Source organism: Peromyscus leucopus, chromosome 12 (genome assembly GCF_004664715.2).
Source record: "Peromyscus leucopus breed LL Stock chromosome 12, UCI_PerLeu_2.1, whole genome shotgun sequence".
Taxonomy (NCBI): Eukaryota; Metazoa; Chordata; class Mammalia; order Rodentia; family Cricetidae; genus Peromyscus; species Peromyscus leucopus.
In genome coordinates, this window is record NC_051073.1 from 59,418,958 (window position 1) to 59,563,136 (window position 144,179).

The window sequence follows — 144,179 nt, forward strand, 5'->3', positions numbered from 1 at the left end:
ATCTAGTCAGTCATCACCCATAATGCCTTGCAAAGACATCCAAGTGGCCTTTGGACAGAAAAGCTCCGCCCTTTGTGGCCCCTAACACTACATGGCCAATGAGAATGTGTTCTTGCTGTTATGGGTGTTGCATTGCACCAGTCTGGGCCCCCTGCAGTGACCGGTCAGTGGGTGTCCTGTTCCTGGTACTGTGTACTGCTCTGTTGGAGTGATCTTCTCCCAGGGTGGCCTGTGGAGACTGAAGGCCTCCTTTGCCCTATTACTACATGCACTGTGCCCAAAGCCATCAACTGCAGTAAAGAAGCTATGTAGAAATGAGACTACTGTGTCCAGTTAAAGCCAAAGTCAGGCTAACCACCGGAAATGATACCCTAAGATGCATCTTCAGGAGAATGCCTTTTACTATAAAGGCCACCCTCTAAAACCCACATAGATAACAGATCAGCTGTCCAAATGCAAATTCATTGACTCTAGCACCATCAAAAAGCAAGGTGCCTCAAAAGGAACACAGTAACTCCAGGAAATAACAAAAGGAAAAGGACATTGCTAAGATGCCTGGAAATCATTCCTCCTAAGACATCTAAGGAAACATTTCAGGATTCAAAGGAATAGACCATTCAACAACATCAGGAAAACAATTCATGATCTGAATTAAAAATTAATCACAGAGATGAGATCATTAAAAAAAGAAAAAGAAAAAAAAAAAAAAAAAAAAAAAAAACAAAACTCTTTGCGGCGTTGGTGGCGCACGCCTTTAATCCAGCACTCGGGAGGCAGAGCAGGTGGATCTCTGTGAGTTCGAGGCAGCTGGGCTACAAGTGAGCTCAGGAAAGGCGCAAAGCTACACAGAGAAACCTGTCTCGAAAAACCAAAAAAAAAAAAAAAAAAAAAAAAAAAAAAAGAACCAGATTGAAATCTCAGAGCTGAAGAATTCAGTAGATCATATTTAAAAAGGAAAGTACAGCTGACAACCTCAACCAAAGCCTGGATCCAGCAGAAGGGGTTCTGAGCCCTAAGGTTAGTTCTTCGAAATAACCCGAGTCATAGTAACACCCCAATGTGTCAAGTAAGAATGGGATGCAGCTAGAATTATGGGACTCAGATTCTTTCTAGGGAGCGCTACAAAGTGCGGGACTCGATTTTAAAAAAATGTGCAGAGGAACCCAAAGCCAAACAGACATTCAGAGAACAGCTTGGGCAAGTAACCTTTACCGCAACCCAGGTATTCCCAGAAAGATCTGAGGCTCATCATTCACTGGGTTAGCCACAGCAACAGCAATCTTAGACTCCAACGTGAGTGTGAATTAACAGAAATCCCTCTGCTACTGTCTGAATGAGAGACTCCGGTCCATTACTAGGAAGTATTTTAAATCCGTGGAAGAGAAAGCCAGAAGTAAACGAAGGATATAGAATGACTTCCTGAGAAGTTAGTTATCTCTTAGGGTTCTCATCTCAGACAACTTAGTGAAGTCAATGTCATGGGAACAATCTCAGAGACTAGAAATAAAACAAAGTTACACTTCTAACAGAGAAATCGACCCTGTCTGATTAAAAGGCATTGGAAAAAAAATGTCTGAATTTTAATGCCAACACACTTGGAAAACAATGTATAAAGATGAATAGATTACGACATTGCCCACTGTTTGAAGTACTGGGAATTCTAGGAGGTGGGGTCTGGCTGGAAAAGCAGCTCATGGGGGCGTATGCTGAGGGACTGTATCTTTTCCCAGGTTCCTCTCCCTTGCTGGCCCGCGGCATAACCTGAAGAAACTCCCTGACAGGGTCCCACTCCCCAGTCCTCCGCGACACCAGAGAACATGGATTGGCCCCCAGAAACCGGGACCCTAAAGAAATGTCCCCACCTTTCCATTGTTTCCTCACGTAGTTCACACAGAGATGTAACTAACACAGGGACCTGTTACCAGAGAACAGTTGTTAGAGCAGAAACAATCGCCAAGGGAACTCTGGCTATGGTGCGGCAGCAGCCTGCTCTTGCCCATCCTAAAAGTTCACCTGCAGACTCTAACAGCTTCATTCTTCTGCGTTAGGAGGATGCAGCACACCTACCCGCAACCCCATTCAGACGTAAGGAATTTCAGAAACAGGATCTCTATCCCAGAAGCCCTCAAAGCTGAGGAATAAAAGGGGGGGGGGGGGGGGGGCGATCATTTGTTGGTTGCGAAGGGAGGCAGGCATCTTTAGGGGAAATGTTAACTCACCTTTGAAGCAGCCTGTCCTTTGTTTCAGCTGAACCCTTTTGGGGGAGGGGGGAACTGAAAGAAAAAGTGAAGGGTAGAAAGTAAGAAATTGAGAAGTAAGGCAACAGCCGGTGTGTTGGTGTGTTGCATCGGGGGTTTCCCTCAGGGTGGCTGCTTCAGCTACTTGCCGATATTGAGTCCCGTCAGCCCTTCTCTCTCCTTACTCTTCCTTCCTTTACAATGACCGTGTCTTCCCTGTATGTTGAAGTTTGTAACCTTTTTCTTTCTTTAACAGAGGATCACAGCTGAAAGTTGGTTTTGAAGCCCTGAGGAGACTTTGAACTTGGAATTTCGAGAAAAGATGGAGCTGTGTGTTTATGGAGATTCGCCGGGAGAAACCATACATTTTTGCACTATGAAATGAACATGAGCCTTTGGGATCAGAGATGGAGTATTACAGTTTGAAAATGAAATGTCACCTACAGACCCTCACGCTGGGGGCTTGTTGCCAGCTGAGGAGGTTTTGGACAGTGACTGGTTGGATCCTAAGGGCTTTGACCACTTGCTGGATTCACAATATAATGACAGGGGGTCGTAAGAAGTAAGAGGTCGAGTCTAGTTAAAGGAAGTAGGTCTACTTAGTGAGAAGACATCTTGTCCCCTCCCTTCCCTCTGTCTTGTGTTTCCTCGCTGCCACGATGTCCTGCCTTAAGTCAAGACCCAAATGTGATCCAGCCAATCCTGTCCTGACATCTCCGGAAGACTGAGCCCAAATACATCTTTTCCCCTTTAAATTATTCCTTTCAGGTGTTGAGCCCAGTGATGAAAAGTCTGAAGAACACAGTCCCTCTGCCTATTGGCTGTATTGTATGTCCAGTAGAATAATAACACAGAGCGCAGAATTTTGGCCCATAGTAGGCTTTGGTCATCTAGAGTATGTAATGCCTGGACAGTGTCTGGTTTTTGATTACACAAACAAGTTTTGGATGGTTAATATTGACCATCAACTTGATTGGATTGAGATTATGTCTGGAAGGGTACTTCCAGAGAGGGTTAGTTCATGAGGGTCATGAGTTCGTGAGGGTCATGACCTAAGAGATGGGTTAATGTTCTTATGGATTCATAATATGATGCTATTGTTGGGAGGGGTGTAAAGTGGAGGTGTGACTTAGTTGGAGAATGTAAGTCGCCACTGGCCTCATGTTTTAGGGATATATCTTGCTCTGTCCTTGTCCTATATCCTCCCTTATAAAATGAACAGTTTATCCACTTGCTCTCCCACTGGATACTCAAGTGCGCAAGGCTAAGGAATCATAGACTGAAGCATGAGTCAAAAATAAATTGTTCTTCCTTGAAGTTTTTCCCTCTGGCATTTTGGTTAAAACAATTAGCGTTCCTCAACCAGAGTCTTTTTTTTTTCTTTCTTTTTTTGGTTTTTCGAGACAGGGTTTCTCTGTGCACTTTTGGAGCCTGTCCTGGATCTCGCTCTATAGACCAGGCTGGCCTCGAACTCACAGAGATCCGCCTGGCTCTGCCTCCTGAGTGCTAGGATTAAAGGCGTGCACCACCGCTGCCTGGCTTTGGCCAGACTCTTAAAAAGTCAGAATACTGAACGCACTCTTCTCTCTTATCTTCTCTCTTATTCCCCAAGGGGCGGGGGGGGGTATAAGTCACCAGACTGGCCTGTCCCCTGCTGTACTCCTGAGTCTGCTGGAGCAGCATCTCACCCATTTATTTCTTTTCAGAAGCCCTCAAGTATCTACAGTATGCTAGGTCCTGTCGGTGCACTAAGGCATACATGAAAGACACCAAGACCTCATATATACCCCTCCCCCTAAAATAGGAACATTAGATGCACCATGCTCCGGTCTTCTCCCCAAGGGCAAGTCTATGGCAATATCTGCCTGTGTCTGGTATGCTGAGGGCACTCTGGAGCAGTGGGGCACAGCTCTGCTCTTTCATGCGCTGTTTCCAGTCATTTAGACTACTCTAGGTCCCCTCAGTTCTGTGAGACACACAAGACAGAAGAATTTCCTCGTGTACCCTTTCTCCCGAATTAGAGCTTTGCATACACGGTCCATCTCTGTCTCTCCCCAGGGACTATCCAAGTATTAGGAATTCTTTCCACCTGTGTGGAGCTGGACCCAGGGAACAGATTCCTGAGCCAGTGTGCTGCAAAGGTTCCCTCTGGCTTTGATGTAGCTGGGTTTGTGCTCACCTGATGTGAAGGGGCCTCTTAACTGGCTTCCAGATTTCTCACAGAGAACTGTGAACATTGTTTATCATTTACATTTTAATTTAGTAGTGGGAGTAGTGGTTAGTGGTGGTGGTGGTGGTGGTGGGGTGGTGGTGGGTGGGGGGTGGGGGGTGGGGGGTGGGGGGTGGTGGGGGGGGGGGGGGGGGGGGGGGGTGTATGTGTGTGTGTGTATGTGTGTGTGCGCGTGTGTGCGTGTGTGCGCGTGTGTGTGTGTGTGTGTGTGTGTGTGTGTGTGTGTGTGTGTGTGATGAATGTGCTTGGCTTCTGGGTGGAAGTGAGAAGACAGCTTTCCTGAGTTGCTTCTGCCTTCCACACAGAATCCCTTTTACTTTCTGAGCCATCTCAGGCAGACCGTGTGCGCTGTTCTCGAACGGACATCTTCGTGGGAGGTGGGAGGGACGGAGGTTTCCTACTCTGCCATTTTGCTGACGTTCGATGTGGTTATGATTTACATTCCCCCAGTGGCTAGTACTTTTGAAGCATATTTTCCACGTGCTTATTAGCTATTTGTATACCAGTCTTGGAGAAACCTCTGTTTCTTTGATCTGTTTTAAAGCTGAATTTGTTCTGGATATCAATCGCTAAACATGGCTGGTTTTAAGTAATTAAGTTTTAGGATAAACTGCTTATGTAGCAATGGATGATAAATAAATACTGGAAGTTCATATATGAATATCTTAATACAAAATTGTCAACTTATAAAAATATTAAAAGCTATGTACTTATTGTCTGACATATGGAGAATAATTTATTATAATATTTCTATTTGATATATTATTTATTGTATTAGTTACTTTTCCATTGCTCTGATAAAACACCATGACCAAGGCAACTTACAGGGGAAAAAAAAAAACATTTGTTTTGGCTGTGGTTCCAGATGGATAAGAATCCATCATGGCAGCAAGCGCAGGTCTAGAGGAAAACATGGCAGAAGGAGGAGGATGTTGGGAAATCCTGAACCACAAACAGGGAGAGTGCGCTAGAAGTGGGGCCAGAATGTGAGCTCTCAAAGCTGGTCCCCAGTGACCTGTTTCCTGCGTCAAGGTTGTTCTTCCTAAATGTCCCCAATCTTTAGATACACGAGTTTATGGGGGACATTTCCTGTTGTACCACAACTATTAATACACTATTTCAAAATTACCAAGAGGTTCATAATAGTAAGAGAAGATGTTCATTCGATCTTAAATAAAGTTACAGATCGATGCTAAGAAATAAGAAACTATTCCACCCCTTTAGTATTTATAATAAAGTTATATGGATTTGGGGGTTGTTTTCTCATGGTATTTCATTTTATAGTCAATGTCATTTAGTTCTATATACATTTTCATTTATTTTTCTGTAATAATTTAGAAAGTATATAATCATTTTGAAATGTATTTTGCTATCTTCTCATTTATTTCAAAATTTATTTATTTGTTTTTCTGAGACAGGGACTCTCTACGTGGCACTCGCTGTCCTGGAACTCACTCTGTAGACCAGGCTAGCCTCATACTCACAGTGACCCAAATGCCTCTGCCTCCGGAGTCCTAGGATTAAAGTCATGTGCTACTATACTCAGGCAAATTTTAAGATATTTTTTAGGCCGGGTGGTGGTGGCGCACGCCTTTAATCCCAGCACTCGGAGCAGAGCAGGCGGATCTTTGTGAGTTCGAGGCCAGCCTGGGCTACCAAGTGAGCTCCAGGAAAGGCGCAAAGCTACACAGAGAAACCCTGTCTCGAAAAACCAAAAAAAAAAAAAAAAAAAAAAGATATTTTTTAGATTAAAATATAACTACATCATTTCCTCCCTTCCCTTTCTTCTCTCCCATACCTCTTCTCTCTCCAATACTTTCTCCCCTGTCCCTCGTGAAATCATGGTCTTTTTTTTTTTTTTTTTTTTTTTTTGCCAATGATTGCTATTGCTATATATCTATGATATATGTACTCCCCCTCACCAAGGGGGCAGTGACCACTTAGTACTAAATAACGGAGTTGGGGAGCTCATGCTTTGGGAAGACTCTTTCTCCTCCTTTTAGCATTCCTTAGCTACCTGCAGTTCTTTGTCTATGAGTGGAGCTCTGGGAGATTGCCTCCTTCCACATTAGCTTGTCTATTGGTACACTTCTTCAGGTCTTGTTTAGGCAGCCATATTGTTGAGGTATCTTGGAAGAAGCTTATGCATTCCACACATGCTGGCATCCATAAATCTCTTTCTGGTGCTGCCCCTCGTTTGTACTTTGAACTATTTAAACAAAGACAAGAGACTGCAAGTCTGACCACCTGGCAGATGGAAGATTACACAGGAAAGATATTGGTTATTGCCGGAATGATTTTATGTACATCAGTGTTCCTCTTTTTCAAATAGTTGCTATCCAGGCTCATCTTGCCCACCTGGCAGAATTATGTTCTTCTCAAGAAGAGAACTGGGGCTTTATGGCAGGCCATGACGATTGTCACCCTGTGCTACCCAGTTGAGTCACCTGTTGGACGCTTGTCCTCAGATGGAGAAATGGGGATAAAGGCTGTTGGTAAGTCAGGGCTGTCTCCTTTTGTTATGGGAATGGATCCTAATGGCTGGTGAATCCTGGTGAACAAACACTTACATCCCAGCATCCTAAATTTTCTTGCCTCTAACAGGCCTAATTAGCAGACCACTTATTTTGGGGGTATTTTGGAGGCAGTGTTCCTTAAGCTAAATTCTACTTCGTGTGACTTAATGTCTTCTAAGCAAATCTGCTAATTTCCTTTATAACATCAACTCTACTACTTCCCATCTCTTCTACATCACCAGAACCATAGGAAGTGAATTAAAATTGAAAGCCTTGGGATGAAGAAGTTGAAGTAGAACAGAAACAAAACTAAAACAGTGCTGAATCTTAAAGCCAGTGTGTGGGTGAGGGGGATATTGTAAATTTAATCTAGAATGCTAAGAAAAATGTTCGAAGTGAATTATCTATATTATTTTAATGAAGTTTAAAAACAACATATCACTGTTAGCTGGAGCAAAGAAGCAAAATCTTATTTTCTTAAAATAAATATGTGGGAAAGTTATCATCTCAACTTTGATAATTTCATCTAGATTTGAACATACTTTTAAAAATATGAAGATTGTGAAATACATTTCAAATAGATCAAGGAACCATATTATTACTTATTTACCTATAACTGTATACATGTAAGTGGACATGTATACATATACATTTGAAATGAAGTTATTCCAGTTGCATTAACAATACACCCTACAAGAACCATAAACAAAACCTAACAAAAACCCCAATGTCAGGCATGAGAAACCCCTTCCTAGTTGGTGGGCACAGTCCAAGAACCCCAAAAGAATGCAGGTTATTGCTGTTGCTCTTAGTTGCCTCCCAGAGGTTGAAGGTATTCAACCCTAATGCTGAAAACATCATGCACTTCGTACACAAGACTTAGAAGACCCTGACTAAATCATGAAAACCTGTTCTCGGAGGACTAGCTGTCATGGTACCAGAGGTGCTACGATGCTTCCAAGTAGGAAAGCCTTCTGTAGTCTTGCTGAGCTGTAACACCTACGAACCACAACAATGACCACATGGCCAAATGACCAGCTTTGTCTAGATAAGACTCCACTTCATAGAATTCTCAACAGAGGAATCTCAAATGGCTGAGAAAACACTGAAACAACCTTAGCCATCAGGGAAATGCAAATCAAAACGACTCCGAGATTCCATCTTACACCTGTCAGAACGGCTAAGATCAATAACACAAGTGACGCTCATGTTGTTGAGGATGTGGAGCAAAGGGAACACTCCTCCATTGCTGAGGGGAATGCAAACTTGTATAGCCACTATCCTGGAAATCAATATGACATTTCCTCAGAAAATTGGGATCAAGCTACCTCAAGACCCAACTATACTACTCTTGGACATATACTCAAAAGACCTCCATCCTACCACAAGGACACTTGCCCAACTATGTTCATCGTGGCGTTTTTTTTTTATAATAGTCAGAAACTGGAAACAACCTAGCTGTCCCTCAATCAAAGAATGGATAGAGAAAATGTGGTACATTTACTCAGTGGAGTATTACTCAGCTGTTATAAAAAATGACATCGTGAAATTTACAGGCAAATGGACGGAACTAGAAAAAAAATCATCCTGAGTAAGGCAACCCAGACCCATAAAGACAAACATGGTATATGCTCACTTACAAGTGGATATTAGCTGTTAAGTAAATGATAATCATACTACAATCCACAGATCCAGAAAGGCTAAGTAACAAGGAGGGTTCTAGGGGGACACATATATCTTCTTGGGAAGAAGAAATAGAGATTTTGATGGTGGAGGGGGGGGATGGGAAGGGGAACGAACAGAAGGGGTCAGGTTGGAGAGGGAGGGATGGAGAAGGATAGTACAGGGAGAGACAACTGGAATGCATTTAAAAGGTGATGTGGAAACCTAGTGCAGTGGAAACTTCCTGGAACCTATGAGGGTGACCCTAGCAAGAATTCCCAGTAGTGGAGGATACGGAACCTGAACAGGCTATCTTCAGTAACCAAGCAAGGCTTCCTTCCAGTGGTAGGCCTGGGATACCAACCCAGCCACAAAACCTTCATCCCACACCTGTTCTGCCTGCAAGATGTGCTGAGCCAATGGTGACTCAGAGATTGAGGGAATGGCCAACCAATGACTGGTCTAACTTGCGGCCCTCGCCATGAGAGGGAGCCCATGACTGACACTCAGGAACCAGAAGCTGAATGGCTCAGAGACCTAGGGTAGAACCAAACACGACTGACAAAAAAAAAAAAAAAAAAAGAATTGCTAATGACATTATTCTATACTCATAGATTGGTACCTTGTCCAGCTGCTATCAGAGAGGATCCCTCCAATAGCTGATGTGAGAGGATCCTTCCAGTAGCTGAATGGGAGTAGATTCAGAGACCCACACCCAAAGGAACTTAGGGAACCCTGTGGAAGAAGAGGAGGAAGGATCGTAGGACCAGAGGGGTTGAGGACACCAGGAGAACATGGTCCACAGAATCAAGTAAGCAGGGCTCATAGGAGCTTGCAGAGACTGAAGCGACAATTATGGAGCCTGCATGGGTCTGCACCATGTCCTCTGCATATATGCTGTGGTTGTTTAGCTTGGGGGTTTTGTGGGATTCTTAACAGTGGTAGGGGAGATGGGGTCTCTGACTCTTTTTTTTTTTTGCCTGAACATAAAAACAGGTTATAATTTAAAAGTCCAGGGTTATTTTAAACAGTAAAATATTTTCTCTGTAGAAAATAGTATAAATGATAACATTTCCCAATAAGCCCATTTAAGCCAAGTGATAGCTGAATTATACATATAAATATTGATTAGATTCTAGGATACAGAAGAAACCTGTCTTCATCTATTCAGAAAGAACAATAGTCAGCTTCATGTGGAAAAACAAAAAACCCAGGATAGCTAAAAGAATCCTGTATAATAAAGCAACCTCTAGAGGCATCACCATTCCTCGTCTCTGACTCTTTCGCCTACTCTTGGGACCCTTTTCCTCTGACTGGGTTGCCTCATCCAGCCTTGATGTGATGGTTTGTACCTTGTCTTATTGTCACTTTGTTATGCCATGTTCAGTTGATATCCCTGGGAGGCCTGCTCTTTTGTAAAGGGAAAGGAGGGGAGGAGAGAGGAGAGGCTGCAATCAGGATGTATTGTATGAAAGAAGAATAAATAAAAACAGAAAAGAAAAAATTAGAACCCATTAAAAAAAAAAGAACCCAACTATTGTAATAACAAAGCAGTCTACAGCTCAGCCTTAGATGGAAGTAAAATATCAAACATCTGTCCAGGCGGTGGTGGTACACGCCTTTAATCCCAGCACTTGGGAGACGGAGGCAGGCAGATCTCTGAGTTTGAGGCCAGCCTGGTCTACAGAGCAAGATCCAGGATAGCCAAGGCTACACAGAGAAACCCTGTCTCAAAATCAAACAAACAAACCCCCCTCCCCCAACACACACACACACTCAAACATCTGTATCACCCCATCAAAGTCTCAGGAAACATTGCAGAAGAGTGGAAAGAAAGAATGTAAGAGCCACGAAAAAGGCCAGAATGTTGTGGGCATGGTGTGGCTGCTGTCATCTGATTAGAGTAGCTCACCCCACACTCTCCCAAGACTGGGCCCACTAGCCTTCTATCATGGAGATGATGGGGGAGGTCTTATGAGCTCATGAGTTCCACAAAGCTATTTTCCCCCCAGGGATATAATTGGTTAACAGTTGCTGCATCGGGTCTCTTCTGTGGTGGTAGGGGGTCACTTGCCTGTAACTTGCCAATGTTCTTTTACAAAAACCCTCATCCATGCTCCTTTAAATAATTCCAATTAAATTCTATGTTCGAAGAAAAGAAGAAGGAGAAGGAGAAGGAGAGGGAGAAGAAGGGGAGGAGGGGAAGGAGGAGGAAGAAGAGGAAGGAGAAGAATTCACCTCATAAATTTTGCTTCGGCACATTGAATTCTGAGTTTCTAGACAGTGCCTCTCTTCGTTCAGAAAAGGCAATTTTATCTTATGTGGTTTCTGCTTTTTTCTTTTTCCTGTGCACCTATTGATTTCACAGTGTCTTGGGCTTCTTAGTTTCATTTGCACATCATGTCTGTAACTCAAGATAACTGAGTTGTTTTTAAAAACTCAAGATTTAGACCCAAATCAAATAATCTACAAAGCAAGGAAAGGGTTAAAAGATCTTCCTCAAGTCTAAGAAAAGAGGAAGAACTCTTAAGAAAAAGTCAACGGGTGCACAGTCATTGCTGAGGAAGGCAGAGGAGGGAGCAGGACGTGTTAAGAGCGGCTCTTTGGGCGCCGCTCAGGCTTGGACAACCGGACTCGCGGTGGGCTTGTTCCAGAACTTTCAGACGCACCCAAGATGGATCCCAGATGGTAAGCGATGGCGTCTACCCTTTGCACTGTGGCTTCTGGATTGTGACCTCAGTGGGAGGCTGAGTCTGCAGACGGTGCGCTCATCTCTGTCCTTCCTGCCAGCTGCCCTAGAACGCTCTCATTAGCAAGGCATCTATCTATCTGTGTAAGGGCCCAAAGTGAGAGCCCTGAGAAGGGAAAGAGCTATTGATGTGAAAAAGCGTAACTGGCTCCCACATCAGGAAAGCGTTCCTTTTCTCTTTTTCCTACAATGGCTCTTTTTCTTAAGTCTAGAATGGGTTTTTTAATGTCTACATAAGTGTGAGAAATGAGAGGAGGCGGATTTTTTTTTTTTTTTTCCGATACATCAGAGTTAGTTTGGTCAAATAGAGGCCAGGCAAAAGAAGAGACGCCCCGCCCCCCCCCAAAAAAAAAGCAGTTCTGTGAATGTGTGGGTTCCACATCTATGGACTCAGGGGGCCAACTGTGAGCATCTTTCCATTTAAGATAGAGATGTAGCTAGCCTACAGCTGTCTTACACTGAACAGGCACAGGGCTTCTGTGGTCGGTCATTTACATTGTATAAGCATTGTATGTAATCTAGGGATAATTTAAAGTATGTGGGAATATGCAAATTACTTACTGCCTCTCTTTTTATTGGGGACTTGAGCATCTAAGCCTTTGGTCTTTATGAAGAATATTGGGGGGTGACTGTATACCAGGAAAAAAAAAGAAAGAAAAACAAACCAAAAAACCTAAGACACAAACAGGCGATGGGAGTAATTCAGTTACCCAGTGTCTGCGGGATACCTGGTACGCTGTGCACTTCACTGGTGTATCATTTTATTAATGTTACACTTTACGGTGGTGTCCAGACAGACAGTATCAGTATATTAATGAATAGCTGAGCTGAGAGAAGGTAGATAACTCATCCAAGGCTGCAGAGCTCCTGAGGATGGAAGTAGAATCCTTCTTGCCTAATTTACTGTGGTAGCTTCCCAGGGCACGGACATCCTGGAGGGAGCCATGCCTACCCTTCTCTTGCTGGGGCAGCTGGAAGCATCATCATTTGTTAGCCTTTGTAATTTGTTACTGCGCTTTGATTTTCGCTCGTGGACCCAACATTTCCTGGTTTTAGAAGGGCCTTTGCTGCTTTGGTTTCAGAAGAGTAGAGATAAATTTCCAAGGAAAAATTACTTTCCTCTCTAGAATAGTTTTTAAGTTTCATATATATGTGAAAAACTTTCAGAAGTGAGAGTTTTCGGGGAGCTGCAGCAGTGAACCTACTGGCTTGTGCTGGCACTGTCGGCAGATGTCTACAGGATCCCAGGCCGTGGTCTATACGTTCGGGTTGAAGCTGTTCTTTGTTTCAATGCCCCAAACCAGTTACGAGCAATAAACAGTGTTGAATCTTAGCCGAAATAAAAGTGATGCAAATCGTAAGAGTAAATGATCAGTTTTCCTTTGTCGAGGTGGTAAATGTTACATTTCAAAATCAAGAATTCCCCCTGCTACTAAGGAGAGAGGGATATGTACCTATATTGCCCCCTGATGGCTGTGTACTCCTGGGTAATAATCTGATGAAACATACTAGCTATCCTTTACGTTGTATGCTGTCTAACAAAAGATGCTCCACCTTTTAGGATGTAATAATATATGTTAGTAAAGGTTTGTTGACATGAATATTGTTCATGCCACTGTTTATAATGAGGAAAACCTTAGAAACAATTGTTTAAAAAGAAATGACTGGTTATTTATGAAACCCCCATAATGGAATATCATGAAATCATTTATTTAAAAAAAAAACCTCTATTAAAGAGCAATCTCTAATGTGCTTAGCTTATGGGGAAAAGCAGAATGCACGGCGCTGTCAAACCCTTTTGCAAATGATACATGCATATGCACAATATTCATCAGAAGCATTTTTACTGTACACTTTTAACCATGAAGCATGTCTGTGGGAAGAAAATGAAAAAGTCAATTTTAAAAAAAGAAACCAATAACTACACTGACTTTCCTGTGTCTCTATTTGTGATCACTCAAAATTTGTGGGAGTGCCTGCTAGGGCTCCAGCCTTTTGTTTTGAATTATGTTTTCTTGGTTTTGGTGGTTGCTGTGTATTTGAATACCCAGCCCCCACATAGACACATCTTCTGGCTGTGGGCCTTGGACACATTGCTTAACCATTCTATTCTTCAGTTGCTTGCCTGTCAAATGTGGCTGATTGACAGTGAAGTCACATGTGGTTGTGAGGTTTAAATGTGATAGTCTATATAAAGTACTTAGAATTTGCTTTCGTAAGAACTCAGTAATTACTACTATTAGTCATTTTATTATTACTGTTATGGTTAAGAAACAGAGGGGGAAATTACTTCTCAAGGATTAAGTAACCATATAATGACATCCTTAGGAATAGAATTCAGGAAGCTAGATGTTCTAAATCCTGTCTTCCCTCCCCAAAAGTGTTCTGTGTCCTTGGAGCTTGGTAGGACAACCCCAGCTAAATTTCTAGAGGGCTGAGCTGAGGCAAGCTGTGCCCAAAGACAGCAGCAGCCCTGTTGAGTGGCTGGTTCCAGTGGGAAGCTAAACACTGGGAAAGAGAGCAGAGGGCTAAGTCGAACGCAGGGAGAAAGCATGAGCAAAGGATTAATGGAAGATAGGAAGATAGGAAACGACTCAGAAACTAGTCATGGCGGCATCAGGGAGGAAAGGACGAAGGAGCACTGAAATCCATAGGATTTGCTTGTTGGGGTTTGTTTTGGTGTTGTTGTTATTTTTGTTTTGTTTTTTGAGACAGGGTCTCTTTACATAGCCCTAGCTGTCCTGGAACTGACTATGGAGACCAGGCTGGCCTCAAACTCACAAAGATTGACCTGCCTCTGCCTCCTGAGTGCTGGGATTAAAGGTGTGTGCCACATGCCAGGCTTTGGTTTGGGTTTTCTTATTTGTTTGTTTGTTTGGATTTTTTTAACGTGTGTGGAGGCTGCAGAAGGGGAAGATATAAGTGTGTGGTGGTATCCTTCCTAATGGAGGACATAGGGATGGAGTGAGTTTGGGGCAAACAGAGAAAGGGGACATACGGTCAGTTCATTTGCTCACAGGGAAGTTGAGCAGCTAGATAGAAAAGCCTACATAGTACCCATGCCAGTGCCCAGCCCAAGAAAGGTTTGGACCAGGGTGGGCATTGAGAGTCCTCAGCATAAGTACAGCTGGTAGTTGAAATTCTCATATGGGTGAGTTCTCAGGGGAAAAAAAAAAACTAGTGGTTTAGAAGTTCAGGGTGGAACCTGGAAAACCTTGACAGGGAAGAGGATCAGAAAGAGCAGTTTGGAATGAACACGGAAGAGGGGCTGAGGAGTTGGAGTAAACCAGGGCAAAAGTGGTAGGCATTGTGGAAACCAAAATGCAAGAAGGAGGAGGATGTGTTCACAGAGGGACAAAACATCTTGACCAAAATCCTGCACTGAGAAATAGGCACGTGAGCTATCATGGAAAAAGTGACTCCAATGATTATGTTAAGGGTCCTTCTCCCATCTCTCACATCATATGCTGAAGCCTAATCCTTCCCGATCTCAGAATGGGACCATATTTGTAGTTGGGGCTTTTTACAGAGATAAGGTAAAATGGGGGGGCGGGTATTAGAGTGTGTCTTCATCTAAGCTTGTAAATAGGGCCAGAGAATTTGGGTAGAGAAACAGACATAGAGGAAGAAAAATGGTCCAGCTAGTCAAGAAAGAGAGGCCAGGATCAGACACCTCCATGACAGTCCTCAGAAGGAACCAACACAGTTGATACCTTCATCTGGTACATTCGGCTTCCAGAAGAAGGAAGAAGAAGAAGAAGAAGAAGAAGAAGAAGAAGAAGAAGAGAAAGAAGAGAAGAAGAAGAAGAAGAAGAAGAAGAAGAAGAAGAAGAAGAAGAAGAAAGGAGAGGAGAGAGAGAGAGAGAGAGAGAGAGAGAGAGAGAGAGAGAGAGAGAGAGAGATTGTTTCTTCATTTGGTCTTTAGCACTCTGTTACCACAACCCTAGAAAGGAGTGCATGTGGTTAGAGTGCAGAATGCAGCCTGAGAACCTGAGAACGCACTTCGGAGAGATGGGAGAGAAACTTAGAAGGGTTAGGTCATCTAGGAGCACAAAAACATTTCACAAAGGAGAAGGTAGTCTCGGTGTCACATTCCACGAAAGGTGAAGTAAGATGACCAGGACTATCCAGAGACTCTCGGTGGCCTTTTCAACACTCTCAGTTGAACAGAGGGAACTGGCCTCAGGGAGCCGAGAACAGGGAGGCGGCCCAGAGGGACGCCTTCCAAAGAAACTTTGATACAAAAATAATGCCTGACCCCCGAGCAAACTGCCTTCTGCACAGAGTTGACATATGGTTGGGAGCTCGAGAGATGACTGGCAGTCCAGAGCACACCCATGCCAGACAGCTCACAACCACCTGGAACTCCACCTCCAAGGGAATCTACCTCTGGCCTCTGAGTACTCATGTACCCATAGCCACACACAGATAAACATGATTTAAAATAGATCTTCATTGAAATGACATAAAGTCATCAGCTAGGCCTGAAGGACCCTCTTCCCACATTTACAAGCTAGACAAAGAGTGAAATTGATACTTGTTTTTTAACCCAAAACTTATCTGAAAAGGATTTCAGAAACAAAAGAATGTATGCAGCTACCGTTTCACGTTGTAGATTTTGTACCAACACAGATTTCGGTTTGCATTATGGAGTTTAAAGAAACCTGCTTATCTGAGGCTTCTTGGAGAAAGATTTCGGTGCTCAAGTCTAATTGGAACCTCAGGGAGCGTTCATAGTTTATATCAATAGGCAGACAGAAAAACCACAATAGAACTGGAGACAGAAGTATGAAATTGTGTGCTTGGAAAGCTTTGAATCAAAAAGAATCCATGGCCGGATGTGGTGGCGCATGCCTTAGCCCAAACACTTGGAGGCAGAGCAGGAGGATCTCTGAGTTGCTGGACACTCGGCTCTACATTGTGAGTTCTAGGCCAAACAGGTCTACGTAGTGAGTGAGTCCAGCTGTCAGAAAGGCAGGATCAGAGCTCTGACAGTCCAGAAGAACAACAGTTGATACTTCATCTGGTACATTTGGCTTCCAGAAAAAGGAAGAAGGAGGAGGAGAGAGAGGAGAGGAGGAAGGAGAGGAAAAAGAAGAAGAAGAAAAAAAAAAAGAAGAAGAAAAAAAAAGAAGAAAAAAAAAAAGAAAAGAAAGAAGAGAAGAGAGAAGAGAGAAAGAGAGAGAGAGAGAAATGTTTTTCATTTGTCTTTAGCACTCTGTTACCACAACCCTAGAAAAGGAGTGCATGTGGTTAGAGTGCAGAATGCAGCCTGAGAACCTGAGAATGCACTTCGGAAAGATTTCAACGAAAGTCCAAAATTAGGATGGAGAGGTGGCTCCGGGGTTAAGACTACTTGCTGCTCTTTCAAGAGAACTGAGTCCAGTTCCCAGCATCCACTACAGTTCCAGGGAATATAACAGCCTCTCCTGGCTTCCTTAAAAGTACTGACACACACAGACAGCTATACACATACTTACACCTAAGTAAGCCAAAATGAACCTTTTAAAAGGGAAGAGTTTGTACAATAGGAAACCATTGTATAAGGAACCTGATTATCATAGATCCATATAATTCAGATTCAAAGTAATCAGATTTAATGAGAGTAAAGATCTAACAAAAATAAAAATGAGTGAACATTTAGTTATGTGAACTAGTTAGTAAATGATAGCCTGGAACTGGTAAAACTGGGGAAACCTATAACACTCAACTAACCAGAAGGTAAACCTAGTTTGTCATCCCCATCTTACAGTGATTTTCAACCAACTAGACAAATGTTTATCAAGAATCTGAGAGTCTGAAAGCACCAGAGGAAATACATACTAAATGGATGGTGTTTTATTTTATAGTCTAATTGGAAATAGAAACAACAATTATAAAATGGCTAAAGAAACCCAATGTAGTTAATTATCCAGTAGGCAAGCTCTCTCTGTCTCTCTGTCTCTCTGTCTCTCTCTGTCTGTGTGTGTGTGTGTGTGTGTGTGTGTGTGTGTGTGTGTGTGTGTGTGTGTTTTAGGTAGGGGAGCCTAGGTCTAGATCCTCCTCCCTCTACCTCCCAAGGGCTGGAATTCCAGACCTGTGTTACTATGGCTGCCTCTACTCACTCATTTTTCCAAAAAAAAAAAAAAAAAAAAAAAGACAGAAAGTTCATCTTACCCAAAATTAAATAATTAGCAATCAAACACTATGAACACATTTTCATTTGTCAGCCAGAACAGTAAAACAAACAATCCAAAACATATAAAAGGAGATTCCTCCAAAGAAGAGTATAAATGACAATTTACCACATAATGGGATGATCAGTATTATTAACTGTTGTTGAAATGGAAGTTGGAATCACAGCCAACTATTACATTCCTATGAATATGTCCAAAAATTAAAATAATAATAATAATAATAATAACAAAACCAATGGCCCTACCAGTGCTGGTAGCATGCAGAGAAACAGGATCATTCTGTTTTGGGGAGTGTTAAAATGCTACAGGCCCTCTGGAAATATCTTTGGTGGTTTCTCACAAAAATAAACATACTCCTACCGAATAACTGTGATTGCAGTAATTGCCATTTATCCCAAAGAAATGAAAACCTGTGTTCCCACAAAAATTGGTACATAAATATTCACACCAGCTTTATTTATAGTAGTCAAATACAAAAAGAAAAGAAAAGAAAAGAAGAAAGAAAAAAAGAAAAGAGGAAAGGAAGCAAGGCAAAGAAACAACTCTCAGCGTGAGTAGTTAAACAAACTTTGGTACATGTACACCATGGGATAACACTAAGTTATAAAAAGGGATGAACTATTTTTACACACAAAAAATCCGATGAATCTCTAAGGAATTACCCTAAGTGAAAATGCCAGTCCCCAAAAGTTACAAGCTTCTTGTTCCACTTACCTGCCATTGCAACAGAGTCAGAGACCAGATTGGTAGTTGCTATGGTTATGGTGATGTGGAAAGTTGAAGTGCGGGGCTACTGGGATACCCAGTTATCAAAGGTCAACAGGGGATACTCACAGGGGTAGCATCATTCTGAATCTATTAAAATATTTTATTATTATTATTTTAAGTGGGTGTGTGTGTGTGTGTATGTGAGTGGGTGGGTGTCTGTGTGTGGGTACGTGGACATGAGTGCAAGTGCCCGAGGAGACCAGAAGATAGAGTTGGATCCCCTGGAGCTGGAGTTACAGGCTGTTAGGAGCCTCCTGACATGGGTGCTGGGAACCTAACTCAGATTCCCTGCAAGAGCAATACACACCTTAACCACTGAGTGATTCTTCAGCTCTTGTCCCTCTCAGCTACTTTTCCAGCACCATGCCTGTCTGCCGCCTGCTCCCTGCCGTGATGATAATGAACTAAGCCTCTGAAACTATAAGTGAGCCCCCAATTCAACGCTTTCTTTTGTAAGAGTTGCCTTGGTCCAGGCACTTTGGTGCACACTGAAAAGACACTAAAGATGAGCAAATCTGGTTCTTTCTCCCAGTCTCTTGGGTGGCAAATAGATCAAACCCCACACTCTCTTTAGAAGAGTGAATCCTGCAGGTTTCCACGGGAGTGTGAAGGTGGCTGTTTTGCATTTGTCTGTGGGCAGTATCATGTCTGACATGAACTCTGCTGGGCTGGTGTAGAACAGCCACAGGCAGTCCTCTGCTAAAATCCTGGTGGCATCACCTTGGAGAAGCACCCAGCTCCCTTGGGGTCCTCCTCTGTACAATGAGGCTCATAGAGGGCTGTTGATAATTGATGACTTTTAGAAAGAACTTAAGAAACATAGTCTTTAACATCTGTTTTGTCCTACATTTTACATTTAAGCCATGAATTTAATTTAAAAAATTAAGTTTTCTTTAGCTCTATTCTTCTTAATTAATAATTATTTCTATCTTCATTTTGTTTTACATGTATGAGTGTTTTTCTGGCATGTACGTCTGTGTGCATGCATGTCTGGTACCTGCAGAAATCCGAAGAAGGTCTCAGATCCCCCGATATTAGAGTTACAGACAGTTGTGCAAAGCCCTGCTGCGTCTACAAATTGAACCCAGGCCCTCAGCAAGAGCAGCAAGTGCTCTCAACCATGGAGCCATGTCTCTAGCCTCCCTTTTATTTTTTATTTCGTGTTTATTTGTGTGTGTGTGTGTGTGTGTGTGTGTGTGTGTGTGTGTGCGCGTGCCCTGAGGAGGCCAGAAGATGTTGTTCCTCTAGAAGGGCAACAAGAGTTTTTACCAACTGAGCCACCTCTCCAGAACCCAGCTCTTGTCTTTCCTGATGAGTTCTAGGAAATGGAATTCTACCTGTAACCTAGAAGTCACAGACAGTTGACCTCCTAGTTGTAGACATGAGGGAAGGCTAAATGCAGGTGAATATGCTGAGCCAAACCACAAAGCACCTAAACTTCATTTTATGTAAGGTAGAATGCCCAAAACATTGAAATAAAATCCTGCCCCATCATTGGTGACCCTGTAAGTATATTTTCAAGAATTGCTTATGAAAATCTGCTTTTATGCCTTTGGGACTTCAAATATTTACATCCGCCTCTCGGTTTCTTTGAGTGTTATATTAGGGTTGAACCTAAGGTTCTATGCATGCTAGATAATCACTCTGCTGTTGAGCTCACACCTCTAACCCCTTTTATAAATTTTAAGACAAGGTCTTGCTAAGGCTGACCTCTAACCCAGGCGAATCTTGAACTTGTAACCTTTCTGCCTTAAGGCTTCAGGTATCTGAGATGACAGGCTTACAGGTATGTGCCCTGTGTTCAGCTCTCTGCTTCTACCTTGTAGTGACTGGTTTGAGCATTAGTTTCTACGGTTGACTATACTCACATTTCTACTTCTAATTCCAGAAGATACATGAATGACCATTTTATTTACTGTAGAAATGCTTATGTATCTTATTATAACTTCACCTCCATGAAGGCTCATTAAGTCATGAGAAACAAAGAAACATATTTATGCACACAAGTGAATATCACATCATTACTTAAATATAACAAAAACTAAGAATCAACCTAAGTGGCTAGTAGTGTTTGATGATGGGTAAATTAGTCATGAAGCTGAAAGTAACATTTTAGTTACAGGCGATGACACAAGACTTTGTGATGCACATACCGAAGCAGCAATTATGTCACAACTCAACATCTGCTTCTAGACTGTGCGGTTATGAGAAAAGGATTCTTGGACAGCAATTGCCAAATCCACAGTAAGCTGACATCATCCTGCTAAACTCAGTGCAACGGAGTTTAAAGCAGCCTTGTGGTCAGACAGGAGAGCTGGCTCATCAACTAAGAGCACTCGCTGCTCTTCCATAGGGCCTGGATTTGCAGCACCCACAAAGTGGCTCATAGCCATCTGTGACTGCAGTTCTAGCAGATCAAACACCCCTCTGACCCCAGGCACAAGTGGTACACAGACATCCATGCAAACAACACGCCCACACGTATAAAATAAAATAAAAATTTACATGTAAAGTTGTAGCAGGAGAGTTTCTCTCCAGCTCCCGCCAAGCCCCGGCAGTCCCGCAGCCCATTTATAAAATAAACAGACAGACGCTTATATTATTTAAACTGTTTGGCCTAATGGCTCAGGCTTCTTGTTGTCTAGTTCCTATATCTCAAATTAACCCATATCTATTGTCTATGAGTTGCCACATGGCTCATGGCTTACTGGTATCTTACATCTCACTTTTAAACAAGCTGTTGCTTTTTAAAAGTAGTATCAACAATCTACCCTTTTATCTATCTATATCCTATGATGAAACTGAGCTTCTACACAGGATGGTTGTCTGGGACCCTGAGGTGCTGGAAGTGAGTGTGTGTCTTGTCTGTCTAGTCCATGAGGTGTGAAGGGTAGACTCTGCTTTATACCTGCCAGCCCAGCCCGCTCCTCCCCAAACTAGACTCTACACTGTTGTCCTGCGTGTAAGGACAAGGCAGGACAGCCTGGCCTTGCTTTTCGGGAGTCAGAAAGGTCAACTTCGTAAACATTTGACGAAATGCCCTGACTTTTACATAATGGCTCACTCGGTGTCTGGAAGGGCTTGGTTTGGCCTCTGATACCAGTTTCGCTTTGACCTCCTGACCTCTGTTGGGGCACCAGGGATTCGAGGGAGAACCAGGCAAGTGTGAGGGGCAGGAGATATAATAGAAAGATATTACAATGGGTGAGCAAAGACTGTGGTGAGCCATAGTCGGAAAGGAGGAGGCTGGGACTCTTTGCTTATTCATTTACTCAGGAATGTTGCAGACCTGAAGAAGAAATGAAGAAGACAGAGAAGCTACTGCCCCTCGGGGGAGGGGGCAGCGAATCGCCGCAGCTGACAGCTCTTCGTCTCTGGCAGGAGTAATGTCACAGGATATTATATCATGCTGTCTTGTTTCACCTCCATAACTGCAGCTGGTGTTGTTCTAAATACTTGACGGGTAAAAATTTAGACTTCATCATCACAAAACTAACAGAGCCAGTCTGACTCCAGACCTTGGCTCTGAACAACTATCTACCCACATGTTGTGGAAGATTGGGTGTGTGTGTGTGTGTGTGTGTGTGTGTGTCTATGTCTGTGTGTCTGTGTCTATGTCTCTGTGTTTGTATGTGCCTGTATGTCTGTCTCTGTGTGTGTCTGTATGTATGTCTCTCTGGGTGTATGTGCGTGTGCGTGCATGTGCGTGTGTGTGTGTGTGTGTGTGTGTGTGTGTGTGTGTGTGTGTGTGTGCCTGTGTGTCTGTGTGCCTCTGTGTCTGTATCTATGTCTGTGTGCCTGTGTGTCTGTGTGCCTGTGTGTCTGTCTGTGTCTGTGTCTATGTCTGTGTGTCTGTGTATGCTGGTGAAGGTTACTTCTAACAGCACAAAAGATTATGATTATGTGCAGAAATTTGAACTCAGGGCTCAGGAGATGGCTTCATGGGTAAAATTCCTGCTGCGAAAGAATGAGGAGCTGGATGTGATTCCCAGTGACCATGTAAAGCCAGTCATGTTGCGCACCTGTAATCCCAGTGCTCGGGAAGCAGAGGCAAGTGGATCCTAGAGGTTCCATGGCCATCAGTCTAGTGGGGTCAATGACCTCCAGCTTCAGTAAGAGAGCCTTCCACATGCACACACATACATGCACACACAAACTCGGGTGCTCATATACACAGGTACACATACCCACACTATGGAGTAAGTGATGTGCAACATGCTCTGATGACCAAGTGTAAAGGCAGGAGCCCAGAAAGAGTCAGTAGTCTTGGACAGGAAGAAAATTAGAAAAAGGTTAGAAAGTAAAGGCCACAGCCTAAGAGTGATCCCCCAAACAATCATCCAAATAGCAAAACAAAACAAAAGCCTTCATCAAAATTAATGGCCAATATTATTTGTAATCTGGAGAGTCTGCATAAGCATGAATCCTGCTTTTTCCTGAAGAATTCGAGTGCCTGTAGGTGCAGGCCACATTTCCCACGGAGGATGCAGCCAATCAGCAGAGGCGGCCCGCTTTTGGTGGAGACCAGAACTCCTCCTCCTCCTCCTTCTCCTCCTCCTCCTCCTCCCACATGACTGTATGACCCAGACTTTCCATACCCGCATCAAAGAGCCTTCGTGTAGAGAGCAGAAATAGCCACTAACCAGGGCAAAGCAGGCAGGAAGTCTGTCAGAGGCAGCCGCCGCACACACGTCAGGATCTTGTCAGCCCACCTCCTCCAGGAAGCCAGCCAGGTTCTTCTCATCTGAGATCTCTGCCCCAGAAAGAGGGAAGGGAAGGAGGAAGTGACTTGGGGTTGGAAGGGGACTAGATTGAGAAGTCAGTGGAGGAGATGAGAACTTGAGAGGAATGGAGAGTTGAGAGAGCAGAGGACAGAAAAGGGAACATGCCTGTCCCCTGGCTGATCCCTGGTTCTGTTTCCAGGGCTCTCTGGCTTAAACGTTCATGACTGTCAGGGAAAATAAAAGTCAGAAAAGAGGAGTGGAGTGGGGGACCCAAAAGCCAGCATTATTTATTTATTTGTTTGTTTGTTTGTTTGTTTGGGTATTTTTGGAGGGTCTTATTCGGTACAGGGGGCCTCAGGGAAAATATTTCCTCAGATCAAAGGAACTTTGTACAGATGGTTAACTTCTCTGAGCTACAGTTTCTTTGTCTGTTAGAACGCTGAATGGAGCCGGGTGGTGGTGGCGCATGCCTTTAATCCCAGCACTCGGGAGGCAGAGCCAGGGGGATCTCTGTGAGTTTGAGGCCAGCCTGGGCTACCAAGTGAGTCCCAGGAAAGGCTCAAAGCTACACAGAGAAACGCTGTCTCAAAAAAAAAAAAAAAAAAAAAAAAAACAGAACGCTGAATGGTTCCAAACTTCCAGGGGATAAGGAGAAAGTGAGCAAAGGGCTGAGTGTCAGGTGTGTGGGGGAGTGAGATGGAGCCCCTTGTTCCTGTGATGCCCAGGGTTCGTGCCTAGAACTTTCTATGCTTGTCACCCCCAAATCCTGGCAGCCACCTAATGGGTTAGATCTTTTCCACCAGTGGAAAAGAAGAAGAAAACCGTGATTCAGCTGCCAGCTCAGGCGACACAAATAGGAAGCAGAGTAAAGGCACTCACTCGCAAAGTGTCAAGCCATTCAGCATTCACGTTATATTAAAAAAAAAAAAAAGCGTGCTGGCATCCTTCTGACACCCGTCATATAGCATGATCTGCTAGAAGTTAAAATAGATTCAATTCCATACCCTACTGAATATTTGAAGTCACGGGCCATGTCGCGCTGGCAAGGGGGCTAACATCCTTGAAACTCAGTTTCCTCCCATGTCAAACATTTCACACTCATTTTGAAGATTTGATAAAGAACTGTAGGCATAGAGTAACAGCAGAAGGCCTGCCTCACTGGTTGACAGATCCTGGTTTAATCAGTAGGTACACTGAGCCACACTCCAAGTAGATACACTGAGCCACACTCTGAGTAGATACACTGAGCCACACTCCAAGTAGATACACTGAGCCACACTCTGAGTAGATACACTGAGCCACACTCCAAGTAGATACACTGAGCCACACTCCAAGTAGATACACTGAGCCACACTCCGAGTAGATACATGGAACCACACTCTGAGTAGATACACTGAGCCACATTCTGAGTAGATACACTGAGCCATACTCCAAGTAGATACACTGAGCCACACTCTGAGTAGATACATTGAGCCACATTCCCAACTAAGTATCAAGTACCGTGAATGCAAAGGGGAGAGAAATATGGTCCCCACCCCTGTGGCTTCCAGAACAAGAAAATTGAATACAATGAGAAACTGTTGAAACGGGTGAAGAAATAGCGTTGTCTGAGTGTGGGGAAGACACAGGCATCTTGAAAAGAGTGGATAAGGTTGACAGAAAGGCTTCGGTGGTAAAATATCCTTCATTATGAGGGCAAGTAGAAACTAGCCATTGAGGTACGGAAAGGGTTCCAGGCATGAGGAACAGCTCAGGCAACATTAACAAGGGCAAAAGGTCTTCACAGGGCCTGGAGGTCAGAAAACAGTAAATGTGGAGTATAACCATCAGGTAACTTGTACAGGATGATTAATGAAAACAGAAAAGTAAAATTGGATTTAGACAGTGAACAGCATTGAACGTCTCACTCAGAAGTGTGACCTCACTCATGAGGAACAAGGAACAGGTCATTTAAGTAAGGAAGTTGCATAGTCAGAAGACTGATGTCACAGTCCAGCAAGAAGTGATGAGGAATCCAAAACTGGTCACTAATGAATTAGAAGTAGCCGATGAGGAAGAAAGAGAGGGAAGAGCGACGGAACACAATGCATGAGAGCCGAGGTATGAAAATGGCCCACACACTTCTTTCTGACCACAGCCATCCCAAGGGACCAAAACAAAAACAAGAGGGCACCTCTTTTAAAAATAACCTCTTTTGTTTGTATGCAAATAGGCCAGACACAGTGAAAGTGTGACTTAAATGCTGTGTTTGTCTCCATGTCTCCAGTCCGGGACACACAATGATCATGTTGGTTTATAAATGGTCCTTCAATATCTCAGCTCTTCACATTCCAACCACACCATTCAGTGCAAGGCTCATTTCAGACTGTGTTCAGTCTAAAGAAAGCTCCAAGTGAGGCCCTTTCAGAAGTGAGCATCAGGTAGGGTGACATTTGGTTTTACTGAGCAAATATCTTCCAAGTAGCATCATCTGTTAGGATATTCTAGATAGAGGGTGTGAGGGAATAGAAAGGAGCTACAATCAATAAATAAATAAACAGACAAACAAACAAATAAATAAATGAAAACACCTCAGTGGTCCTATACCACTGACTTGAAAACTAAACCCAGGTGTGTGGGTATGTGAGTACATGTCTCAAGGGTTCACCAATGTCTTGTGCATTACTTCTGGTTACAAAGATACCACAGTGAAGTGAGCTTTTGGACACGCAGAGGTCCTTCTCCCAGCCCTGTAGTGAAGTGGAAGCTTTAAAAAAAAAATCTACTTTTTTTTAAACAAGTTTACTCATATAGACTGTGCTCTATGTGCCAAGTCTATTTTATTTTACTTTGCCATGCACACCTTATTTTGCACAAACCTTTTGCATAAGGTACTTTCATAAATCCTTGGCTTCCTCAAATTTGAAATACACAATCATTTGTTAAAATGTGTTACTTCTGTTATGTATTCTCTGCCCTCCTCTGAAAAGGCAGAAAAAACATGGACCGATGTCTTCCAGCAACTTTGACATTTAGAATATTACCTCATTCAGAGCTTTCTAAAAGAGGGTCCAAGGGAAATGGCAATTTCTCAGAATGTATAAGCCAACAAACAGAGCACTTGGCATTCAGAGCCTGAGTTCCTGAGTTCCCATTTAATGTTCTCAGCTAAGGTTGACAGGAACATGAGTGTGGGATCAGGTACTCAGTTTGAGTTCTAGGAAGTGACCTCACAGATGTTGGTGGTGCGTTGGTATTGTTTTAAATGGCTGCATGTGTTTCATTTGTCACAGAAAGGCTTTATGCTATTTGCCAAAGACAGGCCCTCCTAACTGGGGATGTTCTGGGGTGGAAAGAGAGTGGATGATACTGTACAGCAGGGTCAGGATGTAGAATTGTTAAAACGGAGGGCAAGTTAAGGATCCCTCCATCCATCCTGGCCCCAGGACCTCTCTGATTTGCTATGCGTGGTCCCTAGCTATTTCAGACGTGCTGTGAAGGGAAGGCAGCAGCTCCTGCAGAAGCCAGGTCTTGGAGGAGGGGAGACTTCGGTTGTGACCGGAACAGCCTAGTTAGAATCCACTTTGTGCTCTCAATATGGTGTTTAGTCTCCAGGGTGGTATGCCTGACTGAAGCTGAGCACGTTGACAATCTCATGGTGGTCAGCACCTGACCCTGCTGGATGGGCACGGGTCTCCTGCATTCAAGAGGCCCCAAGAGGGTAGGGATCTTCCTTCTCCAGCTCCCCTTGAGCCCAGAAATTTCCAATGGTGCAATGGCATCCATAATTGGGAAATGGAAAATATTGCTGAAATACAAAGGAGTAAAGAGAAATCATACATGTGTACATCTCTGTGTATCTCTAGAGTCTGCAGTTAACCCCAGTTCCTACGTAATCCTGATAACTGGCCAGCTCCTTCTACAGGGTGTCCAGGTGCCCAGTAGGCAGGCAAGATAGGAAGGGTCCTCTGGATGTCTTCTTCCAGCACCCTGGTCTCCAGTGTCCCTGGAGTGAGTGACGATCCCCTCATCTCTCCGTTATGGTTCTTCTCCACCTTAGTCTGCTTCCCTGACCTATAGTCTACCTAGTTTCCACACACTTCTCAGAAACCCCTGATTCCATTCTGCCATGTCTTTGCTGGACTGTAGCCCTCGATCAGAGCCCTGGGTGATGGGCTCATGGGCTCCTCATCTGCGGCAGCTGTTGTCACTAGCCCGGGGTCCACCCAGGCTGAGCTTCTTCGTGTTCTCTGTTATCTATCACTACATCTCTGCAGACAGGCCAACTCATAGCTCAGCAGCACCCCATGTAGATACCCCCACGGCAACTTTTATCCACTCGACAATGTTTTCATATAATCCCCCTTTAATATAAGGGAATGATGTCTTCAGCTCACATCAATATAGGTTGCTGTTAAAGTTTAGACATCTTTTTTATCAAGTGGTGCTGAGAAGAAAATAGGGTCTTTGAATTCATTTGCAAGCACCCTGTAAATACCCCATGTCTCTTTCTTTCTGACTCCTTCCTTGAGAACGTCCAGGTGAAGTGCGTCCCTGGGTCCTAGGTTTTATGTTCAGAAACTAATAGACTACCTCTGAAGAGATAATAGACCTTGGCTCTTTCCTAGCATGCATAAACGGTGGGTATAAATTTGCATCACGAGAAAGTGAATAAAGGACACTTGGGAGGAAAGTGGCCTCTGTTGGAGCTTGTGAGACAGGGCACCCCTTCCTGCTTCAAGGACTCACTTGTTTGACAAAAATACCACAGATGAGAAATATTGGAAAAGAAAAAGAAAAGGAAACCTCAATGCTTTTAACTATATAAAACATGCTCATGGTATAGACCAAGACTGCATCCCATGCCCCACTTAAAGAGAAAAGAAACCCACTGTGTTTCTAAGAATGTTCCTCCAGACCATAAAAGTAAAAGAAAAAGAAAAAAAGAAACTGGAAACCTTTATTTTTCTTAAATTTATCTGGCCTATGGAAAACTGGATTTTTTTTCTTTCACTTACTTAAGGAATTGACATAAAAAATTCTGTTTCTGCACCAGAGGTCTGCATAAATTATCAAGAGAGAAGCTATAAATACAACATTGGAGATTTTTCTCAGCACTGCTGCATGTGTGGCATTTCGGTGACCAGTGTGGACCATGGGGAAGTGAACCTTTGGACTGTGAAATGAATGCTAATTGACTTTCCCACCAGTGTAGGAGCCTCGAAAATGTCACATCATTAATTTAGTTGCTTTGCCAGGAATCGGTGTGTGTGGTTAGTGTGTGTATATCTTTACATTAATGGACTTTATTTTTAGAACAGTTGAATTTTTTTTTAATTGAGCAGATAGTACAGAGAATTCCCACCCTCCCTGTATCTGCCAGGCACCCAGCTTTCCCTATTGTTACCATCTTCTGGTAATACGTTTGTTAGGACCCAATACATAGATGCTAACACTTTAGTCGTAACCAAGCACACGCTTTAGAAGACTAAGTTTCTCTCTTTGTGTTTTACATGGTTTGGGCAAATGTGTACTACCATGACCACCATTACGCTATCATACACGACAGCATATGCCATCTGTTTATCGCCCTACCTTTGCCCTACCTTGATGGTTGCTCTGGCAACCACCCATCTCATTTTACAGTCTCCATGTGTTATCTTTTTCAGGATGTCATGTTATTGGAATTGTACAGTACATAGCCTGTTCAGACTGGCTTCTTTACTTAAGTTGAAATCATTTAACTTTTCATCCTGTATCTCATATCCTGGCGGCTTGTTAACATTCATCATTAAAACACATTCAATTACATGGATGTAGACGTTATCTGCTCACCTATGAAAGGGCATTTTTTTCCATGTAGATCACTTGAACATCTTCTTTGAAGGAAGCTATTTAAGTATTTTTTTTAATTTTAATATTTATTTTAATTTTTAATTCCATGTATGTGGTTGTGTGTGTGAGCATGTGCATAGGAGTACAGATGCCACCAGAAATATCAGACGCCCCTTAGAGCTGGAGTTCTGGGCAGCTGTGAACTGCCTGACGCCAGTGCTAGGAACCAAACTTGGGGCCCCCTTGTTTCCAGTTCTGGCGCAGTTATAAACAGGGCTGGCATAAGCCTTTGTGTGTGGGTATTTGTGTGGGTGCTGTCAGTGCGGTTACTAGCTCATATAACAAAAGCATGTGCAGTTTCTTAAGAACTTGCTGAATAGTCTTCCCAGCCATTTCTATCGCTGGTGTCCCTGCTGGAAACGAGTGAGCATTCCTGTTTGTCCACACAGTTGCCAGCATTTAGTAGTCTCTGGTTTTTATGCCGTCATCATTTTGACCTGCAGTTCTGTAATGGCATGGTGCTGGCTTTCTTTGCAACTATTATTTACCACCTGTATACCTTCTTTGGTACATTGTCAGATCTTTTCCCCATTTTTACATTGGGTTGTTTGTTTCCTTGTCATTGTATTTTAAGCGCTCTTTGTATATTTTGGATCAGAGCCTCTTCATCGTGTAGGTGTTTTGCTAATATTTTCCTCCCAGTCTGTGGCTTGTATTTATCCCCACTCTTAATAGTGCATGCTTATGTTTTACCAAGAAAGGCTTCTGCATGTACAGTTACAGTAGCAGTAAAAGGAAAATTCACTGTGAACGTTTCATGTGTTGTCCCGGAGGATAGGAGGGGCGTGTTAACTCCTCTAAGTTTCATTAAAAGGGCGGTTAGGTCCTAGGGATGGTGAGAGCTGCTCTGCTTTATTAGAGCTTGTAGGGCAGGGCTAAGAGTTAGAGGACAACTCACCACTGAGCTACACTGAGTCTCAATTAAGAAGAGTTCAGGAGGAAATGGAGAGACGGCTCAGCAGTGAAGAGCACTGGCCGCTCTTCCAGAGGACCCGGGTTCAATTCCCAGCACCCACATGGTGGTCACATCTCTAACTCCAGTCCCAGGGGATCGACTCTACACTGTCTCCTGGCTTCTGCAAGCACTGAACACATGGTGCACAGATATACATCCTGGCAAAATATTCACAGACATAAATAAAAATGAATAAATCTTCTTACTTTTGAAAAAAAAAAAGAACAGTTCAGGAATTCTGTCCACAGACCATTTTATTGGCCTTGCATGAGTGATATTTTATACAGGGTTTGAACTCTGTTCAGGATTATGAGTGAGTACATGTGAAGCAATCACTTTCCTTATTCAGTATGTGTGTGTGTGTGTGTGTGTGTGTGTGTGTGTGTGTATGTGTGTGTGTGTGTGTGTGTGTGTGTGTGTGTGTGTATGCCTGTGTGTGTTACTGGGATTGAACCAAGGGTTTTGCACATTCTGGGCAAGTGTGTGTGTGTGTGTGTGTGTGTGTGTGTGTGTGTGTTACTAGGATTGAACTCAGGGTTTTTCACTTTCTGGACAAGCACTTTGTCACTACACTAAATGCACAAACTTTATTTTCACTTTTTGTTTGAGATAGAGAGTCTCCCTAAGTTGCTCATACTGGTCTTGACCTCACTCTGTAGCCCAGAGAGGCCTTGAAGTGAGTGTCTTCCTGCCTCCAAAGTATAGAAGCCCAGTTCGTTCCACTCTACTGGTCACCCCAGGGGTTCCTTTCCCTTTTTTTTCAGCCCAGGCAGAATCCAAGAAGTTTATTTGGTGTCTGATGAAGGGCCTTGCATCCTAGTTTATGCTGGTTGCTATGGGGATGTGAGAACCTGCACTTGCAGAGCCCACAGTGGTCTGATGAGTCTGGCGGCTCCCTAAGCTCGCACACACTGATGGTAAGAATGCCTGCTGAGGGTCAGGTAGTGGTGGCGCACGTCTTTAATCCCAGCACTCGGGAGGCAGAGCCAGGCGGATCTCTGTGAGTTCGAGGTCAGCCTGGTCTACAGAGCAAGATCCAGGACAGGCACCAAAACTACACAGAGGAAAAAAAAAAAAAGACTATTTGCTGAGACTGCAACCCTGAGCAGGAAATATTGCCTCTCTAGGTGTGAGTCATCCACTGCTCAGGAAGTCATCACCATGGGAGCACAAAGGGAGGGGTACTTGGCTGCCCACTGCTCCTACGGCCCACACACCTCTCCCTTGTCTTCTCTTTCCCTTGCAGTTTAAAAGGAGGAAAAGAGATGCAGGGCCACCCACAAGAATCACCTATCCCGTGGGTCTTCATCACTCATACCCCCTTGCCCTAGCACACATCTCTGTATCAAGGATGCTCAGAAAACTAATACTAATAAACATCTCAATAAATAATGCTGTTATAAATTTTTATGGGAACTACTTTGTTCTGTATCAAAACCATTTCTACCACCATCAAGAATCCTTTTAGACTATTTTCCACCACAGGCCATGGTGGGCCATTTAGCAAACATACTGCTAAAATGGGAAACCGGACCTAAATATTTGTTTGGAAGTTCTAAGTGTTTTCAGGTTTCTGGCTCTGTCACACAGAATAGGTCTCAAGTAGGTACTCCCCAGAGGCCGTCTCTTGGGCAGTGATTGGGTGAGGACCTGTGGAAGGCATGCTCCCTGGCCCTGTCAAATGCCATCTCTGGCTCTTCTCCCTCCACAGCTTTTCCTTGCAGCCTTGGCTTGAGCTGCGAACATCCCTGGGAATGAGGAAGGAAGTGGAGTAATGAGGCAGAAAGCAGCTTCCCAAGGTTCCAGTAACTTCTTCCCCGCCAAATGCAAGGAACCAACCATTCAGATCAGCCCCCGCCCGTGTTCTGCATGATTAGCCACCACCCCTGTGCCACCCTGTTCACCCTCGCCTCTGACGACGGGGATGGGAGTCAGGGAAGACTTTTGACTGGCTGAGAGCTGGCCCTAAACACTGACACATAGACAAGAGGGGGCAGAGACTTGACCCAGGGTGTTCAAAGGAAACCATAGTCAGCCAGCCCCGTCACTGTGTCCAGCTGAGCGAGCTTTGACTAATCTAGTTCTAACTAGGAATGCTAGTTCTACACTGCTGACTTTACTCTGCTAGAGTGCATGTTACTCTCTCTGGGAGAGGGGGCTGACAGGAAGGATGCTGTTGACTGTGGTCCTAAAGACCACATAACCCATGGAGAGCAGTTAAGGCAGAGTTCTGGTCATTGGCTGAGAGGAGGAACTACTGAGGGATTTTGCATCTGTTTTCAGATCATCTAAAAGAGTCCAATATATATTCTAGGATGTAGGATAAGGCATCTAAATGGTACTTTACGGAGCCAGAGCTCAGGAGTGGTAAACCTGAGATCGTTATCACAATGACATTTTCATCTAGCTCTCTTAACAGGTGTTACCTTTCCTAGTATGACTGGTGAGAAAGCAAAGGCTAGACACGTGTCTATAGAGGTGACATGGAAAGATGACAACTTGAGAGACTGGAGCTGTCCCTAGGGCCCTTCATAGGCTCGCAACTCTAAATCTTAAAGTCAGAGAATCCTGTGATGCACTGTGGCCCTCAGGCAGCTGCCCACCTCATCACTCAAGCATGCCCTTGACTCCCTGCAACATACCCATGGGAGGAAGCTGGTCCTAGCAGGAACTGAAGAGATGTGGAAAGAGGGAAACAGTGAAGCAACCTCTCAAAAGAGAACAAGCACCCACTCCATGCCAGCATCTATGTTGAGTGCCAGTGTGTGCCATCCAGTTTAACCCTCAAGGCAAGCATGTTTAACACAATATTACCTCTGTGAGAAAGGCAAGGCCTATAGAAGTTAAAACTCTAGTGAGAACACACATTAGCAGCTGAGCCAGGATACAAATCTGGGTCTCTGGAGTTCCCAAACCCAGTGTGATGTGTTATTTTTATCCATCTTTTATTTCTAACAAATGATATTGCTTTCTAAAAAAAAAAACAAATTTACCCTTAACAAAAAGACAAAATAAATGTTCTTAAAATAAGTTAAAAGAAAAACACACATAATGGCAAGTGGTATGAGCAGCTACAATGGCAGAAGTCTGGTATTCAAAATATTTTGATGGAGCTGGTGATGTAACTCAGTGGACACGTGCCTGCTTAGAATGGGCAAGCCCTGGATTTGATCCCCAGAAAAATAAATTTTGATAGCAGCATATTCAATGTAACCTGCCTTGCCTTTTGATATGTATCTCTAAAGATTTATTTTATTTGTGTGTGTGTGTGTGTGTGTGTGTGTGTGTGTGTGTGTGTGTGTGTGTGTGAATAGCTGCCCATGGAGGCCAGAAGGAAATGTCAGATCCTTGGAGTTGCATGCATTTGTGAGCTGCCTAAAATGAGTGATGGAGTACAAAATCCAGTCCTCCAACAGAGGAGTAAGTGCCCTTGACCGCTGAGCCATCTCTCCAGTCCCCATCTTGTGTTTTGACTGGTGAGTTCAAGGAAAAGAAGAACATTTGAAAATTAAGTGAAATATTAAAGAATTCCCCTGAACTGGAATAAGCGGGTGATTTTTATGTGCTCCAATAAAGAAACCACATGGACCTTTTCAAACCAAAGAAAATGACTATTGTAAAATCCAGAGGGCACCCCCAATCCCAGTAGAGCCCACCAAAATAGAGTGTTTCTATGGTAAGTATATAGAGTTACTGGGGGAAAACAAGGACCTGGTGAGTCAGGACCCAGGACCCAGAAGGAGCCCTTGGTTTGAGCAGTTCTGGACTGAAGGTAACTGGGTTTTCGGATCTATTTGAGAAGAGCCATCATGAATTCTATGAACAGAAGGAAGATCTCTGTGGAAAGGTCAAAATAAAAATTGGAAAGACTCAGAAGGAAATAAGAAAGTGATAATGAAGACTCGTTAACTTTGCTATAAACCCTGTACCAGGTGAATACTTGCAAGTTTTAGCACCAAAATCTCATTTGGTTTTCATGCCCGCAACAAGGAAATCGATTATGGGCTGCATTTCACAGGCCAGAAGTCTGACTCTAGGATATCCAACGACTTATCCAGAGTCCAGTCGTCAAGCCAGGATTCAATGGGGGACCACCAACCCCAAACCCCACGCTCCTTCCCTGATGTATGACCCTCAACCAGTAGTCAAGAAACAACTGTTTCTGCATTCCTTCAGGGGTCCACAGCCAAGCCCTAAGAAAGCTGGTGAGGCACATTCTGTCCCGAGTTCACCTCAGAGGCACCTAAGTGCCCCGTCCAACCCAACTGACTAGAGAGCCAGTGCATATAAGAAAAAGGATCTGAGTACCTGGGGTGTCGGGGGTTGGTTATATATCCAGGTGTGTAAAATCTGTGAAAGAACCAGATTCAGAGAGCTCACTGGGCATTCACACACCTCTCACATTTCTGCTTTCGATACACACACACACACACACACACACACACACAACACACACTCAGAAGAGCCCCCTCCCCTGCCTAGGCATGGTGGACAAAAGTAATAGAAACATTCTAGAGTCAGACAGTCAGGACTAGATTAGACTAATCTAGCAATGAGGGTAGTGTGTGGAAACTGGCTTCTAGAAGGATCTATGGAGACGTCCTTCCTGAAGTACTCCTCTGCTCTCTGGTTGGGAGTGAGATCGCACAGAGCATAATTGCTAGCCACGGACTTCACGGATTTTACTCCTGGGACTCTGGGTGCATCAGGGAGGTGTCTGTTGTGTTTGTGAAAGGGGCTGTCTTTGGGGTTTTCCTCAGGGCTTTACACTTGCTGGCGTCTGAAGGCACACTCGTAGTCATTCTCGTCAGTGGAAATGCCCACTTGCCAGCAGAAGTTATCTGGAACCAAGTACGGACAGAGCCCTGCCGGCGCTGTCAGCCTCGCTAGTCAGTTCCCCTTTCTGTACCTGAGCTCTTCCTCAGTCCTCGGATTATTTCTCTCCGTGCACAGAGGCCCGGAGGCCTCGCGAGCTGAGAAGGCTCCTTTTACTTTTTTCTCCAGTTGAATTTTTTTTTTTTACTTCTACTTTTTTGGGTGTTTTTTAAGCTGCCACTTTTTTTTTTCAAGCTCCTGTAGTCCTCGGGAATGCTACCGTGTTTGTGTGTGTGGTCCTTGAGAGCCGCGGTGGAGAGGCGCTGGTGACATGCATGTCCTCAAGACATGTGCAGCCTGGTGAGCAGGGGAGGCAGAAAGCTACCTCTGGGGCAGATGTGCAGAGGTGGGCAGTCAGCTGGAGAGGGGCCGGGTGAGAGAGGGGAGAGGGTATATGCTTAAACCCTTTGCCGGTCGCACGTGCGTTTCTGACTGTCCCCATCAGATATGGGACGTTACTGAAATGAGTCTCCTCGGTCCAGATATCTGCTGTAGGGAGCCAAGAGACAGGACAGGCAGAAAATAGAAGGGGTCACTTACCAAATAGTTGGCAGCTGCTCTTGGTTTGGGAGTTGCTGGGGGTTCCCAGAGGCTCTGCTATAGAAAACGTTTTTCGGTGGGCATGGTACTGCCGGAGCTCCTAGACCGGGCAATGAGGAGGGAGGAAATTCCCACAGTTCTCTGCAGTGGTCTCTGATTGCTTGTTCGGTTTTTCTTTGACAGGCCCAGAAATCCTTTCCCTTCTTCATTCCTATCTAACTGATTCATCTCAATATTATAGGCCATTAGCTCATTTGGGGGGGGGGGGGAGGAGATAGACTACTCCTAGGTCAAAAAGGAGTCCAGGCAGTGGTTTGATGCGTTCCCTCATGCTGTGTACACATTTGCATTTGCAAATAGGCTTAAAATATTGCTTCCATTAATAGCAATGTGAGCTTCTGGAGAGACAGGTGAAACAACAAGGTTTAGCTAAAGGGAACTTCCCACTCCTCAAGCTATAATCATTAAGGAGTCGGCCATTCTTCTTAGAGTGAACTCTCATCTCTGGACTAAAACAAGTCTGCACACGCTCAGGAAGTGGGTCTCTGTTGAGTCTGCCGTTTGCTGCTGTACACACTGTGGATGTAATTCATAGAAGCTTCAAAGAAATCTATTTTTGAATATCAGTTCATTTATGGTTTAGCCTATGTCTGCTGACTTCACCAGATGTCCTAGGTCCGGGGAGTATCCAAGGAATGTAGGGAAGTTATAGTCCTGAAGCTCCTAACAGGAAGGCAATATTAATCACAGGGACACAGCCATTAGGTGACAAGGACATGGTTCTGTGTGGCTGCTAACTGAAACCGTGTTTAGTGCTTTCGGTTGTTTTAGCATCCCGGGGTGGAGAGGAGAATTTGATTTTATGAATTGGACATGGATGGGGAGAGGGGAAAATCCTGAAAGGTAAACCACCAAAACACACCAGCGCCTCCAGTAGAGAAATCAAAAGTTCAGAGGCTGTGTTTCAAAATGAGGTGGAAGTGGGAGCCGGGGGCGGGGAGTCTCTGGGCCAGGGGATTGCAGCTGAGAACTCACATCAGCACCATGGAAACAGATTTGACATGGGCCAGCAGGAGAGGGGAAACTCCTGGGAAGTCTTCCAGAAGGCGGCAAGGGTTGGCCCTGCACCTTTCAGAGCCAGGCAGATATGAGTATCAGAGGAAGAGGGAAGGACAGCAGGACCACAGCTCGGGCACAGCATCTTTAATTAGACCTTTGCCCTCCTCTCCACTCTCTTGTGGAAAGTTATTTCTGAATGCTATGTTGGGTACTCTTAGAATCCGGCTGGGAAATAGACGCCATTTTGACCACGAGTAGAGGAAGACAGAGTGTGCTTTCTGTACATTGTATCTCCCCGTCAAGGTTTAGAGACCTGAACCATGCCAAGCGTCCCATTCATTCCTTCTCTGAGTTCCATGTCCCATCTAAAGAAATTAACTTGAACTTAATTCCTGATAGCGAAAAGCAGATTGTTTTTTTTTTTTCTCTTCCGCATGGCACTTGCATTTTGTGGGGGCTTTCAAAAACGGCCTTGCCCAAAGGAATGAGTAAGAGGAAATCCCAAGGACTGGATAATATCATGGTGCATAGCATTGGAAGAGGGGACTGTCCCATAGATTGTGCCCTGACAACATTGGATTTTCTATTTGACCGTGGTTTTCGTTCTGAGGCAAGGAGAAAGGGGCTCCCCTGGGCACCAGGATGGGCAGTTGCCTATGGGTGAGTCTTGCAGCTCTGATTCCTGGCAGGTGAAGCTCTTGAGTTGGCTGGGCAGAGACCTAGGGAGGTAGCTGTCATGAGTTCACCTTTGGGTACTTTTTGGTAAAAAGGGAAAACTGGTTTTGAAAATCCATTAGTGCTTTGAAAAGGGGATAATCCCTGACTCAGAGAAGGCTGGCTAGAGCTAAGAGAACTAGGCATCTGTCTTATACCAAAACTTAACTGTTAGGGGACAGGAAACACTAAGTGATATTGCCATGCTCCTTCCGGGCAAGGGAGGAGGAAGGAACCTACAATTTAGTAGCTTAGTTTTATGAGAGGTGAGTCAAAGTATCCTTTTATTATTTGTGAATCTGATAATGTTCTTAATGTGTTGACATGCTCTGCTCCTGAATGAGTGACGGAAAGAACGATTAAAGAAAGGGAAAAAAAAAAGCTACGTGAAGCAGTTCTCTACAAATAAGAGGCCAGAGGGGATTTGCTCCAAGGGGATATGAGATACCGAGCTGGACAGATGTTGCCGCCTGAGCTAGAAGGAGACATGGCTGGGGAGGGAGCTGGGAGGAAGTGGAGGATCAGGCTGAGTGACGCAAGTTCATGGCCAATTGTCTCCGTCTCCAGTCTCTGGTGCCCTCAAGACACCAGGAAGCATTTGAGTTCTCACTGAGCATCCTGTACAGTCACCCCCTCCCTGTTATACCCACAGCTCCTACACTGCTACTCTTCATTCAGTCCGTGAGCCTTTTCATCTTGGCCTTCTCCGTCACTCTGATAGCATCCCTCTTTTCCCAGGCTGCTGATAGGCTGTTTTCTACAAGCTTTCATGCATTGTTTTGTTATTGTTGTTGTTTATTCTTCTTCCTTTTTTCCTTCCTTCCTATTTTCCTTCCTTCCTTCTTTTCTTCCTTCCTGAGCTATTAATCCCAAACTTCCAATTACCTATTGAATCAGATATAAATTCCTTATCTGACTTCCCAGCCTTGTTAAGCTCTCCTGCACTATTCACAGAAACGAATTCCCCATTATTTTTCCAGTTTCTCCCTAAGTCTAGTCAGCTTTAAAACAAACAAACTTGCTATAAAGAATATGGTCATTCTTCCATGTCCAAATGTCCTTAAAAGTTATTCTAGGGGCTGAAAAGATTTATTGAGGGACCTGGGGGTTAAGTGTACTGTTTGCTCTTCTAGAGGACCCTGGTTCTATTCCCAGCACCAACATGGTAGCTCACAACTGCCTGTAACTGCAATTTCAGGCAATCTGACAACCTCTTCTGGCCTTTGAAGATGCTGCATACATGTGCCGCACAGACATACATGCAGGCAAAACCCCAAATACAAAAAAAAAAAAAAGAAAAAGAAAAAATAATTTAAAAAAAACAAGCAACTCTATTTGTTTGTGTCACAGAACCTTACCAAAGCAATAGAGCATCAGATATGAATGTTCCCAAGACAAAGAAATGATGAAGGTTAGCGGGGATAGTTACACTACTTACCCTGATCTGATCATTGTTTGTTGTTTAAATGTTTTAAAATATCACATTGTGCCCTGAAGATATGTACAACCATCATTAAAAGTGTAAGACTGGGCTGGGGATGTAGCCTGGGAGCCTTGCCCAGCACTGCGGAAACAACAATTTGAGAAAAAAAAATTCTCAAAGACTATTATGCCAAGAAAAAAAATACATTGAACACAGGGGTGTGAGTATGGTGTGTGTGTGTGGTGTGTGTGTGTGTGTGTATGGGTGTGTGGGGTGTGTGTGTGTGTGTGTGGGTGGGTTTGTGCACACACAAAGACTGTGTGTGATGTTTAGCCAGGTGAAGTCATCAGCATTTAAGGGTAGCTTGCTGACAGCTGACCATGCTTCTTTAATTTACATTAAGCAGATGTGTAGGATGCCTAGTGTGAGGACTGCTTCACAGAATGTCCTGGAGTTAGCTGGAAGCTTGCAAAGCCTATCAAGGACAAAGCAGGTGGCAATGGCATTCAGTTCTTGAAAATGAACAGTTGTTGATGGGACAGGAGGAGACCTACTCTCAGAGGAGGACCCTTGAGCGGTGCGGTGGCTCAGCCTGAAGCCTGCAGAAGGGTCAGCATTGGTGGCCAGATCGTATGCTAGGCAGGGTTTCATCTGCCGGAACAGAAATGGGCTCCAGCAGCCACTCACTTGCCTGGCTCTGAGACCAAGGCAGAACCACGGCAGGCCCAGTTCTGACACCACCCCTTTCTCCTGTCTTTTCTGGGCTGTAGGAGGAGTGCTCGCTCTTGCCCGGGTCTCCTGGGGGAATCACTGCTAGTCAGCTGTGGCCTCTCTCTAGCCAGGGACATCCTCAGAGGGCACTGTACTGCCCACTATGTTAAAATGCAAAGAAAGGCCTCGGGTGGGATACAGGGAGATGAGATGCCAGGGACATCTTGTATTTTCTTTTTCCTAGGAATATAATGAGAACCTTGGTTGTGGGTTTTAAAGTCACAGAGCTCAAGCAGATAGCGTTTGAAGACTCCCCTTGAAGAGTCTCTGCTGTATTATTAGCCTATTTTTGCTGGAGCTGTTCTGGTGATAGAGTGCACACACCTCAAAAGGAAGTCTAGGCTTTGGTTGTGGCTGTTAAAAGTTCTTCCACCCCATCCCCCACACCCACACACCCCCACACCCCACCCCTCCACCCCCCACACCACCCCCACACCATCCCCCACACCACCCCCCACATCACCCCCACCCCTCCCCCACACCCCCACACACCACCCCACACCCCACCCCCACACCCCCACACACCACCCCCACCACCCCACACCACCCCACACCCCTCCCCCAGCCCCACCTCCGGAGCTGAAACCTGCCCCCCTGTGACACCTGGCCGCTGGCACTGCTGGTCTTTCAGTGTGTCTAGAGGCCCTTCACTATTTGCCCTTGGCCGTCACAGATCTGCAGAACCTTCTCCTCTTCAGGTTCACTAACCCGGGCCTTTTAATTGTTCCTCATTTGATATCATCACAATAAGCCCCAGTGAATCGTGCTGCCTTTTCAGTAGATAAACACTACTTCTGTCAGGGTCACCCAAGTGCAACCCTGGCCTCGCTGCCCAAGATACCGCAGTGATGTGGTCTGATTACCACAGAGGACATCGATCGGATGCTAGTTAAGGCAGGATTAATTCGGCTCAGGGTGTGGCTCAGTGGTGGGACACTTGACTAGCATGCCTCGGGCCCCAGGGCCATCTCCACCCCACTCTCCCTCCCACGAAAGAGACATACTTAATGTTGATGTATGTATTATATCACACTAATATTGGATAGTTTGTTTGCATAAGGTATTTCTCTAATGCCAGCTATTCTGCTCACACAGTTGTTAACCTAAAACCCAATTTTAGATCTTTATGCTAACCCTTACAGGGTTCACTGTGTTCATGCCTCTCTTTTTAGGTTTCACGAATATTCAGTTGACTGACTTTTGGTTAATTTTTGTGTCATTTGCATATTTCAAAAGAATCATGATTTCTATTGCTTTTATTCACAGTTTTAACAAATATATGAAAAGAAAACCAAAAAAGAGAAAAAGTCCTATAGTACCCAGACTGCTGTTAGTTTTTTGTTAACTTGATGCAAAGTAGGACATCTGGGAAGAGGTTCCCTCAGTTGAGAAAGTGGGTCCATCAAATTGGCCTGTAGGCAAGTTTCTTGACTAATTGTTGATGTGAGAGGGCCCAGCCAACTGTGGGAGATGATGCTGAGAAGCAAGAAATGTGAGCTTGAGGAGCAAGCCAGGAAGCCATGTCCTCCCAAGCCCTCTACTTCAGGTTTTGCCTCTGGGTTCCTGTTTCTGCCCTTACTTCCCCCTGTGGTGGGCTGTGATTGTGACATGTAACCCAAATAAACCCTTTCCTCCCCAGTTGCTTTTGCTCGCGGTCTTTCTCCCAGCAATAGAAAGCACACTAAGACACCCAGAGAGATCTGAGCTAGTTAAGAATGAGTCAACGTTTGAATGAGTGAATGAATGAATGAATAATTCTCATCAATGAATAATCCTTTCTCATCCTCCACCTCAAGCCATCAACATACCCAATTTATTGTAGTCCTAACTATTTCTTAATCAACACACTTCTCTATTTTTTTTTAAACCATCCCAGACCCAAATTGCTGTAGATGTCTTTCTGTATGATGTGAAAATGTGTTGCTGTCATTGATTGATAAATAAAACACTGATTGGCCAGTAGCCAGGCAGGAAGTAGTATAGGCGGGATAAACAGAGAAGAGAATTCTGGGAAGTGGAAGGCTGAGTGAGGAGATACTGCCAGCCACACCATGAAAAGCAAGGTGTAAAATATCAGTAAGCCACCAGCCACGTGGCAACTTATAGATTAATAGAAATGGGCGAATTTAAGACATAAGAGCTAGATAGCAAGAAGCATGAGCCATTAGCCCAAACAGTTTAAATAACATAAGTGTCTGTGCGCTTATTTGGGTCTGAGTGGCTGTGGGCCCAGGCGGGACTGGAGATAACTCCAGCTACACCAAATAGCTACCATTTTAACTTAAACAATTGCATTGACCAACGTCGTAAGCTTCTTGCCTCTCTCAGGCTCCTCTGCCGTCCATTTGTTGTACCAAAAAAATCTTTTTTAGTATAAAATTTTGGTTATGTCATTCTGCTATAATCTCTTTAGGGGTGGACATTTCTGTCGTGATGAAGAATAAAATCTTTAAATGGCCTGTGAAGCGAGTGTGTTCTGGCCCATGCTGAACTTTTTGGCCTTGTCTCCCACCTGCCTGCACTTCAACCACATGGACATTCTAGACTCTTTTCTCAAGGGTCTCACTGCCTCAGTGCCTTTGTACATGATATTGCTTTCGTTCAGAATCCTTTCTCTCTTCCCACCCACCCCCCAACTCTCCGCCTAATTAGTGAATCTGGATGTTTTCTTTATACATACGTTCCAAACTTTCCCCAGAGGCACAGCTGAAAACAGGGACTGTTTTACTCCTATGGTTATGGGGGTCAGGAATTAGGCCTCGGGGGGTTCTCCCATTCTCCATGGCATCAGTGCGCTCATTTGACAGAAGTAAACAGGGGGCATTTTAGTCATCTGTCTGGTAGCTTGGCAGATCCAACTGGAAGGCTGCACTCTGCTAAGATAGATGACCCAAACTTAGACGTGGGCTCTCCGTCACTGCGGTGTCAGGAGAAGGGAGCATCTTACATGGCGGGCTCAGGTCCTTAGAAAATACATTCCTAAAAGGACATGTAGGAGTTCCAAGGCTTTTCCTGACCTAGTTTCAGAAGCCCTGACACATTTTTTTTATACCAAGTTCTAATAGTCAAAGCAAGTCAATTGCGAGCCAGCCTTCGAGGCAGGAGGGGTGATTAGATGCCACATCTTTGTGTGAGGATATCTGAGGACAGGCGACCATATTGAGTCCACCACACCATCCTTCACATCTCAGTGTAAACAAGTTTCATAGTTTTTCAAGCACCGGGAACCTCTCTTCTGTAGCACTTGTCATAGTAAAAATTTTGTAAATATTTATTTATGTTCAATTGATAATGATCTTGCTCCTTCACCAAACTGCAGGAAGGAGAGCCATTTCTGACTTTGCTCACTGCTCAACCCCAGCACTGAGCACAGTGTGTGGCTCAATGGATATTTGTTGAAACACATGAATGCTTTAACAAGCACCTGATTCCATGCTGCTCTCAAAACATGTCACTGTGCCAGAGCCTTGTTAAGAATGAAAGCACATGACCCCCCAGCAATGTCCATTCTTCATAGTTCAGAAACTTCACATCAAAGATAATGCTAGCTGCTGTCAGCATGTGACTTCAGCTTTTGGGACTCTCTCAAGCGCCTCAGGACATGATGTCCCACTAGAGGCAGACAGAGGCTCCAGCAATGGGCGGCCTCGGGATCTGTGTCCTTCAGGCAGCAGGTGGACCCGCCCAGCAGTCGGCTTGTCCAACCATAAGCGTCCTAGGTCATAGAACAGTGGCTGGGCCCTGGTGCACTTGAACTATCAGACCTGGCCCTTCCTCCAGTGGTTGCGGCATCTGCTTCTGTTTGGAGCAAACGCTGCACACTCTGAAGAAGCTAAATTCAGCCACTCTCTGCAATGGTTTTCAGCTTGACTTATTTGTGGACACTCTGCCTTCCTTTCCAATGTTAGATGAGGGACCCAGACCTACACATCTTTAAATCTCCCTAAACCTTTACAAGCACTCGAATGATGAAGACATTCTGTAAACATTTGCCCGAAGGACTGTGGGAATGAACAACCTTGCGGAGTCAATAGCCCACGTAATTGCATTTCCCTAGCACCCCAGTTACCACTATGTCCAAGACAACGTCTTTTCCATTTCTTCCAGGAAACCCTTCTCCTGCTTCCTCTTTCCCACGAGTAGAGTCCTCTGTGTCAACCTCATCTCCTCTCTTCTGCCTCAACTAGACTCGTACACTCCTTCAGACCTGAGGAGGTCCGTTTTTTTACCTCTCTCTTTTCTGCCCACCTCCTCTTTTCCCCCAGAATCCCTGCGGTGTGCCGTGCTCAGCCCATTGCCTGTGAGGGACAGAGCACGCTAGTGCTCACTGCCTGGCAGAGGGGGTTGCAGCTAGAGTTTTCCTGCCTTGCCCACAGTCAGGACAAATCTTTGTCACCCGCCAGTCCCACAGCCGCTCAGACCCAACCAAGTAAACACAGAGACTTATTTTGTTTACAAACTGTATGGCTGTGGCATACCTTGCCACATAGCTCGTGGCTTACCGGTACTTTACATCTTCCTTGTCCTGGCGGCTGCTGCAGGCAGTGACTCCTTCTGCCTTCCTTTTTTTCTCCTCTCTGCTAGTCCCACCCATATTTCGTGCCTAGCCACGGCCAATCAGGTTTTATTTATTGACCAATCAGAGCAACTTGACATACAGACCATCCCCCAGCACAGCCAAGTGCAGACCATCTCAGACACCTGCACTCAGGCCGGTGGTCCTAATCATCCTCTATGCGGACCTGCTGGGTAAAGCCACAAAGAACCCAAGAAGGGCTCCCACAAGACATACAGACCATCCCCCAGCACAGCCAAGTGCAGACCATCTCAGACACCTGCACTCAGGCCCATGGTCCTAATCATCCTCTATGCGGACCTGCTGGGTAAAGCCATGAGGCATCCAAGAACGGGCTCCCACAGGACATACAGAACATCCCACAGTAGGGGATGCTCAAGCAGCATCTATGCAATGATTGATCTATAAGGACAAAACCCTCAAGATACAAATGGATGATTTGACCCCATCCTACCCCATCCTACCCCATCCCAGGGTTTCCTCAAGAGTCACATAGTGGTTTTAGGATGTGTTCTGGGAGTGTGATGCCTCCTCTCACCCCACCAGATTCAGAATATATTTTTGCTTGCTACCCATGCACTACTGAATCTGACTGGCACTTTTAAAGGAGCCAAGCTGTGTTCAAGAAAAGTCAGCAAAGTTGGATCCGTTTAAATCTCAATTCTGCTGTTACTGGGTACATGGCCTTGAACCATGTATCTTCAGGCCCTGAAACTGGTTCTCTATCTGTATTATGGGGGTGAACAATGTCACCTCGCCATGAAACACAGCAGGGTAATCAATCGTTCACCTGGCCATGGTTACTTCCGTTTTGTGAGGGCACAGGTACGCAAAGCCAGTGACAATGTCGCTCTGGGTTCTAGAATGTCACTCTTCTTATGTGAACATCGTTGCATTTTAGGTTCATCACTAGCTCACCCACCTCTCAGACCTTATTCTGCTTCTAGAGACAGAAATCTGTCAGAGAATCCCCCCTAAATTCTTAGGTTCTTTCCTTTCCCGCTGCCACTGCCGAGCGCCCCCTCGGAAAGTAAGACTTTCCATTTCTTGCGCCACCTGGTAAAAGTCTTAACTGTGTTTGAAGTTGGGGGGGTGGGGGGGGGGGGGGTGTGGGGTGTGGGGTGTGGGGTGGTGTGGTGGGGGGGTGGGGTTCAGTTCTGGGGAAGTGACATTTCTGCTCTTCTGAGCCAACGAGAGTGGAGGAGCTGGCTTCCTAACCTACACACACACACACACACACACACACACACACACACACACACACACATTCTCACACACTTCCTAAAAGGAAGGTTGTGTCAGTCTTTTAGAAATGGACACTGGAGATGTCTGTAGTATCTGCCAAGCTGGTGTGAAGTCTCCACGTGAGCATTAGGGATGCATCCCTGAAGAACCATGGCTGCCTGTTAGGCCAGGGTGTGAGGAGTGAGAAGATTGCTGTCCTGGAGCCCCTAAAGGGCTTTTGCTGGCATGGGGGGGGGCGCTTATCATTGGTAGTTGCAGAGGATAAAGCCAGTACTGAGCTGGGTATGGTTGTGCAAGCCTATAATCCCAGTACTTGGGAGGCTGAGGCAGGAGGATCCTGAGTTTGAGGCAACCCTGAGCTATAGAGCAAGACCCTGTCTCAAATCCTTACCCTGCAAAAAACAAAAACAAAAACAAAAACAAAAACAAACACCACTCACAAAACTGGTTATCAATGCAAGGAAGTTCAGGAGGCTGCTGTCTCTTCTCGGGGAAAGAAAAGGCTTCCAATGGAGAAATTTGCATCAGAGTGGACTTCCTGGATAGAGGAGGAGCTTCACCCCACCCTGTGAGTTACAGGGACTATTTGTTCAAGATTTCCCAAAGCCACAATGCAGTGGTTCTCAGCCTTCCTAATGCTGTGACGCTTTAATACAGTTCCTCATGTTGTGGTGACTCCCAACCATAAAATTATTTCCGCTGCTGCTTCATAACTGTAATTTCGCTACTGTTAAGAATCGTAATATAAATACCTGATATTTCCAATGATCGTAGGTGACCCCGTGAAAGAGTCATTTGACCCCCAAAGGGGTTGCCACCCACAAATTGAGAACCACGGCCATAATGGTTTTATGCAATGATTTGAGTTAAACTAATCTGTTTCGTTTATAACAAAGCATAATTTGATTTTGTGTCCATGTTGTTTGTTCAACATGTCGGGTGGGGAAAACTTCTTTGAGTAGGTTAAATGTACCGATTTTTCAGGTCCTAGAACAGACTCTTGTATTTAGGTAAGAATTCAGACCTAAAGAGGCCCCAGCCTTCAGATCCATGCTAAGCAGGATGCTGTGAGTGACTTAGAGTGAAATGATGGGAAGGGGTTCCCAGGCTCCGCCCTCATTGCCATGGCAGCGTGAGTTCAACAGACAGTGCTAAACCTATTCCCCATGCTGGGTTGCCCCGCCCAGCCTTGATACACAGGGAGAAGCTTAGTCTGCCTCAGTTTAATACCCCATGCTTTGTTGACACCCATGGGAGGCCTGCCCCTTTCTGAACAGAAACAGAGAGGAGTGGATGGATGGGGGAGGGGTGGATGGAATGAGAGAGAAGGAGAGAAGAAAGTTACTGGACACCAGACATTGGGTCATACATCGAACATCTAATATTTTAGCAACGGAACTTACTTGTAACATTATCATAAACTGCTAGCTTTCTATATATGTAGTTTTCATATATATATATATAAATTGTGTGTGTGTGTGTGTGTGTGTGTGTGTGTGTGTGTGTAAAAAAGCTCCTACAGTTCAACAAGAGAAAGCTAGACTCAAAACAGGGCAAATAATAATAATAATAATAATAATAATAATAATAACAACAACAATGTGTGACGAGTACATGGAATAAGAAACGTAAAAGTCTTAGTCATTTGACAAGATACTCAGATTCATGAGAAAATTGTGTTTTGAAATGACAGTGGAAATCACCTCACAGCCATAAGGATGGCTTAGACTTTGAAAACCAAGTCAGAAAAGTGTTGGCAAGGATGTGAGGAAGTCAGCCACTGTGTGCCTTCGATGGGAATGTAAAGAGCTACTGGTGTACAGTGGTTCCTCAGGGAGTTTAAAATAGAAGTTCCATATGACCTCCTCTTCCACTTCTCGGTTTGTGTCTGAAGAAGTGAGAGCAGAAAATGGGGGAGAAATTTGTATGGCCACGTTCACAGCAGCGTCCTTCACGGTACTCAGAAGGTGAACGTGATTCAAGCAGCCACCTGCAGATGAGCAGATAAACTAGACGCGGGGTGAGCATCTTTAGAAGATGGAGACTCTGGCAGGTGCTACAGTACAGATGGGCCCTGATGGAGGGGCCCCTATGGCACCGCGCTAAGTGAAGCAAATCCTCCACAGAGGCTAAATAGTGTAAGATTCCAGTCACTCTAAAGAAGTCAGATCCATGGAGGCAGAAGGTGCCCTTTGAGAGGGTGACAGACAGGACAATCACTGTTTACTGACTCCAGAGTTTCCATCTTGCAAAATGAAAAGACTTCAGGAGATAATGGTGTTGGTGATTGCACAATGTGAGTCTATTACATGCCACTGCACATTTGGAAATGATCAGTCTGGTCAATTTTGTGTGTAATTTTTTACCATAACTAAATGTAATTTTTATGAAAATAACAACGAGAGGCTCAATTAGTGAAACACTTGCCTGGCATGCACAAGGCCCTGGGTTCAATTCCAAGCACTGTCAAAAATGTATAATGATATGTCATTTTAACCTTTAAATGGTACAGATCAGAAATTAGAAAACATACAAAAAAGTATGAGAAAATAAGCAGTCACCTGTTGATGGAAGTTTTAATGTATAATGGGGAAGACAATCATTCTGTATCTGTGAAAGCTAAAATTGCATTACCCTTTAACCCTTGGGCAAGTAATTCTGCTTCTGGAAACAGCCAGCTCCTGCAGGTATGAGATAGTTTGAGTTTTCAATCCAAAAAAGATTGGGAACAACTTAAATATCAGTCGAATGGCTATTTGTATCAAGTAGACTACAGTAGAATAATATGCAACTATTAATATGAGGGTGCTAATTAATACAGCTATAAAATTATCCCAAATTTGGTAGCGCAAGTGACACACTATGTACTGAGTACTATTATTGGTGTTTTAAAATGAAATAAGAATACATATGGATCTGTGTTGTTATTATTATTTTTGTGTGTGTCTAAAATAAATCTAGGCGAAGGCAAGAAACTGGTAACAGGTAATATTGGTCATTCCAGGCACATCTTTGGAAGAAAGTTAGATGGCCAGGGACCAGAACTGAGAGAGAGAGACTTGCTTTCTACTGCTTGTCGCCGTGATAGCTAATAATGGCTGACGACTTGACAAGGTCTAGAGTCCCCTAGGAGACATGTCTGAGTATGTCTGTAAGTGAGTTTCCTGACTGGGTCAATTAAAGTAGGGCAGCCCATCTTAAATGTAGGCTGTACCATTCCATGGGCTGGGGTCTCAGACTGAATGGGGAGGACAAGGCAGCATGAATACCAGCTCTCTCTGCTTCCTGACTGAGGGTCCAATGTGACCAGGTGCCTCAAGCTCGCACCCCCACACCTTCCCTGCTATGATGGACTGTGCCCCAAAACTGTGAGCTTTTGGTCAGATTTGTTGTTGCAACAAGAGAAGTAACTAAATATATCACCTCTACTTAAAAAAAAAAAAAAAAAGACAAGGTCTCACTATGGACCCCTGTTGGCCTAAAACTCACCATATAGAGCAGCCTGGCCTAGGACTTACTGAGATAGGTGGATTTCTACTTCTGCCTCCCAAGTACTGGGATTAAACACATGTATTACCGTGTCCAAGAATCATCTTTACTTTTTTTATTGAGATAAAGATTTATTAGGTGTGCAATAGTCATTTATAAATAAATTTTACATGGCATTTTCCACATAAATAACAGTTCCAGTTTTTGCATATTGTCTTTGAGATGGCTCATGTGACATATGAATTTTAAGTTGATAAGAAAGGAAGTAATTTCTTTGCCATTTTTTTTTCTTCACTCTGGGAAGTTCTGTGCCTTAATTTTCTTTTCCTTTTTTTTTCTCACTTTTTTCATTTTTCTTTATTAAGAAATCTTCTACTCACTTCACATGCATCCACAGATCTCCCCTCCTCCCTCCTCCCACCCCCCCAGCCCTCTTTCCCAAGCCACCCCACATCCCCACATCCCCCAAATCAAGGTCTCCCATGGGGAGTCAGCAGAGCCCAGCACACTGAGCCTAGGCAGGTCCAAGCCCCTTCCCACTGCACCAAGGCTATGCAAGGTGTCACACCACAGGCAGCAGATTCTCAGAGGCCTGCCCATAGAGCAGGGACCGATCCTGATCCCCCTGCCTGGGTTCCCCCCAAACAGTTCGAGCCAAACATCCATCTTCTGTGTCCAGAGGACCTAGTCCAGTTCCATGGGGGTTCCACAGCCACCAGTCCACTCATCTTGACTTTTAAATTTTTTCTTGTTTGTTTTTGTTTTTGTTTTGTTTTGATTTTTTGAGACAGGGTTTTTCTGTGTAGCTTTGCGCCTTTCCTGGAACTCACTCTGTAGACCAGGCTGGCCTCGAACTCACAGAGATCTGCCTGCCTCTGCCTCCCGAGTGCTGGGGTTAAAGGCATGTGCCACCACCGCCCGATCTTTTAAATTTTTGTGTTATGTGCAGGTATAATCTCTAAAAATTCTTAATTAAAACATTGCAGTCTAGAAGGATTGGAACACACACACACAAACACACCTTAGCCCATTGCTCTGTGCTAAGCACTGTAAGAGCAGAGGGAGTGTCCACATACACCACCTGAAGGGTGGAGAACAGCTTTGGACAATCCACCTTCCAAGGAAGAAATTTTTGCTATGCAGTAAATAATAGTGTGACTTCCCTAAGCACTAGTTTCCTTTTATGATCAAAGCCGGGTATTAATCCACCTGCTGTTTTCCTTCTCACGTGGGCCGTTAAAAAGCCACAAGCCAGAGCCAGGCGGTGGTGGCGCACACCTTTAATCCCAGCACTCGAGAGGCAGAGCCAGGCGGATCTCTGTGAGTTCGAGGCCAGCCTGGGCTACCAAGTGAGTCCCAGGAAAGGCGCAAAGCTACACAAGAGAAACCCTGTCTCAAAACACCAAAAAAAAAAAAAGCTTCAAGCCAAACTTGTGTGCCACCCAACGCAAGGTGGCATATTTCCATGGTAAGTATTTAGCGTTGGCCTTGTCTTGGGATCTGCTCCAAACGGCTGTAATCGGTTTGTTTTTCCACCATCTTCTAATGTTGGTCCTTACCCTGTGTTTCCCGTAAGCCCCACAGTCACTGGGGTCTACGGTGAGTGGGTGAGTGGAGAAACACAGAGAAAAGAGAGGAAGGGAAGGCTAGAGATGGTAAAGTCCTGGGTGACGCTTTCTTTGGATCATGTTGCAGACGAAGTGGGTATGTCTGGCAGTTATTCTCAAAGTGTGGCCCTGGGGATTGTTAGAGAAAAGCTTCATCTCAACCTCTTGTCGAATTCTCTGTGCACAGCCCAGGGAAGTGTTTCCCATGCTCTCCGGGTGACTTGTGTGCACACTAAAGTTTGAAAACCACAGGAAAAAAAATCAAAGGAAGTTTGATTTTCCTCAAATGTCTGTGTTCCCTCGTATCCCCAGCGCTGCTGGAGAAAAGGGAACGCTGTGCCCTGCTGTAGAGTGTCCCCGCGCCACCTCGACTGACATGAAATGCCTCCTGCTAATGCCACAGTCCAGATCAGTTGTGGGGAGGGTGTGGAGGGATAGAGAACACTGGTTTACTACTTCATTCTGGAAACCAGGTCTCTGCCTTTGTGAGACTTGGCCATCTTATCTACCCTTGGACTTTTCCTTGAAATTTCCTGAGTCTAGGAAGGAAGAGGAGAGAGGAGGGAACAGGAAGGAGGCCTCTGTTATCATATTTGGAAGTAGCAGCCATCTTTTCTGCTCACAGTTCCACTGGTCAGAGCTCAGTTGCTTGACCTGCCTCACTGCAGAGGAGGCTGGGTAATACGGCCTGTGTGTGGAGCTAAGGGAGGAAAAATGGCCTCAGTGAATGTATACATTGACTCTGCCACCCCTGGGACCCACGTGAATTCCAAACACCATTTCCAGGTCATGTTTTGGGGAACAAATGTTTTCAATTTCACTTTCTAACTACGTTTTATCTTGTCTTTTTACACGCCAGCACCATGGGATTGGGAATCCTCTTTGTAACGGTCTTCGTGCTCTCAGGTAAGAACCTTTTTCCTGTGGAAAGTCTTGGAGTCCTTCTGCTGTCCCTCAGGGAAGTTGAACCACTGCAAGCCAGGCTTGAGTGTTGGTGGGGTTTGCTCAGGATTGATTCGAGTTGCCTTAGACTCCATAGCAAATAACTTTCCTAGAGACCAAGGAAGGGTCAGGACCAAGACCAGGTGTAGTCTGGGCATCTCCCTAATCTTCCATCAAACTCCCAGCATCCAGACACACAGCACAAGGTGGAGTGTCCCATCCAAGGCTTCTGGAGGGCTACAGAAGGCCACTGCAGAGAAACCTCTGACTTGGCTCCACACATACACGCTCTGGTCTTTCCTGCCCTCATTTCCAGTATTCTCAGGCCCTTGGGAAACAGCCGGTGGCCTTTCCAAAGCCTCTTGTAGCACTGATTCCTGACCACACCCTTCTTCCTTAGCCTGTGCCCTAGTTCAAAAACTCTAGACCTGTGACTCTGGACCTCCAACTAATCATGCCAGCCAATGCATCCTGAAGCTAAGGAAGCTGATGCTACAGGTTTCCCTTGCACAGGTTCCCCCTTTCTGAACCCATAAAGACCCCAGGAGGCCCCTAGCACTACATTGCATGTCTTGTGAATTGGTAAGATACGGATAAGATAACCACAATTAAGATTCACACACACACACACACACACACACACACACACACACACACACACGAACAAACGATGCTCCCCCATAACACTCTCCTCCTGCTGGGTGACATTTTTTTGCATTTGAATTGTGTGGTCTTTTTCTTAATAGTGCCCCAAAGTTTAGATTTGTAAGGCTTCCCAGAACTCAGCCCCTCCCAGCCCATTGCTCTTCTCTGGGATGCCTCTCTAAGCAGCTGGCTGGAGACCCCACCGTGCATCCTGCAACTGAGCGCTGCTTTATTTCTGCTGGCCCGCCCTTTTCCTGTTACTCATTTCTCCACCTCAGCTGTCAGAGAAGCCACCTCAGCCCTGGTGACAAGCAGGCAGGGTAGCTGAGCTGGCAGTGTGCCAGAAGCATCTGCAGGCCATCCCTGACCACCTGGCCTCTGACTAACCAGTTCAACCACAAAACCACCTCCTCCATCATGGTCACACAACAGGCCCTTGGCCACTGTTCCCAGCCCTGGCTGGGTAAGGAGGAGCTGGGCACTGTGGAGAGAGAGAGATGCTCTCAGATCTCAGCAGGTGGAGACAGGCCTTTTGTGATTTGCGGTTTCTGCTTGGCACCAAAGCTCGCTGAGCCTACCAGGGTGAAATCTACAGGTGCTCACCTATCCATCATCAGCAGTGTAGGCGAAAACAGCAGCTTTCACCCGCCAGGGCCGATGACCTGGAGTCTCAGTTCCTGGGGAGGTGAAAAGGCAATATGTACACACACAAATATCAGGGGCGGGGAAGATAAAGATAGACTGTGCATGTGTATACATGTGTGAGTGTGCACACAGGTGCTCATATCTATATGTGTGTGTGTGTCTCTGTGTGTGCATGCATATATGTCTCTGTGTGTCTGTGTGTGGTGTATATATGTGTGTGCATACACGTTTGTGCCGGTGTGTGCTTGTATCTCTCTCTCTCTCTCTCTCTCTCTCTCTCTCTCTCTCTCTCTCTCTCTCTCTCTCTCTCTCTCTCTCTCTCTCTGTGTGTGTGTGTGTGTGTGTGTGTGTGTGTGTGTGTGTGTGTGTGTTCAGGTACTTCTCTGAGCACTTTATAAATAGCAATTCATTTAAAAACCCCAATAACTTGCTTCATTAGACCTTGCCATTATTCCCCATTTTAAGACAAGGTTCCTAAAGTGCAGAGCCGCTTAAGTAATTGACTGGAGAGCAACACAGCTCCTGATCGGAGAGCCCAGATTCGTACGCAGTGGTGCAGGTTAAACGTCACTGATGTGTGACGTCAGGCTATTTCTCCCAACTCCTGCTCCTGAGGCAACTACAAGCGGCCGGCTCTGTTTCTTGGTGACTCAAATAGCTTTAGTGGAGGATATTGCTTCAGCTTAGTTCTTTCTTGCTCACAAGTCGCCTCCTTCCCATCCTCCTCTTGTCTTAAACCACACCTCAGATGGCCTTATGGCTTAGATCTTAGCCCTGCCTGTCACGGTGGCAAGCCTAGCTTTTAGGATCTGGGAGAGAAATGTCCTGGAAACAAATATTCAGTACCAGCTTAACAGAGACACCTTCCCTGTCCCCAGACTTCCTGGCTCTCCCCTTTGAAAGTAAAGTGGAGAAACCCACCAAAACCAAGGGCAGGTGTTACTTTGCTTTTGACCTGCTTTGAAACCGTGGAAACTCCTAGCTCCTGAAAAGGAAGGTGATGATGTTGAAACCATAAGAAAAAAGAAAAAAAGAGAGAAAAAAAAACTCTTGAATGTTAACTGATTATGTTTGGGGGTAGTGAGGGGATGTATGCGAAGAAGATATATGTTAGGGAAGAACAGATTTAAAGAAGGTAGGAAAACAGCATCAACCATTAGAAAATGAACTCACCAGTATTTCACTCATCACTAAAAGTAATAAGATAGTTACAATCCGTTTTTCAACCTTTCATTTTTTTCACTGTGTTAATCATTTATAAGTGTACTTCTTTTTAAAATTTTTTTTTTTTTGAAAATTGCAAACATGTATACAATGTGTCTTGGTCATATCCACCCCACTCCTTCCCTCAGCCCCCCTAAAATACCTCCGTCTCCCTCTTAACTTTGACTATGCGTACATGGGACAGCTGCATCTACAACCCTAGTCCCCAAGGCTCATTGAGTACAGCCAGAAAGAGGAGAGGTGGAAAGAATGTAAGAGCCAGAGCATGGGAGGAGCGTTGTGAACCGCTGGTCTCTGGACATGCTACACATGTGAATTCACAGAAGCCATGGTCATCTGCACAAGACAACCAACCACAAGATCAAAAAAGTTAAAAGTTCCAGCAAGGAGCAGGGGGGAGCTCATTCCACCCCTAGCTGAAGAGTTAATGAGAGTCGATGGCTACTGAGAGAGCCACTATTCTTAGGGTGGGGACATTGATATCTATGGCCCCAGTGGATGACCCACATACACATGCATATGCACAGCACTAAACAGATTTAGAATGTGTTATTAAGTTAAAAAGCCAGCCATTTTTTAATGTAGAAAAAAACCTATTTGAAATTAGCCTGTCTCTCCTTTTAGGGCATACCTCTGCTTCCTGAGCTAGGGAGTAGAGACCTATCATAGGTCAGATATCCATAGAGAGAAAGGGGATGAAATTGGCACTAATAATCCATGGGGGGGATGCAAAGTAGGGTAATTTATGAAAATAGATAAGACACAGAGCAAAACAATTCTGTCCTCTACCCACACCTTCCACATCTTCTCTCTGCCTAGAAATTAGATACCTTTGCTGCTGCCCCTAATTAATTGGTGTGGCAGCAAAGGACAACCTTGTGGTATAGGTTCTCTTTTTCCACCTTTATGTGGGTTCTGGGGGTCAAGCTCAGGTTACCAGACATGCACAGCCACCTTCTGAGCCTTCTCACTGTCCCTTCCCTCTAGGGAGCCTCCAGCCCGGCCTTCAGGTGGCTATGGCCGCAGGTGCATGCACTGTGCCTGGTCCGGTTGGACTCTTGGCTGTTGTTCTCCTTTTGTCTGAGGGTTCTCCAGGTCCTGGGGTTCTCTTTACACCCCAACAGCATCTGACTCAACAATCCTGCAGTGGTCGACCGAGTCTTTCTTACCTAAAGATATGCACAACACAGCTCAGACTGATTCCGTGCTCTGTGGAAAAAGCCCACTGTCTGCCCCCAGATCTCTGTAGGTTCTGGTCTGGATGGCTGGATGAAAGAGCATTTATGTGTTTGCCTTGGGCTCCTATTTCTTGTCACTGTTGACTGGTCACTGAAACAAGTACCCGGGGTAAACAACAATTCAAACCTATTGTACCCAAAGAGTCACTTTGCTCAGCCTCTTCAAATGCACGTATCTTTCTCAGTAGTGCGAGTCTTACCCCAATTAGTCACTCATTTTTGGCAAAATATTTTTAGTGGATCCCAGAGAGAATAAATGAGGAGAGGAGTCATTGAGGAATAAGATGGAAATTGGTAAGAAAGAACAAGGCCTCCCTGGTGGATCAGCTCCTTTGTGAAGACGTTGAGACTGGGTTTTGTTTTGTTTTGTTTTGTTTTTTTCCTTTCTGAGCAAGGGAACCTTAATTTTGTTTTTTTAAATATAACCTAGGATTTGACCCCCTCAGTATCAAATACGTTTGTAGCATCAAAGGCCAACTTCACACTAATTTGAAGATCTTAATAGACTTTATTTGGTAATTCTAGCATTACACATCGCTCCATCCTGTGAAATAGAAAAAGTACCCCCAAGGGCTGAGCAGAAGAGGTTGGTTTCATGGAGAGAGAAAGGCTGAAAAAAAGCAGAAACCAAAAGAAGGGGTTGGTCATTCAATGATACTTTCCCGTAAGATAGAGACAGAACAGTAGAAAAACAACAGACTGGGTAATATCTTATTGTTTCGGGTAAGGATGTGTGGCGCATACATTAAAGGAGTCTTGCTTTTGTGCTGATCAGCTAGTTTGGGAAGTTTGGGTGTCTCATTCTCCGAATCTCTTGCAAGGTCAGATAACAAGCTGGTTTGGATTTGGTGGTGTGGAGGGCCAGCATAGGTGACCCTGTTTTGATTTTTCTAGCCATGGACATGAAACTTACAAATCCTCCCTGTATGGACCACTCTTGCCTTGTAATGGGGAGCATAAAAGATAATGTCCCCAAAGTCTCGGGCAAATCCAGATTCTTTTTCTGATAGTCCTTGTTTTTGCTTCATAGTCACTCACTGCCCTTGGCTGTAGTACCTCTGGGTATCCTAGGCAATGTCCGTGTGTGCTTTCTTGGGCATTTCCTGCAGACAATCAAAAGGTGATGGATGGGATGGCAGTGAATAGGGGAACTACTCTTAGAGATAGGGGAGGAAGATTTAAGAGGAAGAAGAGTGTATCCCTCGCTGTCTACGTGAAAGCACCCAGAGGGCCATTGGGTATGGTATCTGGGACTCCAGTGAAGGCTGTGGACTGCAGATAAGCATCTGTTAGGATATTGAATCGATAACGATTGGATCACTCTGTTAGCGGTTGAACCAATGGGCATCCAGAATAAATCCCAGAGAGACTAGCACATGAACCAGGGAGTCAGACCAAGGAAGTTCATTCCAAGAAGACAGGATGTCAAAACTGAGCGACTTTTGATGGTATGGTCAGATGGGGTGAGGTCAGAAAGAGCACCGGGCTGCACTGGTGGAAGCTGCTAACATCTCTTATCAGGAAAGTCTCAGGAGAGATGGGGGTGAGCAGTGGAGGGGGGGGCTGTTTCTGCTCACTAGGGGACTCGAACTAAAATGAAAAGAAAGGGCAGAGGGACCAGTTTGAGACAGGGTGGTAAGACGGGAGGCCACATTCTGAGAAATAGAACATCACAAACTTCAAATGTTACCTGTCTGTTCAATAGAATCACTTCCTCTAAGAGTGCTCATCCGCACCGTTATAAGATCGGATCTGTAGACCCGAAGTGATTTCTTCAGTATGACTTCTACTAAGGCAAAGAGGCACATTTACTGGTCTTACTGTCGAGAAATGGCTAAAAAGCTGTATTATTTCTGTGCTGTTCAGTGTAATCGCCACTAGCCATATGTGACTTACTAAGCTTGAATGAATTGAAATTAAATGAGATGAAAAAACTCAATTTTTCTCTCCAGCACTGTAAAAATAATCTGGTTTCTCAGTCACATTTACTATTTATCAAGGATTCGTGAGCCACAGTGGCTGGTGTTTACCACATTGTTCAAAACCAGATTAGAATTCTCTTGTCTCAAAGCATTCTTTGGGGGGAATGATGCAGTGTGGGGACAAGATTGAGGTCTCAATGAAATTGAAGACTAGATATAGAGAAAGTAAGAGTGAAACCTGGAGGAATCACGAGTTATGGGTAGAGATGAGTGTGTTGAGGCCAAGATCTGAGGTCCTGAGCCTCAGGTGACTCTGCTCGGGATCATGTCATAGGAGATGGAAGGCTTCTGAACTAGTCTTTGTGACTGATGAAGTCAAGCAGCTTTGATAAAAGGTTGTTGGTAGACTCGGTGGTGGATAAACTGTTAGATTATCTTGGCAGTTATCTTGAAAGTTGGTTAGAAAGAACAGCCTTGAATATAATGCCCCAATCCTCCTTGAATGAAGAGGTAGTGACTAATAATGTTTCACAACAGGGAGACAGGTTACATAGACTAGTATAGATCCCTCTAAATGAAGAGGGGCTGCTCAAGGTCCTTGCTGATGAAGCCAGCAGTGTCTGGGGGCCACACAGAGTCCTTTGAGTAGAACCAGATATCATGGAAAGAACATTTACATGTATATTTATTGAAGAAGGTCAGCTATCATGGAGTCTAGTACAGTGGAATGGGACTTCCAGCAAGCCTAGAAAAGCTCTGGAGGGAGTTCACAAAAAGAAGAAGAAACTTGGAACATAATGGCATAGTAAAATGAGGAAGAGATGATTAAAGCATCGCCCGAGTTTGGAGTAATGACCAGGGAAGACGGATGCTCTGGTGGGTCGTAGACTCACAGAGTTCTCAGACCATGGGCTCCGGGTGGCACTTAGATGTTTGTTGTTGTTGTTGTTGTTGTTTCCTACAGAAGTCCTTTAGTATTCTTGATCCCTATTCCCAGTTGGGGAGATGTATGGCTAAATTCCTACGTGCCTGTCTCCTGACATCATCAAACCATTTCTCTTGCCCAAGTGTTAGAGGAGGGAGGGATAGTCAAGGCTGTTCTTTCTGTGCTTTCCACCAATGGAATCCCAGGGAATTCACTTGCTTAGAGGCCCCAAGTTCTGGGGACCATAACAGGGGAGGCCTGAAGCCACGGGGAAAGAACAGACCTTGTGTCACATCTTCCCCATATGGTCACAGTTAAGAACATGTACCTTCCTGATTCAGAGTGACATCAAGAAAACCAGGGTCTGGGGATGAGCCAACACATGTAGACTGTGAAATACTTTCAGTTCCACTCAGAATGGCTACAGAGTGATTTCCACCCCCATGGAGAGGAGAAGAGGTTTGGAAAAGGTAGAAATGAATGTGTCCAGGCTGTCGTTTCTGATCTCCTCAGTTTTCCAAATAGGGGTTCTTGGTAAAAATGCAGAGTCTGATTGAGATCTTGGTTGGAACCAGAGAATCTAAGTTTCTGACCAGCCCCCAGATGAGGCCAACGGCTTTGGTCTGCTTTGTATTTGCAGGTAAAGAGGGAGCTGAGGTGAAGAGGGAGTCTCGGTTATCTTTTCGAGAAGGGGCCTGGGTAGGAGACGTTGCACTTGTCTGTTAGTAGAGAGAGTGGATAGAAAGGAAAGTAGGTGCTGTGACTCTCCACAGAGGAAAGAAAACCTGGGTGTCAAGAAGATGTAAGAAACTCAGGGTGAATTCACTTTCAGTTCGAGAAAATGTGACTGACAGCTGAGCAGTAATGTCTCGCCAATCGATAGCTGGTCAATGCTTCAGCTGCCCGTTCGCCTTCTCTAGTAGATCATCTGCCCGGGATCACACAACGAATTAGACCTAAACCAGAACGTGTCCTGCCCTCCCCAGAGTCCTGCCCATACCAGCCGTCACAGCACTGGGAACATTTACAGTAGGTGGCACTCTTGCATCTCGCTTAAGAGATGAGCAAAGGTGTGACAGAAAGCCGGATGGAGTCAATTGTCCTTAGATCCTATTTTCACTGTTGTGGGAACCCAGTGTTTTCCCTCTTCCCTCCAGCCCAGACATGCATGCTGTACTTCACTGGTGTGTGGAGTACCCCCTGAGACCACTGGCAACTCTTGACCATAGGTTCTCGTGGGCGGCCTGCAGTAGTTCAGCTCTGCCAAGTACACACCCTTGCTCCCTGTCTACTTGGGTCCTGTTTGAAGGCAGGCCCACTGATGAGGTCAATTTATTTTTTCCTGCACCACCAACGCTTTGAGTGCCACTCATCTCATCCCCCTCCCCCTCTCGTCCCTCCCTTTCCTCCCTTCCTGAAATCCTGAAGGATGAATGGATCTTTATGCAGAACCTTCTCCAATCTTCTCCCCGTGGCAGCATCCAATTTCACGTGAACCACTAACAACCCACTCACCTTGCCTTTCACCTCTCAGCTCCCTCTAGTTACTTTCCTTGCTGAGTCTCAAGGAGCTCTGTGGCCCAGAAAAAAGCCCTACAAGTTGGCTTATGCCAGCATGTCCTATCTCCGAACTTTACCAGCATGCTCCTTTGGTGTTATAAAAGTTTGCAGAGGCAATGGAGCCTGGGAGTAGCAAGTCAGTGTCTCCAATATGATAAAGCACTTCCTCACCTTCCCATCTACAGTTCACTCTCAACATTCTACTCGTGTTCCTTAAATACTCTGACCACACAATCTCCCAAGAGTCACTACATTTTTTTTTTTTTTTACAATAGCAAATCAAAGAATAAGAGGATGGCATGGACAGGGAGAGGTTAGGGTGGTGGCACAGCAGTTATGGAAGACCACATAATGATGGCCAATACTCTGGTTTAGAAATCCGCAGAACTGTAGTGCTAGAAAGAATCCTAGAACATTATTTCAGACCACCTCCTTAATGAGGTGAGAAAACCGAGACTCACAAAGGTTGTGGTTTGCACAAGGGAACAGTGGAGTAAGAACAAGGGTCTGACCCAGATGTCCAGCATGGACGCCCTGTTCTAGATCTTAACATTCGGCTCTCCAGGACCATCTCTCGCTGGAAAGCCGGAGGCTGGGTGTTGTGTTGGGGGAATGGAATATCTTCCTTCCTGTTTCCTCTTCCCTAATTCTCAGTTTTTCTATTTTAGATGCTGCTCTCCTGAAGAGACAAGCTTATTTCAATAGGACTGCGTACCTGCCATGCCCATTTACAAAGGCTCAAAATAGAAGCCAGAGTGAGTTGGTCATATTTTGGCAGGACCAGAAAAAGTTGGTTCTGTATGAGCACTTTCTGGGCAAAGAGAAACTCGATAACGTGGATGGCAAGTATCGGGGCCGCACAAGCTTTGACGGAGATAACTGGACTCTACGACTTCACAACGTTCAGATCAAGGACACGGGCTCATATGATTGTTTCATACAAGAGAAAACAAGCAAAGGTTCGGTTATCCTCCAGCAGACAGATACGGAGCTGTCAGTGACCGGTATGTGGTCAATGTTATGTTCAGATAGCTGGCCTGCTCACAGGAGACTATAAATGAACAGGGAAACATTAAAACTGGGAATTTGAAAGAAATGGACAGGAAGGCAGAAGATGGAGAATGGTTGAGGAAATGCATCTGACATTTACCTCCACATGTGTACAAAACACACACACACACACACGCACGCGCGCACACACACACACACACGAACACTCAAACACCACATGAAGACACACACATGCACACACACACACACACACACACACACACACACACACACACACACACACGCGCGCACACACGAACACTCAAACACCACATGAAGGCACACACATGCACACACACAGACTGTGGTCTTAAGCGCCTCCCAAGGGTGGCAGCTAACAGATTCAGACTTTCCCTCCAACTCTCCATAGATCGTTTGAGTTTCTGCTGCCCCAACTATGAGCCTGGCAGACAGAAGGGAAACAACCCACTGAACAGAACCCACAAACTAATAAGCCAGCTTCTCTGTTTCATGGGGCTTAGGAAAGCCTGCATGTCACTACAGACTTTTGAAACCAGTATACAGGGAAACCTATCTATTGTTTAAGTGCAAAATGTTTATTAATTTTGTAGACTCTGTATAGATAAGATTCAGGGCGCTTGCATCACACTGGAAAATTCCCTTGGGGATAGTTCCTTTTGGAGTCATTCTCTTTTTATCCATAACTCTTGCTTTGGGATCTTATAATTTTATCTTTTTTTTTAAGAATATAATAGACGCAGAGCCAATCATGTGTATTTAATCTTTGAGGCTGACTTCTTTCATTCAGCAAAATGCCTCGTGTGTTTCACCTAAGTTGAGTGTATCAACAATTTGGAAGTTGTTTTTTTTTTTTCTTAATTGATGAATTACATTATACTCTTTATCCATTCAACCACTGAAAGGCTCTGGGTTGTTGCCAGTTGGAAGCTATTACAAATGGAGCCACTGTAAACATTCAAGTGTCAGCTTCTGTGTGGACCTAAGTTGTATTTCTCCAGGGTAGATACCTAGACATGCTACTGCTGGATCCAGATGAGTTCTTAATGAACTTGGAAAAGGCAGACCAACAACTTTGGAGAAGCAGCCTTTCCTCCTAGAAGGAACTTTTTTCTAAAACCACATAATCAAACAGGCAAAAACAGCCATAGAATGGAGTGCTACTCCCCTTGAGTGCAATGCGATTCAAACAAGACTACCAGGCACCTTTGGAGAAACAGTGTGTTTCAGGCGGGGCACAGACAAGCTTTGAAAACCGGTTGTCTATTTGTTATAATGTGTATTACTGCTACAACTTAACCCGAGACTGCAAAGGTATTGTTGATGAAGCTAAATAGCATCTGGTAGCCCTCAGCCAGCATCAGCAGGATGTTCAAGGAGCATGTTAATATTGCCAAACTCAAAGAAGGTAACACGTTAGTGACTTCCGTTTTAGAAACAATACGTTGCATTAACTTTTTGGTTATGAGTCTAGCCTTTAAATGGCTGAGCCATCTCTCCAGCCCCATACTGAATTATCAATTAGTATATAGAATCCACAAACACCCTAGTAACTATAGAAGAACAGCAAGGGATTTGGCTGGCTAAAGGCACATTTGTCAGGTCCAAGATCTATGGGCCAGTGCACTTCAGCCCTAAAAACATGAGTGGGAAACAAAGGCAAGAGAATTTGCCCCCAGATGGATGAATTCTTAGAGCACAGTGGTTCTCAACCTTCCTAATGTGACCCTTTAATACAGTCCTTCATGTTGTGGTGACCCCACATAATTTTTCAATAATGAAAAATTATTTCATTACTACTTGGTAACTGTAATTTTTCTACTGTTATGAGTCATAATGTAAGTATCTGATATGCAGGATATCTGACATGCAATCCCCAAAGGGGTCTCAACCCACAGGTTGAGAACCACTGTTATAATGCATGATGATGAAACCATGATAATTGTGTCAAAAACCAATATTCTGAGTTTGTAAACACAAAGACTCCCATTTCTTATTCTTATTCTTAGGTTCTTAAAGATGAGACCCAGAGCATATAAGGCCCGTAAACCCTGTGAGTTCCTGGTGGAATTTTAGCTCCACCCCTGGGTGGAGCATTGAAATGCTTCCCTGTGGGAATGTGGGCCCAATAGTCAGAGCAGGTTTCCACCCAGACTCCACTTCCTGGAATAGTCGCTTCACTACAGACCTTGGTGAGACCATTTCAGCTAGCTTGCCTGTCACAGAGCACTCTCTTGACTTAGATAAAGAGTTAAGTGGATTTCTTAATAGATAAATGTAGGCTTATCATGCAGCCCTCCCTATGGGCTGAGGCCCACACTTTTTACACCTTGAGAATGCCAGGTGTCCCCCAATCAGGGAATTTGCCGTTCATTACTTACCATTCCTTTGTAAATACATCTGCATTCAGACTGACCATTTCCCTCTCTACTCTGCTTCCAGCTAACTTCAGTGAACCTGAAATAGAGTCGGTTCCAAATATAACAAGAAATTCTGGCATAAATTTGACCTGCTGGTCTAAGCAAGGTTATCCAAAACCTATAAAGATGTATTTTTGGATAACTAATTCAACTAATGAGCATGATGAGGACATGCAGATATCGCAAGACAATGTCACAGAGCTGTTCAGCATTTCTGTGAGCCTATCTATGCCATTCCCCGATGATGTGTTCAATGTGACCGCCTTGTGTGTTCTGGAAACTGCGTCTGTGAAGATTGTCTCCAGACCTCACTATATAGGTAAGCCTGCTTCCCAAGACTATTTACTTCACCAGGAGTCACATGCAAACCTTTTAGCCCAACCATCCAATGTTCACTGCTTGTAGGGAAACCTTCCAGCAGGCTGCTAGGAACGACCCAAATAGAAGGCTCTTGCTACATCTGCATGATCTAAGGCCTAAGAGTCTATGAATCTGGGCTACACTTGAAGAAACATGGTCTTAGCCCCGAAACTGACCCAGACTTAGGAGCTATCCTTGGATGGAGGATGATGAGGTGTTGTAGTCAGAAAATAGAAGATATCTCCTAGCAAGAAGCTGTCAATTGAATAAAATGCATAACACACACACACACACACACACACACACACACACACATACACACACACACACACAACACACACACACATACACACACACACACACACACACACATATATATATATATATATATATATATATATATATATATACTATGTTTATACCTGCCTCCCAACAGTACTTATTGTGCATATGAAATCATTCTAGGTATTATTGATTATAAAGGCTGAAAACTCAAAGGTAGAAGATGTCTTCTAGTTCTTGAGTTTCTTCCAGGAAAATAAGAACTCTATGACATACTTAGATGACAAACTGAATTTTTTTAAGATGAAATTCAAGTCTAAATTATAGTTCATGGAAACAATTGCTTAAATTTAAAACAAGCTGATGATCAGCTGGTGAGCATTCAGAGGCAGGTAAGAGCTTTGAAAGTCAACTTTCCTAAAGGTACTAGGGTTTTATCATACTGTAAAATGGATTATTGGTCTTGGTAAATATGGTGAAAAAAAGGGACAGAGTTCTAAATGGAAGACCCTCAAATTTGCAGTGACTTTCTGCACAGAAAAACTGTGAGGTAGCAAGTATGCTCATCTGATGATGAGAGGACCACTGTGAATCAGCTGTGCCTAGTAAGAAGCAGGAAATATGGTCAAGGCAGACCCAGTGAAGGAGTGCTTGTAGCATATTCTTGATGCATTTCTGGCTTCCATGCTGATGAAAGAAAAAGTTGAAACTCAGTGCCAGTTCTGTCCCATTGAGAGCTAATCTACATCTGTGCTCAACTTGTGAGAGGCAACATTTCCTCCTAGAAAAAAGGCACCCTGTACCCACTTGACCCCCATTTATTCTGAACCTAATCCCATCCCCCAGCCATCTGCCTTCTGTTTCTACGGCCTCTTCTCCAGCCCTCTCCTTATTATTTGCCCCTTCTGATGGCATCCCTCCATCCATCTCTTTCTGCATCCCCCTGGCTTTGCCTCCTCCTTGCTCCTGGTGCCTCCCTCAGTAACTTGGCCTATGGACATACTCTTAGAAAAATCCCTGCGGCTAGTGCCCACAGCCAGTTTTACAACTAAACCCACACTCCCTCTCCTGGTACTGATTTCCTTTTACTCAGATGTCTCAGCCACTGAGAATTTAGTGAAAGATGGAGTCACCCAGCTGTCCCAGTGGCTTCTATTGCAACATCTCCTAGCCACACAGAAGACACCCCAAGTAGTTCCTGAAGCTCAACACCTTCATGTAGCCACCAACATCATGACCCCAACTCCCGCGCCACCCTTGTCTACAAATGAGCAGGGACTGATCAACACCATACACTCACCACCTCTACTTGTCAACTAGATTAGAACTTCCCCAGGTACCACCTTCAGAAATGCTTCAGCCCTAGCTACCTCAGCAAAAGGGCCTGTATCTCTCTGTCCCTAATCTATGCCTTGATCAGACAGACATAGGTTAGCTACTGAATCTCTTTGAGTATCAAAAAGTGGAAGTCTTCCAATAGAAAGTATAACCCTCCTCTATTAGAAATTCCAAATAGGTTCAAGTGAGACAAACAGGGGCTCGCTCAAAAGATATTAAATATGGTCCACGATGCCAACAATTCTTTACCTTATTATTCTAGGGACAGAAAACATGCTTACAAATTGTAGCTAAACTATGGGAGATTTTTACCCTAATTTTCCTGTAATTTAGGATTGAATAAAAGAACTATTCCTTTAAATGTCTATAAAGTGAGACACTCAACTTCCCAGACTGCAGTTAGGCACTCCTCTTCTAGGAAGCAATTCTGGCCTTCGGGGATCGGATTCTCAAGAGAAGGAGGGAAATATCAAAGGTTTTCTAACAGAGGAGGCATGCCAAAGAGCTGGCTGAGGGATCTTGGGCTACCTTAGTGGAAGTAATAACCAAACACGTTGAAGTAGCTGCCCATGAGGAGGTTGTTCTATTTGCCCAGATGAGAGGTGATCTAGAGACTGACTTCTAGATGATGGTGGATGGAGGGACCATTACCCAGGGACTTTCCAAGCCCCCTGTTGTTGATTTCAGTTTCCTATGGCCCTAGAACCCAAGGAGATGATGGAAAGAAAGGGAGGGAGGGAGGGAGGGAGGGAAGCAGGCAGCAAATTTAAGCCTTTCATAAATGAATTTCTTACTGACAGAAAATTTGCCATTTCTAGTTCTTCCAGAGCCCCAAACTGATCAAAAGGAAAACTCGTCCTGGATTTTAGGTGCCGTTGCAATTGTCTTTATTTCGGTCTTCTTTGGATTGCTGCTGCTGCTCCTGGTAAAAAAATGCCTGAGGAAGCAGGAACAGCCTGGCATCTCTTAGAAAGGTGACAACTGTCTTTGTTCTGTCTGAAGATAACCGGTTAAAGTTTGTTTTTAATGAGCACACCAGATGAGAAGGAAGCTCGACAATGCAATAGTACATAGCATATACAAGCCAAGTTCAGTCTCCGATACTGAAAAGAAAAAGTGTTTTATAGTACATATATATGTGTGTGTATAACTCATGTTTACTCTTTTAAATGTTGATGGTTCTGTATTTGGCTACTGTGAATAGTGACATAATAAACATGGTTTATGTGTCAATATCTTTGTGACGTGCAAACTTAGAGTTCTTTGGTTATATACACAGGAATAGTGTAGATGTGTCACCAGTTAGTTCTATTTTTAGTCTTTTGAGGAACCTCCATAGTAGTGGCCACCCTAATTTGCATTTTCACAAGCAGTGTGCAGACCTCCTTTTTCCTTGCACTCTTTCTGTCCTTTGTTTTGTCCTTTGTTCCGATGACAGCCTCTCTGACTGAGGTGCCATAGAACTTCATTGTAGTTTTGACTTGTATCTCCTTAATGGCTAAGGATGTTACGTGTGTGTGTGTGTGTGTGTGTGTGTGTGTGTGTGTGTGTGTGTGTGTGTGTGTGTGTTTACTGGCCATTAATACTTTGAGAAGCGACTAGTCGATTCATTTATTAATTGGGTGCTTTGGGGGTTTCTTTTGTGTTACATTTTTAAATTTGTATTTATGTTTTGGAAAATCTCCTACATGTATGAAAGCCAATGTTTCCTGATCATATTTACTTCCCACTCCCTAACGTCAATTTTCCTAGAACTCCTTCTATCAGCTCCCCCGAAGTCCGACCCTTTATAATTTATTTACCTATTTAACCCATTGAGTCCAATTAGAGTTGCCCATGTACACATAGGCATGGGGTCATCTACAGGTGCACAGACAGCCTTCCACTGCCATACTCCTAAAAACAAGTGACTCTCCCTCCAAGGAACCATCAACTGCCAATTGTAGCCGGAATCTTAAAAGCTCTTATTAATAAGAGCAAACCTGGAGCAGGTATTGGGGTGAATGCTGGAAGATCAGAGAAGCAGAACAAGCCACGGCCACCTCACCTCGCCAGTTCCTCAGCTGATCCTGTTTCCTCAGACTGAAGCCTCTGAATCCTTATCCAAATGGATCTCAGCTGAACTGTTGCTCAAAAGCCTAAATGCTTAACCAGGCTCTAGTTCCTCATCCTCACACCTTAAATACCTTTCTGCTTCCAGTCATCACTTCCTGGGATTAAAGGCTCTTGTTACCATGCCTGGCTGTGTCCAGTGTGGCCTTGAACTCACAGAGATCCAGATAGATCTCTGCCTCCCAAGTGATAGGATTAAAGGCGTGTGCCTAACCACTGCCTAACCTCTAAGTTTAATATTGTGACTGTTCTGTTCTCTGACCCCAGATAAGTTTATTAGAGTGCACAATATTTTAGGGAACACAATACCACCACATTTCCCCTTTTTTATCTAAAATTTTAAAAGCTTATAACTAATACAAGAAAAACTATATCCAATAAATATATACAATATATACAGTCAAGAATTACATTAACAATGTCAGTTTGCTAACATTTGACAGATTCAGACAAAAAAATTCCATTATATATATTAACAATGTCCAGTCCAGTAACATTTGATAAACTCAGATAAAAAATTTTATTACTTATCCTATTTAAAACAAGTAGTTCCTTTTTAAAAGTAGATTTAATAATCTCTCTTTTTGTCTTATATCCATATTCACTCATTTTTCTTTTCATAATAGATTCATTAATCTACCTTTTGCCATTTTTATATCTTCCCCTTTTTCTTTTTAGAGTAGACTCAATGATCTACTCATATATCCTATTATTTCTTTATCTTTTTTCTCAGAGTAGATTCAATGATCTACCTCATATCTATATTCTCTCTTTTTCTTTTTTAAACAAAAACTCTGAATCTAATCTCCTTGTTCAACTTTTTTCCTGACCACTAACAATTAACAACTTATAACCAACCATCATAAACAATGACAATATCTATAACTCATTAAACAACCATAAACCTCCCATCCCACCTCTTGGGAATGTGGGCGTTGTTTTCTTAAAATTACTTACTGCTTTCTAGGGGTGAAGACATCTTTAGGGGATTCTGAAAAGAAAATTTTGGGTTTAATTGTCAAGTCCTATATCATTTGTCCAGTCGCTGCATAATAAGTGCAGGGATGTCTCAAGTCCTTGCTTGAGTAGTCTGTCAGGCTGGATCATCTCAGCTAGCCATCTCAAAATTGTCCTGAGCAATTTATAGTCAAAGTGGATCTTTTTGTGGTGTTAATCAGCTTAATGGTTTTACCATAGTCCTTGTGAATCATCTTTGTGGGGTTCCATCATCCTTTTGAAGATTTCAAAGTTGCTGTTAGGTGTGGTCATGGTTCTCTGCAGATTTTTTGTGTGTGTGTGTATGTGCCTCTTCTGTGGTTTGGAGCAATCACAGTCTGATAAAGTGTCTGTCTCTTAGAACCATGAATGTTCTTCCCTAGAAGAGAATATCTTCACAGAAATTTCTCCCCTCCATTTGTCTTGCCAAACTTTTCCAAACTGACCTTTGTTGATGCTTTCTTGTAACACGATGGTCCTGGCAATTCTTCTCTGAACAAGCAGCAATAAACCCTTTGTCTCAGGAAGCAGCATCACTGCAGTCACCAACATGATGAGAAGGAGCCAGCAACTCGGAGCAGCAGCCACTGCCTCCATGGTCTCAATGCCACCCTTTGTAGCTAGTCCCCAGCCGATGCTTCTCCTTAGCAAGCCTCCTAGGCCCGCCTTGAGCTCAGGATCCTCCTGCCTCTGCCCCCTTCAGTAAATCCAACCAGTGTGTGCCACCACAACTGGCAATGTGTAGCTTGGGTCTGAGCTGGGCCCGTAAGGCCACAGGCAAGTAGCTTTTTCTTGAATTCGTACCACGAACGTTGGTCGCCAGATGTAGCATGAATTTAAATGGTCTTATTAATAAAAATAAACCCAGAGCCAGGTATTGGGGTGAACGCTGAATGATCAGAGAAACAGAACAAGCCACAACCACCTCACCTTGCCAATTCCTCAGCTGATCCTGTTTCCTCAGACTGGAAGCCTCTGAGTCCTCATCCAGAATGAATCTCAGCTGAACTGTTTCTCGAAAGCCTGAAAGCTTAACCAGCCTAGTTCCTGGTCTTCACACCTTCTATACCTTTCTGCTTTCTGACATCACTTCCTGGGATTAAAGGCTCGCTTTCTGGGATTAAAGGCATGAGTTACTATGCCTGGATGTTTCTAGTGTGGCTTTAAACTCACAGAGATCCAGATAGATCTCTGCCTCCCAAGTGATAGGATTAAAGGCGTGTGCTACCACTGCCTAACCTCTATGTTTAATATTGTGGCTGTTCTGTTCTCTGACCCCAGATAAGTTTATTAGAGTGCACAATATTTTGGGGAACACAATACCACCACAGTCAATAGCTTCTCAAGTAGGGGTGGGGCCTCACAAGCCCCTCCCTCATCGATGAAAGAAATTTTGACTGGCTTGATCTTGTACAAATCTTGTGTAGGTCACCCCAGCTACTGGGGGTTCATGAGTACAACAGTCAAGTCATGTTCAGAAGACAGCGTCTCACAGCCCTGCTCTTCATCCTCTGGCTCCTACGTTCTTTCTCCTCCATCTTCTGTGAAGTTCCCTGAGCCGTGGGGGTTGGGGTTAGACATAGAGGTCTCTTTGATAGCTGAACATTCAAAGTCACTTATTCTCAGCACTTTGAACAATAATGTGTCTCTGCATTAACCACTACCCACTGCAATAAGAAACATCTCTGGCCAAAGTTGGGAGCAACATAAATCTGTGGATATCAATATAAATGTTTAGAAGGTACTTTGATAACATAGCCATTTAAAAGGACAGCATCAAGAGATTCTCCCCTAAGGTCTGTGATTTCCTTCCTCCTGTTTACAGTACTAGGCATGAATTTCCCCCTGTAGAGCAGACCTCAGATCCAATCAAGAGATCAGTTGGTAATCTCCATAAAGAGTCTTGCCACCGTTGGCACTAGTGGGCATATTTGGTCTGGAAAGTGGGTTTTGTAGCATGCAGGGACCAGCACTAGATTAGACCATTGATGACTTTTCTGCCCCAGCCGCCTTCATAGCACCTTCCAGCACTGTGGAAGCTATGTGGCAGAGAGAAAGTTTCCTGGGCAGTTCAGAATGGATTCTCTGTATCTTACAACTCAAGTATGTGGTGTCTTCAGCAACAGAGTCTTCACCATCCAGTTCTGATGAGCAACTATGATCCACAGCCATAGCCTGTATTGTTTTGGATGCTCCTGGGCCTCTCTGATGAGTTTCCTTAGTTCATTCAACTTTGGGGGTTTGTTTCTCCTGGAGTTTATTCACATCTGCTATGCGTTGTCTAACATAGCTATGATCATTGGAATCCTTTGTCTGGAAGTTCTTTCGGGCTGCTTTCATTAGAGGCATACCGTATAGAGAGATTAGCAAGTTGTGGATAAGATATGCTGTCTTGTTTTTGTTTTTTGTTTTTGGGGTGTGTGTGTGTGTGTGTGTGTGTGTGTGTGTGTGTGTGTGTTCTTGCTTTTATTCTGCACTGGGACTTGCATATCTGAAGTGATTTGTTGGTTTACAACTCCTCTCTCTCTCTCTCTCTCTCTCTCTCTCTCTCTCTCTCTCTCCTTCCTTCCTTCCTCCTTTCCTTCCTCCTCCTCCTCCTTCTCCTCCTCCTTCTTCCTCTTCTTCTCCCTTTTGTTCTGGCCACCTTTCTCTTTCAATGGAGGTGTTTACAATGTTCAGGTGATGCCAAGGTTCCCTACTTGGTTCAGGTGGTTATGAAGCCTGTGCTCCTGAAGGAAAACAAAAACAAAAAACAAAAAAAGGCGTTCTTTGTGTTTTAGATATGCATTTTCGGTTACACATACAGTGGCGAAGATTTTCTCTGTTGCATAGGCTATCTCCTCATTCTGTTGTGAGCTTTGCTGTTCCGCAGTCTTTGGGTTCCGTGCAGTTCCATTTGTCAAGTGGAACTATTATTATTTCCTGAGGTAGAGCAGTCCTTCTCAAAAAGTCCTTGCCCGGGCCTTATCTCGGGTTTCCCCATATGTTTTCCTCCAATGCATCAAAGAAGGCAGTTTGTCTTAACTAAGGCTTTCACCCATTTTAAATAGATTTTTCTTTACAAGGTGAGAAATAGAGATCTAGTTGTGGTCATCTGTATGTGGATATCTAGTTCTTGAGGCACCATTTTTTTTTTTTTTTCTTTTTTTCTCTAATATATATTTTTGGCATCTTTGTAAAAAAAATAGACACCTACAGCTGCATCTATAGGGCTAATTCTGAGCTCTCTGTTCTATCCCATGGTCTCCATGTCTAGCTTTGTGTCTGTATCATGCTGTTTCTGTAACTGTGGCTAGACAGTATAACTTGAGATCAGATATTGTGATATGGTTCAACTATTTTGGGGTCTTTTTTTACTTCTATATTAATTTTATGATTGTTTTCTCTATTTATGTGAAGAATGCCAGTGGAATTTTAGTAAGATTGAATTGAATCTGCACAGTGTTTTTGGCAATATATCAATTTTTCATGTTTTCTTCTGCCCACATGAAAGCATGGAAAATCCTTCTCATAATATCTCCTTTGATTTCTTTTTTTCTTCAGTGCTTTAAAGTTCGAATTTTAGAAGTCCTTCATTCTCTGAATTAGACTTTCTCCTAGGCTTGTTGATGTTTGGTTTGTTTTTTGTTTGTTTGTTGCTATTGCCAATTGAACTCAATATGCAGACCAGGCTGGCCTCGAACTCACAGAGATCCGCCTGCCTCTGCCTCCCGAGTGCTGGGATTAAAGGTGTGTGCCACCACCACCTGGCAAGACAGTGCCTCTTTGTTGCTTTTCCACCATGTGCTCTAGGCTAGCTGGACCATGAGCCTCTGGGGAGTCTCCCGTCTCCAGCTCCCATCACCCCACAGAGCATCAGGGCTACAGATGCTCCTGCTGCACATCTGTGGTTTACATGGCTTCTAGGAATTCAAACTCTGGTCCTGGTGCCTGCACAGGAAACACTTTTACACACTTAGCCATCTCCAAAGCCCCTGATGTTCCTCCTTATGCCTTATCTGCCTTGTCTAGTATGGCGGCTTTCCACAGGATTGCTTATTTGATGTATTGGATTTTCATTTCCAGCATTTCTGTTCATTTTTTTTTTTTTCAAAATCTGTTTGTGTTGACTTTCTCAGTCACATCCTGAGTTGATTTCCTTACATCATCTGTTTATTTGTTTATGCCTTCTTTGAGGTCATTAATCATTTTTATGAGTAGACTTTTCGATTATTTGCCTAGCCATTTCAATATCTTTGTGCTCACAAGTTAAGGAGTCGTAGTCATTTGGAGGAATCACGTTACCTTGTTTTTCCAAATTTCTTGCGCTTCCGTGTTGTGGTGTAACTAAAATCTGTTGGGATATGCATCACTTCTGACTTTATTTAGGTGTTAGATTAGTGAGCGGCCTTTCCTTGGGGACGTAATCTCCAATAGCACTTAGAAAGAGATTAGCCATAGAAGTAGAAGCAATTTCTAGAAGGGAACGAGCTGTTTCCTGGGTTTGTTTTTACAATGGAATGATCAACTTGCAACTGAAACAAAGGATAGATGGAGTAAGAAAAGGAAGTTTCTTTCCCCATAAGGCAACCAGAAATGTTTGAGACTAGATAAGGAAGTCAAGGATGACACATGTACATGCAAGAAAGGAGTCGGAAGGGGATTTAGAGAAGCTAAATGCGTGCATAAGATGGTCACATTAAACTATGTCATCAAAAGGCAGAAGACAGAAAAGGATAGCACCAAAAGAATGTGATGAAAGTATTGATAGCAAAAGTTGTGTGGTCAGTTATACATGACAATGAGTTTGGTCAAAGAAAGGATCCTTGACATCTCCAGGAAGGAGACATACCATGGAAAAATAAACGGTGTGGTTATACGATGTTCATGAGCTTGAGTTCTGTAGTAAGGGTCCTTGCTTTGTGCATTCTTCTGGTCTTGGCTGCAATAAGTAAAATACTGCCCCTTTCAAAACTTCTACTTCCCATACCTAAAATGTTATATTATCTTGAAAAAAAGATTTATTTATTTTTACTTTGTACGTATGAGCATTTTGCACACATGTGTGTATGTGTACTGCATACCTGCCTCATTCCCTTAGAGGCCAGAAGAGAGTGTCAGCTCCCCTGGAAGTAGAGTTACAGGTAAGCTGCCATGTGGGTGCTGGGAAGTGAATCGGGGTCCTATGCAAAAGCATCAAGTGCTCTGAACCACTGAGTCACCCCTCCAGACCCTCCATGTGTTATCTTATATAGAAAAAATTTACATGAGCCACAGAATTTACTCAGGTAGGTTAGAGAGCTCCATTAGAAGATGGAGGAGGTATACGAGATTTGGGGAAAGCTCAGTCCATCACTGTTGGCTTTGAACTTGGGAAAAGAAAGTCATGAACCAAGGAATTTGGATGACTTCTAGAGGCTAGAAAGGGTCCTCACTTGACAGCCAGCCAGCTAAGAAATGAGGAGTTCAGTTCTACAACCTCAAGGAACTAAATTCCTCCAACAGACAGATACTTGAGCAGTCATGACCCATCCTCATTGACAACTAGTAGGAGTATATCCCCAAATGGGCCTTCTTCCAGTATGATGTTAATCCACTTCTCAGAGGAGACATTCTTCTAAGTAACTAACTTGGCATTGAAAGTTCTGGCCCAAGTCTGTTAATTGTGTCTCAGTTATGTACATTTATCCTCTTTAGGCCATTTAAATGAATAAGAAGGAAATATCAAGTCTATATAGGTGATTTCTGCCCTGCCCCTCCTCAGATTAATAAGAAAGAAAAGGCAGGAGAACGTATAATTCTGAATTATTGTTTTCATCCAATCTGAAGTAACCCCATCAGTTTGTCCATTTGAGGATCTGTCTGACTAAAAAAATGTATATAATAGTACTCAGAAAGTCAACAGGTTTTAGAGTTAGTCCCCCGACAGCAAAGGTAAAAGAGTCTTGGTTCTCAGAGAGACAATTTTTTTTTTTGAGACAAGTTCTCATTATGTAACTCTAGCTACCACAGGCCTTGCTATGTAGATCAGGCTGGACTTAAACTCACAGAGATCTGCTTACCTCTGCCTCTTGAGTGCTGAGACTAAAGGTGTGTGCTACCATACCTAGCTAGTTATAATTCCTTCAAAGACAAGTGTCTTTTCCAAAGTGACTCGTTTTTCATCAGCATTTAAACAGGAACCTTCACAGAGTTTAAAAACTGAAAGTTAGTGATCTCCTCCCATTTCCACTTCAAAATACTGAAGTTACCATCCATTCCAAAAGTGTGGGTCACGTGTGGTGTCTCCTCATTGTCGGCTTTCATTTTTAAACAGGGGCTTTCTTGTAATTATGCTGACTTTGCCATGGGTATGAAAAGACCATTTGATTATTTTGTGTTTTATATTTGTCTGGGATACTATATCCAGCTATCAAGCACCATGATTTTTGAGAGGACTTGGGGCAGTAATAAAATCTAATCCAATTTAGAAAGTATCTGGAAACTCAAATAGGAAAGCGCTCAAATGCCTCAGTCCCTTTGCGTTGCTATAACAAGATACCAAAGGCTGGATGCCTTAAAGGAAACTTTTGTCATGGTTTATGGTTGGGGGCTGAAAAGCTCAAGGTCAGGCAGTCACATTGCATTGCATCATGACATGCAGATTGCACGGTGCGGTGGGAACACATGTAAGAGGAGTGTGTGTAGATACACAGGTGTGCAGGAGAAAGACCAAAGGAAGGAGTTGGGCTTCTTATATAACAACCTGCTTATACAGCACCAGTCACCAGTGAGATCCAACTCACTCCCAAGGGGTACATACTAATTCTCCCAAGTGTGGCTCCCATGGCCAAATTCCCTCCAACAAGGTTACTCTATTTGTCTTTGCCGCCACATTGTGCTTCCAAGCACATGGACCTTAGGGCTAGACCACATTGAAACCAGGGCATCAAATAAACCAAGAACGCTTAACCTGAGAATAGGTCTAAGGAGGACAGAGACCCTGCTCTCAAATATCCAAAGGAGTAGCTGTCTCCAATTGCAAAGGTCGGACTCCAGATTGTAGTCCAAACTGCATCTCAGCAAGGGAAGATTATAAAATATGAAGAAATGTGAGTAGCCTGTCTAAAGCTAAAGCTCTCTTGAAGTTGTATGGAAAAAAAATGACTTCTGCTTCCTCCCAACTGCTTCATGAATTGCTTCCTGCCACAGACAACTGGAAACCAGACAAAATAAGAGTGAAACTATTATTTCAAGATATTGGGCATCAGCAACAGAAAAATGCAACTGTAACTAAGAGCTGAGAAAAAGTGGCATTGTGATTGCTCACAGCTACTGCCTGTAGTCAATGGTTAGGCTACTCTGAAGGAGGGAGATTCCTGGTACCCCAAACTAGAAAAACAAACCAAGAAAAGAGTCCTAAAAGAGTCCCATATGAACACAGATGCCAAAAATCTTAACAAAATAAGAAATTAAAATCTAGTAATATATTACAAGTATGCTACACCGTGATAAAGTAAACCATATTCTGGGAAGGTAGGAGAGTTGAACATTCAAATCCCAAGTAGTGATAGTCATTAACAAATAGACTGAAAGAAACCCCATGTGGTCATGTCAATGGATACAGAAAAGGCTTTTAATGAAATTACCACCCATTCATAATTTGAAAAGAGAAAGAAAAACGTTCACAAACTAGGAATTCAAGGGGAATATCTCAAGCCCACAAAGGATGTCTAGCAAAAACCATTCTGATAGCATCATGGTGATAAAGGGCAAATTGTTCTTCCCCTAAGATGGGAAGGAGGCAAGAATGCCCATGGTTACTGCTTTTCTTCAGCATTGTGCTGGAAGTCCTAGCCTGTTAAAAGACTCAAAAGAGAAAGGCTTACAGACCGGAAAAAAAGGACAAAAAAACTCCATCTTTGAGGCAGATAACATGATCATGTTTGTAGAAAGCCTTTAAAACTATTAAAAGAACTAATAAGTGAGAGTAACTAAGTCTCGAAATGCAAGGTCAAAAAAAAAAATCAAGGTCCATTATATTCTATAGACAACAATAAACAAAGACTGAGAAAATGTTTCAATACAGTTTCTGGGATCATCACATAATAATAAGGTGTCGGCAAGACATTTAACAAAACAAATGCAACACCTAAAACTATACAACGTTACTATGGGTAGAAATTGAAGTAGACCTAAATAAATGGAAGCAAATACTGTGTTCAAGGATTAGAAGACAAAATATTGTTACTACCTTCTCCAAATTGATCAGTGGATCAAAGCAATCTCAATCGAATGGCTAGAGGACTCATTAGTAAAAATTAAAAGGCCAACTCTATAAAAATAATCCACAGCTGGCAGAATGATTTTGAAAATGGAGAACAGAAGTAGAGCCAGGTATGATGATAAAGTACTATATTCCTAGCACTCAGGAGGTGGAAGCAGGAAGCTTGAGTTCAAGACCATCCTGGGCTATGTAGTAAGACCCTATCTCAAAAAAGAAACTTACCAATCTTTCTACTCAAAAAGTATAAATCTTGTTCATGGATATACCTCCATGAAGATGGCCATTTTTAAATATGCACACACACTAAAAAGAAGTTGCCGGAAGTGTTCAGGAAGACTCTAGTACAGGCTGAGTCACAAAACCATCAGGGTATTATTGAGTGGTCCCTATGTTTTCCATGGATGCCCAGGAGAACAAACCATGAGTCTCTTTGTGGGAGGGCATTACTAACCCATCCATCAACTTGGAGGAATTTGAACCCCAAATTGCATCAACAATAAGTCCATTCAGGAAGCAATTGGGCCTTTGGGGACCTAGCTGACTGGAGATTTCCTGCTTTAGCCTGTCCATGCAACAATACACACGTGGTATTATTTCGTAGCACATCCGGCTAACCATCTAGACATCAGCATCGTTGGGACTGAATATCTTTCATCCACCTTCTAAACCTACTTAGATTTCAAATTTTAGAAACTCTTCTCTGTCATTAAAAGACTAGTGAAACTGAGTGTGTTACCCCCACACCCCTTCATTTCAGTGAGGATACCGCTATGCGGGGATGGGATTATGTCCAACATAAAAAAAAAAAAAAAAAAAAAAAAAAAAAAAAAAAAAAAAAAAAAAAAAAAAAAAGGCTTTTACCTTGGGATGCAAAGAAGTCCTCCCAGCCCCTAGTCATAATTCCTCTGAGACCCAGGATTTTGAAGCCACTTCACGTCCTCTCTTTTCCATGTTTATGAGCGATGCAGCTTCTGAATCTGTTTTCGATCTCTTTCAGAAATCAAAATGGAGAATGAAGAGTGTGAGAGATTGGAGAAAGGTGAGTCCCGACTGCAGCACTGTTGAAGGAGGGAGATTTGACCCCCGAGTGCCTGCCTGTGACTTGCACAGGCTTTAACCTGAAGCATGCTGGGACTTACAAAAAAGAGAATGGGGAGAGGAAAGACAGCAAGACAAGGGAGCGCATGGAGGAAAGTGGCCATAAACAGAGGGCAGTATCCAATGCAGTGTCCTGAGGACATGCTGAGTCAACCAAGGTCAAGGACTAAGCAAAGCACAGGGTGTGATGGGGCAGACATAGCCCACATCTCATTCACCATGGCAACTTCAGCACTTAACAATGGCTGTACTAGTGAGCCTCTTATACAGAATGAATAAATAAAGAAGCAGGCAAAACTAGCATGCTCCCGGCCGGTGCATGCACGGGAGGTGGTGGTGCACGCCTTTAATCCCAGCACGCGCAGGAGACAGAGGCAGGTAGATCTCTGTGAGTTCGAGGCCAGCCTGGGCTATAGAGTGAGTTCCAGGAAAGGTGCCAAAGCTACACAGAGAAACCCTGTCTCGAAAAAAATAAAATAAAATAAAGAGTAGCACGCTCCTTTCAGTCTCAGTATCTCAGTACCTTTGTGCCTGCTGTACCCACCACTTAGAAGCATCTTCTACTGTTTCTTCTCCCTCATTCTTCAGCTCTTGTCTCCATCAGCACTTTCTTAAAAAAAAAAAAAAAAACCTTTCCCTAAACTTAATCATGTCCACCTGCTACAGCATCATGTGGCTGCTTACTTTCTATTCTGAAATGACCTTAGAAAACACTATTACTTGAACTCTACGGAAGGCAGACACTGTCGCGGCTGATAGCACTGTTGTGAAGCTGACCCTAGCACCCAGCACAAGGCCAGGCATACCTGAAAGTTTCTGGTGACCAGTCCTCTGACAACATGACACAATTGGGTTGCCTGTTCCTCCATGCCCACTGAGGAACTGGGAACTCAAGAATGCCAAGGCCCTGAGTGCCTGGCCATGGGATCAAAGTTTCCTATAAAAGAGCCTGGTTGAGGCTTTGCTGACTCCCCATGGGAGGCCTTATCCTTTTGGAGGAGGGGATGGGGATGGGGGGAGCAGGAGGAGGGATGAGAGTGGGATCTGTGGTTGGTATGTAAAATGAATTTAAAAAAATTTAAAAAGAGCCTGGTTGAAGAGACAATTATGGTAACCCCAGAATGCAGAGGCCACACGGAGCTCAGAACTTACCAGGCACTAGCAACAAGACTCACTCTGGCAATTTGTGGTAGAGAGCCAAGGTCATTGAAGTGCTGCTGGCCTTCTAAGACTGGCTTCAGAAATGTTCTGGAAGGGCATGCAGAAGGAAGGCATCAAGTGTCCACACAATGGCAGGGTAAGGACCCGGGCCAGGGGACAGCGAAGGGTAGTTGTTGAGGTCGAAGCTTGGCTCACAGTGTAGCCTAGCTTTCCTCCCTTCTGCTTTCCCATCCTCTGTTTCAATACTTTGTTTCTAACCATTGACATTACAATGGTCACCTGCATATGTCTCATGTTTGAAATCTACCAAAAGAAAGTGGTCCTGTTGTGAAATCTCACCCAGTCTCTTTTCTGTTTTGTTTTGTTTTCCCAGAATAAAAATCTCTGTGCCTGAAGTAAGAAGTCCGGCATTGTTCACAATCCAAAAACATCCTCAGATGACCAGAGAACTATACTTGATTAAAGAACAAAATTCTGAATGGTGTCCATATCTCATCCTCTTTCCTTTCCAAGCTTTTGGGCAACCTCTCTGATTTCCTAGAAGACAAGATAATGTAATTATTAGGGTAGGTGGTGCTCGACGACTCCCTCTAGGTGAAACAGTTCCTTACCCTGACAGCTCTGTTCCCTGTGCAGGAGCAGACACTAATTCTCAGTCTGCTTTGTCTGACTCAGTTCACACTCAGGTCTAGGGCACTGAAATGGCTCCTTGATGGGAAATAATATTTTGGATCAGCCTCTCCTACTTTAGATCATATCCCTCTCCTAATTTGGCATAGCGTGTTTTTATATGGAACTCCTTGTTGTAGGAATACTGACTTTTATCTCTCTTGAATTCTAAAGTGATGGCTCACTCCATCCTGTATCCTTGGGCCTGAACAACTACCTCTTCAGTCAGGATGGGAGTGGTGTATTTGATGATGCTGTCTGATGTGGTCCTGTTAATATCTTAAAATAGAAAAGACCATATACCATAGTAGCATAATTACTATGCTCTAGAGAAAGACCCGCCACTTATAAGGAACGCTTGCCCCTCTGTCCGGATCAGTAATGAATACGATGACCAAAGTAATGCACAGGTAACAGCTAGCACTGAATTCTCAATGCCGGGAGATCGAGAAACACAGTGATGGAACAATCCCTGGATCCAGGAGCCACTTCCGTCTTGGCTGCTGCTGATATTGAGAGAATCCACCTAACCAGCCAGCAATTAACAAGCTTTCGCCGGCAGCACCGAAGAAAGCAAGACATCCTAGAGGCCTTGAGGCCCATTTCTCCTCTTGAGAAAAACGGGATGCTGGCAATGGTCTGTGGACAGCTGTTCAAGGATAAGACAGTAAAACACTCAAAACAAGGGGAAATCAATTGAGTCCGACCAACAGTTCTCAGAGAAGGATTGACTGATCTCCCAATCCTTGGCCAAGTCAAGAAGCCAGGGATGGATGATATGTCCCAATGGATGTAGATAGCAATTGCCTTGGTGGTCAACAGGTGTCTTGATGATCCCCATGTTTCATCCAGCTGGACACAGAGTTCAGGAGAAGAGCAGTCACTATGATGGCATGAGGGAGGAAGTCTAAGACTCTTTCAGCTCATGGGTTAGTAGAGTTAGGAAAAGCAGAAAACACAACACTCCGAGGCTACCTTAGTCTGCCGATGTCCCAGCGGGCATGGATTGGCCCTTCAAAGGAGGACTTTGGGAAGACCGAGCAGCAAAAATCGCTCTTTGTATTCTACATAAGGGCCCTGGAGGGTTGTAGACCGTTCTGCTAGTAAGGCTCAGGCTGTCATGTTTCCATTCATACATCTCGCCCCTGCCTGTGCAGACTGTTAGGATTTGGCTGGTTGCTAACATGTTCTGTACAGAGCAGATTCCAATAAAGTTTTCTTGCATTTATCCAAGTTCACTTTTCTTCCCCTTCCATGTCAGGAGTACCATTATGGGCTAATGTTCCTACTCACCCTTCATAATTCTGTGGTTCCCAGACTCCTCCCACACCCTCTTTTCCTTCCTTCTTCTCTAACCATTGGACAAGAAATGAGAGTTATGTTTGCCTAAATATATCTCTCCATAATGAGACATCTTTAAAAACTGAGTAAGATCAACTTCCTGACTGCCACTAGGGAACCTCAGAATAAGGAAACAGTACTTACTTTTTTATACTGAGCAATTTTTAAATTACGATCATCTGTGCATGTAAAGCAAAAGCTTAATGTAAAAAAGTTTCCTGAAAACACCCAGATTATAAAATAACATAATATGTGTCACACAAAAATAATGTGAGAAAAGCCAACAATATTCCAGAACTGGGCAAAGTGTCTGGACTATGGGGGGCAGGGCTGTGTCTGGCTCCCTCACCAGGGGAGCCCAGGCTGAAGACAGTGCCTCAAAACACATTGTCTGAAGTCTGAATGAAACACTAACACACCCTTTAGTGAAAACATCTCTCCTTTGTGTATTAAATTTTCTAGACTTGTGCTCCAAGTCTGGGGGTGAGGGGGGGAAGCAAGCAAGAGTTGGAGGAGGCCATCAGGTAACGACGTACTAGTTAACACTGCCTGTTTGTCGTGTACTCAGTTCTTCTAAACCTTCTAAATTAATGCTCCACCCAATCCTCACGGGGACTCTGAGACGTAGCTCAGGGGATAGTGTGCCCCTTTTGCTCATGAATACATCTAAGCACAGAGGTGTCAGAGTCATCTGCTGTCAGCCCTTGCTTGTTTAGTCCCCCACCCCCCACACAGACACCCCACTTTCTATTTGCTCGGGCTGTAGAAGGGACAGCATTTTGCTTGTCCCGACTTGACGGCATAGCCCACATCCTGTGTGACGACGCAACCTCAGCCCCCGGAGGTGGTGACTCCAGAAGTCAGAAGCTGTGGTGACGGGAGCGCATGATGTGATGAGTAAAAGGAGGTTTGGTCACAGGGAAAGTGAAATGTCTCTGCTGCCCCCTCACTGCTGCCTTCAGCCTGCCTTCTGCTGGTATTCTTTTGAAATCTCCCCTTCTCCTCCTCGGCCTTTCTGAAGCCATGTTCACCCACGCAAGCGTCCTGTCCTCATGTTTCCTAATCCAAGTTTGAAAGCCAAGAGTCATCTTTGACACCAACCCTCTGACCTTTCCCTCCGAAGCCACTTCCAAACCTACCCTCCTGCTCGCCACCAGGTCAGGAAAGTGCTCCCCCAGCGGGGCCCCTTGTCTATTCATCCCAAGGGCCACACAACTGATCAGTCTGGCTCTCCCACTGGACTCCAACCAAAATGCCCAAAGGAATAAAGTTATCCCTCTCATTCCTTTCTCCTTAGCCACGCCACTCTGATATTACAAACCTTTCCATAGACACACTCAACCTTATAATTCGTGTGTGTGTGAGTGTGTAAGTATGTGTGTGTGTGTGTGTGTGTGTGTGTGTGTGTGTGTGTGTGCTCGAGCACATATGCACCCTTTATTCCGGCAGATTTGGTTATATATTACACTCAAAAGAAGCCAGAAGGTTCTTGCTAAGATGACTGAGAAAAGGACCAGTCTCAAATGTGACCTCACAGCAGCAGTGGTGTGGTTACCTGCACACAATTCCAGCACGTAAGGGGAGGGCCAGTGAATGATTCCACACCCATGTGTGTATAGACAGCGTTAATTGGACTCAGTGTATTAAAAATAAATGTACAAACAAATGAAATCAAAAAGACACATGACAACAAAGAAGAAATGGCCATGTTAATATATTTTCCTGATTCAAACAGATCTGGGTTCAAATCTAAATCACCTTGGATAAATTACTTAACTCGTTCATCTCTAAAATGGAATAATGGCAAAACCCCATACTTTTTTTACTGCATCGTTTTCAGTTCTATTCATACTGTTTGTGTGATAGCTAGCTTCAGTTATCAACTTAATGTGGCCTAGAATCACTTGGGAAGAGTCTAAATAAGAGATTGCCCGCATGGGGTTGGCCTGGGGGTATATCTGGGGGGGGGGAGACTGTCTTAACTTAATTGCTATGTGAAGATCCAGCCCACTATGGGCAGCACTAATCCCTAGGCAGGAGCTCCTGGACTGTGTGAGTGGGGAAACTGAGCTAGCTGAGCACAAACAAGTGAGTAAGTGTGCATGCATTCACTTCTCTCTGCTCTTGGTGGGGAATGGGATATGAGTGTTTGAAGCTTCTGCCTTAACTGTCCTACAATGATGAACTGTAGCCTAGCATTGTAAGCTGAAGTAACCCCCTCCTCCTCTAATTTTCCTTGTGTCAGAGTAGAACAGTGAGTTTCCTCAGTGTCCATGTATTCACTCCAGGAGATACAAATACAGAGTCCCATGTTGTCCCTAGACACACTTCCAAGCCTTCAGGTTTATACCCAGTGTCATCAACAATATAACTTTACATCGAATGTTTTACCAAGCTTATTTTCCCCTCTCGTTCTATTAGGAAACCATGCTACCACTAGGTTTAATTGGCTTCTGTTATCTGAGTTGCCAACCACTTGTGTTAATCCTTAGATCTGAAATACTTCTCACCATTTGTCGCTGTTTACCACAGTCTTGTTCATTTATGGTGTGTGTGTGTGTGTGTGTGTGTGTGTGTGTGTGTGTGTGTGTGTGTGTAGACAAGGCCTCTCTCACTAGGACTTGGGGTTCACTCATTTGGCTGAGCTGTCGATCCAGAGAGCCCCGGGGAACTTCCTGTCTCCACCTACCTTATCAGTCCTCAGATTATAAGCATTTTTATATGTAGGTTCAGGGGATCCAAACTCAGGTCCTCAGCTTACATGGCAAGCACTTTACTGACCAAGTAAAACACAACAAATCCTATCAGGCCACAGACCACTCTACTGGCAAAAACTGGTCAACATATAGCTGCCCCCATGCCCTTGGATCATAGAAGATCTCTACAATATAACTACATGCTGACCAAAGCACTTGGGAAGGAAATGGTGTACTTGGCTTACAGGTTACAGTTCACCATCAAGGGAAGGGCAGGTACAAACTCAACACAGGAATCTGGAGGCAGGAACTGAAGCGGACCACGGAGGAATGCTGTTCACATCCAGCCGTCTTTCTAAATATGACCTGGATTTACTCACCCAGGAAAACTGCTCTGAACAACAGGACGGTCATTTGGTTTCCCACCAGATCTTTTCTTCCCAGCCAGCAGCAGGAGGATAATAGATTAGATAGCCCTCTACTCGGAGGGGGAAACTGTATCGTGTATCTACTGCTCCATTTTAATAAAATCCTTAATTAAAGAAAAAAAGTTTCTGTTCATGGTGTCATGTACTTTTAGAAGTCAAAGAAGGGTCCTGACAGTCCTTTGTCCTCCCAGGAGATGAAGGCTAGGTACCACAGGGACTGGGAAGCAGGGTTTGAAGAGGAAAGAAACGAAGAACAAATATTTATAGACAGGCATGTGCCAGGATGTGTGAGGTCTGGCAGGTCTGGCAGAAAGGAAAAGACCCATTTGCGGCAAGATTTCTGAACCTGACTGCATGAGTTTACAGTCCTGTGGACACAGTCACTTCTGAATGTTTGCTACATAGTCTTTAAGAAGACATTTTCTTATAAGATTAAAGGTAAAAGGTGTGGACAATGAAGGAGACAGTGAAGAGACCCAAATCAGGAGCTTTTGCATGTTATGAATCAGCCCTTCAGAGTTCCCACTTTTCAAACTCTTTCCTATTCATCTATAATTTAAATGACAGTAACTAATAAATTCTTACCAGGGCCTGTGAAGAGTCACACCTGACACACCTTTTAGTATTTTTAAGAATTTTTTAAGAATATATGAAGTACCAACTTCAGAAGGGTAAGGTTGAGGCAACCATAGATACTGACTACTAATAATGTTTCCAGGACAAACAAAATGTTCCTTATTCTAGAACCCCTGTCTCCCCTATTTATATATACACAAACACAATGGATTGTTTTGTAAACAAGCGTGACATGATAAAAGTATTACGTTATGAATATGGAAACACTCCTTTGAAAAACAGACATGAACTTGGTTTAGAAAATGGTCCTCCACCCTGGCTATGCCGTCAGCTTGGCTCAACTCATTGCGTGTGGCTGTGATTTCTCTTTATGATTGGATTGTGTGTGTGCCACTGATTCCACAACCATACGCTGTGAATTTATGAAGTCCTTAGATGGCCGGAATAGAGGGAAAAATATGAAGTTCTCCCTACAGTCTATCAGAAAGGGAAGCAATGTGCAGAGTGTCCAAATAGCCCTCCTATTTTCCGAAACAGGTAAGACTAGAAATGTGGTCACCAGATAGCAAAGAAAGACATGTCAGGACTCAGTCCTTATCACCCCCATGATGTCTGTCCCTCCATTCTTCCTATTAGCTAGGGGAGCTGGAGAATGAGCATCAAGAAGTCAGTCAGACATGACAGTGCCATGTGACCTGGCTGTGAACTGCGTCTCTCTGACTCTTGTTTCCTTGCTTGTATTGTAGGTAATAATGCCTGCTTACCTCATGAAATCAGGGGTGATCCTGAAGATGTGGTAATCCAGTAGCTAAGTGATAGAGTGCTTTCCTCGCATGTGCAAGAACCCTGGGTTCGATCCCCAGGGCTGCTAGGAAGCAGCAACAATAAATGAGGACTATAGTTTAAACAGGGAGAAAAGAAAGGAAGGGGAGAGGAGGGTACAGAAAGGGAAAGGGAAAGGGTCTCATCCAAGAGCAGTTAGATCATTGTTTCTGGAGGGTGGGGTTGGGGCTGGTGGGTGCGTACCAGCATACGGAAAATGAGAAGACGCCCATACATAGTGTGGATTCATTCACGTTACCCAAAGCCCTGAAGCTCCTGGTCTCCCTTCTGAAAGCCAGACTCCCATAATCTCTCTCACATCAGTCTCACGTGAAGTCTGTCTCTCAGCTCCTCCACCAGAGATGACTCACGAACTTACCACATACTCCAGACTCTCTGCCCGCCCCCCTTGCTGACGGAGGCCACCTTCCCAGGATTTCTTTAGTTTCCATTTGTCTATTTCCCCACACACACACACACACTGACCTCTAAGAGTATCTACTTTCTGTTAAAGTGACAGGAGGCTCTGTCCTTACTAAATGTAACATTAATTTATATTTAGTAACTAAATGGCTGAGGGAAAAGGAGAAGTGTCCCGTCCCAAGGGCAGAAGCTCTTGGGGATGATTTTAAAAGACCATTATCTAGAGGGAAGCCATGTTTGGGGGCAGGGAAGCCAGTTAGGAAACTGGCTCAATTAGCCTAACAAGAACAGAATTCCTGTTAATGAACTAGGAAAAGCACCATGACACTTCCACATGGATCCGTATACCTAAGCTTGTCCAACCAGGGAAGGGGCCAGATGGACTCCATGACCAAAAATGTGAACATAAAGCAGTGAAAACTGGGTAATCCAGGTGGAGTCTGCAAACTGGACAAAGAGTAAGAAAGCATACTCTTGGGTTTAGTCACCAAGATGAAAAAGATGTTTTGTCTGTCACAGAGGCAGCCCAGAACTAGGGCAGGAGTTAGTATCAGTCATGAACCATCAGACACACAGCACAGAGCAGGCCATCAGGCCCTGCTGCTTCAGATCACTGCCAACCCGCCGTACGCCCGAAACTTATTATTGGACGTGTCAGGGTATGGGTCCTGTGCTCACTGCAATACAAACTAGTTCCATGCTGTTTCTACCAGTCTACCTGCCACTTTTTAACCACACACTTCAAATATTTGCCTCCAGGCTTCAGACCTTCCAACCTCATCAATAGTCAAGCTGTGTCCATTTGACGGGAAAACATCAGGTCTCTCCTACCGAAAGAAAGGGAGGAGTAACCCCAACAGATGAGTTCTTTCACACTTTCTCTTTGTATGATTCACCCCTTCTTTTCTCCAATCTTCAATGTAGCTGTTGGACTCCAAGACTCTTAAGTCTAAGGGTTATATTTAAGACTCTCGCTAGCAAATTACAAAGAAGGGTGGGGGAGGAACGCCACCTTTAATGTTAAAAATAATCCCTGTCCAAACCAGCCATGCATATTAACATGCATGAATGTCCTCGGGGCTTAAAGTGTTCTGGTTGGAAAGAAAAGGGGGAAAGAGCGGTGTAAGAATTATTAAACAGAGGGCAGATCAGTGAGTCTTGAGAATTTGCATTCTCCCCGGGTACTAAAATGGTTTCTTTGCAGCAGGAAATATATGTAAGATGTAAGGAAAATCTTGCTCTTTGGGGTGAAGCCTTGGAAACAGTAGTCACCTCTTTCCAAATCTGAGTCAAGTAATGGCAGTATCATTGGCACTGTCCGCCACCATCATTGCCATCAGCAGCAGGACGGAGCACAGAGCTGGGCCCTGGGTGTGGAATCAGCTTCACAGGAAACTTGAGAAAGGACAGTTTCCTAGCCACTAACCACACCTACAGCTCTTGCAGTGGACCTGGATTTGTTCCCAGCACCCACATAGCAGCTCACAACCCACCTGTAACTCCAGTTCCTGGGGGTCCAATGCCCTCTTCTGGCCTCCATGGGCTCCTGCATGCATGGGTGCTCATATGCTCTTACAAATACATATAAATAAAATTACATAAATCTTAGCTCTAGAGACATTGTCTTGGTGAGAAAAAAGAAAGAAAGCTTGAAGTGACCTTCAGAATCTTCCAAAGTCATTTAAGAAGAATAGGTGTCTCCGTGAGGGTTCTCCTGCTGCTGTGACCAAAAGCACTGGGGAGGAAAGGGTGTATTTCACTTTACAACTTTCAGGTCACGTTCCACACCTGAGGGAACTCAGGACACGAACTGATGCAGAGGCCACGGAAGAATGCAGCTTGCTGGCTTGCTCCTCATGGCTTGCTCAGCCTGCCTTCTTCTAGCATCCAGGGCCACCAGCCCCAGGGTGGCACCACCCCCAGTGAGCTGAACCCTCAGTCATCAATCAAGAAAGTCTACCCCAGACTTGCCTGCAGGCTAATTTGGTGGGGACATTTTCTCAAATGAGATTTCCTCTCCCCAAATGACTCAAGCTTGTTTCAAGTTGGCATAAAGCGAGCCGGCACGAGCAAGGGAAGCCGAAAGAAGTAATAGACATCAGCTAGTAGAAGGACATAAGGAAGATGGTGGTGTGGCTCAGTGGTACCACATTTGCCTGGCTTGTATCCAGTCCTAAATCTGACACTACACGGAAAGGTTGTTTGTTTGTTTGTTTGTTTAACTCTGAACAGAAGGAAACTTAGGGGTGCAGCAGAACATGGGGTCAGTGTTTGTTGTATTAGTTGTCTGGGGCCTGGGTGAGGAGGTACCAGTTGGTTCTACAATAAGAGAGTTGTAAGTGATTATGAGGCAAGGGGATGTCTTAGTTAAGGTTACTACTGCTGTAATAAAACACCATGACCACAAGCAACTTGGGGAAGAAAGGGTTGATTTAGCTCAAGGGTCCACATAACAGTTCATCATCAAAAGCAGTGAGGGCAGGAACACAAGCAGGGCAGGAACCTGGAGACAGGAACAGAAGTCGTGGAGGGATGAGGCTTACTGGTTTGTTCTCAATGGCTTGCTCAACCTACTTATAGAACCTAGGACCATCAACCCAGGGGTGGTCCCACCTACAACAGTTTAGGCCCTCCCCCTTCAATCACTAATTAAGAAAATGCCCTACAGCCAGATCTTTTTTTTTCAATCCCAGGCCAGTTTCCCCTCACTTTTCTCCTCCCAATCCCTCCCCACCACCCTTCTTCTGTTCCCTCCCAATCTACTCCTCCTCCATTCCTATTCAGGAGAGGGAAGGTCTCCCATGGATATCAACAAAACATGGCCTATCAAGTTGCAGTAAGACTAAGCACCTCCCCATGTATTAGGTCTGGGTAACTCACTCAGTATGAGGAATAGGGCTCCAAAGCCAGTAAAAGAGCCAGAGACAGTGCCTGCTCCCACTGTTAGGAGTCCGCCAAGAGGATCAAGCTACAAAACTGTAACATACATGCAGAGTGCCGAGGTCAGTCCATTGCAGGTTCCCTGGCTGTCGTCCAATCTCTGTGAACACCAATGAGTCCAGGTTAGTTGAGTCTGTGGGTTTTCTTGTGCTGTTCTTGACCGCTCTGGCTCCTACAATTCTTCCTCCACCTTTTCTGCAGGATTCTCGGAGCTTCACCAAATGTTTGACTGTGGGTCCTCATCTGTTTCCATCAGCTGCTGAATGAAGCTCTCTGACCACAATTGGGCTAGGCATCAATCTATGAGTACAGCAGAGTATCATCAGACATCATTACCTTGACGTTTTCCCCCTCCAGTCCTATTTGGTGCTATCCTAGGTCTCTGGGTCATCCAGCCTGTGGATTCAGGTCCTCCAGACAGTGTCGGGGGTGGGCTAACTCTCCTGGTATGGGTTTTAGGCTAGACCAATTATTGGTTGGCCTCTCCCTCAATCCCTAGGCAAGCCTTACCCCAGCACATCCCACAGGCAGGACAGACTGTAGGTCGAAGGTTGGTTTCCCACTCCCACCACTTGAAGTCTTGCCTGGTCACAGGAGATGGCCAGTTCAGGCTACATATCCACTATTGTTAGGAGTCTTAGCTGGGGTCATCCTTGTAGATTCCTGGGAAATTCCCTTGCATCAGATTTTGCCCCCCTTCAAGTAGTCTCTTTTAGTACTCTCCCCCATACCCCTGCTGCCCCAACCCCAAAACCTGGTTGTTCACGTTCCCATCTCCGCTAGCCCTCAGTACACACAAGAAATCTCTTCTATTTCCCCTTCCCGGGGAGATCCAGGCATCCCCTGATGAATGGAGGGTTGCTCCCCTCCAAATCCCCTCCATGAACCCTCCTTGTTACCTAGTCTCTCAGGGCCTGTGGATTGTAACATAGTTAGACTTTATTTTACAGCTAATATCTACTTATGAGTGTGTACATACCATGTTTCTCTTCCTGGGTCTGGGTTACCTAACTCAGATGAATTTTTTCTAGTTCTATCCATTTGTCTTCAAATGTCATGATGTCATTGTTTTTAACAGCTGAATAATACTCCATTGTGTAAATGTACCACATTTTCTTTATTCATTCCTTGGTTGAGGGACATCTAGGTTGTTTCCAGGTTCTGGTTATTACAAATAAAGCTGCTGTGAACATAGTTGATCAAGTGTTCTTGTGGTAGGATTGAACATTCTTTGGGTACATACATAGGAGTAGTATAATTGACGTCTTGTGGAAGATTGATTTCCAATTTTCTGAGAAACCACCACACTGACTTCCAAAGTGGCTGTACACGTTTGCACTGCCACCAGCAATGGAGGAGTGTTCCCCTTGCTCCACATCCTCTCCAGCATGAGCTGTCACTTGTGGTTTTGAGCTTAACCATTCTGACAGGTGTAAGATGGAATCTCAGAGTCATTTTGATTTGCATTTCTGATGGCTAAGGATGTTGAACATTTCTTTAAATGTTTCTTGGCCATTAACAATCCCCCTGTTGAGAATTCTCTGTTTAGATCTGTACCCCATTTTTAATTGGATTATTTGGTTTGTTGGTGTCTAGTTTCTTGAGTTCTTAATATATATAATATATAAATATTGCAGATCAGTCCTCTATTGGATGTGGAGTTGGCTGGGCCCTCCCCTCTCAATCACTAATTAAGAAAATGCCCTTCAGCTGGATCTCATGGAGGCATTTTTCTCAACTGAGGTTCCCTGCTTTCAAATGTCTCCAGCTGTGTTAAGTTGGCATAAAAGTTGCCTGCACAGAGGTGATGTCAGATGAATGTTGAGTGGTTAGGGGCTGGGAAAGAACTACCCTAAAGGAAGGAAGGGATTGTTGTGTATAGGAGTTTGACTTAGGAATCGGAAACTATTGTCAAGGGGGAGAGGATTTTTAGGAAACTAGTATTTGTCACCCAGCTGGGGAAGACGACCCCAAAGCCCTGCTTCTGTTTCCCTGAGCATTTTTTGTGTTTGCTCCAATGCAGCTCTCCTTAAGAGAGAGCTGTTTGAGCTTGCTTGAATCACGAGTTCTGGAGGCAGTCTCCAGAGCCAGAGATTTTTAGCATTATTACATGGGCTGGGGTGTTGTTCTCCCTGGCTATCTCCAAAGAATCCTGAGGGAATGGGTTCAAGCCAAATATAGACAGATGGAATTAGGGGAAAGTACAAAAAAAGCCTCTGGTTCTCACCCAGGGTCACTTCACTTGCCAGGGCAGTGGTGCCCCAGAAGCTGAATGTTCACAGATAACCCACAGCTCCCTCCCCTCTGAGAACTGGCCTTGGTCAAACAGGAAGCTTCTCCCTTAGGACTTTAGTCCAGCTTTAAGATTCAATTTTGTTCATGATGACTTTTTTGGATTGATTTGATTTATTCAAAATATTACATTAAAATAACATCATCTTGATTACGGGGGTGTGGGGAACTCACTCAAATGTTATCCTGTTCTCTTCCCCCAGGCCTAAACCTGGTTAAGGAGCTGTGCTCCAGGCTTCCATCACACCTCGAAGAGCACAATTTAGCCAATGATTAACTAATGTAGGGGTACAAAAGGTCACCATTTTTGCCTCAAGGTAGGACTGACTCTGGTAGAATTGCTGTGCTATAGATCCAACACACACACACACACACACACACACACAATCAGGCTCTAATGCTGGTCTCCAGCTGGGATCACATTCTTAATGACTTCATCCCTGCATTATGGCTCCCTTATTCCCCTTTCCTTAGCTAACTCCACAGACATCACACGGATAACATCCCCTGAAACTCTGCGTCTAGGAGAGATTGACCTAAGAAAGCTGATGCCCGCTGGCATCCTACGAAAGAAACGCTAAGGGTGGGATTTGGTCATTGGCTTTTGAGTTAGATGGTAGACCAGAACAACTGGGTGTTGATATGACCTGGATGCTTTGTGCCTTGCTTTGAATGCATGTATCCTCCCAAACACAAATGCTGAAACCTGCCATCCACAGTAACTCTGTTAGAGGTGGGGATCTGGGGGACATGATCAATGCACAGGGGCTCTGCCCTGGGGAACAGGGTTAGGCCTCTATAAAGGAGGTTGAAGGTAAGTTCCTTTATCTTTCTGCCTTCTCCCATGTGGGAACATAGCAAGAAAGCTCTGTGCCAGGAAACAGAGGAAGCTTTCACCAGACCTGCAATGTGCCAGTCTCTTGAACAGTTAGCAATGGATCGCTGTCATTTACAAGTTACTCCTTCTAAGGTATTTTATGTTATAGCAACAGTGACAGACTATGACACCAGGGTGTGGGTCTCTGAGACGTTTACCCGCAGTGAGCTGTGATGGGATGCTGTAATTGGTACAGTACCCTTTAAGGAGAGTCATCTGACCACTGGCCCAGGGTACTGCCTAAGCCCAACCACACCTGAGGCTCATTATGTCACCTTTTCTGGAGAGGACTTGGGTATCAGCACTGGGGGAGCTCCTAGGGAGTTGTTCTGCATTGACAGTTTTAGGAGCTAGGATCTAGTCAAGGCATATTTGAGGAGCTGGAGGGAAAAGTGACTGGAAAGAAGGACCACAGAACTGGATAGCTGTCAGTAATTACCACTGACTCTGTGTAGAGAGGGAAAAAATCGCAGAAGAGTAATGGGAGAGTCTGAATGCTCTCAGGCATTATAGGGACACTGGTTCCCTGAGGTGGGAGAGCAGGCACCCGGAAGACAGAGCTGAGAAACTGATGGGAATCTGGCATTCTCTGGGTCTGTAGATGGGGCAAGCTTCTTGTTGGAAATAGGACCTGTCCTTTGCTGGAGGGCTCTAAGGAGGAGTCTGTGAGCCAGTGCTCTGCAAATACTCTTGCCATATATGATGCAGAACACCCTGTTAAATTTTAATTCTAAATTAACAGTGAATAAATTTTAGTGTCCTAGTCTATTATATACTGTATTTTTTAATTATTTATTTATTTTTATTTTGTGTGCTTTGGTGTTTTGTCTGCATGTCTGTCTGTGTGAGGGTGTCAGATCTCCTGGAACTGGAGTTACAGACAGTTGTGAGCTGCCATGTGGGTGCTGGGGATTGAACCTGGGTCCTCTGGAAGAACAGCCAGTGCTCTTAACCACTGAGCCATCTCTCCAGCCCCATATACTGAATTTTCATTTGTGGATCTGGCAACTTCATCGGCTTACCCTCTTTAGGGGCTCCCCTCAACTCCTATCTGGCTACTAGGTCCTTTCCAGGGTCAATGTCAGAAGAATCTGACTGGAAAAGTATGAAGTTTGATCAGTAAAGAGGAGATATGCAAGCCCTGGTTCACATCCCTGGAAGGAAATCCTGGGACTGCTGGATCAAAACAGGCACAGTGAATGTCTGGATGAGGGATGTACCCCGGCAAGGGCCCTAAATGACAATTCCAGGACACTGTTGCCATAACTCTTGGAGGCCTAGAATAGAAGAATGGCCCATAGTAAGTGAATTAGAGGGCCCTTTGTGGTACAGTGAACTCAGCAAAGAAGGATTAGAGGGATTGAAATTAGGGAATGCTCCGATGACCCAGCATTCTCTAGAGGGAAGATGCTTCACTAACCAAGCTGATGAGAAATAAGCTGGTGAGGAGGAAATAAGCATTGTTGAAAGTCTAGGAATCTCTGCTCTTTACGAGTGATTGACAGATGGCTCTTTCAATGTCAAGGGAATAACAGGATCCTGGGATACCAGGGGCAGAGGTAGCACCTGAGCACCAGAAAGGGCCCTAATTGATGGGCAGCAGCTTTGAACAATCTCACAGAACATGGTGTTTCTATGGGCAAGGAAATGGGCAGCTATCAGACTCCTGCTTAAAATATATACTCATGGGGGAAGGGCAAGAATAGGAGCAAAGAGAATTAGGTGACATGTAAGAAGCCCGCTTAGTTACTTCATCTTGTTTTTATGATACTCCTTGTTTGTTTGTTTGTTTGTTTGTTTTGGTTTTTCAAGACAGGGCTTCTCTGTGTAGTTTTGGTGCCTGTTCTGGATCTCGATTTGTAGACCAGGCTGGCCTCAAACGCACAGAGATCTGCCTGGCTCTGCCTCCAGAGTGCTGGGATTAAAGGCGTGCACCACTACCGCCACCTGGCTTGTTTATCTTACAGCTTGTGCACCTACTCTAAACAGTAGTTTAATCTGCCCAGTTTCCAGTCCTATATAAACCGAGTCAAATCATACGTTTTCCCACGTCCTCATAGACTAAAGGTGATGGCATGAGATACGTTGCATAGCTTCTTCACACTGTATCCATCTACATCTTACCCTTGTAAAACCATCTGACACAGTGGCCAATGGCCCCTATACTAAGAGAGTTCTGCTCCTGGTTTAATGATTGTTGTATTGAATTTGTGTCTTATTGTATTTTATTTACTTGTGTGTGTGTGTGTGTGTGTGTGTCTGTGCATATGTGCACATGTCATAGAAGACAGTGACAGCTTTCTTTCTTCTTTTCTAATCCTTCCTTACTTCATTTCCTAGAATTTCCACTACAGTGCTGACTAGAAAAGACAGGACATTGGCTTCTCTTTGCTTCCAAAAGAAATGCTTCTCATGTTCAAATGCCATCATGCATGGGGTAGGGGTCCTTACAGATGGTATTTATCATATTCAGTTTATTCTAGTCCTAGTTCAAGAGTTTTATGTCATTGTTATAAATCCATATTAAATGTGAACATGTTTTCTGTATTTTTTGTTTGTTTGTTTGTTTTGTTTTTTGAGACAGGGTTTCTCTGTGTAGCTTTGCGCCTTTCCTGGAACTCACTTGGTAGCCCAGGCTGGCCTCAAACTCACAAAGATCCGCCTGCCTCTGCCTCCCGAGTGCTGGGATTAAAGGCGTGCGCCACCACCGCCCGGCTTTGTTTTCTGTATTTTAAAATACGACTTTTATGTTATTCTGAACATGTGATCAGTCATACTGCATTCCTGAAGTTCTTCAACTTTGTGAAAGTAAACTTGGTATTTACCCTTTTTCTATGTTTTTGGACTTGGTTTCAGGTTTTTGCATCTATTTCAAGAGAGATTATTTGGTAATTTCCCTTCCTCTGTTCTGTATTGGTCCAATTTTGATATCAACAATGCATTTGCTTCTCGTAGTGAGTTGTGGACATTGACATGTCTTTGCACTTTCAGGAAGACTTGGAGTCATTCTGGATTCTGCACCGACTAGTTGTTAGACTTCTGATGAAGCTGCCTCCACATACGGTTTTCTTGTTAGGAGAGTTTTTGAATGTTGATTAAATTTCTTTAGTTATATATAAGGCTATTCAAGGTATTTTTTCTTTTTTAATAATTTTAGTTGTGTTTTTCTAGGAATTTTTCTATTTTATCTGAATTTTCAAGTATATTGACATAAAATTGTTCACACAATCCTCTTATTTTAATATAGGCAAGATCTGTAGTAATAGCTCCCTTTTCATACACGGTATTAGTTATTTTTACTTTTCTTTCCTCTCTCCTTAATCTCTCTGTCACGCATGCCCTTAATCGCAGCAAAACTTTCTCAATTTATTGGTCTTTTCAAATTATGATCCTTTGGTTTTGTTGCTCTCTCTCTGCACTATGTATCTGTTTCCCACTTCATTAATTTCTGCTTGTGTATTTATTATTTCTCTCTGTTCTCGTCGCTGGGACAAAATACCTCACAAAGGTAACAGAAGGAGGGAGGGACTGAGGGATGGAGGGATGGAGGGAGGGACGGAGGGACGGAGGGACGGAGGGACGGACAGACGGAGGGAAGTTTTCTGGTACCAGATATGATTTCCCTCTTGTTAAGCAAGTCTTAAGTCCAATTAGAGAGCTGTTGGGTGTGTGTGCCACTATGACAACCTTAGGGATGCTGTGCTGGGCTGGTCCCTTCAGTTCATAGATGTCATAACTAAGTATAAGTATTGGTTGCTTCCCTCCCTTGGAAATTTGCATGGCACTCCATGGTACCATGAAAGCTAGTCCTCAGGGTAGAGATGTTTGTCTTTCTGTGGCTGGATTGCCTCACACGATATGATATTTTCTAGTTCCATCGATTTACCTGCAAATTCCATGATTTCATTTTTCCTGACAACTAAAGAGTGTTCCATAGGGCACACAGACCACATTTTTATTATCCACTTGTCAGTTAATGGACCTTAGGTGGTGGCTATGGTGAATACAGTGGGAATGCACGGGACTGGGCAACTATCTGTGGAGTAGGATGTCGAGTCCCTTGGGCATATGACCAGGAATGATATAGCTAGATGGTATGATAAATTTATTTTTAGCTTTTTGAAGTTGGGGGGGTACAGAGGTGGAGAGGATCTGAAAGGGGTTGGGGGGGAGAATATGATCAAATATACTGTTTGAAAATTTTTAATTAAAAAGCATTAGGATGCAATGTCTTTCTTAATTTTTTTTTTAGACTTTTACTTTTAACTTACCAGTATCTTTATGTTTTAGATGTGTCAAACAACTTATTCTTAGTTTTGATAACTCTGATGATCAATTTACTGTATTCATTATACATGCTAGGCTATTTCTGTTTAAAGCTATCATTTCATTTTATTTAGTGTTCATTAATGCCACATGTTGTATGTCTATTTTTCTCTTCCTTCTTGCCTTCTTCAGGATTGTTTTCAAGCACTCAAGATTTGTCCTCAATTACAGGTAAAGTAAAATATGTTGTCTCTATTAAAGGCTAATGAACACATTACCATATGTAAAGTTAAACTTTATTACTGTTTCTTTTTATAAAACACCCAGCACAAAGACTCTCATACTCTTTTACCATATGTTTCAGTTTGAACACATCCATGCCTTTGGACTTGGCCACATATTAGCAGTTTCCACCTCCCTGTTTCTTTCTGCACTGTAGACTCCTTTCTGACATCACTTCTATCTGGAGCATATGCAGAGTAATTTTGTCTGATGAAGGTCAGGAAAACTCCCTCTATTTTATTGTAGATAAGAAAATTTCATGTTTGCAAATATTCCCCCATATTCAAAATATTCCACTGTCCTTTAGCTTCCCATGATACCTGGAATCAACTGACATATTATTGCTTTTTTAAAAAAAAAAAACAAACTTACTTTTTTCCCTCTGGCTTCTTTTCAAATCTTTTCTTTGTCTTTGGAGTCCTAACCTTTTCACTATTGTGTGTCTCTGTGTAGATTTCTCTTTGTTTATGATGCACACAGTACACTGACCTTCTTGAGTTAATATATGGTGTCTCTTTTCCATTCTCAGAAAGCAATTTCCAGTGTCTCTTAGATATTACTTCTCTTTCTACTAAAACAGTTTAAATTACTTAGAACTTCCTGTGTTAACCTTCTTTATATATTTTTTTAAATATTTATCTGGTGGGGTGTGTGTGTGTGTGTGTGTGTGTGTGTGTGTGTGTGTATGTGTGTGTGTGTGTCCCTGTGTCCCCACATGGAAAAGTGTGGAGATCAGAGGACAACTTGTAGAAGTTGGCTCTCTCTTTCCATCATGTGGGTTCTGGGGATCACACTCAAATCATAAGGTTTGGCTGCATGTGTTGCTACCACTGAGCCCTCTGGCTGACCCTCTTAATTTTCTTTTAAATCTCGTGTATATTTTTCTTTAGACTTTTTTTCATTCTATCTTTTAATTCACTATCTACTGTTGCGTGTGTCCACCTACTACTAAAAATTTCCACCCAGTTTTCAATTCTCACTATAAGCTTTGCATTTTATAAGCTCTACAAGTTCCTTTCTCATACTTGGAGCTCCCTGTTCCCTGTTGATGCTTCATAGTCCATTTGAAGTACTGTAACAAAATACCATAAACAAGATAGCTTGCAAATAACAGAAGTGTATCCTTCACCTTTCCGGAGCCTAGGACTCCCAAGAGCAAGGTTCCGGCAATGCAGCATCTGATGACAGGATGACAGCCTGCTTCCTGCTTCCTAGTTCATAGATGACCAGCTTCTCACTCTGTCTTCACAGTGGGAAGAGCAAGGGGTTTCTCTAAGCTTGCCTTTGTGAGGACACAGAATCTTCTCCATGAGGGCTCTTTCTTCATGGCACAGTCATCTTCCAAAGTCCCCCCTTAAATATTACTGCTCTAGAGATTATCAGCCTATAAAAGGGAGTGGCACAAAAATCAATGTGTGTTCAAACTTGGTTGCTTTATACTGACAGGTGTCCCAAATCCTGCTAAATATGTCCGTGAATCTCACTTCCTCTTTGCACATGGCTGTCTTTGTTTGTTGGCCCATCATTCCTGATTCTATAGAAATACTTATAGAGTAGAATGAAAATGCCTTTTTCTGGAATGGAGAAAGTTCTCACCCACTCTACAGGAAGCCAAGGTCATGGGTAGAGGTTTACGGCTGAACCAAGGGGGTAGGCTCTCCGGCTGTGTCAGCCTGCTGGAGCTGGGTCATCTCTGGTTCTCCTCGTCCCCAAGGAGATAACACTCAAAGTTTCACCTGCACATTTCCCCTGTGTTATTGTCTGACTCTCTGTTCAAATCTGAGTAAACTGAGGAAGTAACCATGTATTCTCATCCCCAGCTTATCTGTCTCTCAATAGACAATGTCTCTGGGACATCAACAGAGCACTTAGAGTCTAGTAATGTAGAACTCAGTGCTGTCTCTGGGTCCTGAAAGTCTTAATTCAATTCTTACACATACAGCCAAAGTCTGTTCAGGACTCCTGAGGAAAAGATGAATCAGCCTCTAGAAGGGCAATGCCTTTATTTAAAAAGGAAAGCAAGTTTATCCTTTACTAAGTACAAATGCCACATTTTTTTGTATTAACTATTATATTAATTTTCACAAAATTGGTGGTTTAATACAGCAGAAATTTATTCTCTGACATTTCTGGAGGGCAGAAGTCCTTTTAATTTTTTTTTAAAAGATTTATTTGGGTGTGTGTGTGTGTGTGTGTGTGTGTGTGTGTGTGTGTGTGTATCCACATGTGCCATGGCACATATGTGGAATCGGAGGACAACTTGGCAGCAGGGCCGTGCTCCTGGTAAAGGCTCTAAGAGCCAATCCCTCCATGTTCCTTCCAGCTTCTGGTGGCTCCAGGTACTCCTCAGCTTGCAGCTCCATCACTCGACATCTCCAGTCTGCTGTGTCTGACTTCTTGCCTTCTATCACTTGCTGAGACTCTTGTCCTTGGACCTGTGCCTCCCACAATAATGCAGAACTATCTCTTCTCCAGAGGATTGCACCTCTCCAGTGTGCTTACAAACATTTCCCAGATGGGGCCGAGTCCACACACATATGGGGGATGCCCATATGTTTTTAGAAGTCACCTCAACCCTCCCCACACCATCTGTCTTCTCCAGTAATTGGCTCCTTTTTCTTTTTAAAGTTTGTTTTTCAGGAGCAGAAACACACCTGTTGAATATGAGCTACTTCCACAGAGGCCCAGACCATGCCATTGGCATTAACATTGTTCTTTTTGTCCACAACGGCATGCCTATTTTCTAGCTTATGGTCCAAGTGATGGAATAAATTTGGTTTTATTTACTTCATGTTTCCATTTAAAAAATACACAAAGACTTGAAGTCAATATTGAAATGTGTTGAAAGCACTGTTAATGGCTGTCCTTGAGTGTGCCTCCTTGGCATGCAAGCAAGTTTTTCTCTACAGTATTGACAAGGAGAATTACTAGATAAGACTGAATGGGTTTTTTTAATGGATATTGCCAAATTGCCTTCTGTGTTAATCAGCTTTCTACTACTCTAACAAAACGCCTGAAATAATCAACTTAAGGAGAAGAAAGGTTTATTTCAGACCATGTTCTCAGAGATCCAGTCTATGGCTGCTTGTCCCTGTGGCTTTGGGCCTGTGGTGTGGCAGAAGAGCATACTTTTACTCACTAACCTGTAAGAATTACTCTTACTTATATATGCCCAAAATCATTTGCCTGTTGTATGTGTGTGCTCTAATTGCTTTCTTTCACATTGTTGCCTTTTAGCTCTGTTTACGGCACTGTATAACATTCTCGGGTTTTAATTATTTTCAGTGTTGTCAAATTTATTAATGTTTCTCTTACTTTGTGTGGTGCTTTGAGTGAGAACGCCTCCATAGGCTCGTTTGTTTGAAATCTTGGTCCCCGGTTAGTAGAACTCTTTGGGAAGGTGTCTCAGTGAGGGTTTCTTTTGCTGTAAAGTAATACCATGACCACGGCAGCTCATATAAAGGAAAACATTTAACTGGGGTGGCTCCCTTACGGTTTCGGAGGTTTAGTCTATTATCAACATCATGTGACATGGGGGTGTGCAGGCAGACATGGTGCTGGAGAAGGAGCTGAGAGTCCTACATCTTGCAGGCAACAGGAAATGCTCTGTCTCACTGGGAGTAGCTTGAGCATAGGAGACCTCGAAGCCCAATCTCACAGTGACACACTTCTTACAACAAGGCCACACCTCCGAACAGTGCCACTCCTTTTGGGGGCCATTTTCTTTCAAACCACTACAGAAGGATTGAGAGGCATGGTCTTATAGGAGGAGGTGTGTCACTGAGTGTGGGTTTTGAGATGTCAAAGATTCATGATGGTCTCAGTCTCTCTCTCTCTCTCTCTCTCTCTCTCTCTCTCTCTCTCTCTCTCTCTCTCTCTCTGCCGCATGGTTGTGTCTCAGGATGTGAAATCTCAGCCACTGCTCCAGTGCCATGCCTGCTGGCCTGCCACCGTGCTCCCCTCCATGATGGTCATTGACTCTAACCCTCTGAAATTGTAAGCACCAAGTAAACGCTGACTTCCAAGTTGCCTTGGTCATTGTATCTTAGGACGAGAATAGAGAAGTAACCAAGATACTTTATTTCAGTATCTTATTGGAAAGGCTTTCTTTAAAAAATAGGAATGCACTACACCAAATGCAGAAGGTACCCATGGGTGCTTTGCCTGTAACTCATTACTGAGTCTCTCCCCCTTCCATATTCCTATCCACCCCACATCAGGCTCTGCATTGCTTGGGAGATGCAAACTTTGGTTCCTTACAGGAAGAAATGGCAGCCATTTGTTCATTGATTCAATTAACACTTACTACGTACTTCCCTGTGTGAGACACAGTACTGTGCCTGTGGAGATGCAGCAGTGAGTGAAGAAGACCAGGCTCTGTCTTCCTGGACTCAGGGAGTCAACTGGGATGAGCCTGCATCACCCATGCATGATGGAAATGTGGATATTTGGCGATTCCTGACACATTGTAATAAGCATGAGAGGAAAGGACAGAGAGCGTCACAGAGAATGATGTACACCTACCTCTGCGACAACTCTCTTCACTCTATAGTCTACTGCCTGACCTCTCTTGCTCTTAAATGGTGCTCACCAACACACTGTGTGTCTGGCTACGCTCTCTTCAGAGCCAGCTTCCCTTACAGGGTCAGCTCCAGGCTTGACTGCATCCCTCTCTCCCCAGGTGGCTTGCTGACTAAGCATGGCATGAGTCACTCTCCCAGTAAGAAACCAAGTTCTGAGAAACTGAGACAAGGACCAGGTGACAGAAATGTCAAACTCCTGGCGTCAGGGATTTGGAGCATGTAGGGGTGGAAAAAAAGCACTCTGGAGTTCTCAGATAAACCTGATCCAGATAACGTAACAGGTGCTAGATGAACAAACAGATAATGAAGTAAATAAAAGAACATTTTGAGTCCACTAGGAACAACGACGTGTAAATGCCTTCAAAAACTCCTTATAGTCATAATAGCGGCATTGTTACAAAAACCAAACCTAAATATCTGAATTCTGAACCAAACAGGACATGGATTCTATTAATCCACACTTTCCCTTCTAATTTATGAAAGGCAAGTCCCCAAACTGCCACAAGATTCAGGATCTTAGAAGAAACTCTAGAGGGGTGAGTGAAGGACCCCCCACACCTTCCTCCTGCTGGGGTCCAGCATCTGTAGCCAGCTCTCTGCTCCCATTCTACATGCTCTGGGAGGTTGCCTCACCTCACTCACGCTGCCTATTTCTCTGCACAGGACAGTGGGAATAGTAATGGTCCCTCGAGTCTTTCTGAATGCTTAACACATGGTAAGTATTATTTTACAAACTTTTAGCACCCAGCTTACTGCTGAGCACACATCTTGATTGCTTGCTTACCTGTGCTTTCCTTATTGGGGGATTCCTCAAGTAGTGTGGATACAGCTCTCCAGTGAACTGTCCAGCTGGTCTCTGCAAGCTCACAGAGGCTCCCAGATGCCTGAGAGATGTTCCACGGTCTGCAGTCCTGAGAAGTCCACATAGGAACCTGAGTGCAAAGGAGATCTTCCACTCCGCTGGCCCTATTCATTGTCCACAGACCACTGATTCTTAAACCATTTCAGTATAATAGTAAGACTTGAAAATATACCTCCTCAGCCAAGCTTAGCTAAAAGGAAAGCTCAGTCCAGTCTCGGATGTTTCACCACCCAACTGCTTGGCACAGAAGAGCGCCGGGCACCAGCTTTCCCTAACAAGACACCAACACGGTGCTGGCCTCACACCTGAATCCAGAGTTCTGTCCTACAGCCCAGAGGGCTTGAGTCCACTCTGTTTGACTCTTCTGCTCTGTCAGTCTGCTTTCTCTCCCCCAGGTGCAAATGCCAAACTGGTAACCAAGTGATGATGTGTGACCTCTGACCTCTTCCCTGTGTACTCAGCGGTGACTTTGGCTTTTCTGGTACATACTTCTGGGGAGGCCTGGCACCTGTGGCAGAGAGTTTCTCTCTGAACTACACCCAGCCACCAACAGGCCAGGGCAAGGAATACCAAGGGATTCTTAGAGAAGGTGTAAATCCTGCAAGTTTTTCTACCTGAAGGGATAAAGTTCATTCTAGAAAAAAAAATAAAATAAAAATTTTGATGACCTCAATTAACAGCTCATCTATAAAACCCAAGGAGAGATACTCAGAAGGAAAATAAGGTTGGAAATTGTATTCTCCAAATTACCTTGGCAGTATTTGGGAAGGGAGTTTGCTATTTCCAACTGCAATTTCCTTAGCCATCATTCAGAAACAACTTTAAAAACCAAGGATCGGGTCAAATGAACACCTGGCAATGAACGTATTGCCACACAGTGAAGGTCAGTCCTGTGACAGCAAGGTGGTTAATCCTAGGTCCGCAGCTGTGAGGCCAGATGGAAAAACATAGGTTATAAAAATAGTCCCGAAAAATGAAAGCTACTTTCTCTCTCCAAGCCCAGAATACATTACCCTGACAAATAAGGAAGCCGTGCTTATTAAGAGACTTAATAAGATTGCCCCCTCAGATGCCCCGGAGACACCGCTGCTCTCCTCCCCACTAGCGAATGGTGGTGCGCAACTTGGGGTCACTTCCTGCCCTCTGCTGAGTGCCGCCCACAGCCTGTGGACATGGCTGACCAGGGCACAGAGCCACATGACTCGTCTTTCTTCCGGGACTTGGATGTGCGGGCAGCACCACGGCTCGGAAAGGCTCAGTTCTGGGTCCTTCGGCCTCATGTGGCCCTGGGACAGCATGAAGCTGAGACTGGAGAATCTGACTTCCTCTCTTGGGTGGAAAGGGGCGCAACACATAGCCCCAGTTAGTCTCAGGATGTTAACTCTGACCTGACAAAGACGGCCCAAACTGAGAACTCCTAGACGCAGCGGACAGCAGAAATCTGTCCCTCAAACCAGGCCTGACCACAGACGGCAAAGCTCTTGGCCGCGCCTAGGGCGGTGGACACCAGCAGCCTCATGGACGAGGCGTTTCTTCAGTTTGAAGATGGGGATGATTCTGTTCACTGACGGGGCAAAGACACCCGACTTTGTTCATAGTTGGTACCAGAATCCCACTGAGGAAAGGCGACAACCGGTTAGAGCCACAGACAGTAGCATACATTCATTTCAGTGCTGTTTGCCGAGTTATTTTTAATGCTCCCCTTTCCTGTGCCCTGCCCTCCCCCAAGTGCTCAGTAAGATTCTAGTACAGTCACGTGACTAGTGATGGTCTGTGGTCTGAGAAATATATGGAAAGGTGATTTTGCCAATGTATAAATACAATAGATTATATCATGTTTCCACAAACCTAGACGGTGTAGCCTGCTGCACCCCTAGGCTGTATGGCAAAGTCTGTTGCTCCCAAGCTGCAAACAAACCTGTGTAGATGCTACTGTACTGGGCACAGGCAATTGTAATGCAATAATAACTATTTATGCATCTAAACATAGGAAAGGCACAGTGAAAACAGTGAGCAACAGGAATTTGTCAGCTCTGTTATAATCTTAGGGGTTCCCAGTCACATATGTGGTATACTCGTGTCTAAAATGTTGCTATGCCGCATATCACTTGGGCATAGTCACCTTGTAATCCTGAAGTCTTGGGGAGCAAAGGAAGAGGGTGGTTCCTGTAAAGAGAGGGAGAGAAGAAGGCAGAGGCAGCTACAGATGCTGAGAGAAATAGCAGAAGCCAGGGATGAGCAGGGAGGGAGTCAGCAGTCCAGGCAGATGGAGAGGAGCTGACCAGTGGGCAGGGGGGCCCCCAACCCCACTTACCAGGAGACAGAGAATGAGGAAGTAAGTATGTGGGTAGACAGCCTTGGTGCCTTTTTATGATGGGGCTTTCCAAGTGGTGGTCATTTGAGTTGGAGTGTTTTCTCACTGCATCTGTGACAATAAATTGTGGATCATCTACACAATTTTTCTTTCCAAAATATTATCTTCCTAAGAATGGTATTCCTCAGTGGTATGGTGGCAGTCTATTGGATAGATTTTCCATGGTTTGGTAGACATTTACATTCTCTTTGAGAAATGTATGAGTTTTGCTAATAAAGATAATGACCTGAGAACATTTCTAAGTAGGAAACTTTTCATCATTATTAGGGTAATTTTATCTCAATAATTTGGCAGGAAGAAATTTACAATATCAAAAGGAATGGAAGTTTTGAATCTTTGATAAATATTGATAAAGGAGTTTCCACTTCTATCGGCAGGAATAGAAACCCCCATTTCTCTGTTCAAGGAAAGTTTTCTATGAAATACCGTTTATCTTCTGCAAAAGAGGTTGTTTACGGTTTACATATTTTAGACATTACAAAGTCAAAAAATATGCAAATTTGGACTTGGGAGGCAGTGTCAGATTTCCTTCTGTGGTGGTTGATCTCCACTGTGAACCTGATGAGATCAAGAATCACCTGGGAATGAGCCTCAGGGCATGCCTGTGGGTGATGGTCTCCGCAAAGGGCCCAGAGAATCCAAGACATGCCAAGGAAGAAGACAATTAGATAATGTAGCTCACTTGATTTCAAGAGTCATTATAAGGCCACAAAAAATAAGTGTGATGTTTTTATTTAAAAAAAAAAAAAAAACAGACAATAGATCAATGAAAAACAATAGAAAACAGCCCCCTGTGGATATGGGTGTCTCATAACAGAAGTGACACAAAACAGTAAGGAAAACAACATTTTCAGTGACTGATACTGAGCCCACTGGAGAGTCACTTGAGAGAAAAATGAAAGATGCCCCTACAAAAATCATTTCTAGGCATATCACAGACCTTAAAGGCAAAACAACAGGTTCCTAGGAGATGATAGAAGAGAAAATATTCCTGACTTAGGTAGGCAGAGATCTCTTAATCAGAACCAAAACGGAGTGAGCATCAGGGATAGATGGATAAACTGAGCCACAGAAAAAATAGTAGATGCCCGTGAGAGGGCATCAGAAAGTGCTCAGGCCTGAGAGAGGTGGGACCTAGCACTTGGGGACCAAGGCATGAAGATTACCTCTGAGTCCAAAGCTAACCTACTGAGTGGGGACCTTGTGATCTAAGAGAGTTAGTGGTAACATTGCCTCTCAGGGAAGATGAGTCTCCTGGCAAAGTTTTTAGTGGAAAATTTCAGCATCTGATGATACCTAATTCCTAGAGATTCAGCTACAGACTGAGTGATCTGGGAAATAAACAAAGAGCCATTATCACTTTAAAGAGGTCTTGGGAGGTCAAATCAAGGGATAATATTAATGGCCAAAATTGGGGTGTTGCAAGGTTAACAGTCGGGAAATTAAAAAGCCCATTACAGAGAAATTTACTGATTAAGGACTGAGTGCTCTTTGAGGCCTCCCTCAGGTTGGAAAAAAATATTGACCATAGTTAGGAAAAGTCCTTTAACCTGATTGTAGCCAGAGCAGCTGTGTGTCCTACCTGTCAAGTCAGTTAATGGATACATATGAGGACTGAGTCACTTTCGTCCTTTTTAAAAACATAGTCTAAAATACATTGTTTTCTGGTATTCCCAATTGCTTTACTCTTTGCTGTACTTTCCTGCTGGGTGTTGGTGACCATGTAGGTGGCCAAAATCTAACCTTTATTTTTACCGTTAAGGTCACTTGAGACACCTTGGGGTAACTTAGGAGGTTTAAGGCCCCCCAGGGTGCCTTTGGATTTTCCTTTAGCAAGTGTACATCTGTGGGGATGGGTCAGGACTTGCTGGAGTGTGGCTTCCTTAGGAAGAGCTGGGGACATTTTCCTCTGGGAGGAGCCTCCTCTCTGCAGAATGCACATGGGCTAGAGGGCGGCTTCTTGGGTTGCCATGACCTCTCTACTCAAGAGAACTGGTGATGACCTGGAGCTTAGGAGTCTTTTAAAAGTGTCCCATTGTCCCCTGGGACCTGGAAAAGCTGAGATAAAGGCTAAAATATTGGCTGTCTCTTAGTTCCTTAGACCAGTGGTTCTCAACCTTCCTAATGCTGTGACCCTTTAATACGGTTCCTCGTCTTGTGGTGATCCCAGCCATAAAATTATTTTTGTTGCTACTTCATAACTGTAACTTTGCTAGTGTTGCTGTAATGTAAATATCTGATATGTGACCCCCTTTGAAAGGGTCCTCTGACCCCCAGGTTGAGAACCGCTGCCTTACACTTCCTGACATTAGCCTCCAAGTGGCTACAGAACACTCAGGCCAATTATACCAGTCTTAAGGAAGGAACAGTAATTCAAAATTTACCTCTTGTATAACGCTGAGATAAAGCTGGACCAAAAGAGACTTTTAAACAAATCTTGATTCTGTTAAGACTCAGTTTCTCAAGAAGTTAAGAGCTTGACAAATTCCGTAGAAAATGTAAGTTATTCTCATGATCAACTATGAAATCCTGTTCTCTTGGCCAGCTTTCTGTAAATGTGATTAAAATGAGATCAACGTTTTAAGAAAACCTTATTGTTTTACATAGAAAATCAGGCTCCAATTCTACATCAGTGTCTTACATTTGGTCTCAGGGATGTTTTAATCATCAAATTAGTCATATCCACGCCATCTTTCTTTTTAACTTTTGCAAACCCTCTTAAGACAGATTTACTAACATGGTTTCGCTCTTATTTCTCTCTATTTCCATCTGAAACAGCCTTTTATGTTTAGAACAAAACTACCATATAAAATCCTTTCTCATCCAAGTGTTTTCCTTTGTACCTGAAACATGTCTGTAACCGTCTATATATCTTCACACACTTTTGTTTAAATTAATGTGGTGGTGGTGGTGGTGTGGTGGTGGTGGTGGTGAGTGTGGTGGTGTGGTGGTGGTAGTGGTGGTGAAGTGGTGGTGAGGAGGAGGAGGTGGTGGGTGGTGGTGGTAGTAATGATGGTCGTGGTGAGGATGACAGTGGTGTGTGTGTGTGTGTGTGTGTGTGTGTGTGTGTGTATTGCACTGGGGATAAAGCCCAGAGCCTTTCACATGCTAGATAAGCATTTTACCACTGAGTTTCATCTCCTCAGTTTTTGGAGCCAGGACTTCATTATGTAGCCCAGGATGACCCTGTATTAGTTGTTTTTCTAGTGCTGTCAGAAGACACATGGTCAAGACAACTTATAAAAGTTTGTTTGGGGCTTACAGTTTTAGAGAATTAGAGTCCATGACCGTCATGGCAGAGAACATAGCATCAGGCAGTCAGGCATGGTGCTGGAGCAGTAGCTGAGAGCTCACATCTTGATCCACAAGCAAGAGGCAGAGAAAGGGTGTGTAGGAATTGCTGGATCCTTTTGAAACCTCAGAGTATGCCCATAGTGACATACTTACTCCAGCAAAACCGCACCTCCTAATCCTTCCCAAACAGTTCCACCAATGTGAGGTGAGGTAGATCATTGAATCTACTCTGAGACCAAAGATAAAGAAATAATAGCAAAAATAGGTAGATCATTGAATCTACACTAAAAAGAAAGGGGGAAAATATAAAAATGACAAAACGTAGATTACTGACTCTATTATGAAAAGAAAAAATACTTTTAAAAAGGAACTACTTGTTTTACATAGGAGAAGTAACGAAATTTTTTTTGTCTGAGTTTATTAAATGTTCCTGGACTGGACATTGTTATATATTAATGGAGTTATCCATCTGAATCTTTTAAATGTTAATGGACTAGACATTGTTAATGTAACTCTTGACTGTATATATTGTATATACTTATTGGATAGTTTTTCTTGTATTAGTTATAAGCTTTTTTTTTAATTTTAGACAAAAAAAAGGGGGAAATGTGATGGTATTGTGTTCCCCAAAATATTGTGCACCCTAATAAACTTATCTGGGGTCAGAGAATGGAACAGCCACTAGATACAGAGTCTAGAAAATGGTGGCACTCACACCTTCAATCCTAGCCTTCTGGAGGCATGGATCTCTGTGAGTTCAAGGCCACACTGGAAATAGCCAGGCATGGTGACTCTTGCCTTTAATCCCAGAAAGTGAGCCTTTAATCCTGGAGAGTGATGGCAGATAGCAGAAAGGTATATAAGGAGTGAAGACCAGGAACTAGAAGCATTTGGCTGGTTAAGCTTTCATGCTTACAAGCAGCAGTTCAGCTGAGATTCATTCTGATGAGGACTCAGAGGCTTCCAGTCTGAGGAATCAGGATCAGCTGAGGAACTGGCAAGGTGAGGTTGCTGTGGCTTGTTCTGCTTCTCTGATCTTCCAGCATTCACCCCAATAACTGGCCTCAGGTTTGATTTTATTAATAAGACCATTCAAAATTCTTGCTACAGTGAGGGGCAAATATTCAAATATATGAGCCTGTGGGGATCATTGTCCTTCAAGCCACCACAGATCCCTAACTCTTAATCCCCCTTCTCTGACTGTGAATGCTGGGATTACAAGTGGGCTCTTCCACTGGCCTCTCTCAGCCCGACTTCAGTCTTTCCGGACCATCAGTGTGTCTTTTTTGAAAGAAAGACAGAGAAAGGAAGGAAGAAGGAGAAAGAGAGGGAGAGAGAAGAGAGGAAATAGGAAGGAAAGAGAAATAGAATAATGAAATAGTGGATATACTGGTTGAGAGAAAGGCAACATCCTTGGTGAACAGAAATCCCAAAGTGATGCCTCTCTTAAAAGGTATCTCTTGAAGAGAGTGGAATTGCAAGGGGGAAGAGTCCACACCAAGACAAAGAAAGGCGACACCTCTGAGGGAAGAAGAGACACAGGCAGAGGTCAGAGGGCATGGATGTGAGGGTGGGGTCAAAGGAAGCCATAAGAAGAGGCAGGAGTGCTAGCCGGAGCTTTGTGATGTGGACCTTACAGGAGGCCATTCTTAACATGGCAGAATTTCAAACAGAGAAACGACCTAATACACGTTAAACAACTCTTTAGAAGAGTCAGGGAGCTGTCTACCATGAAGACCATGTTGCCTAGAATGGAATTGCTGGTGGGACAGTTGAGGAAGAAGTTGATTCTGGATACGTTTTGAAAATATAGCCAACAGGACCTGCAAAGAGCATGTGAGAGGAATGGGGAAGTAACAGGGATTCCTTACGAAAGTTCACGTGTGTGAGGTGTGCACACATATGCGAGCATGCTCGCGTGTGAGTGCAGGTGTGAGTACACCAGTGTATGTGGAAGTCAGAGACAACTCTGGGTGCCGGTCCTCACCTTCCACCTGGGTTGAGACGGAGTCTCCTGTTTTGACACTTCACACACCAGATTAGCGGGGCTATGAGCTTCTAGGCATTCTCCTGCCTCCACATCCTACCTCACAGTGGGAACACTAAGGTTCCAGGCGTGTGCTACTGTCCTCAGCTTTACATGAGTTCTAGAGACCCAAACTCCATTCCTTATGCTTGTAGGCCACGCACTTCTTCCATTGGGGCATTCATCTCTGCAGCCTGTCTCTGGAAAGACGTTTCCAACCTGCAGAGTTTCCTGAGTGCTGGCCACACTTCCCTTGGATGCAGCTAATTCCTGCCAGTGGAAGGATGCCGCAAGCCCTTCCATGGGGCTATGGAAATGTTCTGGTTCTTCGCCTGCCAAATAGGCTCCTACAGGGCCAGTTTTTTGGCAGTCAGGAGCTGTGTTTAGTGAGTGAAAACAAAGTCAATTGCTCTTCTGCTCTCGTACAATAATCCACAAAGAAAATTTCTCTGACCCCAAAAGGTGTGAGCTTCTCTCTCCTCAGTAAGCAAGCAGTTCCTCAGCAGATTACAGCTGGGTGCCCTCTCCTCAGCTCAGTTCTGAATCTCTTCTAGTTTGCCTCCTACTGGGACCAACACTGACCAAAGGCAACTTAAGAAGAGAAGAGTTTACCTGGCTTGCAGGTTACTGTCTATCACTGAGGGAAACTGAGGCAGGAACTGAAGCAAGGCCATGGAGGAATGCTGCTTACTGGCTTTCCCCTTTCTTAAACAGCCCAGGCTATAACCTGCCTTGAGATGACACCACCCACAGTGGACTGGAGCAATTCAGTCAATGTCCCCACAGACATGCCTACAGGCCAATCCGATGGAGGCAGTTCCTCAGTTAGGAGCCTCTCTTCCCAGGTACGTCTTGGTTTATGTTAGGCTGACAAAAACTAACCAGGGCAGATTCTAGCTACAAAGAGGTAGCAGCATCAGACCCCACCAGTAGAGGACCACGTCCCCAAGGCTAACCTCGCATAGATGTCAGTCCTAAACCCTAGGCAGCTTCCCCTTGACTGCTAAGGACTGCTGTGAATCGGGGTTCTCATAAAACACTCCTTTCAGTCCATTGATTTGCCCGAGCAGCTCACAGAACTCAGGGAAAGAATTGTGTTTACCGGTGTGTAACAAAGGCTATTACAAAGATTTCAGACAAAAAGATGCGTGGGTGAGGTGTGGGAGAGGCAAGGGTGAGCTGCGGGAGAAGGACCGCTTCGCTGCCTTGTCCTTTCTAGGTACACAGCCTCTTCCAGAAGCCTTAATCCACGAACTCTGACCTTTCAGTTTCCTGTGGAGACCTCATGACATAGCAGGATTCCTAATAGACTGGGTGGGGACCAACAAGGCCTGTCCAGATTCTTAAGAGCTACCTTCAGATGAAAGAAATTAGAAAGTTTCCTTGTAGTCAGCTAAAACTAGGAAAATATTAGAATTTTTATGACCTGCCTTGAGGAGGAAGTTGCAAGCCTGGAATTGTGGTTGCAACGCAAATTGTATCATCATAGAGCCCAGGTGATGTTCAGACTATCCTAAGCACAGAGTATACAGAGCCATGAGGCAGTTACAGTGAACTTCACAAGTTTTCAAACCAGACAGCTGCACAGTAAACATCCTCTGCCTATTGAAAGTGCTGAGAATCCTATGTACCTTTTTCATCCTATAAATCACACATGGTTAGAGGAATAGCCTTAGAAATGACAGAGGCCTCCTAAAGTATAGCGGGAGGACCAGAGATGAGGATGTGTAAAAGGGAGATGCCAGTCCTGGGGTCCCTACCGGGATGGCTGTGAATAGGGATGCACCAGAACAAGGTGTAATGGGGGGCTAAATGATTGGAATAAAAACACTCCAAGATTTCTGAATCCTGCCGAATGTTTCTTTCAAACAGCTACCTTGGAAAGCAGCTGCTGGCTCTGTTTGCTATGCAATGGTTACACTGTGCAACTGTTGCCACAGCCACTCAGGTTGTTGGGAATTTTCCTTCCGGCTTTGTCCTCAAAGGGAGCTATCACAAGTGACTCTAAAGTCTGTCTTTCTAGAGTCGGGTCCTGAATAGCTCTGCTGCCAAGCCTTGGATTCTCTTAGCTGGCAGGAACTTAAAACCTCTACCTATCCTGTGAATTCTCACCCTGTAGCAAGCATTATTCTGCAGCATTGGAAATCTCTGCTTTAACTCTTGTGGTACACACACACACACACACACACACACACACACACACACACACACACACACACACACACACACAGCAGCAGCAGCAGCAGCAGCATCTTCTTGGCAATTCCTTTCATTGTGGGCTGAAGGCTCATCAACATAGCTTCCATATGCTGTGCTTCGTGAAATATGGGGCAGTGTTTTCCAAGTTTTAAGTACCAGTGGTCTTAGCTCCCATTTCTGTAGGTCATTTCAATGACCCCTGTCTCCTACTTAAGTGAATTTAGCTCAAAACTAAAACTAACCACATACGGAATAATAGGAGATGGAAGAAAAAGTGATGGTATTAAATTCTCCTTAAGAGCCGTTGCCTAGCAAAGGCTCGGAGGGAGAGGCAAGCTCTGTTGTTAAAACAAGAGATTAGCAAAGGTTAGAGATGTGTGAAGATAAATAGCAGGAAAATCATCCCTCTTCCCTGACCTAGTCCACAGGAGCAAGAGAGTTAGAAAGGGCACAGCATCTTCACCTGGTAAGACACTGTCCTCAGTGTCACTGGCCACCCACCGCTCAAAACCGAGCCTCGCAGAAGACGCACAGTCGAGCATGCTGTCCAGGTGGCCAAGCTCTCCACGGTGTTCACTGATCAAACACAAGCCTCCGGTCTACAGCTTCCTAGCTGTCCCATCCTCCATACTGTCACCTCCAGATGCTCCAGTCTCACCTGTAAAATGGAACTAGCAATTGCGCCTGAGGACGGCACTCAAAGGCCAAACCCAAAACAGAACATCATGAAGAGTGTTAGTCAGCCTAAGATTGCGGAGTCGTTCAGCTGTTGGGTTGAATTACGCTGGTCTTGTTCAAGCTTCCATATTGTTGAGATTCCATGGGTGCGTTTTCCCTTTTATGTCTAGAAAACACTATCTCATATGAAGCATCATGGGCCTCTGACTCTTATAATCTTTCTTCCCCATCTTCCATGATTTTCCATGAGCCTTGGGTGTAGGGGTTGTGTTGTAGGTGTATCAGTTGGGGGTAGGGTACCCCACTGTCCCTTATTCTCTGCATCTTGTAAGAAATAGTCTCTATCTGTTGCAAAATAAAGCTTCTCTTTTTTTTTTTTTTTTTCAAGAACTACACTGTGAATCCGAGGACAAGTATTTAGAATATAGTTAGAAATCATATTGGTTTACAAACACGGCAGTCACGGGTTTTTCTCTCGAGTCTATGACCACTCCAGCCACGAGTAGTTTGTGAGGTTTACAGTACCAGGCACGAATTCCTCCCTATTGAGAGGGCCTTGAGTTCACGTAGACAGTTGATGGTTATTCCCACAGTAGAAGTGCCACGGTTGCACCGTTGTGGATAGCTTGCTGGAACACTCATTATGGTCCATAGGCTCTACAGCCTGATAGAACTATCACTTATTTCCCTCCCCTGGCAGCGTGTATGGTATCCTCTAAGACCATGAGAGCCAGTCCTCAGGGAAGAGACTTCCAAGTTCTGTGTTCACAGCATGTGGTGTCTTTAGCAATAACTGCTAAGATGGTTTAAGAATGGCTGCTACTGAGCCAAATCTCCTGCTGCAACCTTATATTTGTGGCTGTTTGGAGTCCAGAGAAGACACTCCCCTATCTCTCCTACCCCAGCAGCCTTCACCAGCAAAAGCTCCCCATCTATGCTGATTTTTGACTAGCCTGGTCTTGTGGAGGTCGTGTGCAGGCAGCCATAGCCACTGCGGATTCATGAACGGAATAGCCCTTGCATCCAGAAGACGTTTATTGCAGCCGTTCCCCCAAGAGCAACCTTTTACAGTCTTTCCACCCCATCTTCTGCAATGCCGCCTGTGCCATGTACAGAGAGGGACGTTTATCCTTATTAGGTGTGTGCTCCACCACCTTGGGGTTTGAATATTTGTTCGACCTCTTTTCCTACCCTACACATAAAGGGTGGGAAGCCAAGTGGGCAGACCCGGGCCACCTTGAAGATGCATTTAACACGATGGACTTGAGTCTGTGTTCCTGGGAAGAGCAGGAATGGAAACTTTATGTTGAGGGTGTGGAGGCATTTTTTTTTAAACTTCTCATTGAATAATCGAAGCATCCCTTGAGATTGGTGTTAATCTGCATGCATGTTGACAGGGTAGAATTCTATATTTGGATGTGAAGTCATTAAGCAGAGGAACAATTTTCTGCTTAGGTTGTGTGACCTGATATTATTTTGTAAACACATTATCGAGTTATTTTCTATTGCTACTCTTTTCCTTATGAATAAACACTGTCTGCATGGTCTAAGCAGACTTGAAAGCACCAAAGTCTCCTTGTCTGTGTTACAATGGTTGTGGAATTTCCCATTAAGCCACACTGTCTTAATTTATTTAACCAAGTTCCTATGGGCAGGTTTGGTAGTGTTTGCTTATTGTGTTTTTATTTTGATGTGTGTGTGTGTGTGTGTGTGTGTGTGTGTGTAGGCAAGCACTTTACCCACAGAACCATAACTACAATGCTGTTGTTTAAATATTATTATTTTATATTAAAAATGAACCTGTTGTGTACATTTGCGTCTAAACATTTTGTTCTGAAAAATCACTACAAATTACTGCAAACAAACTTTTTTGTTGTCTTTATTTATTGGTTTAGTCAGTTGTTTGATGTGTGTGTGTGTGTGTGTGTGTGTGTATTAGCTATCAAATTGCCTACCCAAAGGAGTAAGTAGGTTTTAGGGCTGAAAAGCAAAAACTGGTTTTCTATCAAATAAATTGATTTTTCACTTCATCTGAGTGTCATGATGAGTGGCAGGCCCTGTGCCAGAGCCTGAGAACAGCTATGAGCCAGGCTGGGCTCCTGCCTTCAAGGAGCACACCCCGGTGCAGGGGCAAGGCTTACCTGATCCTCTGGGACAGTGGAGGGAGGGAGCTGTTCGCGCGCAGCCCGCTGAGGCAACCCTGGATTCTAGCAGAACGCCTGAGAGTGTTTATTATACTGTGAGTTTCTGGATCTTTGTTAGGAAAAAAGTGCCCCATCCTCTGGCACAGGACGTCGCCTTGTAATTCCCTTTCCATCTCCAGAGAGGAGCGGGAAGGGGGTCTTCCCGGCGGCAGGAGCAGGATCTGAGGATCGGAGGCCTGGGAGATCCTAGCATCTCATCGCAGACAAGAAAACCTGAGCGCTGGATCCCGGTCCCCCAGGTACCAGACCCGACGGGTGGCTTGGGGGGGTTGGGACGTCGCGCCCGCAGCGCCTGGCTCCGGAGAGTACAGCTCAACTCCCGCTGACCAGAGAGATCGAGGGAGCCTGGGCGGCTCCAGACGGGACTAGCGCTCTGACTGTAAGTCTGCTCTGAGGGTCCTGGGGGCCCGGGGACCCCAGGAGGTCCGCGGGCGGGGAGCAGACAAGGGGCGGAGCCCCGGGCCGGGTCGCGGTGGCTGTCAGAGGGTCTGCGGGACGCGGTGGCTTGACCTAAGGCGAGCGCCTGGAGCTCCAGGTGATATAGCACGCCACTTCAACACATTGAACTTAACATTGCAAACCGTGCTGGTGCGACATCCTGAGCTCAGCATCCAGCAGGTCCTGGGGAGACAGAGGGTCGGCAGGTGTCCCTGTGGAAGGAGCCGGGACAAGGACTCCAGGTAGGGCCAGGGGACACCAGGAAGGAGGGCACTAGGAACCCGACTAACAGAGGGGGTTTAAACGAGGTCTTGGAGTGGCAAGCAGTAGCAGCTCAGACCTGGAAGCCCAGGATGCCGGGCTCCGGGATCGCCCGCGAGGATGAATAGGAGATCACACTAAAAAACAGGGATGTGGGGTGTGTCTTGTGGCTCCGTTTCTTTGCTCCCTGTGAGGGTCAGAAAGAACTTTTCCCAGTGTCAAGAAGAGAGACATCTTTCTGCAGTGTGCGTGTGAGTCTCTCTCTCTCTCTCTCTCTCTCTCTCTCTCTCTCTCTCTCTCTCTCTGTGTGTGTGTGTGTGTGTGTGTGTGTGTGTGTGTGTGTGACCAACTTCGCTACCAAGGTGCTTGCCTCAGTGGCACCAAATTAGAGTGTCTGGTTATCAGCCTCCATATTCCTTGGAAATAAGAAATGGGTACACTGATGAAGTTATTATTTTGACCTTGTAGTTTTTGATTGATAATACGTGCACATAACACCAATGCATGTGGTCTGGAGACTGATTTCCTTCCTAACACGGGTGCTTCCTCTCTGTACTTGCTCTATTCCATTCTGATTATCTACCTCCTTCCTGCCTAAGCAACGTACCAGAAAAGCATGATCAACCCATCTCCCTCATCCCCAGTATTCCTCCTCAGGAACAGACTGCCTGTGTGGCTCTCCAGGTCTTTCACAGCAGTGGTCCCCGGCATAGGGAGCCAGCTCAGGGCAAGACTGATTTACTTGCTTTCCTGAGACTGGAGGGAGGCAGGCTGAGGAAGAGCTCCTGAAAAGTTTCCTGCCCGCCTGTTCTTTGGCAGGCTCTCCCCCGGCACAGTAAAGTGGTGCAGCGCACTGCTGAGGGAAGCCCAGGAAGTCTGTCTCCCCAAACTCTCTGTAGTCCAGAGTTGAAAACAGAATCTCGCCAAGTAAGTTTTAAGCTGGTCCTGTGGATGAGGCAAGGCTCTGTGGTAGTCAGTGGGGACAGAGAAGACACAAAGGAGGAACGGAGGAGACCAGGAAAACAGTGAGTGAACTGCAGGCCAGCATCTGTGAAGGAAGAGGAATCCTGAGCCAGGCTCTGTCATCCAGGAACAGCCCCCGAGTGGTTTTGCTAAGGGACCACACATGTGGTCTTCATGCTGATAATCTACACCATCAACTCTTTTCCAGGATCAACAACAGATCAAGCCATTTTTGTAGGTTAAAACAGAGTAGTTGGTCTTCTTTTTCACTGAATTAAGAGGGTCTTTAGAAGCAGTGTAAACTGTTTAAGCTCGATCTCCTCCAGCCATGTCCTTTGTTAGCTTCATTTTTCTTTGTGCTGCCATCTTAATCTGGACCCCACAAAGTTCAGGCCATTAGACGTGACCCCTTCTAAGGAAGTAAGGGTGATGTTGTAACTAGGGAATGAAGATGAACGGGCTGGGTGCAAGGTCAAGACTGACGAGGAGTTGTGCATGATTTATAAGCAAGAGACATGAATGGATAAAATGTAAAAAGCATTTTTTACAGAATCCACTTACAGTGTAGAGCCTAGCTATACGCCAATTCCTGGGTAAATAAGACACAACAGTTAATAAGACCAGACAAGGCCCCTGCCTTCCTGGTGCTTACAGATGCTTGGGGGAGGCAGCTGTTAGTAAAGCGATTATCAAGTATGTGATTGCAAGCTAAAATAAGCCCTCCAAGGGAAAGACACAAAGTGCTCTGCGGATGTGGGTGCATGGGACTGTGAGACCTGAGAAGGCTTTCTCAAGAACAGCTCCCCCTGCTGAGGTTCTTGGGTGGTCTGGGACTGTGAAGGTGATCTGATTTTTAAGTCAGACTGTTTTTCAGTTAGGAATGGTATTTGTCCACTGGTCACCAAGCAGACTAGCTGCGACGGAGCATTTATCACTTGATGTGTGTCCACATGCAGTTGGTGTTCCCGGCACGTGGGGAAAGCGTGTCCTGTCGTCACAGGCTGGGTGTGTTGTCTCTAGTTGGCTGTGGTTTTTCCATTGCTCTGATTCTTGCTTTTAAATTAAGTGTTCAGATTAACTTAATTCCTACTGTTTCATTTTATTGTACACAATAAAATGTGCATTGCGGTTTAAATGTGAATCATCCACTTTCCCGTTGAGAAGGTAAATACAGAGATAATGCTGATGCTGCTTATTTGGTGACAGTTCAGTGTTATCACTGAATAGCACCCCAGGTAAAAATAGCTGCGGCAGGTGGACTGTAAAGACCGCCCCTCTATGCCTATCTACTGCTCTCATGGAAAGATGTGTCCTCCTACACACACACACACACACACACACACACACACACACACACAACTTTCCTGGAAACTAATCCCTAACCTTGCACATGCAAAGCATGAACTCTGCCCTGAGCCACATCCCCAGTCCTTGCATTTTCAGAAGAGGGGGGTATTTAAAAACTTAGTGTTTGAGTTACTTTAAATCTTCATAATTGGCTTTTTAGTAAAGGTAAGTGTGTGTGAGTGTGTGTGTGTGTGTGTGTGTGTGTGTGTGTGTTACCAATTGAAATGATGCTGCAAATGAATAAAAATCTCACAATGTAATTTCTTGGATACTCTAAAAAGCAGTGTGCTTCATGTTCAAACAAATACTTTTCATTCATTGAACATTATCTTCAGTAAACCTTCTATGTGCACAGAACTATGCTAACCATTGTGGCTAAAATGGATTAGAAAGCCACAGTTCCAGCATTTAAAGGAGTCCATCCCTCCTCTTAGGGACAGAAGTCATACAGGCAGGGAATATTATGTTTGCTCTGTGGAGGCATCATTAGCAGGCACAAGGGAGGAGTGTGGTCAACTAAACCAACAAAGGAGAAAGCTGGCGAAAGATTCTCTTGAGTTGAATCTTGAAAGATGAAGTACTTCTATCAGTTAAGGAAAGAGAAGAGAGTGTTAGCAGAGCGAGGTTCCTGTGGGAAAACAAAAGCCATTGTTAACAAAAACCCAAGCTGCCTTAAGCTTAGGTTTTTGTGGTGGTGCACACCTTTAAGCCCAGCACTCGGGAGGCAGAGGCAGTCGGATCTCTGTGAGTTTGAGACCAGCCTGGTCTAAAGATGAATTCTAGGACAGCCAGGACCACACAGAGGAACTCTGTCGTGGGGGAGAAAAAACAACAACAAAGCTTTGCTCTAACATGTCAGACTCCGGAATTGGTTACGTGGTTCAAACAAACGAGGTACAAAGAATAAAGAGGTGCTGACCAACGGGACTCAGATGACTCCATTTGAAGTTATCAAAACCCCTCTGATTATGATAAGCATATCCTGAACGCTAGGGGCAGTGGTATTGAAATATAAATAGGCAAATGCTTCTTCCATGTAGACTGAGGCACAGTACTCAGTGACTCGTTGCAAGTGGGAAATGAGGAAGAGAGAGAGTAGAGTGTGGATGCCTCTCATCCAAGTGATCTTGCTGTAAACAAAGGGAATGTAGGCATTCCCCAGGATCGGGAAACAGAAACCTGGGCGGTGCTTATGTGCGGTTGACTGATTCTAATGTATAAGATAGAATCAGGGGGTGGGGGGTGGGAGAGATGGCTCAGTAGTTAAGAGCACTCACTCTTGCAGAGGGCCAAGGTTCCATTCCCAGCCCCAACTTAGAAGCTTCCAACTGCCTATAACTCCACTTCCAGGGCATCCAAGGCTCTCTTCTGGCCCCTGAGGCATCAGGCCAGATGCCCATGATACACATACACACGCAGGCATTCACACATGCACATAAAATAAAAATACATCTTAAATAAAATAAGATCAAGAAGGTCTACTGATTCCTAACAAATGTAATCTCCTCCCCTACCCCAAACTCTGGCTTCGGTTCAGGTGAGTGAATATGAAGTTTCACCTACTGCTCACCACGGCCGTGAAGCACATATAACCCTCTGTCATTCCCCGGGGCAGTTCTCACACTTATACACACACTTTTCTCTCTTTTGTCTTTTCTTATTTTTTTCTTTTTCTTCTTTTAATGAGACAGGGTCTCTCTCTGCATAGCCCCGGCTGTCTTGGAACTCACCATGTAGAGCAGACTGGCCTCAAATTTTCAGCAATCCACCCGCCTCTGACACCCAAGTTCTGGGATTTAATTCCTGGGATTAAAGGTGTGTGCCACCACACCTGGCCCCTTTTTTTTCTTAAGTGACCCTACAATCTAATAAGCACTGACTGAAGTTCTAGCACGAACTTGTTAAAAACCAATGAGAAACTGGATGGGGTGGTTCACACCTGTAATCCCAGCACTTGGGAAGCTGAAACAGGAGGATTGTCACCAGCCTGGGCTTTGGGGTAAAACATTAAATAGAGATAGATAGATAGATAGATAGATAGATAGATAGATAGATAGATAGATAGATAGATAGATATTAGCTCATTAAATGTGTACTGTTAAGTTTAGTTGTTCAAACAACTGTATTGAGCCTCAGAAATGAGTAAACACTGTAATCAGGCAGAGCTGACGGAGGGAGCAGACTACATGGAACTGAGAAAAACTAGTCAGCCTCTGCCACGGATGGTCTAGCAGAGAGACCTTGTCTCATTAAAAGAAGAAAAAGGGGAAAAAAATTAAGACAAAAAGAGAGAAAAGTGTGTGTATACATGTGCTAAGTGCTTATCTAGCCCTTAGCCTTTGGCTCACACAATCCTCACACCACTTTCCTTTCATTGAAAAAAGCAAGACCAGTGAAGATTTCTTAAGTTGGATTAACTTTCCTGTATGTGTCTCAAATCTATAATTGATTTTCCCCCTGGGAGCCCGGTAGGAACCTGTTTTCTTCCAGTGCTTATGGGGGCTGGTGGAAGCGAAGGTAATCCGATGCCTGCCGAGAAGAGACTAATTTTAGCTACTCCTCTGTCAACAGGTCTTTCACACACTAAGCAAAATCACCACCAAAGAGGAAAATGAAGTCATTCGACTTCTTTCTTCCATGTTGTCTGTAACGCTTGTCGCTTTTGCTTGTCGCAAGCCTGTGTTCCCTGGTACCGTCCTTTCTCACACACACAAAAAAGGAAAGCACTCAGGCTCAAGGAGATTGTAGCGTCCCACCCCCATCTCTGTGACCTGTTTGTCCTTAGGAAAAAATTAGTTTTCCTCTTCTTATGCTTTATTTATCACATAGTATTCCCTAATGTTCTGTAACGTAAGGCCTCAGTTTAGTTCATCTCTTCTGTGTAGCAGACTGAGTTGGTGCTGCCTGGAAGAGGCAAAGATGTTTTGTGGGAGAGGGTGGGTGCCCACTGCTCTGGAAAAGCAAGGGTAGGCTGAAGAAGCCTGTTCCGAGGTCCAGGACCACAGCATTAGATCCCCCAGTGCACAAGATTGAGAATTCTTTCTCATCAGTATGTGGGGTTAGGGCTGCCTACTTTTGTGCTGTTTATGGATGAGAGAAAAAGGTGGAGACAAGGGGACCGGATGGCTTCTTTCTATACCCCTAAAAGTGACCAGTATTCCAAAACTGTTTCTGTTCCATGCCATCGGCCAGTTTTCACCCTCCTCCTCTGAAAGGCTGTGTCAGACAGCAGGTAAAAACAGGGCCCTGGAACTGGACTGTCTGGGCTCCCAGCCAAGCTCCACATCGCATGTTTTTCTCTGGGTCTATTTTCCTGCCCTCTGAACCAAGTTTATTCATTTTACCCAGGACGTTGGTTGTCATGAGCCTTACTCAAAACCAAAGCTCCAGGGTCCCACATAGACTCTGGAACCTTGGAGGGGCCAGAGGAATCAGTTAATCAGAGAGCAAGTGAATGTATGACTTGTAAACCATTGAATCTCAGTTCTGTAGACTTTCATGTTGCAATGTCACAGATGGTGACTGGGAGAGGACTCTGTTAACTCATTGGCCATCAGAACATCAGTGTCCCAGGAAAATGACACCCCCCCCCCAAAAAAAAAAGGTACCATCATCTTTATTTTACATACTAGGATACCAGGACTCCAGAAGGTAGGATAGCTTGCCAAAATCTGGCTGACGAGGCTGGCTCCATGCCATCCTAGTACCTGCTCTCCCCACACCTGATTGTCTCTTCATCTAATGCAGGTCTGGTGGAGCACAAAGACTGTTCACCTTCAATAATGGTGTTTCTGTAGCGCTGAAGACATAAGCTTATTGTTATAAATATACTCAAGTCGCTGATCCAAATTAAAACCAGAATTTGAATGTTTGGAAAGGTTCTACCTTATAGAGAGAAAGAAATTTTTTTTTTTTTTTTTTTTTTTTTTTTTTTTTTTTTTTTTTTTTTTTTTTTTTTTTTTTTTTTTTTTTTTTTTTTTTTTTTTTTTTTTTTTTTTTTTTTTTTTTTTTTTTTTTTTTTTTTTTTTTTTTATAATTATACTTGATGAGAGAGGAAAGCAAGTTCACCAGGATGGTTGTGACACATGTGGTTGCTGGGAATTTCATGAAGACAGTCTGTGCTCTTAACCACTGAGCCAAGAGTTAAGAACATGATTTTTAAAAGATAAACCAAGGGTGTAACAGTTTTCAGATGAGGAAGCACACTGGGTAACAAGACATAAAAATATGTTTACTAGAAAGGGAGGTAGGAAACGGGGAGAGAGTAATCAGAATAAACTATATACATGCATAAAGTGATCTCAAGTATAATAAAATTAAAATGTTAAGAGGATAGCTATAATATTAAACATTCTTACTCCAATAAAATACAATTCGTGAAGTTTTTTAAGTGCACTAACTCAGCTTGAATGAAAATAGTAAACTTTTTTTAACATTTATTTTATGTGTACCCGTGTTTTGCCTGCACCACATGCATGCAGTGTCCTCTGAGACCAGAAGAGGGCATATGATTCGCTGAACCTGGAGCTACCATCGGTTCTAGGCAATCATGCTGGGAATCGAACCCAGGTCCTCCAGAAGAGCAACAAGTGCTCTTAAAGCTAAGTCATTCCTTCAGCGCCAGAAACAGCAAACATTTTTAAATGAAGATACCAGTAGGCTTATCAAGTAAGCTAAGGTGTTAAAGACAATGCTGATGTAGTGGGACAAAATAATTAATCTCAGACCAGACTATCTAGAAAACGTCTGCCTTGGAACTTCTCACAGCTTCTTATATCACCCCAAAGGCCCAGGGCTCTATCAGGGAAGAAAGGACAGAAATATAAGAGTGAAGGAAGGTAGAATGGACCAGTGTGGACGTCTGACTTCCAGGTAGGACATGGCTGTTGATCACACAGCGGCTGTGATTACCTGCACAAAACACGGCCTAGGCAGGGGGTCATGGGGCCCTACCTCTCCCTGAAGATTTAAGAAAGGTACTTGTTTGAGTGACCTGTCTTTAAGTGCTGTAGGCACTGGTAAATTAAGCAACCCTAATGGAACTCACTGGATAACCAGAAAAGAAAAATAAATAAAAGATACACAAGTCGCAGAAGGAGAGGGCTGGAGAGGCGGCTCAGCGGTTAAGAGCACTGGCTGCTCTTCCAGAGGACCTGGGTTTGGTTCCCAGTGCCTACCTGGAAATCCACAACTGTCTGTAATCCCAGTTCCAGAGGATCTGATCCCTTCTGGCCTGCATGGCATGGCACACACATGGTGCATAGACATCCATGCAGGCAAAACTCCCACACACTTAAATAAAATGTTAAAAAGAAACAGTTGGCAAGGTGATCAGCAACAGTGAGGGGGTGACAAAAAAAGAGGAACCTGGCATGGATATAATAAAAAAATTATATATACATACAGAAATATAATGAGATCCATTGAAATATACAATTAATATATAGTAATAAAAATCTCAAAACTATTCATCGCTTCTGACCAAGGACTTCTATTTCTGGGACTCTCTCGTAGAGAACTCATCAGAAATTCCATCAGACTTATGACCAGAGGTTCTCTTCAGAGTGTTATCTGAAAGGGAGCCACTGAGGGTAACCTATGCTTCCAGTGCTGGTGGAGTGGCTAACTGTGTTATAGTGTGTACAAGAGTACCAGCTAGCAGCTGAAGTCGTGGACTCTGGTGTCACCCAATGGGTTCAAATCCAGCCTCTGACATGCCATAGAGATCTTTCCACCACTTTCCGTAAAGATGGGGCACGCTAAGCATATCCGTTATGTGGGATTGATGTGTAAGTTAAATGGACCAGTAGAAGTCGATTACTTCAAAATTCTCAAAGCTCTAAAAATGTCAAGATGTTTTGTGTCTTAGCCCCCAAATGTACAAGACTAACCCAAATGCATGCACTCCACTTCCTGTGGCTAGACTCAGCAGCTGGGATCAACCCTAATTCTTTCTCTTACTGCTGTTTTCCTTGGAGAATCTCCAAGGCTTCCTTTGTAAGCTGAGGAGTCTCCCGCACAGGTGAGGAGATGGGTTCGCAGTCACACGTGAGTGGAGAATATCTATTTTGGATTCATCTCTTGGCCAAGGACCTTTCTAAGTCCTCTCCTCTAGTGCTCTCTCATTTTAAGGTGATATAAGAGGATCGTGTTATGACATGTAGATTGCTGATTTCCACCCATTGGAACTCTGATTGAGGCAGCCTGGGGTGGAGCCCAATGTCTGTGGTTCCTACAGCTCCCAGGAGATGACGGTGATGATGGTCTGTGGACCACCCTCTCACAACCCTGCTCTACCTGCTTCGTCTTTTAGCGGCTCTGGTACTGTTCATTTCAACACTTTTATTCCTGAAGGTTCTAATTTTTCAATATCGTCATTTTCTGTCTTCCAATTTCTAGCCAGCACCTTTTTATACCTAAGAGTAGTGCTATAATACTGTGACTTGGAGCATCTATTACATGTCGGAAATACTTGTATTTTTTTCACTTGATTTTTTTTCATCCCCTCAACTGCCCTGAAGGGGAGGAGTTAAGGTGAGAGACTGGGAACATAGGGCATCCCGTATTTGGGTGGTGGACACAGTCCTCCTGGTTCCCAAGTCCAAGGCCCTGCTTTTCAGTGGTGGCAATGTGACCACATCTGCATTCTGCATGCCTTCGCAGCCATGCTTGGCTTCTCCCTTCCTGCCTCATTCACAATCTGGAACCTCCTCTCGAAGCAGCAACTGTCCAGAGTTCTCAGAAACCGTCTACAACCAGGAAGCTGTTCCCAGGAACACCTGCTCATCGTGCACACCAGCTGCCCTGTTCCTCCTACGTAATTCATCGTGTGTGTGTGTGTGTGTGTGTGTGTGTGTGTGTGTGTGTGTGTGTTTCATGATGAGGGACTTTGTTTTCTTCATTGGATTTGAGCTCCCACAAGGCAGGGCTCATCTCCTGCATCTGCAGGTCTGTTAGAGGAGCCCCGAGGAGGCTCTCAACGGCCCCCTCCTCCCTCAGTCTTCACTTTCTCTCTCCTCCTCCCTTCCTCTCATCCTGGTGCAATCCAAACACAGGAAAAAGACAAACTACAGGCCAGGTTTCTCCTTCTTTGTCCCCTCCCTGCATCCAGCAGGTTTGGTTTGTTGGTACGTGCTCTGTTGTTCCACAGTGTCATGGGAGAATTCTTCCATTGGATCCCCAGAACTTTACCATTTTATACAGGAAGCTTGTGACCTCTCAGCATCCATCTTTGGGTTCAGCATCTTTGGAACTCCATCTTGGTCATTTCCATAGTCATTTTGTACTAACAAGTCCACCTCCCTGGTAGGTTCTCTTGGCCACTGTCCTAACAGGCCGAGTTTGGAAAATAATCATTCATTCTGAAAAACATCTGCACAAAACTAAGCTCTGGTCTGGCAGTGTGTCCTTGTGCGGCTCATTAACTGTTGGATCAAAATCCTTTTCACAACCTAAGCTGTTTTTTCTAGCTCCTTCCACTACGTGATTTGTCCTGGCACCCCACACCTTTTCCTCTTGGGTAGCAGATATGTTCCTCTTTCCACTGAAAGAAATCCCATGCTGTTAATTAGGAATTTTAAATCGGTCATGGTAGTACACAGTCCGGAGGCTGAGGTAAGATCTTGCTGCAGCCAGCCTGCACTACATCGTAAGCTCCAGGCTAGACCAGGATACACATCAAGAGCCTGTAACAGCAAACAACAAAAGAAACAGAATAAAAATAAATAAATAAATAAATAAATAAATAAATAAATAAATAAATAAATAAATAAATAAATAAATAAATAAATAAATAATAAATAAACCAAGAACATAGTGTAGGTCTTTGTCCGCTGTTCCTAACCACCAGGCCTCCCATTTTACCCACCTTGCTCCCACAGCCCCCAGGCTCCTATCTGGGCAGTGGATGCTGGTTTCTCTTCTTTAGGGACCTGTTGCTTCCCTAACGAAGGCCTGTGTTAGTTCTGCCTTGTTCCTCTGTTCTTCAGTTTCCTGCCCCAGGTCACCTCCCAACACTTCACATCTTCGGCTCTCAGGATCTCCACCCATCTCATCAACTCGCTTCCCTCCAACTCTGGGAAGTCCTTCGGGAAGTACCTGTCCTCCATTCCTCCTTCAGCTTTACTTTCGTTTCTCTTTCCTTTGGTAGGGTTTCTGCCGACTTCCTTCCTTGATCCCACCCCTCCCCATTTCTGTATCTAGAAGACCCACCCCCGTGCCTCCTGTCTGTTTGAGCCCTCCGTGGCTGCTTCCCTCAGTAACCCTTTGCCCAGCAATTTAAACCTTTGCTTCACACTTCCTTAGAGCGTTTTCCTCACATCTCAAGCCTTACCACGCAGACCCCTGAGGGTGGGTTAGAACGTTTGAGTCCCGCCCTCTTTAGAGCTCCACCAATCACAGGAGGAGCAGGCTAAGCCTGGAACACAAAGCAACACGGGAGATAGATCAGCAGCCCTTCCATACAAAACAACGTGTTGGTTGAAGAGGAACACGACCAATTTTTATGAGGAACACATTATCTCTGCACCCCCAACCCCCAACGAATTCAAGACACAGGTTTTTTCTACTCTTGGAGTGAATCCTAACATCAAAGAAGTATTTGAAGCCAGAATGGTGGTGTACCTGTAATCCCGCACTTGAGGAGCCAAAGCTGGATGATAGGGAGTTTGAGATCATCCTGAGGTACAGAGTGAGTCTGTCTGTCTCATACACAAATTTGAGCCACACCCTTAGTCCCAGCGCTCAGGAGGCAAGAGGCCAGCCTGGTCTACAGAACAAGTTCCAGGATAGCCAGGGCTACACAAAAACAACCCTGTCTCAGAAAATAATAATAATAATAAATAACTGTAACAAAATAAAATGTTTAACTCCCCAGTATAGATGGCTTGCTATGATTTTTGAGTCATGCCTACTGTGAACCACTGTGAATTCATTAAATATAATCATTATGCATTTATGATAATAAACACACATTGTGAAATGAAAAAACTATGTTTTAGGCCGGGATGCATAATATGGCCCAAGCTCTGTGCAGTCAGGTACGTAAATACAGAGTCATCAAAATAAGGTGTCTTGGTGACAGACTTTTTAGAAGATTCTAACCTTTTTACCTCTCTTTTTCCCCCTGCATTATTGTATGTTTTTCACTTTAAAAGATTGTTTTTAAGCCAAAATATACTAGTTTTCTTTCTTAGTAAGTTATTTAGCTAAGTTCAATTTTTGATCATTTGTTTATACCTTCTTAACTTTTTATTGTGAAAATTTTGCCTGATTTTTTTTACCATGAAATAAGCCATTTTTACCTATCTATAGGTCTGTCTGTCTATCTATCTATCATCTATCTATCTTAAAGGAAAACTACCAAAATGGACGCTTGCGTTTCCCAATCAAATCCTTCCTGTCTCTTTCTAGAAAGAGGTAACCAGCCATTTCTGAATTCCTTGATTTCGTGTTCTTTGTAGTCATGTGACATCTCCCTGTTCAGTCACTTGTGGAGCGGTGGTGATGCACATTAACTCATATGCAACAGGCAAAGAAGGGAATTAATTGGTCCACACACCCAGCAGCCACACTGTTCATCACAGATGTTTCCCAACACATAAATGTTCTCTCCACCACAGTACCGCAGTGGCCAGCCGGCTTCTCAGGAAGGAAGCCACTACCGCAGCTTCTCACCGCGGCTCATTCAGCCTGGTGCTCTGTTCTGAAGGGGCTGTTAACATACAGTCTGTCCTGCTCTTCAGTCATCCGGTCCTAAGGCAGCTTCCTCGACATTCTTTGAAACGTCTGTTTGCTTGGCATGTGCATGACCTTGGGTTCAGTTTCCAGCACACCACACACACACACATTCTCTCTCTCTCTCTCTCTCTCTCTCTCTCTCTCTCTCTCTCTCTCTCTCTCATCTTTCTCTTTTCTAAAAGATGAGTTTTTATATTGTTAGAAATTTAATATGTCTTGAGGCTGGGGATGTAGCTCAGTTAGTTGAAAACTCACCTCGCACGCACAAAGCCCTGGGTTCAATCCCCAGCACCATATAAATTAGAGATGGTTCTATATGCCAGTAATCACGACACTCAGGAGATAGAGGCAGGAAGATCATACATAGCAAGTCTACTGTCAGCCTAGATGAAATTTAACATGTCTTGAATTATTATTTATAATTAGGATGGTTATTGGTTTTATTAATATTCTAATAGAAAGGTTACATAGAATTTTTCCTGTTCCATAAAAACCAATACTAATCTAAGTTATTTTATTCTTTTTAAAGATTTTATGCATGTAGATATTTTGCCGGTGTGCATGTCTGTGCAGTATATGCATTCCTGGTGCCCATGAAGCCCAGAAAAGGGTATTGGATCCCCTAGAACTGGAGTTACATGCTGCAGCTGCTAGCCACCTTGTGGGTTCGGGGAATGGAACCTGAGTTCTCCAGAAGAGCAGCCAGTGCTGTTAACGGTTGAGCCATCTGTCCAGCCCCAATTTCAGCTAGCTTTATGACTTCTGTTGTTTTTGGAGATTATAACATAATTATATTGTTCCTGCTTTCCCTTCCCTCCCTGCAGACTCTCCCAACACCCTCCCCGTCCTCTCTCACGTTCATGGCCTCTTTTGTAATCAGCCATTGTTGCATGCACATATATACATATAGAGTCCTAAATACATTGTTAATGTAGGTGTTCAAGAGCCTGTAGGGAGAGTAAAAGCATAGAGCCCAAAGGTCTTCGTGCTCGTAGATGACGCAAAGTGAATATCCAAAATGATCTCCCTGGCTTCAGCTTCCTCCACTGGTGTGCCAGAGCACACACTCAAGCACATCCTTGTCAACCGTTGAATCGCTGTAGTGATTTGATTTCCTAAGAGCGTGTGTGTCTTTCTCGTCACGTGTTCTCTATAGGATGTCTGTTGATGTGCAGCACGTGCACACACTGCTTTCTGTTTGCCTTTCGGCGGGAGTGCGCTCTAGTGTGCAGATGTGTCTTCTTCCGGTCCAGCGCAGCCACCGCTCCTCCCAGCTGGCAGCTGGTTCTTTGCACTTCAGAGTGAAAAAAAAGCAGATCCATGCGCACAAGTCCTTGGCTTACTACAACTGAGCTCATCGTTTCTTTTGTTAGAGTTTTTGCCTTTATCGTTTAAAAAGTACATCTGTAATTGTAATCATAGCCACATTCTCTATTTTCTTCTGAAGGGTTCCCAATTTTGCCTGTTTGAGCTAATTGGTATTTGTGTGTGATCTGGACACAGGTCACCAGTGCTTGGGGCCATCTATCAAGTGTGGGGATTCTATGTGTGCAAAGAGCCTGTCTGTGCTGTTTGTCTGTCTGTGCTGCTTGTCTGTCTGTGCTGTTTGTCTGTCCGTGCTGTTGGTCTCCCTCACCATTATTACAATCTCAGTTACTCCACCAAAACATTCATTTTTGGCAACAAGGAGGTCAAGCCTTTTCTCCAGGAATATCGACTATTCTCAGTCCTCTGCTTGTCCATATAGCTTTTAAAAATCAAATAGTTGGATCCGGAGAGGTGGCTCAGCAGTTGAGAGCACTTGTGTTCTTGCAAGAGGAGCTGAGTTCGGTTCCCAGCACCCACATCAGGTGGCTCACAACTGTCTGACTCCAGTTTTAGGAGATTCAATACCTCTGGCCTCTGAGGGCACCTGTACTTATCCCAACATAGACACACACACCATGGTTTTTAGAAAATCAAGTAGTTAGGTTGTTCACATGTATAATTACACACACACACACACACACACACACACACACACACACACTACACACACACTACACAACTGTTAAGATTTCTCATTAAAGACGACATAAAGACGAGTTCAAGTGATTTTATATACGATATACCTGGTAAATTTGCTGAATTCTCTTATTAGATCTCCATATGTGAATTTTAAGGCTATCTTGTTTTTTATAATAATGATCACTTTTTTTATAAATGTGATTCTGAAATCACTGGGTTAGATTTCTAAAGTGACTAAAACCTGGGGATGGGGAGGGGAAGTATTAAAGCCATGATGATGCTGAGGCATGTTGGAACATGTTCGGAGGCTGCTCTTCCTGCTTCTCACCTCTATTGCTGAAGAGCAGGAGCTTTCTTGTGTTTGGTTGGAAAGAAGGAACCTCAAATTAACCTTGGAAAAGAGGGAAGGCATTATGCATGAGCTGTAAACTAGGCTAAAACAGTAGAGAGAATGGGCTTCCCTCAATCACTAGAGTTTGACTTTGTGATTTGGAGGCCAGTTGGTATTCACAGGAAGTGTATTTTCCTCAAAAATGTTAAAGGCAGGACTTGGGTAGTTCTCAGGGGCTCCAAACTACATCCTAATGATGTAGTACTTCAATTCAACTCAAATCAAAATCTTCATTGTCTAGCCTTGCCCTAGAGTTTACAGTTTATAAAGTCTGAAGAAAATTGTTCTTTCTAAGGAGTTCCAGGAGCTAGAGAGATAGTTCAGCAGTTAAAGCACTGGCTGCTCTTCCAGAATACCCAGGTCAGGTTCCCAGCACCCAGATAGGGTGGCTCACAACTGCCTGAAACTCCAGTTCCAAGGGATGTGAGCCCCCTTCTGGCCTCCACAGGTACTGCATGCATGTGGTGCACATACATATACTCAGACACTCACTCATACACATAGAAATACAAAATAAATATTTTTTAAAAGGAGGAGTTCCAGGTGATCCCTATGCTGGGATTTTGGTATCACTCTTTGAAAAACACTGTCCCACTGCTGTCTCCTGAGAGAGAATCACATGGCAGTTCAGAAACAAGGAAACAAAATTATTCCAGTGACTGGGAAAGAAAGGGGAGACCCTACACAGAGTGACCATTAAGTACTGCCCCTGCAGGGTGACAGGTAGAGGAAAGAGAGGGTGCCAAGAAACCCCAGGAGAAGGAGGTAGGATAATAGAATGGACACAGGAGAAAATATAAAGGCGGCCCAAGAGAAGCCAACGCATCGGGAGGGCAGAGTATTCGGTGTGCAGTCCACCACAGGCCCCAAGAGAAGGATGACAGGGAGACTTCTCTGACCCCTGGGAAGGGAAGAATGGGGATGACCTCTGAAAAGACAGTCCTGTGAGGATTCCTCCCGCACAGAAATGGTGCTCTGTTAAGAAACAAACTAAGTGCTGGACATGCCAGAAATCCACACTCCAGAAAGTAAGAGGCTTAAGTCCCTCACTAACTACATCAACTGGATTTGCTCTTACAGTAGAAAAGGGAGGTACCGTGAGCTGGAAAGGCCTAAAGTCACTCATCCCAGGAGCCACAGTGAGTGCCAGAGACACTTTGATGTGGGCTCGGGGAGTTGGGGCGAGACACAGGGAAAGTCACAGGGGGAAGAAGCGGGGAACTGCTGCCCCAGTCCATGGAGAGCAATACCCCATGCACCTAGCAGAGCCAAAGCCTGACTCCACACATGGGCGGAGGTCTTTGAACCAGCAGCAGAGTGAGTAAACAATAGATGGCAATAGGAAGGGCGGGCGCTTCTCCATTCTCCCTTCACACCTGCTGAGGGCCACTCTCTGACAAGGGCTGCCTCACCCTCTGAGCCTCCGTACCTGAATGCTGGCTCTGGCTGTGGTAGCTAGCACACAATACATGTCAGCTGGAATGAACAGTACAGGTGACCCGACACAGGTCCAGCTGAGCTCCTACCGCAGGGTGATGACAAAATGATGATGGCATTCATGTGACATATTTTATATATTTGTCATTTATGCGCTTATAGTAAAACCTTTAGAAACTCTGAGGAGTTTGCCTTGGATTTATTTTTGTTGGGCTTGCCTCTGGAAAGATCCAAGCAGCTTCGTGTACATAGATATAGAGACTGGTGGTAATCACAGCCACGGAAGGAATTTGAGCCTGTGTTGGATAGACGTTCTTAAGAAAGTTGTATCATTGTTCTGCAATGCACTGGCTTGCTAGAGGTAAAACTGCTTTACATTCAATAAACAAAAGCACAATGCAAATTCGGTTGAGTTCTTAGAGCTACAAATTCTCCTCTGGGACAGGCAAAATCATACTTGACTCAGGCCAGTTGCCTCCTGCCGCCCTCACGCCTGATCGTCCAGCCTTCCTGTGAACAGTCCCACACCCCTGTGTGCATCTCCACAGTTGCATGCTTCTAATTATTGTCCTAAGAATTTTTTCTCATGGTGTATTAGAAGCCTAGTGCGTTAGCGAGCTGTTCAAACAATTCTTTTGAGAATGTTATACACAACCCCTATTTGTATATCACTTCCGCCCCTCCTTTCTCCCCACTTCAATTTGTCCCATGACCCCAACTTCCTCTCAAATTCATGACTTCTTTCTCTGTAATTCTTATTGTTACATATATACATATACATACATATACTCTTGGACAGTCTTGATGGCTAAAAGATTCCTCCTCCTATCACAACAAAATCTATCATCCTGAAATGTCTGCCTTTGTTTCTGTTGTTTTTGAGACAAGGTCTTACCGTGCAGACTCATATAGCCCAAGCTGGCCTCAAATCCTCAAATCCTCCTACCTCCACCTCTTGAGTAGCCATGATTCCAGGCCTGCATCACCATGGCCAGCTTCTGTTTAGCAATGCTGTCCATGCCCACCTAGGAAAATCCACCGAAGCCTCTCCAGCCTCATAGAGCTCCCAGGGATGTGCCAGTCATAGCTCTTCTCTCCAGACAAATGCCCAGTTTGGTTCTACGATGGATTCCTCCTGCTGACTTCATTTCCAAGCTTCCATTGCCCAGTTTGCCTTCTCCAGACACAGGCCACCTTGTCTGGTCCTCTCTCTAAGACAACACATAGGCGGCACAGTACCCCACGTGCTATCTGGGCCAAGCCTGACCATGCTGTCAATCTCCGTCCTCCTGGGTCCTCCTCTTTTTGAACAGCTCACTTCTCTGGTGCTCCCCTGACCCAGTGGCCCACCTGTTATCTACAAGCAATCCAGGCCTTGCTATCTTTTTCCTTGCGATTTCACTACAGTTGATTAGACAATGTCTAAACACATGTTTGAAACGCTGAACTGAGCCCTCATTTCTAGCAGCCATTTTTGTGATCACAGCACAAAGGAATGATGGGTAACCTGGGGCAACTGCTCAGATGCAAGCTGACTCCAGCCTAGGGTTCTAAGAAGCAAAGTCCTTGCTTCTTCCCGGTGCTGTTTCTCCTGACCAGGATGGCTTGTTTCTGAAGTTCCTGTTAATGCCTTGTTGTGATCCATTAACTCAGCACTTGACCCTCAGCTGTGTTTTCTGGGAAAGGGATGGGATGGGTGGTATCACTTCAGACTGCTTCTCTGGCCCTTCATTCTGCTGTCTGTGCCATACTCTAATGCTTTGCCTACTTAGGTTTGACTCTACTTTATGATTCTCTTTTTCCACACTCATTTGAAGATTCATTAATGAAGGCTGTTGATTTATCTACCATTAAAGCCTCTTATTTGTGACGGTTACTAACCACAATAATAAAAAGCTTTCAGAATGTGTATTTGTATGGCTCAGGGCAAGAGGATAAAGACAAACAGATCGCAGCCTCTTAATGCAAATGTTAATCAGGCTGGAGAGCTGGAGGGCCTGTGGGTGGACATGGGGGTCAGGTAACATCACAAACTGAACGCACCTGATTCCCAGCTCTGACCCCAGGGGAAAGTATCATTGCCACTCAGATGGAGTCTGCTGTCAGTCATTTATACACAGCCTATATAGAAATGCTAATAACTAGAATTTAGTCAATAAAATCTTGAGTTTCTGTAAAGGAGACCTTGGGATAAAGTTACTAAGAATAGTTTGTGTCCTCTAAGTGGACACGTGACAGTATAGTAATAAGGCAAATTCCTGTTTGAAAGCTCACAGAGCACACTATTGTTTTTCATTGACTGGCTAAGGGGCACACAAAGCCCGTGATAAGCAGCTTGCTTTCTCCAATCATTTATTAACTAGGAGAGTGTGGAATGCATCACCAAGAGACTAGCCCAAACCACACACTTGAGAGCTATAACTGGAGTTTTCTGGACGTGGGAGGATGGAAGAAAGCAGTAAGTTTATCCTTCTTTGCTACTATCAAAACATGGCTGCCTCAAGCATCTTGGATGGTGTTAGTCAGCTATCTGTAACTATAACAACAAAAAAAAAAGCCTGAGAACATCAGCTTACAAAAAGGTAGAGCTTAGGTCTATTTCAGGTGCTAATTTTTATTATTATTTTAATTAATCTTAGAAATAATGAACTTCCTCGACATTTTCACTTTGCTTGTAGTTGCCCCTATCACAATCCCAAATAATGCTCTTCCTGGAGTTTTCCTACATCCCTTCAAATAGTCTTCCATCCATTTTCATGTTGCAGACATACCCAACCCATGGCCCAGAGGACCCAAACATCTGAAGACAGCTATGAGTGTGGCCCAACACAAAATCATAAACATACCTAAAATACTGGGGTTTTAGTTAAGAAAATGTCTTCTTTCACAATGTTACACATTCAAATAATGTACTTTGATCACATCTTCCTTATTAACTACCTTTATTCCCTTCCCCCTCCTGCAAAACCCATCCTTCCCAACAAGTCTCCCGTGTGTGTGTGTGTGTGTGTGTGTGTGTGTGTGTGTGTGTGTGCAACCTAATAGCATGGTTCCTGAGTGTAGCATGAATCTTAAATGGTCTTATTAATAAGAATAAACCTGGAGCTGTTGGGGTAAATGCTGCAAGATCAGAGAGACAAAGCAGGCCACAGCTAACCTCATCTGGCCAACTTCTCAGCTGATCCTGTTTCCTCAGACTGGAAACCTCTGAGTCCTCATCCAAATAGATCTCAGCTGAACTGCTGCTCAAAAGTCTAAAAGCTTAACCAGTTCTAGTTCCTTGTCTGCTTCCTGCCATAACTTCCTGGGATTAAAGGCGTGAATCACCATGCCTTGCTGTTTCCATTGTGGCTTTGAACTCACAGAGATCCAGAGGGCTCTCTGCCTCTGGAATGCTAGGATTAAAGGCAAGTGTGTACCACCATTTTCTGACTTCTATATCTAGTGGCTGTTCTGTTCTCTAACTCCAGATAAGTTTATTAGGGTGCACAATATTTTGGGGAACACAATATCACCATATTTCCCCTTTTTTTGTCTAAAATTTAAAAAAGCTTATAACTAATACAAGAAAAACTATATCCAATAAGTATATACAATATATACAGTCAAGAATTACATTAACAATGTCTATTCCATTAACGTTTGACAGATTCAAACAAAAAAACTCCATTAATATATAACAATGTTCAGTTCATTAACATTTGACAAATTCAGATAAAAAATTTCATTACTTATCCTATTTAAACAAGTAGTTCCTTTTTAAAAGCAGATTCAATAATCGGCCTTTTTATCTTATCATATCCACTTGAGCATGAACTTTATACACCACACACCACATCACAATTTCAAAAGGATAGATGCGCAAGATTGTAGTTTATTTTGGCTCATGATTTTGGAGGTTTTCATCCATAATAAATTGACCCGATCACTTTGGACCCATTGTGAGGCCGAACACCATGGTGGGAGCATGTGACAGAGCAAACCCCTCAATTTGCAGTTGGGAAGCGACAGAGAGGAAGAAAGGCCCTGGGAGAAGATATGCCTCCCATGACCTAAAGGTGGATTCCCAATGCTCCACCATTTCCCAGTAGTGCCACAGTGACAGCCTTTTCCCATGGGCCTTTGGAGACAGTCAAGATTTAGACTACAGCAGGTTAATAAAGAAACTTTGTCTACACGGTTGGGGAAGTGATGCCCTACTATGTACACCCCTCTGACTTCAGGAGTGAGCCACGAGCACAGCCGGGTCACTGGGCCGTGGGTGAGATCGACATGACAAATGGGTACAGTCTCCTTTTCAGAGAGACCCCTGGAGTTTGTTGCTTACTCCATGATGCACGCGTGGAGCTCAGAAGATTGTCAGACGGCCAAACAGAGAACGATGTAAGAGGAAAGTTCCAGTCATCGAAATCCTCAACTCAGAATTATCTGCTCTTAATATTTTGGTACTCCAGGTTTCAGCGTTTTTCTTTGAGAAAAATCTTTCTGCTGGGCATGGTGGCCTTTAGTCCCAGCATTCAGGAGGCAAAGGCAGATGGATCTCTGTGAACTGGAGACCAACCTGCTCTACATAGTGAATTCAAGGCCAGCCAGTGCTAGAGAGTGAGACCCTGTCCTCCCGACCCCCCACAACACCTGCCCTTGCCCCCCCCCCTAAAAAAAGATCAAAAATCTTTTTATTGCGTCTCATTTAAACAAGATGGGCTGGATATGGCATAGAGATTTCCAACCATGCAGAAAAGAATAGAAATCAAAAGACTTTTTTTGAAGTGGGTTAAAAACTCATCATTAATATTTGTGAATGTTGTTCTATATATCCTGTTCTTTTCAAATCATTGCTTTGGGCGAAGCTTCTACTCTGGGGAGAGGATTTGAGTTTTCATAATAGGCCAGAGTTGCTGGGAGGCATTTAGGTCTGGTGAATGGGTAATGATTAAGCTGGGCAACAAGATTCTGGTGCCAAGTCAGGTATAATTGGTTTTCTTGGACAGCTCAGAGATTGTCATGAGGGGACACATGTCGGAAGTGACCGACGAGCACTGCCCTCATAAAGACTCCTTGTGAAAGACATGTGTTCGAAGCCTTGGGGACCACAACCTCTGGAATGGAGCCAGAGTTGTGTTACTCGAGAGCTGTGGCTTCCATCCGATCTCTCCTCTCCCCCTCCCCGCAAAGAGCCTCTGTTTACTCATCTCTAATGGGATGTTCATAATGTCCACTTTTCATAACCTGTTATGAGAGTCAAATTAGGTCAGGGGCATGAAAGCTCTTTTGCAAACTGTCAGGCTCTATACAAATGCCAGGCTCTATTATTTAAGTATATTTGTCAAATTAATCTTGTTTCTTGATGGGCACATTGTCCACAGACACAGTCAACCAGGTCATCGAAGCCTTCCTGGATGGGGCTGTCCTCTCCTCTCTGCTCCGTTCAGGCTGCCTTGCCCTTGCCCCGATTATCAGTTCACCCAACTTATTCCCAGGACCTAAGTGTGAGCAAGGGGAGCGAGCCTAGCCTGGAGAATGCAGTCTGGGTCCCACCACCCACCATTTCCGGCTTCCTACAGCCTGCAAAGCGAATGACTCCCATCTGGAATGTCTACTTTGCAATGTTAGAAGGGCCCAGTCGGTTTCCTACTGACCTGGGAGTTCTCTGAGGATTGGAAATTCATCCAGACACTGATCATGAGCCTGGCTTGGTGGCACGTGCCCATACCAGCACTCAGGAGGGCAACAGCAGGAAGAGCAGGGCTTTGAGGTTCACGTGGGCTACAGAGTAAGACCTGGTTTGCTTGCTTGTGTTTTGTTTTCAATTTTTTAAATTATATATACATATATTTGTGTGTGTGTGTGAGAGAGAGGATATATGTGGGATATAGATATCACAGAAGAGTAGAATCTGGAACCTTCAAAGTTGCGTCATTCCCATGATGTGTAATAAAGGGAAGGAAGATTCACAACTGTAGCTCCCTGGGCCTGAGGAGATAGCTCAGTCAGTAAAGTGCTTGCCTGGAAAACATGAGGACCTGAGCTTCAGATCCCCAGAATTCACATTTTAAAAACAGGCAGGGCAGCATGCACCTGTAAGCCTGGTGCTGGGAGGCAGAGCCGGGAAGATCTATGGGACTTGCTGGCCAGCAGTGCAAGTCTAACCAAACCAGTGAGCTCCAGTCCACTGAGAGAACCTGTCCAAAAAATAGTGATAATAATAAGATTGAGAGCATTTGAGGGAAGTACCTGGCATTGACCTCTGGGTTCTGCATGTATATGTACACATAGGGACGGACACAGATATACACCAGAGAGAGAGAGAGAGAGAGAGAAGAGAGAGAGAGAGAGAGAGAGAGACCATTTAAAATAGTGATAATCACAGAACTGTTCTAATGATGGCTGAAATAACTAAGTTTCATGACTTGGTACAACCTGGCACATCAAAAGAGCTCAATAGATTGTAGCTGTTATAGAACTTGCAAACTCTTTAAGTTAGAAGACTGTCCTTGGATAAGCCCCTGAGGGCTTTGGACACATGAAAGCATGCCTCATCAGCAATGGCCATAGTTACTAATAAGTTATACGTTTGATTTTGCCATTTGGCATATCCACCTTTTAAAATTCACTTGTTGGCTGTATGTTTATTGAGCCATTCCTGTATGCCAAGCATTCTGCCATGTATTATAGACTCAAAAGTCAGCCAAAAAGACCTCACCTCATCCTGGGGAGAATCCTGTCAAATGACGGACAATAGGGCCAGAAAGAAGAATTCTGTATTCAATCAGAATTGCATCAGATTAATGAAGGGAGATGACTATCCTGTGAGGCCATGTAGCTACACAGATGGGTGAAGAGGGACAGGGAGGATTCAGGCGAGTTTTCTTAGTTCTTGACATGTAAGCTGAGACCCAAAGACTGAGCAAAGGGAGAGGAGAAGCAGATTCTAAACAGAAGGAGCAGTGTGTGCAAGGGCCTTGAGGCTGGAAGCAGAGAGACACAGTCCCCTCGGAAGCAGAATGGGGGTGTGGAACAAAGAAAGGAGACTGAGGGCGGAGGCAGGAGAGGGGTGACGAAAAGCCAGCCAGAACTGTAAAGATCACTATGAGAAGTGTGGACTTAGCCCTTAGAGCAAAGGAAAACCATTGAGGTGATTTGAATATAGGTGTGTATATTCAAAACCCATGCCACTGCAAGAAGAACGGTTGGAAGGGAACTCGGGAGCAGAGCAGGCAGTAGGTCTAAGAGGCTATCAGTGCCAAAGCGGGACTCGTTGCTGATGGTAGCTGAACCCAGGGTACTATGGTGGAAGCTAGAAAGAAGTGGAAAGAATCAAGGGTTGTTTAAGAGATGCCATCTACAGGATCTGGAGATAAACTGGTTGTGAGAGGTAAGATCCAGAAGTGGGGCCAGTGAAATGGAGCCACAGGAAAAGGTACCTGCAGCCAAGACTGATGGCCTGAGTTCAGTTCCCAGGACTCACATGGTAAGAGAGGGAATAACTCCAGCAAGTTGTTCTCTGACCTCTATATGTACTCTGTAGACGTAAGTTTTATGACTTGGTACAACCTGGCACATCAAAAGAGCTCAATAGATTGTAGCTGCTATAGAACTTGCAGACTCTTTATCAATTGCATGTGTACAATTAATTAATGTAATTTTTAACTTTTCTAAAAAGAGGCAGACATGTGAAGAACCAGTTTATGTACTCAGTGGCTGTTTATGGATCCCTATTAAATTCTAGATGTGTGATGGGGATTCAATTGTGGCCAAGATGGACAAGTCTTCCTTAAGGACCTAGTTTGGGTTTGGAACTGGAAATCTGACAATAAACTACTAAGTAGAAAAATTAGTTGTCTTAATTATAAATTATATATTACAGAGTGTGTGCTTAGAAATACGTGTTATAAAAAGATGAAAGGGATGTACTAGGGATACCACGCTGAGGAAAGCTGACTCTTAAGGTAGTACATGAAGGAGCGGGAGACAGCCAGAAAAGTCTGTAGAAGAACATTCCAGGGAAAATAAAGAACAAGGTTAAAGAGGCCAGTGTGTCTCAGAAGTCGGCAGGAAGCCAGGGTGGCTGGACAGAGTGACACCTGAGCAAGGGAGAGCTATTCCAGCCTGGCCTGGTGATTACTTGGGTCACAGCACAGAGTTTAAACACTTCCCTCTTCCTACAGCAGCCGGAATAAACGGGCTTATCCCTCAAAGACTGCTCTGTTACATGGCAAGTGAGAGAAATGGATTATTTCAGAGTAAGAGTAAAAACAGACCAGTTAGGAGCCAGTCACTCAGGATAGGCTCGCCGAGGACGGCTTAGTGCTATGGCCGTGAATCAGAGGTGAGCAGGTGTCATGGAGATAAAGCCAAGTGTCCTCCAGGAAGGTCAAGGCTGGGAAACGGTGGCATGACTCATTTGTAGAGGTTGAGAGCCTGTGTAGCCTCTCTAGAGAAACAGAATCTGTGATGTATCTCATGTGTCCAGGCAAGGGTATGGCTGTTGTTTTTCCAGGACCCGAAAGATCATATCTTTAGTATTAAAGAGGTACGACCCAGCTCAGGAATCAGCGACTCACTCTTGGTGCCCAGACTAATAGAACCAGAAGTTATCAATCTTTTCACCTGGAGCCACCTAAGACCATCTTGAATATCAGCTATTTACATGACAATTCATAACAGTAGCAAAATTACAGTTGTGAAGTAGCAACAAAAATAACTTTATGGTTGGGGGTCATCACACCATGAGGAACTGTATTAAAGGGTCGCAGCATTAGGAAGGTTGAGAACGACTGGATTAGACCAGAAGTCACCAATACTGAGGTCATCAAAGTCACAAGAGGGAAGGGCAGGATCTGTTGATCCAGGTTTCTGTGAATGCTGCCTACCCATGACTAAAAGCAGAAACTGGGAAGGGCTGGGCCATGGGTGGGTCAAAGTGACAAGTTAAAGTAGAGGGCTGGCGTCATGCAACCTATGATGCTAGTTGGACTGGATGTTTAGTGAGTGTTTAGACACCTGAACTTATTGATAGAACAAAAATAATTAGTATGAGCTCGATGTTCTTTAGCATTCTGCACATTAGGCCAGAGGAGTCCTGGCCTTGTAGTCTGGCTTGAGTGGAATTTGAGAACTTTTAGACATAACTGGTTCTTAATCTCATTATTTTCCACCAGCTCCACTTTATCCTACACATAAGGCCAAGCTCATAGCATCTTTGGCAAGTATCAGCCTAGCGCACTGATGCTCATGTAGATAAAGACTTCTATCTACATTCTATCAGACACAGAGAAACGGCATGACAATGCTCCATGGTACTGCACATAACACAGAGCAACACACAGCTCCATTATGATACATATGAAGCTAAAGAATGCACCAAAAGCTATCTAAGTTCCAAAAGCAGAGTAACCGCTGAGGATGTACTTGAGCGGAAGGACCGTGGGAGCCTTCTGGGTGTGAAATGTCAGGTCTCAAGGATAGTCGTTACCTGGATCCACCCTTGGGCAAAAATTAATTGAGTCGTAACTTTAAGAACTGCAAATTTGATTGAAGTAAGTTGTAGGTTAATAAAAAGTTTCCAGAAGACAAGAGGCAGGCAGGACAAAGAAGGGTTTGTCCTAGAATCTGTTGATGTCTAGTCACTGCTTGCTGCTCTTCCTCCATCCTCCAGCCCCAATCAATGCCGCATCCTGCCCAGTGGCATCTAGAGGATGTTGGCCACTCATGACAGCAAGCCAGGAGCCAGTGAAGGGTTGGGGATACTGACCTTTTCAAACATTGGGAATCCAGTGTGACATGGACTGAAATTTTCTAGAAAAATACAGAGCAACGTTCCATATCATTGTCATCCTTGGTAATCATTATCAGCTACAAATGAATCAAGCAAGCCACAGAAATCCATGGACTTAACACTTTGAGGGGCAAGTGGAAGTGTAACTGAATGGCATTTGCTTTTCTTGTTAACACTCTGCTTTACTTACTAGAGCCTCTTCTTGGAGATTTTATAATGTGCCCTAGACTGTGGAAGACTCTGATAAGGGCTGGAAATATAGCTCAGTTGTAGAGTTAGTTACCTAGTGTACACAAAGCCATGACTTCAGTCCCCAGCCTGTGTAAACCAGGCATTGTACCACATGCTTGTAACCCTAGCATTTGGGAGATGGAGGTATGAGGATCAGAATTCAGGGTTATCATTAGCTACATAGTGAATCTGAGGCCAGCCTGGGCTGTATGAAACCCTGTCCCAAAAAAAAGAAAGAAAGAAAAAAAAAAAAAAAAAAAAAAAAAAAAAAAAAAAAAAAAAAAAAAAAAAAAAAAAAAAAAAAAAAAAAAAAAAAAAAAAAAAAAAAAAAAAAAAAAAAGAAAAAAAAAGAAAAATCCAGTAAGTCCTGATGCAGAGAGGTATGTTTGGTTTTATTTAACACAGTGTTGGTATATGTGTGTTTGACCCAAGGCTGTCATTCATTTTCTTTCTACTAGCTCACTGTCTTGTTAAGTCATCAATCCTCACTCTTCTAGCAGCTATCTTGATGCTAGCCTCTCTCATCCAGTCCAGGCCCCATTTAACTCCCGATCTTCACTGCCCATCGTCTTCAGTGGATGGTCCACAGTGGGGCAGGAGTGGAGATCTACAAAGGTTCAGAGGTTCTGAATTCTCCAGACTTGAAACCCAAACTCCATGGATCTCTGAGCATTAAAGATGCAGAATCTTTAGTGATCTATTGTCAAAAAGAAAGGGACAAAAGTAGCATGCACACAAATCTCCAGTCCCCTGGGAACAGCACCAGCAGTCTAGTTCGAAGCTCTTTCTCCGTCATTATTAAGCGTGCTTTGCCCATCTCTTCGCCTCTCTGAGTCTCCCCCAGTTTATCCACTTACGAAAAGGGACAGTGTGTCTGTGAGATTGCTGGAGTACTCAACAAACAGTGCTAGCAAATATACAGTACCTTTTGCCCACTGCTCACCTCGGCTCCTCTGTTTATCCATTAAACACTCTCATCTTCTCCCACTTCCACTCACATCCATTAAGCTACCACAGTCTCCATGTAAACAACTGAGTCCACATCCATTGGGTTTGCTCTGTCCTGCCTAGCCTGTTCACAGAGAATCCTCCAGAAGGAAGGAGCTGCCCCCCTGCTTTCCACGGGATAAGCAGTTGGTCTATTGTGGAATCATTTTTTCAAAGACAATAGCATCTCAAAGGAGATGCAACAAAATGAGATCACTAGGACTGAAAAGAGGCTCCTTGATCCTTCGTTTTCTCTCCCACTAAATAATGGTACCCGCCAATATCTGTGTACACAGGGATACGTGAGCACCTGGCTTCTAACCAAATTGCTTTACCCAAGGAAGATTCAGGAAGAAGGGAGAATGTCGACATCATTTCTTAAAGCAGAAGCCATGCACACAGTGACAGCTGTGACAGTGGACAGGGACCACTGGAGTCTGCACCCTTGCCCAACGCTAGGCAGCAGCTAATGAAGGAGTAAACAAAGCTGGATGACTTCTAGTACCTTTCCAAACTTAAAATTCTCCCATCTGGGCGCATCCTAATACTCCTCGGGGAGGACACTTTCCACTGTGGTTTGCTTTCTTCTCTGTAAAGTTTACACCCTGATCATTCGTAGTGAGGTGGCTTCCATCCTTACCACACATTCTACCCAGAACACTGCCCACCCACCCCCTGTCATCACCTCCAGTCTCTAAGAGCCTCAGTCCACCCATTTGTAAAATGGGAGGGACGCTGGACTATTCTGAGACAGCTTCGAGGCAGTAATTTGGACCCCATGTGTTTCTTTGGTGCAGAAGAGTCTCCCCGTTCTTAAGGTGTCAATGATGCCTGAACACCAACACTAAGGCCCAGCCTCTGTGTGCTGAAGGAGATGCAGCTGAGGGATTGTGAAGTGCAGGGGTGCTGTCCCCTAGCCAGAGGGCCACTGCTCCGGCGAGACACTTCACAAGTCAAACCAACCTCTCCTGCTGACCCCAAGCCAGGCAGGGTTGCAAACTGAGCCGAGATCTTTCTGCTCTGGTGCAGGCTGGTGCGGCAGGTGCGGGCGGATGCGGGCTGCTGACGTGGGGAAAGGAGCCGTGGTCACGGTGCAAGCGCAGCCGCAGCAGCCAGGGTGGGCTCTGGGAAGCATGCAGTAGGAAGACCATAGCCTGCAGCAAGATTGGAGGGGACATCAGAGCAGCTTCTGACTCAGCCTCTGAGGCTCCAGGCATAGGACCCAGCTGAGTCATCCTACCCAAGACTCAAAAGCCCAGAGCCAGCCCTAGGTCACTGTCACCTGACCCCTTCCCTTCGGGTCCTCTGTTACCTCCTCCAAGCTTCTTCAGCCAAAAGACTTCTCTCTCTTTCTCTCTCTCTCTCTCTCTCTCTCTCTCTCTCTCTCTCTCTCTCTCTCTCTCTTCTCCTTTAGAAAAGCATACTTCCAAGGTGTTCCACAGTCCTGTTGAAAGGAGACTCATTAAAGGATGGAAGACCCGCCCCTCATCCCTACCTCCACACACTCATCCCTCCCCCTACCCTCCCCCCTACATCTTCAGACCTTCTCCACTGTCCCACCTCCCATCTGTTCAGACCTTTAATAGCTCTCTGAGTGGCATCCGCCAGCTGCAGATATTTTAGAGAAAACAGAAAAATGTCCCTTTGGGTCATGACCCTATGGTAGGGAAGTGTCAGATTGCTAGACTTCCACACATACACCTCAACACCCACCACCACCACCACCACCACCCTCTCACGGACAGAAGGCAGCCTGTAGCTAATGACACCATGTCTCTGACCCAGTGAGGTGATTTGTATGGCTCGCTGTACCTCCTGTCTTATCACGGCAACTCATTGTAGAAAGTCGACCCCCACCCCACCCCAGGAGGAATGAAGCCAGTAGGATTCTGGAGGGTGGAGGAGGGGTATCAAGTCACTCTCCTGCTCAATTCAATTAGTAAGGACCCTTGGAGCACCTGGGGACGGTCACTGTCACATTATCATATTAAGAGCTACCGTTTACTGAGTACTTCCTGTGTGTCAGGTCCCAGGCTAAATGCTCACAAGCATCTTTTTGATATAAGCCTTACAGCATCCCTGCCACTGTTCCGCCTGTGTATGACTCCTGAGTGAGGGTACGGAACCCCGGAGATTGAACAGTTCGCCCCAGGTTGCCAGCTAGCAGTTGCTAAGCTGAGAGTTGCACCCCTCCCCCTGGGCCTTGAACCCTGTTGCCTCTCATGGTGGAGCTGACACTTGGCATAAGGGATAAGAAACTTGCCTTCTGATCTTTGATATTTTTTGTGTGTATGGATGTTTCGTCTGCATGTACGTCTGTGCACCACATGAATGCAATGTCCATGAAAACAAAAAGAGGGCACAGGATCCCCTGGAACCAGAGTTATAGACCGTTGTGAGCTACCATATGGGTGCTGGGAATCGAATCCAGTTCCTC

General features: G+C 44.3%; 1 protein-coding gene across 2 annotated transcripts; it reads left to right on the forward strand.

Moving 5' to 3' along the window:
• Positions 1-11,054: 11,054 nt before the first annotated feature.
• Positions 11,055-80,229, forward strand: Cd86 (CD86 molecule). Of its 2 annotated transcripts, none has more exons than XM_028862269.2 (7): positions 11,055-11,333; positions 51,050-51,096; positions 59,960-60,295; positions 62,763-63,059; positions 65,539-65,694; positions 77,071-77,112; positions 78,706-80,229. In XM_028862269.2, the coding sequence occupies exons 1-5, from the start codon at positions 11,320-11,322 to the stop codon at positions 65,688-65,690; spliced, it is 846 nt and encodes a 281-aa protein (XP_028718102.1). In that variant the 5' UTR covers positions 11,055-11,319; the 3' UTR covers positions 65,691-65,694; positions 77,071-77,112; positions 78,706-80,229. The 2 variants fall into 2 exon arrangements, with proteins under 2 accessions (XP_028718102.1, XP_028718101.1); XM_028862268.2 differs by lacking the exon at positions 11,055-11,333 and adding an exon at positions 34,760-35,066.
• The last annotated feature ends 63,950 nt before the right edge of the window (positions 80,230-144,179 follow it).

Excerpts from the sequence above, each read along its gene's own strand:
- Cd86 (XM_028862268.2), top strand. The coding sequence starts at position 35,038 with ATGCATGTCCTCAAGACATGTGCAGCCTG. Across the intron at positions 35,067-51,049 it reads CTCAAGACATGTGCAGCCTG|CACCATGGGATTGGGAATCC; the intron begins GTGAGCAGGGGA and ends TTTACACGCCAG. Across the intron at positions 60,296-62,762 it reads TACGGAGCTGTCAGTGACCG|CTAACTTCAGTGAACCTGAA; the intron begins GTATGTGGTCAA and ends CTCTGCTTCCAG.